The 123,224-nt window shown below is 42.2% G+C and overlaps 3 protein-coding genes and 1 long non-coding RNA gene across 12 annotated transcripts; 2 read left to right on the plus strand and 2 right to left on the minus strand.

Moving 5' to 3' along the window:
* Nucleotides 1–2,731: 2,731 nt before the first annotated feature.
* Tfcp2 (transcription factor CP2) lies at nucleotides 2,732–62,586 on the plus strand. Of its 5 annotated transcripts, none has more exons than XM_048364333.1 (16): nucleotides 2,732–2,979; nucleotides 3,347–3,505; nucleotides 28,551–28,702; nucleotides 32,258–32,334; nucleotides 35,095–35,200; nucleotides 40,119–40,225; nucleotides 42,569–42,721; nucleotides 44,650–44,760; nucleotides 45,505–45,593; nucleotides 49,387–49,435; nucleotides 49,992–50,085; nucleotides 50,855–50,945; nucleotides 56,155–56,297; nucleotides 56,943–57,085; nucleotides 60,715–60,766; nucleotides 62,059–62,586. In XM_048364333.1, exons 2-16 carry the CDS (start codon nucleotides 3,384–3,386, stop codon nucleotides 62,094–62,096), a joined length of 1,527 nt encoding a protein of 508 aa, XP_048220290.1. In that variant the 5' UTR covers nucleotides 2,732–2,979; nucleotides 3,347–3,383; the 3' UTR covers nucleotides 62,097–62,586. The 5 variants fall into 5 exon arrangements, with proteins under 5 accessions (XP_048220290.1, XP_048220282.1, XP_048220279.1 ...); XM_048364325.1 differs by having other exon boundaries at nucleotides 2,732–2,913; XM_048364322.1 differs by lacking the exon at nucleotides 2,732–2,979 and having other exon boundaries at nucleotides 2,987–3,505.
* Nucleotides 62,587–69,995: 7,409 nt separating this feature from the next.
* On the plus strand, nucleotides 69,996–87,783 carry Csrnp2 (cysteine and serine rich nuclear protein 2). 2 transcript variants are annotated; one of them, XM_048364507.1, is made up of 5 exons: nucleotides 69,996–70,679; nucleotides 75,942–76,178; nucleotides 77,437–77,696; nucleotides 82,885–83,181; nucleotides 84,490–87,783. In XM_048364507.1, exons 2-5 carry the CDS (start codon nucleotides 76,028–76,030, stop codon nucleotides 85,411–85,413), a joined length of 1,632 nt encoding a protein of 543 aa, XP_048220464.1. In that variant the 5' UTR covers nucleotides 69,996–70,679; nucleotides 75,942–76,027; the 3' UTR covers nucleotides 85,414–87,783. The 2 variants fall into 2 exon arrangements, with proteins under 2 accessions (XP_048220464.1, XP_048220473.1); XM_048364516.1 differs by lacking the exon at nucleotides 69,996–70,679 and having other exon boundaries at nucleotides 73,664–76,178.
* LOC125364878 lies at nucleotides 71,884–81,659 on the minus strand. Its single transcript, XR_007213585.1, has 3 exons — nucleotides 81,648–81,659; nucleotides 77,179–77,182; nucleotides 71,884–72,428 (listed from the first exon to the last, which is right to left on the minus strand). It is a non-coding gene; the product is annotated as an uncharacterized LOC125364878 (long non-coding RNA).
* On the minus strand, nucleotides 83,902–99,020 carry Letmd1 (LETM1 domain containing 1). Of its 4 annotated transcripts, none has more exons than XM_048364554.1 (9): nucleotides 98,864–99,020; nucleotides 98,184–98,335; nucleotides 96,325–96,440; nucleotides 94,688–94,770; nucleotides 92,423–92,609; nucleotides 92,197–92,298; nucleotides 91,944–92,096; nucleotides 90,166–90,262; nucleotides 83,902–84,530 (listed from the first exon to the last, which is right to left on the minus strand). In XM_048364554.1, the coding sequence occupies exons 1-9, from the start codon at nucleotides 98,983–98,985 to the stop codon at nucleotides 84,466–84,468; spliced, it is 1,077 nt and encodes a 358-aa protein (XP_048220511.1). In that variant the 5' UTR covers nucleotides 98,986–99,020; the 3' UTR covers nucleotides 83,902–84,465. The 4 variants fall into 4 exon arrangements, with proteins under 4 accessions (XP_048220511.1, XP_048220494.1, XP_048220500.1 ...); XM_048364537.1 differs by lacking the exon at nucleotides 83,902–84,530 and adding an exon at nucleotides 88,214–89,326; XM_048364543.1 differs by lacking the exon at nucleotides 83,902–84,530 and adding an exon at nucleotides 88,214–89,326 and having other exon boundaries at nucleotides 96,325–96,444; nucleotides 98,864–98,999.
* Nucleotides 99,021–123,224: the final 24,204 nt, after the last annotated feature.

Genomic DNA, 123,224 nt, shown 5'->3' on the forward strand with positions numbered 1-123,224 from the left:
CTCAGCCTCCTGAGTAGCAAGGATTTGCAGTTGTAACCCACAGATGCCCAGTTGTACAGTCCTTTATATAGATGTAGCATATGGTAAATAGATCTCCAGTTGCATTTTACCCAAAGACTGCAGGTGAGTTTATTGCTGGGAGAGTATAGCTTTCACAAAGCTCTCTCTCTCTCTCTCTCTCTCTCTCTCTCTCTCTCTCTCTCTCTCTCTCTCTTTCTCGGCTGGTCTACCTCCTAGGCATGGAGTTCATAATATCTCCTTTATAGTGTCCTTATCCCCCATCTTGCTGGCATTAATAAAATCTTGGCTGCATAATTTAAACTGGCAAGAACAAGGCATTCCCTTTTTCTCCACTCAACTAGCATTCTTGTGCTAGACACTGTGTTGGGTTCTAGATTATGTGTTATCAACCTGCACCTACCCAGGGTGTTAATGGGTGTCTAAGACTCTGACACGAGATTTATAATACTCTAAACTATTGAGACAAAATATTAACTAGAATCCAGCACTTACCCCAGCTACCATAGATCTCACAGTGCTGATAAGCTAATCCATACTAGATTGTGACTCTTCAGTACACAGGCCAGTGCATAGAAGAGGTGCTTAATAACTGTCAGATGGATAGCTTGGTGCATTTCCTACCCTCCATTCAAGGGAATAATAAGATCTGGGCCATAGGTTCATACTACTTATAGAGCAGGGCCAAGGGTTTTGCTTAGCTAGGCAGGGTTTGGGTTGTGAAATGTGAGAGTGAATGGAATCTGGCCAGAGACACAGCTAGCAGTTCCCACCAGGAGAGTCCAGGGAGCTGATATCACTGGCTCAAACCAGTTGAGGGTGGCTCCTGGAAGTTGGCCCAGGAAGATTGTAGAGAAGGGGGTGGGAGGAATAGGTTTGTGGAAGGTCTGTAGTTCTTATTTCCAGGCTTGGGAAGTTCATTGTTAGGTGGATGGTTTTAAATGAAGGAATTGACTTTGTATGGGCTGGAGGAGATGCAGGCTGGTTTCTGGATTATGGAGACAAGGGAGGAGAAGAACTTGAGATTGTTTGGAATTGTATAGCTGTGAAAAATACTGACTTTACTTCCTTCCAACTACAGGGTCCTTCAAAGCAGCTAATTGGTCCTCAAAGGCTCCTTGGGTAGGCTACAGGAAGAGGAATGTAAGGCTAGATGGCCAACCCTCAATAAAGCCCACTAGATTATGGTGTTTTTTGTTTTTTTTCCTGTACTCAACGAAAGTGCCATGTATTAACCTCAGCACTCAGCAATACTAACCTGAGAAAATAGGGTAAGAAGGGAAGCCTGGGGGATAGAAGGGTGCTGACCCAGATATTGTGGGTCCTCAAGTCTTAGAGAAGACTGATTTGTTTTAAGAGGTAGATATGACAAGTGCTAGGATTTACTTTGGTCACAATAATAGTAATACCTAAACTATAGCTACCAATGCCTGGCTTTCTTTTTCTAAATATTTTCTAAAGCTCCAGAATTTTCCTAAACACAGCACAGTCAAAAATTTCTTTTGCACAGCTGAGTATGCTTTTTTTGTGGTAATAAAACTTGAACTCAGGGCTGGGGATATAGCCTAGTGGCAAGAGTGCCTGCCTCGCACCAGGCCCTAGGTTTGATTCCCCAGCACCACATATACAGAAAACGGCCAGAAGCGGCGCTGTGGCTCAAAGTGGCAGAGTGGTAGCCTTGAGCAGGAAGCCAGGGACAGTGCTCAGGCCCTGAGTCCAAGGCCCAGGACTGGCAAAAAAAAAAAAAAAAACTTGAACTCAGGCCTCATGCGTGCTAGGCAGGCATTCTACTGCTGAGCCACACCTTCAGACATTTTTCTTTGTTTTATTATTGTTATTGTTATTTCCACACTTCCCCTTCTTGCTTCTCATGAAACTAGGATGACAGGCACATGGTCACTGCATGCTGTAGAGCAGGTAGTTTACCTGTTTGCAACTGAGGATGCTAAAAATCTCAGTGAAACTATGTGGCTGTTGTTATTTTGTTTTATGCTGGTACTGTGGCTTGAACTCAGGGCCTGGATGCTGCTTTTTTGCTCATGGCTCCTTCTCTACCACTTGAACCACAGCTCCACATCTGGCTTTTTGGTGGTTAAAGGGTCTCATGGACGTTCCTGACCAGGCTGGCTTTGAATTGTGATCCTCAGCCTAGAATCATTTTCCTTTTTTGCTTAAGGCTGGCGCTATACCACTTGAGCCACAGCTCCATTTGTGACTATTCTTAGTCACCAAATTAACACGTGAAGAGGCCAGCCTCAACTGTGATCCTTATGTTTTCGTGTCCAAATGCCTTGGGACAATGATTTGTCAGTGGATGGTGGATGCGGTTCTTCAGCAGGGTCTCCGCCTTAGATGTGAGTTTAATAAGACACGCGGCGGAGCACGAATAAACGTACACGAATAGAGGAGACTCTTGGGACAACAAGCTCCCGCCCGCGGTGGGAGAGCGTCTGGAGGCGCTACAGTCTCACGGCAAAGCGTCAGGATGCTGACCCGGGCCGGCAGCCCCAGCCTCCTCCACTCAGGTAGCAGCACTTCAAAGCCAGACCGCTCAGCCTGCCTCCGGGGGCGGGGAGCTGTGGAGCAGCGAACCTATCATCGCCGCAGAGGCCGATCGAGTCTATTTCTCATTGGCTGTCGCCAGGATGACGTTTTTCTTGCCGGCCCAGCGAAGGTAGAGGGCGCCATGATTGGTTGGCGCTGAGCAGGCGGGCCGGTGAAGGGGCCTGACGAGTCTCAGTCTCGTACTAAGACTTTCCCCCACCAGGTCCCGTTTTCAGGCCGTCGAGGGGACTGCAGAGGGCGAGGCCACGACTCAGCAGAAACTTGGATTTATTTCTAAGAGCTGTGGGGCTGAGAAGGGGTGACCGGAAGTTCTCTTGGGACTGACCGGAAGTGAGGCCTGGAGGGGAAAAGTGCGGGTCCCGGGAGAGGGGTGGGTTCTTGCCGAAGGGGGCGGAGGTAAAGGCACGAAAGCTGCGCTGCCGGCTGACTGGCCTGCGTGTGGCTGCTGCGGGTCTCCAGACAGACGAGTTGAGCGAACACGAACCGACTGCGGGGGCTAGCCTCGGGAGTGGGCGTGCAGGAGTCTGGAAGAGTTGAGCCGAGGGAGGCCTCCCGCTCCTGGGAAGCGGAGAAGCAAGGACTTTTAGAAGCCCGGGCACCCTACGCCAAGGTGCCCAGGGTACCAGAGATTAGTTGAGTGAGGAATTGTACAGAGCAGATTTGGGGGGTTGTTGGTGGGCACTAGGGGTGTGCTTTTCGCGTGTAGTTTTCCGCTGTGTTGCACCCTTAGGGGTAGGATTAAGTTCTGCGCCTTTGTACATAGAAGAAACTGTGTCACCTGGAGCAAGAGCGGAGCCAGGATGGCTTGGGCTCTGAAGCTGCCTCTGGCCGATGAAGTGATTGAGTCCGGGCTGGTGCAGGACTTTGATGCTAGCCTGTCTGGGATCGGCCAGGAACTGGGTGCCGGTGCCTATAGCATGAGGTGAGTGAGATTTTCACAGACCTTACCTCTTAGTAACAAAGGCCAGAAGAAGAAAGACGGAGGTGGGGTAGGGGTGGGGAGTAGACAGGAGGAAAGGTGTATGGAGTTTTAAACGCTGTCTTTGAAGTTGAGGGGAAAAGGGACTTGTTGGTTTGAGTTGGTGTTGTGGAAGAAATGGAAAAAGAGATTATAGGCAGTGTGAAATCTGGGCAGGACTAGGAGGAGAATGAAAAATTGGCCCTTGATTAGCAACCAAATGAAGGTTGAGAGGCTGTTTTGCCAATGTGGGAGAGACTTGGGAACTGACCGTGTGTGTGTGTGTGTGTGTGTGTGATTGGATTTATGTGGAGAAGGGTTACACTGAGCTTGTGAGGGTTGTCTATGAAGTTGGGGAGTTGGGAGCTGGGGCTTAATGATTAATGTTGATCTATTGTTCATTGGGAAGAAATGAGGAACCTTGCTGCAGAAGTTCACACAGTTGAATCTTATAACTGGCTTTTTTGTGGGTATGTGCTGCTCCTGAGGCCTGAACTCAGAGGCACTGTGCGCTCTCTCTTAGCTTTTTTGCTCAGGGCTGGTGCTCTACCACTTAAGCAGCAGCTCCATTTCTGGCATTTTGGTGGCAAAACTGGAGTTAAGAGACTCATGGACTAGTCCCACCCAGGCTGGCTTTGAACCTTGATTTTAATATTTTAGCCTCCTGAGTAGCTAGGGTTATAGGTGTGAAACACTGGAACCCAGCTCACAAACCTGTTTTAAGGCTTCACTTAAACTTCCAGGGTTTCTGAGTTTGTAATCATTAGCTGTGAATTGAAAAAGTGGCAAAGAAAACTTGTAGGTTCGTCTGGACCTCTACATATCAAGCAATTGCTGTAATACATTAAAAATATGGGTTGAAAGCATCATATAAAACTTATTGGTATGTATTGGCTACCAAAATTGTCCCAGCTGTAGATGTGGACATGTTGTCTGCATCTCAGAGTCAAGTGGACTATATAATTAGACTTTGCATTTAGTGTAAGACTTCGTCTAAATGATTCAAGTGACTTTAGAACTGAAACTTTCCTTGGGTTTATGAGTTGATAGGGAAAACTTCTCTTTATGAAACAAATGGACGAATTCACTCTAGTAGTAAGAGCCCTTGAGAGTTATGTAATGTAAAATTCCATTCTTTATCCTTGCTAATTCAAAGTGGACTTTCCTCACTAAGGCAAAATTATGAGTTAGAACTTAATACTTCAGTACTTCAGGACTCTTTGCTTACAGTTAGAATAATAAAGTCTATCTGTAAATATTTTAATTGTTTTCAGGGAAATTTGAGATCTGTTATGCAATGTTCTTGGTCTTGAGAAATTTAACTTTAGCCTGTTTGACCATAAAAATAGATGAACATGGTTTGAAAATAAGTGCCCTGACCCTGAGCTTGCACATAAGCATTAGACATAATATTTGGCAATTTATGCTGCTGTTCACATAAAGATTACCACAGCAAAAAGTTTGATTTTGATTAGGATAATGAAGTTTAAGGTAGAACTAATTAAATATGATTCTTGCTATAGTCAACTTCATCAAAAACACTTGATCATCTGCTGTGTATTCAACTATATATGCTCTTCATACCATGTGACTTAATAGTTAAGAGTGCTTTCCCTAGATGGATGCTGGTGGCTCAAACCTATCATCCTAGCTACTCAAGAGGTTGAGATCTGAGGATCGTGGTTTGAAGCCAGCCCAGGCAGACAAATTGGAGGGACTCTTCTCCAGTTAACCAGCAAAAAGCCAGAACTGGAGGCATGGCTCCAATAAGTAAATTGCCAGCTGTGAATGAAAAAGCCAAGCAAGAGTGTAAGACCCTGAGTTCAAGTCCCAGTATTGGGCACACCCCCCCCCCCCAAAAAAAAAAAAGAAAAAGAGTGCTTCCCAAATCATAACCTGATTAGTCTTCACAGTTGCTTATATATTTTTACATTTAGAACTTTTTTCCAACATCAGACTTTTCTGCTGTTTTCAAACATGCCTTTTTTTCTTGAGAGTACAGCATGCCACAAGTTTGAGTACTTTATTTTTTTTTACTTTTTTTCAGAGGGAGGGTATTTTATATACTTGCCACTATTGTTTTCATAAGCAGCCCTTTGATATTGTCCTTTCTACCTTCTTTTTTTCTACATGGCACAGACTGTATAGTAAAAGTAAATGAGATTCCTTGAAAACATAGACATGTAGCAAATGATTCCATTTCTCTGTAATGACCAGAATAGGCAAGTCTACAGAGAAAGATTAGTGCTTGACTAGAGCTGTGGGAGAGGAGGGAAAGGGAAGTAACATGGACATGCTAATGGACATAAAGTTTCTTTTTGGAGAGATAAAAAATATTCCAAAATTGTTAGTGATGGTGATTGCCAACTCTGACTACATTAAAGACAATTGAACTGTATATTTTAAGTTTTAATTGTATCTCAATAGAGTTGCCTTTATAATTTTTCCCTTTGCATTTTTTCTCCCTTCCCCTCCCCCCTCCCCTCCCCCCTTCCCCTTCCCCCTTCTCTTCCCTTCTTTCTTGCCTGCTTCCCTCCCTCCCTCCCTCCCTCCCTTCCTCCCTCCCTCCCTCCCTGCCTTCCTGCCTTCCTGCCTTCCTTGCAAGTTCAAGTAAAGCTCAAATAACAGAACAGAAAACTTTGTTGTTGTTGTTGTTTCTCAAAACAAAGTCTTGGGCAGGCTGGCCTCAAACTTGCTATGTAGCTTAGTGTTGCCTTCAAGATCCTCCTGCCTCAGCTTCCTGAATGCTGTGATTACAGGTGTGCACCTCCACTCCCTGCTCATAAAATTTACCATTGTAAAAGTAAACAGTTCAGTAGCATTTAATATGATGAACTCATGCAATCACCTTCTCAATTTACTTCCAAAAGGTTTTCATCATCCTAAAAGGAAACTCTGTGCCCTCTAAGTAAATTGCTCTGCATTTCTTATCTGTTCCTCTGGTAACCATCAGTCTGCTCTATCTCTATGGATTCATTTACTATATAGTACATGGCTTCTATCACTTAGCATAGTGTTTTGTCCATATTTCGCATATAGTACTACTGTGTGTGTGTGTGTGTGTGTGTGTGTGTGTGTAGTTCTGGGAATTAAACTCAGGGCCTCTCACATGCTTAGTAAGAGCTCTACTACCGAGCTAATACCCCCAGCCCCATTCATTCCTTTTTATGGTGGAAGCCTATAATGTTGTGTCCATATACCACAATGTCATCCATTAGTGGGCATTTATAGTATTCATTAGATAACTTTCTCATTGCTATGACTAAAGGCCTGACATAAACAACTTAAAAGGTGAAAGGATCTATTTTGCATATACTTTCAAAGAGCTGAGTCCATAGTCATTGGTTCTGTTGGTTCTGAGCCCATGGTGAGCAGAACATTATGACAGTAGGAGCATGCCTAATGCTAGATGGGAAGCTGACAGGGGGAAGGGACAGGGGACCAAGTGTAGCCTTTAGTGGCACAGCCCCAGTGACCTACTTCCTTCAGCTAGGCCTCACTTCCTAAAGTTTCTGTGACCCCTCAAAATAGCAGGAAGCTGTGGGACACATTTTGGTTGTAATGAACAATGCTACTATGGCCTTATGATTTATTTTATTTAATTAATTTATTTTTTGTTGATTGTGGGGCTTGAGCTCAGGGCCTGGGATGCTGTCCCTCAGCTCTTTTACTCAAGGCTAGTGCCCTACCACTTTGAGCCACAGTACTACTTCTGGTTTAGTTGGAGATAAGAGTCTTATGGTGAGTTTTCAGCCCGGGCTGGTTTCACACCATGATCCTCAGAACTCAGCCTCCTCAGTAGCTAGGATTACAGGCACGAGCCACTGGTGCCTGGCTGGCCTTATGTTTTATGTTAGTCACCTTCCTGTCACCGTGAAAAGTACTTGAGCTAATCAGCTCATAAAGAAGAAAGGTTTATTTTGGCTTACAGTTAAGAGGTTTCAGTCCAGGATCAATTGGCCTCATTCCTTTGGGGCCCTTGGTGAGATATCACTGTGGGGAGCACAAAGCCTAGAAGAGCCACTTACCTCATGCCAGGGGGTGAAAGAGAAAGTAGCTGGGGGTCATACTTTCTCCTTCAAGGAGATTACCCCAATGATCAGAAGACCTCACTAGGCCTCACCTCTTAATATCACTACCTGCCAATACTGCCAAACGGAGGACTAAGCCTTTAACACCTGAGTCTTTGGGGTTGACTCCAGATTAAACTGTAGCATGTTTGTTATGTAAAGGAAAAGACCACAAGATATTTGCAAACATTTGTGTGCGCATGTTATGGGTATGCCTCCTGAGTACAGGCTAAAGTGGAAGAAAACCAGCTCTAAGTGAAAACTCAAGGCCATTTGTGAGGACGTGTTTTCATTTTCTAGTACTAGCATTAAAAAAAAAAAAGAATAAAGGTGAAGATTACCGAACCAGAAAAGTTCACCAAGACTCTTTCTCAACCAGTTGGATATGATGGCAGATACTTGTCATCTTAGTTATTCCAGAGATCAAGAGGATCATGGTTCCGGGCCAGCCTGGTTAGAAGAGTCCACAGGACTCTTATCTCAGCAAAAGAAGTTAGGAGTAGTGTTACTTGCTTGTCATTCCAACTGTGATGGGAAGTGAAAAATAGGATTGCAATCCAGGTGTAGCCCCCAGCAGGAAGCAAAACCTTTATCTCAAAAATAACCAGTAGAATGTGGCACCTAAGGCTCATGCCTGTAATTCTAGCTACTCAGAAGGTTGAGATCTAAGGATCAGGGTTTGAAGCCAGCATAGGTAGAAACAGTGGCTATGGCTTAAGTGGTAGAGCACGAGTCTTGAGCAAAAGAAGGTCATATACAGTGCCCAAGGCCTGAGTTCAAGCCCCAGGACTGGCATATGCACACAAAAAGCCCAGTGTAGGGATTCAAAGGCAGATTTAAGTATGCCAAAGACAGCGAGCTTGAAGATAGGACAATGTTAATTATTGGATCTGATGCACAAAAGGAAAAAGAAGTGAATAAAAGTGAGCTGAGTTTAAGAGCTTGATGGGACACCGTGAAGCAGGCCTGTGTGTGCATTGTGGATGTCTCCAGAAAAGAAAAAAGAAAAAGGACAAAGATAATATTTGAAGGAATACCCACAAACTTTCCAAGTATGATGAAAGATGAATGTAAGTATCCACCAAGTTCACGGAACTCCAAGAAATATGAACTTAGGTTCACACTGAGATACATAAACTTAAAATCTTTAAAACAGCAAGAGAAATGAAATGCCATACACAGGATCCTCAGTAAGATTTTTTTTTTTTTAGTACAAAGTGAACCAGGACTTCCCAGGTGCTAAACCTTGGGTCTACCACTGAGCCACCTTGAGAGCCCTCAACATATGTCAGTAGATACCTTTGGAAACTAGAAGGCAGAGGGATGACATATTCAGGGTAATAAAAGAAAAAGCAAGCAACCAACAAAACTTGTCAATCAAGAATATATATATATATATATATATATATATATATATATATATATATATATTTTTTTTTTTTTTTTTGGCCAGTCCTGGGCCTTGGACTCAGGGCCTGAGCACTGTCCCTGGCTTCTTCCCGCTCAAGGCTAGCACTCCGCCACTTGAGCCACAGCGCTGCTTCTGGCCGTTTTCTGTATATGTGGTGCTGGAGAATCGAACCTAGGGCCTCGTGTATCCGAGGCAGGCACTCTTGCCACTAGGCTATATCCCCAGCCCCTTTTTTTTTTTTTTTTTTTTTTTTTTTTTGAGTCTAGTCCTGGGGCTTGAACATAGGGCTTGGATGTTTTCCCTGAACTTTTTTTTTTTTTTTTTTTTTGGCCAGTCCTGGGCCTTCGACTCAGGGCCTGAGCACTGTCCCTGGCTTCTTCCCGCTCAAGGCTAGCATTCTGCCACTTGAGCCACAGTGCCGCTTCTGGCCGTTTTCTGTATATGTGGTGCTAGGGAATCGAACCTAGGGCCTCGTGTATCCGAGGCAGGCACTCTTGCCACTAGGCTATATCCCCAGCCCCTTCCCTGAACTTTTGTACTCAAGGCTAATGTTCTGCTACTTGAGCCACATCTCTATTTCTGGCTGTCTTGGTAGTTAATTGGAGACAAGAGTCTTCAGGCTTTCTCTTGCCCTGGCTGACTTTGAATCACCATCCTCAGATCTCAGCCTCCTGAGTAGCTTGAATTATAAGTGTGAGCCACTAGTGCCCGACTTCCCAGAATCTTGTATCCACTATAAGCAGAAAAGGAGCAAGAGCGGAGTTATAGTTAAAGTGGTAGTGCCTTTTCCTACCAAACACAAGACCTTGAGTTCAAACTGCCGTAACTGCCTCCTCCACCAAAAAAAGTGAGAAGTCAAGACATCCAGATAAAAGCTGAAGGGTTTGTTACTACTGCACAGGCCCTGCAAGAAGTACATTGCAATGAATGAATACTAGTAAACTAGATGTCATATGAAATAAGGATCTAAAAGTTAGTATTGTAATGATGGTATTTAACTCCACTTTTTATTTTCTACATGCTTTGAAACTAATAAATATATTTAAATAAAAAACTTATTAATCCAAAAGCTAATATGATTGTGACTTTTTAAAAAATATATTGTTTTCTATGTGGTTTGAAATTAGTACATCTTGGACACATAATGTAAGGACATGTAATTTTTTTTTCTTTAGGAATTGTAATTTTAAAATGTCAGCAACTTAAAGGAATGGAGACAGAACTGGTAAAAGAACAAAGTTTATGTATGTTACTGAAGTTAAGGTTAAGCTGGTATAAAGTCAAATAGTGTTGTAAATTTAGGATGTAAATTGATTCTTGTGATAACACAAAGAAAATAGCTAATGGATATGCACAGAAGGAAATGAGAAAATGATTTAAACATTTCACTACGAAATAAAACATAAGCTGGGCACCAGTGGCTCCCACTTGTAATCCTAGCTACACAGGAGGCTGAGATCAGAGGCTCAAAGAAGCTAGCCAGGGCAGAAAAGTCCCTGTGAGACTCTTACCTCCAACTAACCACTCAAAAAATGGAAGTGGCACTGTTGCTCAAAGTGGTAGAGCGCTAGCCTTGAGCAAAAGAGCTCTGGGACAGCAAGCCTTACAACTGACAAAAAATAAATAAAACAGTAGAAGATAGAAATGCAAGAAATCAGAAACAAAAAAGAAAGCTATTTGACAAATAGAAAACAAGTAGCTAAATGACCAAAGCCAAATGCCTCTTTATCAGTAATCACTTTCAATGTAAATGGATTAACTCTCCAATCAAAAGATAGAGATTGACAGAATGGATTTTTTTTTTGAAGTCCAGTTTTAGGTCATCTATAAGAGATTTACTTTGGATCCAAAGCCAGAATAGTTGAAAGTGAAATGATGAAAAAGAATATTCTGTTGGACACTGGTAGCTCATGTAATCCTAGGTATTCAGGAGGCTGAGATCTGAGGATAACAGTTTAAAACCAGCCCAAGCAAGAAAATTCATGAGACTCTTATTTCCAATTAACCACCAAAAAGCCTGAAGTGGCTCAAGTGGTAGAATGCTAGCCTTGAGGAAAAAAAGAAAAGTTGAGGGACAGGGCCCAGGCCCTGACATCAGGTGTGCACACACACACACACACACACACACACTCACACTCACTCCTGGGCTTTGGACTCGGGGCCTGAGCACTGTCCCTGGCTTCTTTTTGCTCAAGGATAGCACTCTGCCACTTGAGCCACAGCGCCACTTCTGGCCATTTTCTATATATGTGGTGCTGGGGAATCGAACCCAGGGCTTCATGTATATGAGGCTAGCGCTCATGCCACTAGGCCATATTCCCAGCCCGAAAAAGTAGGACATTTGTATACTAGTAAATAGTTCAATGCAGCAAGAAGATGTAACATTTGTAAACATTTACATACTAATAAATCATTAAAGTATATGAGTTAAAAGCTGACAGTTTTTTAAGGAAGACAGTTCTACAATAATAATTGGAGATTTCAGTACCATTTTTACTAAGATACAACCAGATAAAAGTATGAAAATAGAAGGTGTGAACAAAATGATTAAACAGTTCAGCATATATGCAGAACAGTATACCCTATTGATATATGGGATACCTCTCTGTTTTAGCTTATGTGAATAATGCTGTTAGCTCATGCCTGGCAGTCTACCAGTTGAACCACACCTCTAGTCAAGTTTTTTTTTGCTGGTTATTCAAAGACTAGAATTTTTCTTTTTGGACTGGATTGGCTTTGAATAGAGAGATTCAGATTTCAGCATCCTGGGGGCTGGGGATATAGCCTAGTGGCAAGAGTGCCTGCCTCGGATACACGAGGCCCTAGGTTCGATTCCCCAGCACCACATATACAGAAAACGGCCAGAAGCGGCGCTGTGGCTCAAGTGGCAGAGTGCTAGCCTTGAGCGGGAAGAAGCCAGGGACAGTGCTCAGGCCCTGAGTCCAAGGCCCAGGACTGGCCAAAAAAAAAAAAAACAAACAGATTTCAGCATCCTGAGTAGCTAAGAATTACAACTCTTAACTTGTTGGTTGAGATGAGGACTTTTTTGTTTGGTCAGGCCTTCAAGTGTGATCCTCCTGATCTCTATGTTTCTGAGTATGGACATGTACCACCATGCCTGTCTGAGTTTTGGTTTTTGAGCTTTTATACATATAAATTTGAACATTGCCTTTTCAGTGTCCCAGATGTTTGCGTATATTGTTATACTAGGGAATATATTGGTCGTTTTAGAAAAAATAACCATTATCAAACATAGGATTAGGAGGAGGAATTTTCATAAGACTTACCACTGTGAGTTTGGGGGGGGGGGGGAAGGGATGCCAAAGGCCTGTTTACCTGTTCACTGGACTAGAACTCTGATCCCTTTGGGATTTTGTCAACAGTCATTAGCAAAGCCTTTGTCTTTCAGTGCCGGGAGGAATGGGACTGGAGCACTTGTCCTTGGTTAAGGCCAGACTTGGGATGGGACAAGATGGAAGCAACCCAGAGGATAGACAGGTGGTGAATGATTCTTGCCAATTAAGAGGGAAGCTTAACTGCACAGATTTTTTTTTTTTTTTGCTAGTCCTGGGCCTTGGACTCAGGGCCTGAGCACTGTTCCTGGCTTCCTTTTTGCTCAAGGCACTCTGCCACTTGAGTCACAGTGCCACTTCTGGCCGTTTTCTGTATATGTGGTGCTGGGGAATAGGCCATATCCCCAGCCCCCAGGCAAGCACTCTTGCCACTAGGCCTTATTCCCAGCTCTGCACAGATTTTTTAAAAGCACTAATTGGTAGACATTTTGAATCTAAAAAGATTTGAGGCTTAGCACTCAAAAGGGGGTAAAGTGCTTTCCCTAAGATACAGGAAAAAAGAAAAAAACAAACAAAAACCTCTTGTGGTGTTTTTCCAATTATGTCATTTAATGATGGTAGATAGCATATCTTTGAGTCCTGAAATAGAGGTTCTATTTTCTACAACAACAATGCCAGAATCCCTTCATAGTGCAATCTCTGACTTCCTATTGAAAGTTGCCATTTTGGCCTAGCTGCAAAGTCAGTGATTTTAAAAGCACAATAAAAAGAACTTACCTAGTACTAATGATGCCACAGGTGATGTTTTTCAATTAGCAGGTGACTAATGAGATTGTAAGCTGGGGAAGGCTAATCCTATAATGTATGGGGGAAAAAGAAAAACCTGAGAAAATAGGCATATTTCCTGAGATAGGGCTTTGCTGATCCTGATTTGTTTGGTTATACTTATAATATCTTATAAACTCTCTGGAAGCAAATTTATACCTGACATTAGTTCGATACTTCATTTGTGTGTGCTGGTCCTGGGACTTGAACTCATCAGGGTCTGGGTTCTGATGCTGTTCCTGAGCTTTTTAATTTTTATTTTTTCCTCAAGTCCAGCACTACCTCTTGAGCAACACCTCGACCTCCCCCTTAATCAGAGATAAGCATCTCCTGGACTTTCCTGCCAGGGATGGTTTCCAACCATGATCCTCAGATCTCAGCCTCCTGAGTAGCTATGATTAAGGCCCAGTCACCTGGGCCCAGCTTAGTCTGATACTTTTAATCTTCTAAAATAAGTAAGGCTAGAAAAGGCTAAGTAAGGCTTTTAGTGACTTTTTAAGTGAAAGAAAAATGAAACTGTTATGCCTAGATTTCGGGTCCCCAAAGACCACCAAGGAGCCAATACCGATGCAAACACACGAGAGTCTTTATTGCAAGCTCGAGCCTGGACTCCCAACCGTCACTGACACAGTGGATCAGAATTGAGAGCCCCGACCCTCAGATAGGCAGGGTTTTTATTGTGATTACAACAGGGGCAGGGTATTTCCAACTTGGCAGATACTTGATTGGATGGCATTTAGCAAGCAAGTCTTGTCCTATTTCTATCGGCTATCTACCCTTTCAGTTATCTATTTTGGCTTTGATATCGGGAACTGGCCTCGATATCAGGAATTGACAACAGGTGGTCATGTAGCACTGATGAAGGGTTTAGTGCAGGGGGTAGAGCAAGTCACAAATGGGTTAAGCAAGCCGTTTACAGAAGTAGAATATTGTGGTCAGGCTGACCTAGTACCAACTTTATTTTAACAATTGCAACCATGTTTTCCCATTACCACTAAGCAAACTTGAGCGGGCTAAAACAATCCAGTACTCAATCATAAGTAAACCAGCCCGGGGCTGGGAATGTGGCCTAGTGGCAAGAGCGCTTGCCTCGTATACTTGAAGCCCTGGGTTTGATTCCCCAGCACCACATATATAGAAAATGGCCAGAAGTGGCGCTGTGGCTCAAGTGGCAGAGTGCTAGCCTTGAGCAAAAGGAAGCCAGGGACAGTGCTCAGGCCCTGAGTTCAAGGCCCAGGACTGGCCACAAAAAAAAAAAAATAAGTAAACCAACCCAACAGTTACCATGGCATTTCTACTACTATTATGGTTATTTCTATAGTCTATGACTATGATCATTTTTTACTGTCCGTTACCATGGTTGTTACCCAGGTATAGAGGTGAACAAGTGCTCCCTACATTTTTAAATGTCAAACTATAAGAAACTAGTCTCACGGGTGGGGGTGCAGCCCTCTATCATGGAGTCATCACCAGAGTTTAGAAGCTGTTATAATTTTAACACTAAAACTTATATTTAGTTACTCCAGTTTTCAGGTCAGCCCTAACAAAACCACCTTGCTTATAGAAGAAAATAAATGGTAAGTAAGTAGAAATAAGGGAGACTTGAAGTCTTGGGGAAAACAGTGAAATCAGCTTTGGGAAACATTGAGGTGCATCTATATTGCATAACATATAAAGCAGGCATGGTCACACCAGCAATCCCAGTACTTGGGAAATAGAGACAGAAAGATCTTGAGTTCAAGGCCAACATGGGTCCCCCCAAAAGACAAATAAATTGATAAATAAATATAATAACTGTACTGAGGCGATAGAAAGCCCAACTTTTTTTGTATGTGTGTGGTTGTGGGGCTTGAACTCAGCTTGGGTGCTGTCCCTGAGGTTTTTTTGTTGTTTGTTTGTTTGTTTTTACTCAAGGCTAGCACACTACCACTTTAAGCCATAGCTCCACTTCCAGTTTTTAGGTGGTTAATTGGAGATGATAGTCTCATGGGAACTTTTCTGCCCGAGCTGGCTCCGAACCACGATCCTCAGATCTCAGCCTCCTGAGTAGCCAGGATTACAGGCCTGAGCCACCCACCAGCACCTGACTTTTTTTTTTTTTTTTTTTTTTAGGTTCTGGGTGTGTAGCTCAGGCTAGCCTCAAAGTTAGGGTCTTCCTGTCTCCGCCTCCTGAATGCTGGGATTACAGGTATTAAAACCATTACATGCTTAAAGATCGGAAACAAATTACAGTATCAGTATTCCCAAAGAAAGATAGAAGATGAGTATCTTTCTACCAGGGACAGTATAAAATCAGATAGGGTGTTACTCAACAGTCTGTTCCAGGTTTGAAGTAGGAGGGCAGAGTTGTATACAAACATACTAAATCCTGTTGAATTCTATTGTTCTTTTTTGTTTTGAGATGCATTCTTAAATTGTAGCCCAGGCTAGCTTTGAACTGTGGATCCTCTTGCTTCCTGCCTCTTGGCCCTCACAAGTTCTGAGATTGCAGAAATAACTACCAACATGGCTTGAAGTTACAACAATGTGTGTATGTATATGTGTATCTGTGTGTATATATTATATATGCACATATATATGTATATGTGTGTATGCATGTATATATGCGCCACTTCTAGGGTGGGAACTCAGGGCCTGGGAGGCCCTGAGCTCTTTTGCTCAAGGCAGTGCTCTACCACTTGAGTCACAGCTCAACTTCTGACTTTTTTGGTGGTTAATTGGAGATAAGAGTCTCAGAGTTTCCTGCTCAGGCTAACTCCGAACCACTATCCTCAGATCTCAGTTACTGAGTAGCTAGGATTACAGGCATGAGCCCTTAGCACCTGGCTCCTAGTATATATTTTTAAAGAATGTTTGCTTCCTTAAGTATCAGTAATACTATAAAGACATTAGAGAAAAAACAATAGGTGTGTCCACAATAATATAATATGATTCATTGCTAGGCAGAGCTAATGATACCAGGCTCTAAAGGAACCTTATTTTAATTTGTTTTTGTCACATCCCTGTTGATATCCAGATAATATATTTTTTTTCTTGGCCAGTCCTGGATCTTGAACTCAAGGCCTGGGCATTGTCCCTAAGCTTCTTTTGCTCAAGGCTATCACTCTACCACTTGAGTGACAGCACCATTTTTATCTTTTTCTGTTTATGTGGTACTGAAGAATCGAACCCAGGGCTTCATGCATGCTAGGCAATCACTCTACCATTAAGCCACATTCCCAGCCCCCCAGATAATATTAATGCCCATAGCATTCCCTGGTAAAACCATATGGAAACAAGAAAATGTAGTTAGTTTGGTATGTCTTCTGGTGATAACCAATGGTATTTTTATATTAATAAATTACTCCTTTGGGGGCGGGGGTGGCGGTGAGTAGTGCTGGTATTGAATCCAAGGCCTTGCATATACTAAACAAGCACTCTACTACCAAGCTATAGTTTTCAACTCTGATAAACAATCATTCTGCAGACTCATTTGGACTTCTGGGTTTCAGATTATTCTGGTTTGTAGTATGGATATAATCTTCTCCCCCCCACCCCCCAGTGTTAAAATTGCATGAAAAGCTAGTGGGAGCTAAGCCTTGGTGGCTCATGCCTTTAATCCTACTATTTGGAGACTAAGGTCTGAGGGTTGAAATTTAATTAATTTGCTTTTCCTAGAATTTGGGGCAGGGGTTTGTTTTGTTTTTTACTTTTGAGATCTGGAAAGGAATTTAGGTGTTCTTCTGTGTTAGCTTCATATTAATTAGTATGTACATCAAAGAATGTCCTGCGCCTTTCTTACCTTTTTCCCAGGTCTCAGCAGATTCTGGACTTTAGCTTCCTTCTGATATATGTATTGGTACTATTTCTTTAATATATGATTTTTTATTTTATATACATACTATATATATAATTTTATTTATTTATTTTTTGTTAGCCGTGTGCTTGAACTCAGGGCCTGGGTGCTGTCCCTGAGCTCTTTTGCCCAAGGCTAGTACTCTTAACACTTTGAGCTACAGCTCCACTTCTGGTTTTCTTTCCTGCACTGGCTGGCTTTGAACTGTGATCCTCAGATCTTAGCCTCCTGATTAGCTAGGATTATAGGTGTGAGCTACCAGCACTTGGCTAATACATGTATTTTTACTGCTATTATAAAGGTGATGTACAGAGAGGTTATATAAATCAGGTAAAGGGTACGTTTCTTTTTTGGACAATGTCACCCCTTCCCTTGTTCTCTCCTAGTTTTTCCTTCCTGTCTCCACATACAAGTTGTATAATTCATTTTCAACATAGTGTCCAGTGAGTACCACTGCTATATTTGTTCACTCTTTTGCTGTTAACTTCTTAAAAATTTATTCTAAAGGGATGTACAGAGGGGTTACAGTTTCATATGTAAGGCAGTGAGTACATTTCTTATCAAACTTGCTACCTCCTCCCTCATTTTTTCCCTCCTTCCCCCCTTCCCAACTCCCCCCCCCAAAAAAAATATGTATTTTTAGGAATAATATTTTCCTTCTTTTGCTGGCATGGTGGCTCAAGCCTGTAATCCTAATTACTTAGGAAGCAGAAGAGATCTGGTTCAAGACCAGCTGAGCCAAAAAAAAAAAAAAGAAAAATTAAAGTTCCAGTGACTCTCCACTGAGCAGTGACTAGACATGGTGTCATCTGTCACCCATGCTAACTGGGGAGTAGAATGGCTGGGAAGCACAAGTAGGATCACAAGCAAGGCCAGGTTGGATATTAAACAAGATCGTCTTGAAAATAGCCAGGGTAAGGAGGATGGGGCTGTGCTTCAAGTGGCTAGCACCTCCTTAGCAAGCAAAATAAACTTTTTTCTTCATACACACATACATACATAATACACACAGATATTACTATAATGTATGATACAGATCTACCTGATTCTGAGTTGATTGGTGAGCTTTCTGTATATTCTCAACCTCCCTGTTATTTTCCTTCTACCTCAGATAATGCAAGCTTAATAGAATTCCTTTTGAGAAAGAGAGGGCTAAATGAGGGTTATAAATACGGAAGTTGAAGTTCATGATATTATCCCAACTTAATTAGTTTCCAACTTCCTTAGTTGCTGTCTATTCTTGTCATGCTGGTAAGAAAAGCTTCATCAAACCTCTCTCCTTCTTCCTCTTCTCGAAGACAGCATCATAGCAGCTGGTAGGTCTGAGGGGAGAAGACTAAACCACAGTGAGGAGTTAGTAGAGACTGGTAAGGGCTACTGCCTTATATTAAGATGGTAATTTATATTACAGGGGACCAGTCAATACCAGATTTTATGCCCTGGTTACATACAGGATAGTTCACTCCTGAAACTACTTGTTTGTCTCTTTCTTCCACTGAAATGCTTTCTGCTATGACTCCATTCCCAAATGTAGGTTTCCACTTGGGAGTACATATTTTTAACATATATTCAACTTATCCTTTTAACAGGTAAGCTTTCTATATCTTTATGTTTATAGAGCTGTGGTAAGATGTCAAGAATTTCAAAATGATACAAGTATATAGCCCTTAGTAGTCTAGAGAATAAAAATAAACAGGAGTATAAATCAATTCAAGAATATTTACTAAGTATATGTAAGAGAAGTTATATTTTGTTTTTTTGGTTTTGTTTTTGTTGCCAGTCCTGGGGCTTGAACTCAGGGCCTGAGCACTATCCCTGGCTTCTTTTTTGCTCAAGGCTAGCACTCTACCACTTGAGCCACAGTGCCACTTCCGGCTTTTTCTGCATATGTGGTGCTGAGGAATCGAACCCAGGGCTTCATGTATACGAGGCGAGCACTTTACCACTAGGCCATACTCCCCGCTCAAGAAGTTATATTTTAATAACTTGTTTCATTGAAATTAATTAGATACATGAAACAATTGGAGAATATAGTAAATGCCAACTTATACTTCTGCAGCAGCCACTTAGGGTTTATCAGAGCAGATTCTCCTAATCTGTACTGAATTTACCTAAAGAAAGGACAGAGGTTTTCATTCCAGAACTAGTTTAGCTTGAGTATATGTGTTTTGGTGCTGGTCTTGGGGCTTGAATATAGGGCCTGGGTGCTGTCCCTGAACTTTTTCATTCAAAATGTTCTACCACTTGAGCCACAGCTCCACTTCTGGCTTTTTGGTTTTTAATTGGATATAAGAGTCTCGTAGACTTTTCTTGGCCTGGCTGGCTTTGGATCTTGATTCTCAGATCTCAGTCTCCTGAGTAACCAGGATCACAGGTGTAAGTCACCAGCACCAGGCTTGAATGTGTTTTGAGAGTAAGCAGCTGCCTAGAACGGTATCTACCAGTGTTCTTTACCCTCCATTTCTGGGAGTGTAGCACTCCTTGCTATTTGTTTCCACAGTATATATTTTTAAAAGCAATCTAGCAAGAACACAAATAATTTGAGCATATTTGGGCTTTATGGATAAAATCTCAGATGAGGAAATATAGTGTTATGTTGTTGGTTTGGCTGTACTTTTTAACTTTAAGGATGACTTTTAGAATCAGTTTTAGAATTTCAAACACCAATGGCAGTTCCTTGCTTAGTCATAGAAGGCTAGGTATGATGCCATATAATGCTGAGACTAGTAACTGTTACTGTCTATCATCCTTGCTAAGCAGTGACATTTGAAAAAAAAAAAAGTAAACACTCCATATATAATAAGTAAGGGCGGTTTTCTTGAGTTGTTACTATTTTCCTTTGCTTTGATTCCAGTAATCTTATCTTTCAAGGAATTATCAGATGTAATATATTTGAGGATGGCGTGGCAGTAAGGTTTCCCAAAGATTACTACAACTTTCTTTTAGATTTGTGGTATTTTGCTTTTACTGTCTATATTATTTGTGTTTTGGGGTTTTTGTTTGTGTCCGTCGGGGGGCTTGAACTCTGGGCCTGAGCCCCCTGAGCTCTTCAGCTCAAGGCTCATACTCTACCACTTGAGCCATAGCACCACTTCCAGTGGTTAATTGGAGGTAAGAGTCTCATGGATTTTTCCTGTCCAGGCTGGCATTGAACTGTGATCCTGAGTAGCCAGGCTTACAGGCAGGAACCACTGGCACCCAGCACTATTTGTGATTTTTTTTTTTTTTTTTTTTTTTGGCCAGCCCTGGGGCTTGAACTCAGGGTCTGAGCACTGCCCCTCACTTCTTTTTGTTCAAGGCTAGCACTCTGCCACTTGAGCCCCGGCACCACTTCTGGCTTTTTCTGTTTATGTGGTGCTGAGGAATCGAACCCAGGGCTTCATGTATATGAGGCAAGTACTCTACCACTAGGCCATATTCCCAACCCCACTATTTGTGATTTTTGAGAAGTAGAGATGAGACAGTACTTTTCTAGAAAAATCTCATAATTTTGTAATTTGGGAACAATAATATGTTTCATCTGATAAGGAAAGATTTCCCATTGTCACCACCCATGTGAGTGATATTTGTGTTTCAGACCTTTGCACTATTTTTTTTAGTCACTAGAAACTTTCATAAAAATGAATTTGCAAGTCAGACTTGCCTAGACTTGTGAAGCTCTACGTTTCATCCTCATTAAAAACAAGAACAGTGACAAAAATAACAACAACCAAGGTTCACAATTGGTGATCTTGCTGGTATACATAATCCCAGCACTCTAAAATCTAAAGCAAGAGACTTTGACTTCAAGACCAGCTTAGGCTACATAGCAAAGCCTTGTTTCAATAAAACAAAATAAACCCAAGGTCTGGGATATGGCTTAGTGGTAGAGTGCTTGCCTAGCATGCATGAAGCCCTGGGTTTGATTCCTCAGCACTGCATAAACAGAAAAAGCCAGAAGAGGTACTGTGGCTCAAGTGGTAGAGTGCTAGCCTTGAGCAAAAAGAAGCCAGGGAAGAGTGCTCAGGCCATGAGTTCAAGCCCCAGGACAGGCAAAAAACAAACAAAACAAAACAAAAACCCAAACCTGATTTCCATCTAGGCTAACTGGATCTAACCAATAACATCTATCTTCACTATTTGAACATCCGAAGAAAGTGAAGTTTCTCTTTCAGCTTTGTGTGTGTGTGTATGTGTGTGTGTGTGTTATTGAGTTTGTGCAGTATTACATCTGTGTGTTAGGCTACTAGCAAGAGTATTTGCTGCTTGTTTTGTTTTCCAGAGGGTAGTTTTCAAGATTCTTGGACTGGTATACCATGGGGAAGTCCTTGATTCAACTTCTAGCAGTATGGAACATACACACACACAGATTGAAGTATCTGCTGATCATAGTGATGACACCTATAATCACAGTATTTGAGGGAGTGAGACAGAAGAATCCCGAGTTCCAGATCAACCTGAGTAATATACATAGCATGACGCAATCTCACAATAACTACAACAGTATCCAAACAAACAAAAGATTCACCTATTTCTATTCCTAGCACTGCCAAACAATCAAAGGAAAGGTTGTCTTCAGTTTCTTATCAATAGGGTTTTTGTCTGCATGTAATCACCCAGTATGCTGAGGAAAGTGTATATATGCTGAGGAAGACAGGTGCATATAAGGAGTTTGTTTTTCATCTGTTTATAGCAACAGATTTGATTTCTTTCATGTTATAACTCATAATATGTAGAAAGGGAAAGATTTGACTGTATTCCCTTTTTGTTTACTTTTGTTTTTTTGAGTCAGGATCTTGAAGTATTTTTAGCCACTATAAGCTTAAACTTGCCATCCTGTCTTGCCCTAAATACTGTGATTACAGGCATATTGCACCATGTCCAGCAAATGTGAATCTTTTTGTTTTTGTCATGGTTCTGAGGACTTCACTAAGGACTTTACACGTTCTAGGTGAATAGACTCCACTAAGCCAAATTGCTAACTATGTTTTCCTTTAAAAACAAAAACCTAGACCGTAACTGTTTATCATAAACATTTTAAACATATTCAAAGTAAACAGAATAACATAACCATCTTGTACCTGTCGCTTTGCATTAAAAGTTAACATACTACTACTCTTGATCATTTAAATAATTTTCCATCTTCTACTCAGCTTTTATTACAATACTCATGTGTTCATATTGAAAGCACAAACTTAATTTGTATACTTATAACCATGTAGCACACTCCTGTTACAGCATGGAACAAGTCATTCCCTGATGGGTCAGGAAGCTTTTTCTCTCTAGTTTTGCCTGTTTGAGAATGTCATGTAAATTGAATCATACCTTCTGCATTCTTACTGTCTTTTGTGTTGTTATTCAACACAAATCTTTGAGAGTCAGCCATGCTGTTGTAGTCTTTTGTTTTGCTGGGTTGTGTCCATCCTGATTATGAGTACATTCTGTGCAGCTATTCTTTTAATTGTAAACATGTGGGTTCTTTCTAGTTTCTGTTCTAAAGCTGTTAACATTGATGGTCAAGTCTTTTGGTGAACTTACGTTTTCATGAATAAATATACATGAGCAGAATTGCATGGCTGATTTTTATTTATAACACACACAAACACATACACACAGAAAATTCAGCCATTCTGGGCTGGGAATATGGCTTAGTGGTAGAGTGCTTACCTCATATACATGAAGCCCTGGGTTCAATTCCTCAGCACCACATATATAGAAAAGGCCAGAAGTGGTGCTGTGGCTCAAGTGCTAGCCTAGAGCAAAAAGAAGCCAGGCATAGTGCTCAGGCCCTGAGTTCAAGCCCCAGGACTGGCAAAAAACAAAACAAAACAAAAAAACAACAAAAACAGCCATTCTCTTTTCTGAAGTTACTGTATCATTTTCATTCCCATTGGCAAGTGTGCAAGTCTAGTTGCTGCAATTCCTTACCATTTGGGCTGTCAGTCTTTTTAATTTTAGTTGTCTGAAAAGAAAATACATTTTAAGAATGGTGTGTGTGTGTGTGTGTGTGTGTGCATGTGTGTGTATGTGTGTGTGTGTTTTGAACTCAGAAACAGGGCATTCTCCCTTTTCACTCAAGGCTGGTGCTCTACCACTTGAGCCACACCTCTGCTTCCACCTTTTTGGTGGCTAATTATAGATAGTCTCATGGATTTCTCTGCCTGGACTGGCTTCAAACCTTGGTCCTCAGATCTCAGTTTTCTGAGTAGCTAGGATTACAGGTGTGAAACACTGGCATCTGATTTAATTTATGACTTGGCTTGAGATAACTAGAGATACCTTGTAATTTTGTGCATTTTTAGAAATTGGAAGTATAATACATGCTGATCAAGATTCAGAAGAAGGCCCTCTCTGATCATCCCTGCCACTTGTTAAATTTTTTTGTTAATTCTTTACCATTAACATTGGTTCCGGGCTGGGGATATAGCCTAGCGGCAAGAGTGCCTGCCTTGGATACACGAGGCCCTAGGTTCGATTCCCCAGCACCACATATACAGAAAACGGCCAGAAGCGGCGCTGTGGCTCAAGTGGCAGAGTGCTAGCCTTGAGCGGGAAGAAGCCAGGGACAGTGCTCAGGCCCTGAGTCCAAGGCCCAGGACTGGCAAAAAAAAAAAAAAAAAAACATTGGTTCCGGGGCTGGGAATATGGCCTAGTGGTAAAGTGCTCGCCTCGTATACATGAAGCCCTGGGTTTGATTCCTCAGAACCACATATATTGAAAAAATCCAGAAGTGGAGCTGTGGCTCAAGAGGTAGAGTACTAGCCTTGAGCAAGAAGCAGCCAGGAACAATGCTCAGGCCCTTAGTCCACACCCCAGGACTGGCAACAAAAACAAAACAAATAAAACAAAAAAAAATGGTTCCAAAAATGTTTTCTTATGGTGTGTGTGTGTGTGTGTGTGTGTGTGTGTGTGTGTGTGTGTGTCTGTTTTGCCAGTCCTGGGGCTTGAACTCAGGGCCTGGGTGCTGTCCCTGAGCTTTTTTTTTTTTTTTAATTTATTTGTTTATTAATTGAACACAAATTTTTTGACAAGGTGTTGTGCAAAAAGGGTACAGTTACATAGTAGGGCAGTGTGTACATTTCTTGTGGTATCTTACGTCCTGTTTTTCTATCCCTTCTCTAAGTCAGGTAGACATATATACAATATACAATGTATCGCGAACATATACAGTAGCCACGTGGCCACACCCAAGAAAGTTCGCCTAGGGCTTTAAATGTAATGTCGATATTAGACCATAAGTCGACAGTAGTCTTATATGAACGTACATACCTAGCTTTTGAGCTATTGTATTCCCCTGAGAGGTCAATTTTTGACCTTTATATGTTGAGTAATTGTTTGGTTTTAGTTACATACTGTTGGGTCGCTGCCCCAATCCTGTGGGGAATACTATTTGACAAGCAGTTTTTGGTTTCACAGACTTGGTCTCTACTGTCTCTCCGTCTCCCTTTGTTAACAGTCATATATCAGGGAGATCATGCCCCTTTGTTTTCTGTGTTCTAGGCTTGTCTCGCTCAACATTATTTGTTCAAGTTCTGACCATTTCCCTGCGAATAACAATATTTCACCATTCCTAATCGCTATGTAGTATTCCATTGTGTATAGGTACCATATTTTTTGGATCCATTTGTCTGTGGAGGGGCATCTGGGTTGTTTCCATATTTTGGCTATTGTGAATTGTGCCGCGATAAACATGGAAGTACAAATATCTTTTTGATATCTTGGGCTTTGCTGTTTAGGATAGATGCCTAGGAGTGGTATGGCTGGGTCATAGGGTAGGTCTATATTGAGCTTTTTGAGAAACCTCCATACTGTTCTCCAAAGTGGTTGTACTAATTTGCACTCCCACCAACAATGGAGAAGGGTTCCTCTTTCCCCGCACCCCCTCCAGCATTTGTTGTTGCCTGAGTTCAGAGTATGGGCCATTCTAACTGGGGTGAGGTGGTGTCTCAGGGTTGTTTTTATTTGCATTTCCTTTACTACCAGGGATGTTGAGCATTTCCTCATGTGTTTCTTTGCCATTTTTATATCTTCTCTTGTGAAGTCTCTCTTTAGTTCCTTTGCACATTTCCTAATAGGTTTATTGGGCTTGGAGGGGCTTAGTTTTTTGAGTTCTCTGTAGATGACAGATATCAGGCCTTTGTCTGTTGCTGTGCTGGTAAAGATCCTTTCCCATATGGTTGGCTGCCTTTCTATTTTGGTGGCTTTGTCCTTATCTGTGCAGAAACTTTTTAATTTGTAGTAGCCCCATTTGTTGAGTCTTTCCCCTATTTGTTGTGCCCCTGGGACTCTATTCAGGAAGTTCCTTCCTGTGCCTATAAGTTCTAGCGTCTTTCCTACTCTGTCCTTCAGTAGTTTCAAGGATTCAGGTCTGATATTGAGGTCCTTGATCCATTTTGAGTTGATCTTGGTGCATGGTGATAGGCTTGGGTCTACTTTGAGTTTTCTGCATACGGCTGCCCAGTTCTCCCAGCACCAGTAGTTGAAGAGGCTATGTTTATTCCATTGTATGTCTTTAGCTCCTTTGTCGAATATCAGTTGGCTGTAAGAGTGCAGTTTTATTTCTGGAATATCAGTTGGCTGTAAGAGTGCGGTTTTATTTCTGGGTCTTCAATCCTGAGCTTTTTTTGTTCAAGGCTAACATTCTACCACTTTGAGCCACAATGCCACTTTCAGTTTTTCTGGTGGTTAATTGTAGCTAACAGTGTCATGGTCTTTCCTGCCTGGTCTAGTTTTTAACTGTGATTCTCAGATCTCAGCCTCCTGAGTAGCTAGGCATATAGGTGAGAGCCACCAGCGCCTGGCTACGTATTTGTTCTTGATAGCAAGGGTGGTTATCACTTTGCAGATGAAGGAATGAAGATGGGATCTTGCCAAAGATTCATCCAAGTTTTTAGGGACTAAAATGAGGACTTTTGGCCTAGTTCTGTATTTTTCTTCCAGTATATCAGAATGGCTAACAGAGAGACATTCTAGAATTCTTTGATTATGAGTCTTTCATATGCAAGTTTATACAGAATGACAGACATGAAAAGATTTTCTTGGAAGAAGGAACTAAAGGGTCATCTGATTGTTAGTAATATTCCACAGAATAATGTGTGCTTATTGAAATGTGTGCTCATTTGTCACTAATTTGTCCCTAAATTTTTTGGTAGTAGTACTAGAGTTTGAACTGAGGCTTTATGTTTACTAGGCAGGTGCTCTACCACTTAAGTCACGTCTCTAGTACTTTTTTTTTTGGCCGGTCCTGGGGCTTGGACTCAGGGCCTAAGCACTGTCCCTGGCTTCTTTTTGCTCAAGGCTAACACTGTACTTAAGCCACAGTGCTACCTCTGGCCTTTTCTATATATGTGGTGCTGAGGAGTCGAACCCAGGGCTTCATGCATATGAGGCAAGCACTCTTGCCACTAGGCCATATTCCCAACCCCTCCAGTACTTTTTTTTTTTTTTTTTTTTGGCCAGTCCTGGGCCTTGGACTCAGGGCCTGAGCACTGTCCCTGGCTTCTTTTTGCTCAAGGCTAGCACTCTGCCACTTGAGCCACAGCGCCGCTTCTGGCCGTTTTCTGTATATGTGGTGCTGGGTAATCGAACCTAGGGCCTCATGTATCCGAGGCAGGCACTCTTGCCACTAGGCTATATCCCCAGCCCCCCTCCAGTACTTTTTGAGACAGGTTCTCACTTTTTTGTTCAGACTGACCTGAACCATGTTACTTTTTAGTTTTCCTGAGGTAGCTGAGAAAACAGGTTCAGGTACCATGTCAGCTTTTTCTCTTGAGATAGGATCTTGCAAACTTTTTTTGGGGGGGGGGGGGAGGTAGGGGCGTGGCAGAGACTGGGCTGGCTTGGAACCATGATCGTCCCAATCTTTCCAGTGTAACTGGATGACAGATGTGATCCACTATGTCTGTTGGTGTACATGGCTCTCACAGGTTTCTTGCCCTGAGTGGTCTCAAACCTCAGTCCTTTTGGTCTCTACCTCCCAAATAGCTATGATTACAAGTATAAGCTACTGGCACACAGTTACCATTTCCTTGTGGCTTATTCTACTTGTTTATTTATTGAGACAAGATTTTGCTGTTTTTCATGTTGGTCTCAACCTTGCAATCATTCATTCTGCCTCCGCCTCCCTGGTGGTAGAAATTACAGACCTGTGCCACTGTGCCTGGCTTTCATGTGGCTGCTAAGGAATTCTAAAAATTGATCTAATCTGTATAGTGATGTTCTTAGAGAGTCACTGTAGTTGTGTTCTTAGAACAAATAGACTGAATATATTGGTTCATTTTGTCTAGCTTTAACAAAATAACTAGTGCTAGGTAACGAATCAATGCTGGAGATTCAGGAAAAGGACTGGCATCCACTCAGCTCTAGTGAAGGCTACTTGGTGAATGGTATCGCATAGTGAGAGCATGCGTGAGAATGATGATAATGCTTTTTTTTGTGATTTATGTACCAGTACACTTTTGTTGGATATTTCATTTTGTTTTCTCTATTTACTTTTTTTTTTTTTAATCGGTTGTGGGGCTTGAACTGAGTCCCCGAGCCTCTTTGTGCTCAAGGCTAGAGCTCTACCACTTGAGCCACAGCGCCACTTCTGGTTTGGGGGTAGTTAATTAGAGATAAGAGTCTCTTGGGGACTTTTCTGCTTGGGCTGGCTTTGAACCATGATCTTCAGATCTTAGCCTCCCGAATAGCTTGTTTTCTAAGAGATAGGGTCTTGGTATGTTGTCCAGGCTGGCCTTGAACTCCTGAGGCTAAAGCAGTCCTCTTGTCCCAGCCTCCTCTGGTGTCAGCATTACAGGCATGTACTACCATGCCTATCGAGAATTGCATTCAGAAGGGAGATTCAGGGGAGATGTAAAAGCCCATTCCATCAAGAGCTAATCTGATCCCTTGAGACTTTCATTAACCGCCCCCCACCTTTCATTTTCTTTTGAGAGCAATGTCCCATGATCTCCACTCAGCTATCTCTCCTCTCTCTCTCTCTCTCTTTCTTTCTCTCTCTCTAGTGTCCTGGGGCTTGGACTCAGGGCCTGAGCACTGTCCCTGGCTTCTTTTTTACTCAAGGCCAGCACTCTGTCACTTGAACCACAGTGCCGCTTCTTGCTTTTTCTATATATGTGGTGCTGAGGAATGGAACCCAGGGCTTCTTCATGTGTACAAGCCAAGCACTCTTGCCACTAGGCCATATTACCAGCCCTCAGCCTCATCTCTTAAAGGGTCTGTGGCCTCAACACTGCCATGATAAGGACCAGCCTTTCAGCCAGCACATAATGTTTGTATCTTTGTGGGAACACGCTTAAACCATAGTCAAATGATAGCCCTGAGTCCCGCATTTACATTTTTGTGCATTTTCAGAGTCCTTTCAGAAACCTTGTGCATGACTCCTAGAATACTATATGGATAAGTAAGTAGTTAACAAAATATATGTCATCACCTACATTTTTGTGGTCAGAGGGATATCATAGCAGAACTAAATAGGTTGGATGATGCTCTGCCAAAGTGCATGATGTATATTGCTTTCCAATGCAAATTTAGTTAAATTTTAATGTCTGCTTTGTTCATTGTCAGATATTAATGAAAGTCATTTGTTTTCTTTTAGTGATGTCCTCGCATTGCCCATTTTTAAGCAAGAAGAGTCAAGTTTGCCTCCTGATAATGAGAATGAAATTCTACCTTTTCAGTATGTGCTTTGTGCTGCCACATCTCCAGCTGTGAAACTCCATGATGAGACGCTCACATATCTCAATCAAGGTGAAATGCATCCTCATTAGTTAATGTTGCAGACCTGATAAACTGAGACTATTTTGCTAGGGACATTTAGAGGAAAAAGGGAAGAGGGTAGATATTCCCATGTGATCTATCAAACTTACTTCAGAGATTTAAGGTTGTTTTTGTTGGTGGTGGTGTTGTTTTGCCAGTCCTGGGGCTTGAACTCAAGGCCTGGGCACTGTCTCTGAGCTTCTTTTACTCAAGGCTAGCACGTTACCACTTAAGCCACAACTCCATTTCTGGCTTTTTCTGTTTATATGGTACTGAGGAATTGAACTCAGGGTTTCATGCATGCTGGGCAAGCACTCTACCACTAAGCCACATTCCCAACCAGAGATTTGTTTTAATATCACGTGTGTGTGTGTGTGTGTGTGTGTGTGTGTGTGTGTGTATGTTGGTCCTGCGCTCAAACACAGGACCCCTCAACTGTCCATGAGCTTCTTTTGCTCAAGAATAGTACTCTACTATTTGAACCACAGTTTGATTTCCAGTTTTTTGATAGTTTATTGGAGATAAGGGTCTCATAAACTTTCCTGCCCAGGCTGGCTTTGAACTGCAATCTTCAGATCCAGCCTCTTGAGCAGCTAGGATTACAGGCAGGAGCCACTAGCACCTGGATCATTAATAACACAGACACACACACAGACACACACACACATGCACATACACACACTATATATATACACATACACACATATAAATAATACTTATGTCGTCTTGAATATTCTTAATTTGCATTTTCTTCTTTGTTTGTTTGCCAGTCCTGGGCCTTGGACTCGGGGTCGGAACACTGTCCCTAGCTTCTTTTTGCTCAAGGCTAGGACTCTGCCACTTGAGTCACAGCACCACTTCTGTCCATTTTCTATATATATGGTGCTGGGGAATTGAACCCCAGGCTTCATGTATACGAGGCAAGCACTCTTGCCACTAGGCCATATTCCTAGCCCTCCTTTTGTTTGTCTTTCTTTCAAAAAATCTTTTTTTTATTTTTTTTTGGCCAGTCCTGGGCCTTGGACTCAGGGCCTGAGCACTGTCCCTGGCTTCTTCCCGCTCAAGGCTAGCACTCTGCCACTTGAGCCACAGCGCTGCTTCTGGCCGTTTTCTGTATATGTGGTGCTGGGGAATCAAACCTAGGGCCTCGTGTATCCGAGGCAGGCACTCTTGCCACTAGGCTATATCCCCAGCCCTCAAAAAATCTTTATTAAGAGTAATACAAGCCTTCTATCCTCAAAAAGAGTAATGCTTCTGTATGAACTTTAACATTTGAAGGAAATATTTAATCTCGGAGATAGAAATATTAGTCTACTGATGTATTTACTATTAAATTTGGAGTATATTCCTTCACTTTTTCTTTTTTAAAAATTTTTTTAATTAAATTTTGTTGACAAGGTATTGTGCAAAAGGGGTACAGTTACATAATAAGGCAGTGAGTACATTTCTTTTTTTTTTTTTTTTTTGGCCAGTCCTGGGGCTTGGACTCAGGGCCTGAGCACTGTCCCTGGCTTCTTTTTGCTCAAGGCTAGCACTCTACCACTTGAGCCACAGCGCCACTTCTGGCCGTTTTCTAAATATGTGGTGCTGGAGAATCGAACCCAGGGCTTCATGTATATGAGGTGAGCTCTCTTGCCACTAGGCCATTTTCCCAGCCCAGTGAATACATTTCTTGTGATATCTTACACCCTCATTTTTCTTTCCCTTCCCTAGATCAGGTAGGCATGTATATACAATACCCAGTATACCAAAGTCATACACAGTAACCAGGTAGCGTACACCAAAGGAAATCCACCTAGAACTTTAAATGTAATGTCAACAATAGAATCCTCCTGTGTCCTTCTCTTGAAGTTGTTTTTGCTTATCCTCATCTTATATGATCATATGTACATAGCTGTTGAGCTATTGTGATCCACAGATAGGTCTATTCTAGACCTTTTTATGGTTAGTAGTTGTTTGATTTTAGATACATAATGTAAGGTCGCTGACCCAAACCTGTGGAAATACCATTTGAAAAGAAGTTTTTTGTTTCCCCGATCTGGTCTCTACTGTCGTTTCCCCCCCCCCCCCCCCACCCTAACAGTCATATATCAAGGACATCATGCCCCTTTGTTCTCTGTATTCTAGGCTTGTCTCGTTCAACATTATTTGTTCAAGTTCTGACCATTTCCCTGCGAATACCAATATTTTATCATTTCTAATCGCTATGTAGTCCATTGTGTATAGGTACTACATTTTTTGGATCCATTCATCTGTAGTGGGGTATCTGGATTGTTTCCATATTTTGGCTGCACATGGATGTGCAGATGTCTTTTTGATATCCTGAGACCTGTTGTTCAGGATAGATGACTAGGAGTGGTATGGCTGGGTCATAGGGTATGTCTATGCTGAGCTTTTTGAGGAACCTCCATACTGTTCTCCAAAGTGATTGTACTAATGTGTACTCCCACCAACAGTGGAGAAGGGTTCTTCTTTCCCCGCATCCCCTCCAGCATTTGTTGTTGCCCAGCCCTCTTTTTTTTTTTTTTTGGTCAGTCCTGGGCCTTGAACTCAGGGCCTGAGCACTGTTCCTGGCTTCTTTCTTTTTTTTTGGCCAGTCCTGGGGCTTGGACTCAGGGCCTGAGCACTGTCCCTGGCTTCTTCTTGCTCAAGGCTAGCACTCTGCCACTTGAGCCACAGCGCCACTTCTGGCCATTTTCTGTATATGTGGTGCTGGGGAATCGAACCCAGGGCCTCATGTATGCGAGGCAAGCACTCTTGCCACTAGGCCATATCCCCAGCCCCATCCTGGCTTCTTTTGACTCAAGGCTAGACTCTACCACTTGAGCCACAGCGGCACTGCTGGCCGTTTTCTATGGTGCTGAGGAATCAAACACAGGGCTTCATGTATACAAGGCAAGCACTCTTGCCACTAGGCCATATTCCCAGCCCCTACATTTTCCTCTTTTAATTTATGTTTCCCTCATTGGTTACTGGCTGAGAAGTATTGAACTCCAGCTCTACTGTTCGCCAGTTATGTGGTCTTGCACAGTCATTTTAACTTTTTGTTGTTGTTGTCAGTTGTGGGGCTTGAACTCACAGCCTGGGTGCTGTCCCTGAGCTCATTTTGCTCAAGGCTAGTGCTCTATCACTTGAGCTACAGTGCCACTTCTCAGTTTTCTGGTGGTTAACTGGAGATAGGAAGCTCATGGACTTTCTTGCCTGAGCTTCTAACTGTAATCCTCAGGTCTTAGCTTTTTGAGTAGCTAGGATTACAGTCATGAGCCACTAGCACCAGGCTTCATTTTAGATCCTTGTTTCAATTTCTTTACCTGTGAAAATAGGATTTAGAGCACCTTAGAATATAGTATCCTGTGTATGAAATTATATGTGTGTGCAAGTGTGTGCACGCTTAGCATAGTGCCTAATGTCTTGTAAAGACATATAGTTATTGTTACCAATGCTAATGATGTTACCTTGTATATTCAGCCAACTGAATTTCATCTTTTCTGAATCTAGGTAAGTTAATTTGTGAGACATATAATATATGACTCCTTTTTCTTCTAGGACAGTCTTATGAAATCCGAATGCTAGACAATAGGAAACTTGGGGAACTTCCAGAAATTAATGGCAAATTGGTGAAGGTAAAAGAAAATAAGTGAATAATTCTGTACAATATCCTTTTACTGACCCTTTTTGGGTCAGTACATAACCTTTAATCTAATATTCGTTTGCTTTTATAAAGGGCTTGATGCTAACTTACCTGCTACAGTTGGTTGAGAGTAAACTGATCTATTGTTTTTGGAGTCAGACTTAGTCCCTCTCTTCACATAGATTTTTTCAGAGCTGCAGAAACAAAAGACCTACAACTCCATGTTCAAGTTCCCTGGCTTGATGATGTGCTTTTGGATAAGTAACTTTGAGATTATTATTATTGTGTGTGTGCGCTAGTCTTGGGGATTGAACTAAGGACCCAGGTGCTATCCCTGAGATTTTTGGCTCAAGGCTAGCGCTCTACCACTTAAGCCATAGTTCTATTGGCTTTTGTTTTTTCTTTCTTTTTTTTTTGGCCAGTCCTGGGGCTTGGACTCAGGGCTTGAGCACTGTCCCTGGCTTCTTCTTGCTCAAGGATGACACTCTGCCACTTGAGCCACAGCGCCACTTCTGGCCATTTTCTGTATATGTGGTGCTGGGGAATCGAACCCAGGGCCTCATATATACGAGGCAAGCACTCTTGCCACTAGGCCATATCCCCAGCCCCTCTTTTCTTTTTTTTTTAGAGGGTGTAAATTAGACTATTTTATTTATTTTATTTATTTATTTTTTGCCAGTCCTGGGCCTTGGACTCAGGGCCTGAGCACTGTCCCTGGCTTCTTTTTGCTCAAGTCTATAGCAATGTGCCACTTGAGCCGCAGCACCACTTCTGGCCATTTTCTGTATATGTGGTGCTGGGGAATTGAACCTTGGGCTTCATGTATACAAGGCAAGCACTCTTGCCACTAGACCATATTCCCAGACCTTTTCTTTTCAGGGCCTGAGCTTTGTCCTTGAGCCTCTTTATGCTCAAGGCTAGTGCTCTACCACTTGAGCCATAGAAGGTACCTTCACAAAGTAGGAGTAAGAAGAGGAAAGTTGATGGAAATGAACCTCACACTCTCATTGTTTATATGTGTATAGATTGTATGGTAGGTTAGCAAGCAGGGAAAGTGGTGAGTTTTGTTTTTATAACTGAAGGCTATGCTAGACATTACACAGCATAACAGTGAAAGCATGTAGAGATATTATGCATAGATGTCCACTGACGTTTTAAATGTAATGCCAGTTATATCATGAATATTACAAGCCAGATGTAGTTGTGTATAGTTATATAGCATGCTTGTAATCCCAATATTTAGGAGACTGAGGCAAGAGGATTGAGAGTTTGAGGCCAGCGTTACGTTGAGCTTGAGACCTGGGTTATATAGCAAGTCCTTGTCTTAAAACCAAACCAGGCTAGGCACTGGTAGCTCACACTTGTAATCTTAGCTACTCAGGAGGTTGAGATCTGAAGGTCATGGTTCAAAGCCAGCCCAGGCAGAAAAATCCCCATGAGATTCTTATTTCCAGTTACCACTCAAAAACTGGAAGTGGTGCTGTGGCACAAAGTAGTAGAGTGCTAGCCTTGAGCAAAAGAGCTCAGGGACAGTGCCTAGACCCTGAGTTCAAGCCCTACAACCACCACCACCACCATCAACAACAACAAAATTGATAAAAAGAAAACAAAAGAAAGTTGAGCATAGGGGGTTCATGCCTGTAGTCCTAGCTACTTGCAAAACTGAGGAGAGGATTTTGATTTGAGGCCAGCCTGGGCAGAAAAGTTTGTAAGACCCCTTCTCAATCAATATGTGGAAGGCTGAGGTCAAGAGGATATAGTTCCAGGGTAGCCTGGGTAGAAGAATCCATAGACTCCATCTCAACTGAAAAAAGTTGGGCATGAGTGTGTGTTCTTGTCATCCCAGCTATGACAGAAAGGCCTAAAATAGATAGATCTTTGTCTCAGTTCAGACAAGAAGTGAAACCTTAGCTTAAATATAACCAATAACACACACACACACGAAACCTTAGCTTAAGAATAACCAATAACACACACACACACACACACACACACACACACACACACACACACACACACACACACACACACACACACACACACACCCTTCTCTTTCAAGAGTGAAGATTAAGCGGGTGTATGTCAATTATAATAGTTTATCTTCCTAGCATGTCTAAAGCCCTGGTTTGATCATGAGCACCACAGGAAATGAAGGAGGGGGGGGATGAAAAAATAGGATGAGGGCTTGGAATATGCCCCAGGACTGGAAAAAAACAAAACAAAAACCAATAAAAATTTTCTAGTTACTTACATACAGTTACTTATGTAACTGTAGCCTCTTTATAAAAAGTTTAAAAAACAGCTGGATGGGCTGGGAATGTAGCTTAGTGGTTTAGTGCTTACCTAGCATGCATGAAGCCCTGGGTTTGATTCCTCAGTACCACATTCTAGCTTTGATCAAAAGCTAGCTAGCTTTTTTTGCTAGCTTTGATCAAAAGGAAGCCAAGGACCGTGCTCAGGCCCTGAGTTCAAGCCCCAGGACTGGCAAAGAAAACAGCTGGAGGCATGGCTCAGTGGTAGAGCATCAGCCTAGCAAGCATGAGGTTCTTAGTTCAAACCCTAGTATTTCCATAAAAATAAATTACACATGAGAAGTTAAGAAATATATCCAGGCACAGAGTTTGATGTATAAGTTTTAGAGGAAAATGAATGATTCTTAGGTAATTTAGATTATATCTGAAGACCCACTACTAGTGACTCTACTACATTGAGTTTTCAAGGGGTATAGTTCACTGACTGTTGTTCCTTTTAGAGTATATTCCGTGTAGTATTCCACGACAGAAGGCTACAGTACACTGAGCATCAGCAGCTGGAAGGCTGGAGGTGGAACCGACCGGGAGATAGGATTCTTGACATAGGTGAGTTAAGAGACACTGTTGCACAGGAAGTGCCTTTAATTATGGACTAAGGGTTAGTCATTTGACATTTACCTTGATTCATATGCTTTAGAGGTTCAGCATGAACCTTGAAGTGGTAATCTATTAAAAAGAAAAATTACTTATGTAGGACATCAAACTAATGTAACAAGTATGAACACTTAAGTTCCCTGGCAGTTGCATCCATTACTTCTGAATGTTTTTGGTTTGACTTAAATTGTGGTAAGATGGTATGAATGTTTTACTTTATAACAGAATTTACTACCGTAGTCATTTTTAGTTATGTTTCAATAGTGTTAAGTACATTCATTTTGTGTAGCTATCAGGATTACCCATCCCCAGAACTTTTTTCATCTTGCAAAACTAAAACATAATATGCATTAAACAATAACACTTCATTTCCCATCTCCCCAGTGCCTAGTAGCCTCTATTCCAGGTATCTCATATAAATGAAGCCATATAGTATCTGTCCTTTAGTGACTGGCTTTTATTATTTAGCCTAATGTCTTTAGAGTTTATCCTTATAGTAGTGTATGTGAGAATGTCCTTCTTTTTTAGGTCTAATATTGTATATAGATAGATAGACAGATAATTATAGTGTGTGTATTCATACACTATGTTCTGTTTATTCATCTGTTAATAGATACATGGGTTGCTTCCATCTTTTTTTTTTTTTTTAATTTTTTTTTTTTTTGGCCAGTCCTGGGCTTTGGACTCAGGGCCTGAGCACTGTCCCTGGCTTCTTCCCGCTCAAGGCTAGCACTCTGCCACTTGAGCCACAGCGCCACTTCTGGCCGTTTTCTGTATATGTGGTGCTGGGGAATCGAACCTAGGGCCTCGTGTATACGAGGCAGGCACTCTTGCCACTAGGCTATATCCCCAGCCCCTGCTTCCATCTTTTGAATATTGTGAGTAATGCTGCTTGTTGTTGTTGTTGTTGTTTGCTAGTTCTGGGTGTTAAACTCAGGGTCTGGGCTCTGTCACTGAGCCTCTTTGTGCTCAAGGCTAGTACTCTACCACTTGAGCCACAGCACCTCTTCCAGCCTTTTCTGTTTATGTGATACTGAGGAATCAAATCCAGGGCTTCATGCATCTAGGCAAGCAGTCTACCACTAAGCCACATTCTCAGCCCCATAATACTGTGATTTGTTTGAGTGTCTGCTTTCATTTCTTTTTTAGATAAATACCCACAGCTGGGATTTCTGGATCATCTAGTTATCCTAGTTCAGATTTTTCTGAGGGATGAGTGTATTGTTCTCCAACTAGCTGTGCATTTTACATTGTCATTAGTGCTCAGAGTTCCAAATTCCCCATGTCCTTGCTAATACTTCTTTCTCTTTTTTCTTTTCCTCCTTCCCTCCCTTTCTCCTTCCTTTTCTCCCTCTCTCCCTCCTTTCCTCTCTCCCCGTATTCCTTTCTATTTCCCTCCCTTTCTTCCTTGTTCTTAGAGTGGAACCCTGGGCTTTTTCATGCTAGGAAAGTACCATATCACTGAATTACATCTCTAGCTCGACTTCCTTCTCATCCTCCTTCTTCTTCTTCCTTCTTCTCCCCCCACCCATCTTCCCCCTCTTTGTCTTGTAATAACTGTTCTAATAAGTGTGAAGTGGTATCTCGTTATGGTTTTGATTTGATTTTCCCTTATGATTAGTGACAGGAAATATATTGGTTATTTTTTTAATTTTTTAATTTTTTTGCCAGTCCTGGAGCTTGGACTCAGGGCCTGAGCACTGTCCCTGGCTTCTTTTTTTCTCAAGGCTAGCACTCTATATATTGGCTATTTATATGTTTGTTTGTTTTTTGAGGAAATATCTATTCAAGTCTTTTGCTCAGGGTATTTGTGTGTGGGGGTGTGTGTGTGCGCACATGCATGAATGTGCATGTGCGCATGCATGTGCACATGTGAACAAGTGCTGGTTCCGAGCTTGAACTTACAGTCTAGGCACTATCCTTGAGTTTCTTTAACTCAAGACTAACACTCTACTACTTGAGCCATAGCTCCTTCTTCCTTTTCTGAGTAACTTATTAGAGATATGAGTCTCACAGATTTTCCTGCTTGGTTTTGCTTTGAATCACAATCCTCAGATCTCAGCCTCTTGAGTAGGTAGGATTGAAGATGTGAACCACTAGTCCTCTGCTTTTGCTTGTTTTTTGTTTTTTTAATTTTTTATTTATTAATTAAATTTTTTGACAAGGTGTTGTGCAAAAGGGGTATAGTTACATAATAGGGCAATGTGTACATTTCTTGTGATATCTTACACCCTTGTTTTTCTACATATGGCTGCCCAGTTTTCCCAGCACCAGTAGTTGAAGAAGCTATGTTTTTTCCATTGTATGTCTTTAGCTCCTTTGTCGAATATCAGCTGACTGTAAGAATGCGGCTTTATTTCTGGGTCTTCTATTCTATTCCATTGGTCTTCAGGTCTGTTTTTATACCAATACCAGCCTGTTTTTGTTATGATGGCTCTACAATAGAGTTTGAAATATGGTATTGTGATACCTCCTGCATTGCTTTTTTTGCCTAGAATTGCTTTGGCTATTCTAGGTCTTTTGCTGTTCCATATGAATTTATGGGTTGCTTTCTCTATTTCAGTGAAGAATGTAGCTGGGATTTTGATGAGGATTGCATTGAATTTGTATAACAATTTGGGCAATATGGCCATTTTCACTATATTGATTCTGCCTACTCATGAGCATGGGAGATTGATCTTTCTATCTCCTTGTGTCCTCATTTCCCTTTTTAGATTTTTATAGTTCTCATTAAGTAGGTCATTCACGTCTTTAGTTAGGTTAATCCCTAGGTAATTTATTCTTTTTTTAGCTATTGCTTTTGCTTGTTTTTTTGTTTTTGTAATGGGGTTTGAACTCAGAGCCTGAACACTGTCCCTGGCTTCTTTTTTATCAAGGCTAGCACTCTACTACTTGAGCTACAGTGCCACTTCTGGCTTTTTCTGTTTATGTGATGCTGAGGACTTGAATCCAGGGCTTCATACATGCTAGGCAAGCACTCTACCATTAAGCCACATTCCCAGCCCTACTTGTTTTTTAATATTGGGTTGTTTGGGTTTCTTGTCGTTGGGTTGTAGGAATTCTTTATATATTCTGGGTATAAGTCCAATATTAGGTATAATCATATGTAAATACTTTCCCATTCTCTGAGTTTTCTTTTAACTGTGTTGATAATGTCCTTTTTTCCTTTTTTGTGCTTGTACTGGTTGAATTCAAGGCCTAGGCACTGTCATAAAGCTTTTTCATTCAAGGCTGGTGCAATACCACTTGGGCCACATCTCTATCTCTGGCTTTTTGGTGGTTAATTAGAGATAGGAGCCTTATAGACTTTCCTACCCATGCTGGCTTCAAACTACAGTTCTCAGATGTCAGCATCCAGAGTGGTTAATATTATATGCATGAGCAACTAGTGTGTGCCTGTTTCTTTTTCCTTTCTTTCTTTCTTTCTTTTTTTTTGGTACCAGGACTGGCGCTTGAACTCAGAGCCTCACACTCCTGCTTAGCTTTTTTACTTAAGGCTGGCACTCTACCACTTGAGCCACAGCTCCATTTCTGGCTTTTTGCTGGCTAATTGTTTATAAGTATCTTTCAGTGTTTTTTTTCCTGGGCTGTCTGTGAACTTTGATTCTCAGATTTCAGTCTTTTAACTAGGATTACAAGCATGAGCTACCAGCACTTGCTTGATAATATCCTTTTGATACACAAAAGTTTTAAATTGGGGAGTCGTCCAGTTTATGTTTTAAATTAGCTATGGTTTTGGTGTCCTATCTAAGAAATAATTGCTGAATACAAAGCTATGAAGCTTCTCCCCTATGTTTTCTTGTAAGAGTTTCATAGTTTCAGGTTTTACAGTCACTCAGCTCATAGATCTATTTTGAGTCAGTTTTTGTATGTGTTGCAAAATAAAGGTCTGACTTCATTTTTCTGTATGTGGATGGGTATCCAATAGCATTTGTTGGAAAGACCATTCTTCATCCTTTTAAATAGTCTTGGTTCCCTTGTTGGAATTCACTTGACAATATATGGGCTCTTTGTTTTGTTCCATTTGTTTGCGTCTTTTTGTTGTAATTGGCTATTTGTTTGAATTCAGTCCTTGAGCCATTACACCAGCCTCTTTTCACATTGGTTATTTTCAAGATAGGGTCTTACTTTCTGACCAGACCAACCTGGACTGTGACCCTCCAATTGTACTTCCCTTTGTTGCTGGGATGACACCACCATACCTAGCCATTGATTCAAGTCTTGTTAACTTTTATGTTGGGTCTGGCCTTAACCTGCCATCACCAGTATTTGCTTCCCAAGTAGCTAAGATTATAGTCTTAAGTCACTGGGCCTGGCTTGTTTATTTTTTAAACAGGGTTTCATTGTGTTGCCTGGGCTTCCTCCTTCTCCCCATGAGGGTTAGGGCTAGTAGAAGAAGAATCTTTAAATCTATGTTAACTCTAACCAATTTTTTTAAATTATTGGCAAGAAAGAAGTTTAGAGGGTTGGGAATGTGGCTAGTGGTAGGGTGCTTGCCTAGCATGCATGAAGCCTTGGGTTCGATTCCTCAGCACCACACAAACAGAAAAAGCCAGAAGTGGTGCTGTGGCTCAAGTGGTAGAGTGCTAGCATTGAGCAGAAAGAAGCCAGGGACAGTATTCAGGCCCTGAGTTCAAGCCCCAGGACTGGCAAAAAAAAAAAAAAAAGAAATTTAGGATTCAGGGTGTGATACATGAAAATCTTTGTAACTATGGGTGAATGAATCATTGCTTTTTTATTTGATACCAAGTAGACCTGGGCATGGTGGCAAATGCCATTAGTCCTTGACACCAGTGAATTTGAGATAGGAAGATTGCTTGGGCTCAGAAGTTAAGGCCAGTGTAAGAATTGTCTGTCATTTTGTTTCCAGATATCCCAATGTCTGTGGGCATAATAGATCCTAGGGCTAATCCAACCCAACTAAATACAGTGGAGTTCCTGTGGGACCCTGCAAAAAGGACATCTGTGTTTATTCAGGTAGGAATTGCTGATAGCATTCCAAATTGTTTCATAAAGGATAAGATAGGTTTAATTTGAAATATTTTTTTAGTGCTAAGGATGAACCTTGTCCTCACACATGCCAATACGAATACACTCTACCTGGAGGGACAAGGATGAACAAGTGCAACAGTGGTACTCACTGGACACTATGTTGAAAAAGGACTGTACAACTTGTGGGTGAGGATGGGAGGGAGAAACTGGGTGAGAACTGGGAAGGGGTGACATTGTCCAAAAAGAAATGTACTCTTTACCTGACTTACATAACTGCATCCCCACTGCACATCACCTTTATAACAATTAAAAACAAAAAAACAAAAAAAATTCTACCACTGAGCCTGTACCCTGAACCTCTAGAATGGAAATCTATTAAGGGTCCCAGCCTCTCAAGAAAACTCAACATGTGCCTGGACATTGAGGATTTTTTATTTTTTCACGTTCTATTTTTTTTAATTGGGTTTAAGTTTACTACATATATTTCTCAGTACACATTTTAACTTTCTTTATTTTTTTTTTTTGGCCAGTCCTGGGCCTTGGACTCAGGGCCTGAGCACCATCTCTGGCTTCTTCCCGCTCAAGGCTAGCACTCTGCCACCTGAGCCACAGCGCCCCTTCTGGCCGTTTTCCATATATGTTCTGCTGGGGAATCGAACCGAGAGCTTCATGTGTAGGAGGCACGCACTCTTGCCACTAGGCCATATTCCCAGCCCACATTTTAACTTTCACAATGATGAAAACTATCATTCTACTCTACATAGCTTACAAAGTCTGAACTTTAACAATAAAATAACTTCCTCCATTTTGGATGATATGTTACATTACTTTCCTTTTGTTTAGTAAGAAATATTGAGGCTTTTAAAAATTGTCCTTCTAATTTTATATTTTACTTGTATTTCTCCAAAATAATTGCTGATGGATGCATAGTATATTGTTCTTCAATTGTCCCATAACTTATCTACTGCTTATTTGCATACTAATTGTTCTGATTTTCACTCTTATGCATAAAATTGTTTTGAAAAGTTGTATACTTAAAATTTTATTTGCATATTTGATTATGTCCTTTGAATGATTCTCCTCAAAAACCTTTTACTTACAGCTTGGTGCTCGTGTCTCATGCCTGTTATCCTAGCTACTCAGGAGGCTGAGATCCAGAGAATCTAGGTTTAAGCTAGCCCAGAGAGAAAAATCTACAAGCCTCCATCTCTAAAATAGCAGCAAAAAGCTGGTTGGAATAATGGCTCAAATGCAAGGCTCTGAGTTCAAATTTCTATACCCCCTCAATTCTTTACTTGTAGTGATGATAGCCAATAGTTTATTATAGAGTTCTTAACATTGAAATAATGATTTTGTTAGTCAAAACCTTTGTATATATAAATTTAAGACTTTGAAGAATAAATAGTTCTGTGAGGTAGGAATAGTCTAAGACTTAGAATTTTACTTTATTATTATTATTATTATTTTTTTTTTTGCCAGTCCTAGAGCTTGAACTCAGGGCCTCAACACTGTCCCTGGCTTCTTTTCATTCAAGGCTAGCACTCTACCACTTGAGCCACAGCGCCCCTTCTGGCTTTTTATATATACGTGGTGCTGAGGAATCAAACTCAGGGCTTCATGTATATGAGGCAAGCACTCTACCACTAGGCCATATTCCCAGCCCCCTGGCTTCTTTTGCTCAAGGCTAGGACTCTATCTCTTGAGCCAGAGAGAAACTTCGGTAGTTTATGTGGTGCTGAGAAATTGAACTCAGGGCTTTGTGCATATGAGGCAAGCATTCTACCCTTAAGCTACATTCCCAGCCCTTATAACTTAACCTAAGCTAGAAAGGGATCAGTCAAACAAGGTTCCACTATTAAGATTTACCAGTCTTAGACGTTAAACAGTAGTCAAGCAAATCATATCCTCTATCATTTCTATGAGCTTTCATATTTACTATTTTTTCAAACTTGATTGTATTTCCTCTTTCTAAAATTTATCTTAAACAATAAACTTTACTAATAGTAATCTTTTCTCGTATATACTATGGTCTCTGAAGCAGATAATATTACTTACAACAGGTTCAACACATAGCATTAGATCTGTACATTTTGTTTGAATTCGTAGATAATTTAAAATTTTCAGTGGAAATGAAGGTTTTAATTTTTTTTCTCATTTTCTTCATTCGACCATAGTTTCTCCAAGATCAAAGAGAGAAAACATTTTTTATAGGTGTTCGTTCATAAATGGCCTATTAAAAAGTTTTGCTCTTGGTAGTTGCTTAAAATTTATCACTGATGGGTTTGGCTTGCTAGCAGTACTGATGTTTTTATGTTGTATTCTTTTCAGGTACATTGTATAAGCACTGAGTTCACTATGAGGAAACATGGTGGAGAAAAGGGAGTGCCATTCCGAGTACAAATTGATACCTTCAAGGAGAATGAAAATGGGGAATATACTGAGCACTTACATTCAGCCAGCTGTCAGATCAAGGTCTTCAAGGTATTCCTGGGCAATGTGCTGGCCCCTGGGTCCTTTTTCCTTGTAATTCTATTTTAATGTAAGTCGCCAAGTTAGAAAGTTAACTGGACTAAAATCACTGAAATAACCAGTAAGGTATTGGTCCAGTGATACATACAGAGATGGTCATAGGATAGTAAGAACTTGGAAAAAGAGACTACAAACAAAATCATGCATTCTAATTGAAGCCTGTTAAAAGTATAAGATCTTCTAAAGCTTATAAAGTTATGCTGTTGTTTTAAAAATTATATTTATAGGGGCTGGGAATATGGCCTAGAGGTAGAGTGCTTGCCTCACATGCATGAAGCCCTGGGTTCGATTCCTCAGCACCACATATATTAAAAAAAGCCAGAAGTGGCACTATGGCTCAAGTGGTAGAGTGCTAGCCTTGAGTAAAAAGAAGCCAGGTATAGTCCCTGGGCCCTGAATTCAAGCCCTAGGATTGGCAAAAAAAAAAAAAAAATTTATGATTGATCATCTTTGTGAATGTGTGCACTAGGGTTTGCACTCAGAGCCTTGTATTGATAGCCACAGTTGGTGCTCTGCTACTTGAGCCTCACCTATAGTTCCAGCTTTTTTTCTTTTTTTTTTTGGTCCATCCTAGGGCTTGACCCTGAGTCTGTGTACTGTCCCTGAGCTTCTTTTTGCTCAAGGCCAAGCACTCTACCACTTGAGCCACAGTGCCACTTCTGTCTTTTTTTGAGTATAGTTCATTGGAGATAAAGGGTCTCATAGAGTTTTGTGCCTGGGCTGGCTTTGAACATAATCCTCAGATCTCAGTCTCCTGAGTAGCTAGGATTACAGGTATTGAGGCACTAGCACCCAGCATCATAGTGATCTTATTTTGGCCTATTTATTTTTGGTGGTACTGAAGGTTGAACTGTGGGCCTTATATTTGCTAGGCAGGTACTCTACCACTGGAGCCAAACCTCCAGCTCTTTTTTGCTTGTTATATTTTAGATAACACCTTATGCTTTTTCCCTAGAGCTGGCCTTGGGACTATGATCCTCCTACCCGGGACTCCAACCTAGCCTAGCCAGGGTCGTACCACCATAACCTTGTTTGTTAAGATAGGGCCTTACTAATGTTTTTCTTGCTAACTTTTTGCTTGGACTGACCTCCAACTGATCTTTCTAACTTCTACTTCCTGAGTAGGTGGGATTAAAGACAGAATTTTGGTCTTTATTTTTATTGCCTGGATAAATAAATTCTCATTCCAAGATATTTGATAATATAAAAGAATTCAGGAGCTGGGTACTGGTGGTTTATACTTGTAATCCTAGCTACTGAGGAGGCTGAGATACAAAGGATTGGGGCTCAAAACCAGCATGGGCAGAAAAATTCATTAGACAATTAACCAGCAAAAAGCCAGAAGTAGAGGTGTGACTCAAGTTGTAGAGTGCTAGCTGAGTGAGTACAAACCCTTGAAACCCTTATATTGGCAAAAAATTAAAAGAGAGAGAAATTTGAAACATGACACTAAAATCCCTTTTACCCTCATTTCCCAACTTCTCCCCAGAGATAGCCATTGTCATAACTTAGTATGCTTTTGGTCCCCTTCTGTGCTTTTATACAAATGTTTGCATGTTTGAAACAAAGTAGGTTTACATTATGCGAATTGTTTTGAGACTTTTAAGAGAGTCTTACCAAAATGCCCAGGGTAGCCTCAAACTTAAAACTGCCTGGCCTTAAACTTTCAGTATTCCTGAGCTGCTGGGATTGTAGCTGTGTATACCACCACGCCTGGCCTGTCATTCCTTTCTAATGCCAAGCAACATTTAAGCTTTCTGTTTTCAGACTTAGATGGGGCGATGTTTCTTGTTTTTACATCATTGTACATATAAGTATGAATATGTAAGTATTTAAGAAGATGAGTACTTAGGTTTAAAACAAAATATTTCTTATTTCAGCCCAAAGGTGCAGACAGGAAGCAAAAAACAGACCGAGAAAAAATGGAGAAACGAACACCTCATGAAAAGGAGAAATATCAACCTTCCTATGAGACGACGATTCTCACGGAGGTAAAAAGATTTCTTTTGGTAAAAATTTCAGCCTTTTTTTTTTTTTTTTTTTTTTTCTTTTTGCCAGTCTTGGTCTTGAACTCAGGGCCTGAGCCCTGTCCCTGGCTTCTTTTTTGCTCAAGGCTAGCACTCTGCCACTTGAGCCACAGCGCCACTTCTGGCCATTTTCTGTATATGTGGTGCTGAGGAATGGAACCCAGGGCTTCATGTATAAGAGGCAAGCACTCTTGCTACTAGCCCATATTCCTAGCCCTCAGCCTACTTTTTCATCCCCACCCCCCCCTTCATTTCCTGTGGTCCTCATGATCAAACCAGGGCTTTAGACATGCTAGGCAGATAAACTATTATAATTGACATTCACCTGCGTAATCTTCACTCTTAAAAGAGAAATATGTGTGTGTGTATTGAAACCTCAGAAGAATAAAGGTTTACTAATTAAGATATGCTATTGAGAAGGTGGCTTAGTGGCAGATTGCTTGCTTAACATGCATGAAGCCCTAGGTTCACTTCCTTAGTACCACATAAACAGAAAAGGCCGGAAGTGATATTATAGTTCAAGTGGTAGAGTGCTAGCTTTAAGCAAAAAGAAGCTCAGGGATAGTGCTCCGGCCCTGAGTTCAAGCCCTAGAACTAGCCCTCCCACCCCCCCCGCAACAAAATGATGTGCTATTAAAATAACAGTATTTAAATGAGACATCAGAGTGAAATGTGCTTTTCTTTATCAAAGCTGTCCTCTGTTTTTAGTGTTCCCCATGGCCTGAGATCACATACGTCAATAACTCCCCATCACCTGGCTTCAACAGTTCCCATAGCAGTTTTTCCCTTGGGGAAGGGTAAGTCTTGGAAACGAATTGGCTTGTATCTGTATTACATATGTGTTTCTTTATATTTCTACAAATAACATCTTTCCAAATCAACAAATACATCCATTTGGTCAGGCTTTGATAATTTTTTTTTGTATTACTAAGGTTTGGATTATCTTCAAAAGAGACTTTAATATAGCCTTTTTGTTTTTGGCCAGTCCTGAGAGTTTGGAACTCAGATCCCTGGCTTCTTTTTGCTCAAGGCTAGCACTCTACTTCTTGAGCCACAGCACCACTTCTGGCTTTTCGTGTTTATGTGGTGCTGAGGAATTGAACCCAGGCTTTCATGCATGCTAGGCAAGCACTCTACCGCTAAGCCACATTGTCAGCCCTAACATAGCCTTTTTTTCCTTCCTTCTTCTTCCTTCATCCTCAGAAATATCATTAGAGATACCAGAACATTTATGGTCAATTTTTAGCAACTGATTATCTGGGTGGTTTCCGTGAGAGAGAGACAGAGAGACAGAGAGAGAGAGACAGAGAGAGAGAGAACTGGGAATTAAACTGGAGCTTTTGCTCAGCTTTTTTGCTCAGGTCTGGTGCTCTACCAATCAGGCCACAGCTCCACTTCTGGCTTTTTGCTGGTTAATTCGAGATAAGAATCTCACTGATTTGTCTGCTAGTGCTGGTTTCAAACTGTGATCCTTAGGTCTCAGTCTCCTGAGTAGTTAGAATTACAGACATGAGCCATTAGCACCCAGCCTATCTGGGTTTCTTGATTTGCCCTCTCACTGCTCACCTTGTGTTATTTAATGCCTCTTCATACCTGCAGCAAGGAGTGTTACTGGGTATCAAAGGCACAGTTGTATAGACACTAAAATCTGTACTGGGTAGAGGGTATTGCTTGGTAGTAGAACACTTGCCTAGTACATGCAAGGCCTTGGGTTCCATTCCCAGCCTGAGGGAAAAAAAAATATTCTTAATAATTATTATAGATCTTTAAGATGATATCCAAAATAAAATTCAAGTATCCCTGGGATGCAGTTAATCTTGCTTTATTGTTTTATTATCAGAGATATTTGAAAGTTGGTATTGACATCAACTCTAGTTTCAAAAAATTGTTGTTGTGTAGTCCTAGTGTTTAGCATGTATTCTGTATAGCCATGTTGGAACTTGAAAATAAGTCAGCAAAAATATGAGTATACTGTTGGATCATAATGTTTGTCTTTTGATTTAGTTGGGTTCTATGATCTACTTCTTGAAATATTTAAAGTAGCTTAAGTATACAAAATGTAACAATCACCAAAAGAAAGAAGTAATTTTAGAAGAAATATGTTATAGGGCCCTGAGATAATGAGTTAGTTTGAATATCAAACTTGAATTTTGCAGCTAAGGCTAAAATAAAGCTTCAGGGTTTTGCTGGGGTTTTTTTATTTGTTTTTTTAATTGAGAGATGAACTGGCCTTGAATTCCTGCCTCAGCCTTCTAGGTAGCTGGGACTATAGACATGTACCACTATACCAGTTTTAAAAAGATCACTTTTGAAAAAGAATTTTTTTCTCACCAACCACAAGGATGATACAGTCCATTTATAGGCATTTTAAAATATTGTCCACAGAGTTTAAGAATTGTGCTTTAATTTTTTTTCCTTCTTTTTTTTTTTTTTGCCAGTCCAGGGGCTTGGACTCAGGGCCTGAGCACTGCCCCTGGCTTCTTTTTGCTAAAGGCTAGCACTCTGCCACTTGAGCCACAGCACCGCTTTTGGCTTTTTCTATATATGTGGTGCTGAGGAATCAAACCCAGGGCTTCATGTATATAAAGCAAGCACTCTTGCCACTAGGTCATATTCCCAGCCCTTTTTTTTTTCTTATAATTCACTATTAGGTGCAACCTTTTCTCCCATAAAGGAAGCATTAGGGAAACAGATAATCAAAAATCAAAAAGAAAAAAATCAGCCAAAGGTATAGAGATAGTCTTTGCATCACAAATTAAGTAGTACTTATTTGTGAAGCTAATTTTAAAATAATTGTTTGCTATACACCAGTGGCTCATACCTATAATCCTAACTACTCAGGTGGCTGAGCCCTGAGATTGTGGTTTGAAGCCAAATCAAGCAAGAAAGACTGTGAAACACTTAGCTCCAATTAATCACCAAAATCTGGACAAGCTCAAGTGGAAGAGCACACTAACCTTGAGCAAAAAAGCTCCAGGTCTGGCACACACAAAAAAGTGTTTTTCAGGTGTAGCTCAGTGGTAAGATCGCTTGCCTGACATGTACAAGGCCCAAGGCTTTGGTGTCAGTCCTTATTACACACACACACACATACCCCACAGAAGTTTTTCTTGTGATAAAAGTATGTGATCATATTACATTGCATAAATCTTAGAATATTTTCCTGTATATGTGCATATTTAATATAATAATGGATATATTAGAAGTAGAAGTAATAAATCAGTTGTTTCTATATACCATTATTATTAATTTTTTTTTTTGGTATCCCCCCCCTACCAGCATACCAGGACTTAAACTTTCTTTTTTTGTTGTTGGTTGTAGGGCTTGAACTCAGGGCCTGGGTGCTGTCTTTGAGTTTTGTTTTTTTTTGGCCAGTCCTGGGCCTTGGACTCAGGGCCTGAGCACTGTCCCTGGCTTCTTTTTGCTCAAGGCTAGCACTCTGCCACTTGAGCCACAGCGCCGCTTCTGGCCGTTTTCTGTATATGTGGTGCTGGGGAATCGAACCTAGGGCCTCGTGTATCCGAGGCAGGCACTCTTGCCACTAGGCTATATCCCCAGCCCCTGTCTTTGAGTTTTGTCATTCACTTTGAGCCACAGCACTACTTCTGGTTTCCTGGCAGTTAATTGTAAAGAATCTCACAGACTTTCCTGCCCTGGCTGGCTTTGAACAGCATCTTCAGATCTCAGACTCCTGATTATAGGCATAAGCTACTGGCACCCAGCATTTTTTTTTAAATCAGTCATGGAGCTTGAACTTGGCCTGGATACCTTCCCTGAGTTTTTCTGCTCAAGGCTAGTATTCTACCACTTTGAACCACATCACATCTCTACTCTGATCATTATTTGGAGATAAGAGTCTCACTGACTTTCCTGCCCCAGTTGGCTTCAAACTATGATCCTTAGATCTTAGCCTACTGAGTAGCTAAGATTACAGGTTGAGGCACCAGCACCCTGTTTAGGACTTGTACTCTTGCTTGGCTTTTTCATGCATAACCAGTTTTGTACTACTTGAGCCACACCTCTAGTCCAGGTCTTTGGCTGGTTAAGTGGAGATAAATGAAGTCTCACTGACATCTGCTAGTGGGGTTAGGCTTTAAACTTCAGTCCTCAGAGCTCAGCCTCCTGAATAGAGTCACAGGCATGAGCCACTAGTGCCTGCCTTCCAGTATTTTCCATTCTAATAAATTACTGGTAAATATTCTTATTTTTTTTACAGTGCTGGAGATTGAACCTAGGGCACTTCAGTCATGCTAGGAAAGTGCCATATTACTGAGCTATATTCCTAGCCCCTTGCAAATATTCATTATGACATATGAATGTAATAATGGAATGGCATTTATGTTACAAGTTTCAATTTGTCGAAATTTTTTTGTTTTTTGTTTTTCAGTAATAAAAAATGTTGCAAGTAACATCTTCCTATAAGGTTTTTAGGGTAGCATAAGCTGAAAAACTGTGTTGTTAAGAATGTTTTAAGAGAGCACAGGTTCTTTCAAATCTCTAATTTAAATCTTTAATTAGAAGGTGAAGAATGAGATAATGAACCCTAGTATGTGCCATGGACTCATCCCTTCATTTTAAATGTTTCTTTAGAAATGGTTCACCAAACCATCAGCCAGAGCCGCCCCCTCCAGTCACAGATGTAAGTCTAAAGCTGAATGTCACTTATTTGTGATTCTGTATAAATGCCCAATTGTTAGGGAATGTTTTCCACTCATTTGTTTATTGAATTTTCACTCTGAGCCAGAAGTCATGCTAGGGATCTAACATGAAATGCTAAGTCAGGACCCTTGAGTTAAAAAGTTTTTTTCCCCCTCTGCTTTCTGTTTGTCTTGTTTTTCAGGCTTTGTATAAATTTTTTAAATTAAATTTTTTTTTTTGAGATGGAAAGTGACTATGTTCCCCACGCTGGTCTTAAACATGTGGCTTAACTGAGCTTCCCACCTTATTTTCTTTATAGCTGTATTACAGGTACCATTGAATTTAAAGAGCATATAGTTTAGTGGGGGAGATAAGTGTAAAACTCCATGGTAGCTCTCATGGTTAGAGAAAGATACTGAAGTGGTGTAAACAATTTCTAAACAAACTACGCCTCTCTGAATGTGGGTGTGTAAGTATGTTTGGCTGGCAGTGTTACCTTCACAAGGTAACAGATGAATCTATTTAGCAACTAAAAATAAATGCTTTCTCCCTTTCAGAATCTTTTGCCAACCACCACACCTCAGGAAGCTCAACAGTGGTTGCATCGAAACCGGTTTTCTACGTTCACAAGGCTTTTTACCAACTTTTCAGGTGATAGTGTATACAATGTTTCTTGATTATAGTCACCTGTCTTTCTCCCAAAGTGTTTTTCTGATAAAATGAATTTCATTAAATACTTGTGGCTTTTTTAAAACCAGCTTTAACTGTATTGTGAGACACTTAAAAGCACCTCTTAATTTGAACTCATTTGAACTTTAAAATGCTTATTCCATGCAACACTTTTTCAAATGTAATTTCCACACAGTATTTCATTAAGGTAATCTGAATTTTTCCTTTGATGTCTCTATATATTGTATTTTATTTATACAAACTACTTTTAATTAGCACTTTGTGTGTCCCAGAAGTGGTAGGAATACACAAATGAATAAGGCATACTTGGTCATCAGAGAAATCATTCATCATCTCATATTAAAAAAGTCAAATAAAAAAGAAACCCTGGTAGATAGGTGGCAGTGGAAGTGTATATCAAGTGAGATGCTGAGGGGACCTCCTGATGTTAGGGAACATGTGGAACATGTCAGGTAAATCCTGTGTGATGAGGAGTCCTGGTCACATGATAGGATGGATGGTATTTCAGAAGGAAGAAAAATTTCCTCCTTCAGCAAATTGATCAGGTTAAGTGGAGTAGTTAGGTGGATGAGAATTGAGACTTTAGAGCAGGCAGGGGTCTATATATAATGCAAAATATGATCGGCTGTAACCTGCTGGTGATGAGGTATCCTTGTAAAAGACCCATTTTAATAGCTGTTAATGAAGAGAATCTTTGCCTTTATCACCTATTTTCCTGTATTCATTCCAGGGGCAGATTTATTGAAACTAACTAGAGATGATGTGATCCAAATCTGTGGCCCTGCAGATGGAATCAGACTTTTTAATGCATTAAAAGGCCGGTATGTAATTGCTGTTAACATAGTAATGAGGTTAGACTCTGAGTTGGGGGGGGGGGGGGCTTGTGTATGTTTCCTAGTCCTGGGACTTGAACTCAGGGCCTAGGTACTATCCTTGATCCTCTTTTGCTCAAGGCTAGCACTCTACCACTTGAGCCACAGCTCTACTTCTAGCTTTTTGGTGGTTTAGTAGAGAAAGGAGTCTCACAGACTTTCTTGCCCAATCTGGCTTTGAACTGCAGTCCTCAGGTCTCAGCCTCTTGAGTAGCTAGGATTTATAGTTGTGAGTCACCAGCATGTGGCTCAAAACATTTTTGGAAATGCCAGCCATATACCAAATAAACACAGATGAAAAATATCCTTTTGTACATTTGTTCCAATTCTAGTATATGTGCTGCCCAAGTGAGCATCCTTTCATTCATTTGATCTAAGGAATTTCCCAGGCAATCCCAGTTTTCATTTCCAGGTAGTTTTTTTCATCTAGAAAATAGTCATTGTCAAAAAAAAGTACTCATTGTCTTTAGCATGAGCCAAGTACTTTTGTAGGGTTTATAGATAAACTGGTAAGCAAAACAGACAAGATGTAGAGTTTGCCTTTTTTTCTATTGTATTGGAGTTTGAATTCAGGGCCTCACATTGCTAGGAAGGTACTTTACCACCTGAGCCATGTCTCCAGCCCTTGTTTTTTGCTTTAGTTATTTTTCAGGTAGAGTCCCACACTTTTTTGTCTTCAGACAGGGTGACATGGTAGGGGAATCTTACTAACTTGTTTTGCCCAAGCTGGTCTTGAACCATGATCCTCCCAACCTGCACCTCCCAAGTACACAGGAAACCACTACACCCTGGCAGCATTTACTTTCTAATTGGGAGAATGCTATATATAAACAATTTAAGTATTTTGGATAATGATAAGGGCTTTAAAAGAAACCAGACAAGCAAAAATAAGTTGGATACCTATAATCCCAGTACTTTTGAAGCTGAGGCAAGAATATTAAGAGTTCAAGGATTATCTAGGCTACAGAGTTGAGCTCAAGCACAGCTTGGGCTACATAGCAAGACCATGCCTCTCCTACCCCACCTAACCCCCCCAAAAAGATTGCCAGCTGTAGAGTACCCGAAATATGGTCAAGGAAGTGCTCTCTGAGGAGGGAGATGTCTAATATTTAAGCTGAGATATGAGAAAGATGAATCTGTGGAGCCATTCAAGGGAAAAACATTCTGGGCAGAAGGAACAATAGGTACAAAGATCCTTTGTCAGTTTTAACTGGAGAAGAAAGAGTTCATTCTTAAATCATAGGAATTACTTAAATGTCTACTTTCAGATGATACTTGTGATCATTTGAAATCCAGTTTTGAAAATTAATTTTTTTGTGGTATAAGGAATAAAACAACCACTGAACTAACCACCAACCCCACAATTTACAATTTTAATCTTATTTGCTTGTTTATTGAGACAGACTCTTTCTGTGTAGCCCATGCTCATGGCTTTGTACTTGATCCTCCTCTCTCAACCTTCTAAGGATTCCACCATGCCTGGCTAGGATTTATAATTTTAAATAAGCAGTAATATTGAGGGAAAAAACAAGTTAGTGGCAACAGAACCAAATCAGTGATTAAAGATAATGGAACAAATTGTGGAGGATTTGTGTTTACCTTACAAGGGATATTGAGTCGGGTTAGCTAGAACTATGGGAAATTTTAAAGAAAAATGAAATTCAAGGGTTAATGACTAGGGAAAAGATAAAAGAATCTTTCAAGGGCTGGTTGTAACTTAGTTGTAGAGTGCTTGCTTACCATGAGCAACCCCTGGGTCTCATCCCCAGCAGAAATAACTTCAATACAATAGGAATAGAAACAAGAAATTGTCATTTAAAAGTTGTTCTTTCTTTTTATTCTTTTGGTGGTATTGAGATTTGATCTCAGGGCTTCCTGGTTGCAGGCACTCTACTACTTGTACCAACCACTCTATCACTACTTTTCGCACTGCTAATATTCAAGATAAGGATTCACTTTATGCCCAGATGGACCTAATGTCAAGCCGCCGCCTTTCTCCTTCCCCCCTCCTCCTCCTATTATTATTATCATTATTATTATTATATAGTTGTACAATTCTACGTCAGGTTCTGACTACAATGCTTCTTGATCAATGTCAATGTCACCCCTTCCATCGTTCTGTTTTCTCTCTTCCATCCCTAACCTCAAGTTACATAATTCAATTTTTATGTAATGTACAATGAATATAATGATTACATTTCACATCTTTCCTCTCTCCATACATGTGCCCTCCCTTCATTATCCTCTCCTCCCTAACACATTTCTTCTTCCTGTAGTTCTTCAGAGGAGTTATTCCTTGGACTCCTCCCCTAAGTATAGCATCTTTTAGTTTGTTTGTAAATGTACTGACCCCTATATATGTTATCATACTGGTTGCATTTTAGAACTAGCTTCCACATAGAGAAAACATGAGTTGTTTGTCTGTCTGAGCCTGGCTTACGTAACATGATTTGTTCTAGGCCTGTCCATTTCCCTGCAAATGACACAAGCTTATTTTTTTTTAATGGATGAGTAAAATTCCAGTGTGTATATGTACCACATTTTCTTGAGTCACTCATCTGTTATAGGACATCTAGGCTGTTTGCATAACTTAGCTATTGTGAATAGTGCAGCAATGCACATGGATGTACAGTGTCTTTACAATATCCCTACTTGTAATATGCTGGATAGATAACCAAGAGTGATATCACTAGATCTTTTTTTTTTTTTTTTTTTTTTTTTTTTGCCAGTCCTGGGCCTTGGACTCAGGGCCTGAGCACTGTCCCTGGCTTCTTTTTGCTCAAGGCTAGCACACTGCCACTTGAGCCACAGCGCCACTTCTGGCCATTTTCTATATATGTGGTGCTGGGGAATCGAACCTAGGGCTTCATCTATATGAGGCAAGCACTCTTGCCATTAGGCCATATTCCCAGCCCCATTTTTTTTTTTTAACCAGGGTTGGGGCTTGAACTCAAGGCCTGGGCACTGACCCTGAGCTTCTTTTTGCTCAAGGCTAGCACACTTCCAGCTTTTTCTGTTTTTGTGGTGCTGAAGAATCGAACCCAGGGCTTCATGATTAAGTAGGCAAGCACTCTACCACTAAGCCACATTCCCAGCCCTGGATCATAGGGTAATTCTCTGTTTAGGTTTTTGGTTTTTTTTTTTTAAGAAATCTCCAGGGGCTGAGGATATGGCCTAGTGGCAAGAGTGTTTGCCTCGTATACATGAAGCACTGGGTTCAATTCCCCAGCACCACATATACAGAAAATGGCCAGAAGTGGCACTGTGGCTCAAGTGGCAGAGTGCTAGCCTTGAGCAAAAAGAAGCCAGGGACAGTGCTCAGGCCCTGAGTCCAAGGCCCACGACTGGCCAAAAAAAAAAAAAAAAAAAAAGAAAAGAAAAGAAATCTCCAAACCACCTTCCAGAGTAGTTGTGCTAGTTTACATTCCTACCAACACAGTATAATAGGGCTCCTTCCTTCCCCACCCCAATCCCTGTCAGCATTTGTTATTGTTTGTATTCTTGATGCTGGCTACTCATACTGGGGTGAGATGGATTCTCAATGTTGCTTTGATTTATATTTCCTATATGGCCAGGAATGTTGAGCATTTCCTCATGTGTTGATTACCCATTCTTATTTCTTCTGATATATCTACATTTAGCTTCAAGCCTTCTTATTTGTATTTCTCCAAGTTGCTGGGATGACAGACATATTTCTACATCCAGCATCCCTACAGCTTGGCATGACAGGTACAACCTATAGTCCCTAGCCATTTTTCAAGATGGAGTTTCAGGAACTTGCCCTATTAGCCTTAAAATGAAGATATTCTCCTCCCAAGTAGCTGGAACTGGAATTAGTCTTGAGCCACCATACTCAGTAGATATTTCCTTTTCAAGTATATACCTAAAAATCATGTCTGTAATCTTAGCTACTCTGGAGGCTGAGAACTGAGGGTCATGGTTTGAAGCCAGTCCAGGCAGGAAAGTCTGTGAGACTCTTCTCCCCAATTAACTACCCCCAAAATGCCAAAAGTTGTGGCTCAAATAGTGTAGTGCTAGCCTTGAGCAAAAATCTTCAGTGATAGCACCCAGACCCCGAGTTCAAGCCCCAGGACCAGCACCAAAAAAAAAAAAAAAAAAAAGACCAGATTAAGAAGGGAGGAAGGGGGCTGGGGATATAGCCTAGTGGCAAGAGTGCCTGCCTCGGATACAGGAGGCCCTAGGTTCGATTCCCCAGCACCACATATACAGAAAATGGCCAGAAGCGGCGCTGTGGCTCAAGTGGCAGAGTGCTAGCCTTGAGCGGGAAGAAGCCAGGGACCGTGCTCGGGCCCTGAGTCCAAGGCCCAGGACTGGCCAAAAAAAAAAAAAAAGAAGGGAGGAAGGAGGACAGGAAAAGGACAGCTATTAAGATGGTAATATAAGAAATAAGATCCTCCAGTTTGGTGTAGTAGCATTTTTAAAGAAAAAAAAGGTGTATTTTGAACCTGATCTATAAAATAGTGAGTCACACATTTTGAAGGTGTATTTTTTTTTTTCTTTTGTCGGTCATGGGGTTTGAACTCAGGGTCTGGGCATTGTCTCTGAGCTCTTTTGCTCAAAGCTAGCATTCTTCCACTTTGAGCCACAGCACTTCTAGTTTTCTGGTGGTTAATTGTAGCTAAGTTTTCATGGACTTTCCTGCCTGGACTGTCTTCAAGCTTCAATCCTGAGATCTCAGCCTCCTGAGCAGTTAGGATTACAGGCGTGAGCTATTGGCACCTGGCAGCATTTTGATTGTTTTTAACCTTTACACCGGAACTCACAAATTGAAATGACTACAGGAGCCACATAGGTACTGTGAAGGAATGCCAAGGTTTCCCTAAAAAACACACATAACAAGTAAGGGGAATATGATTGTTTTCATGTGAGAATGAGGATCCTAGATCGCCAGAACTGAGTTTTTAAGAAAAGTCAAAGTTTCGACATGTAGATCTCTTGTTGGAACCAATTCATGTTCAAGAATAGAAACAATCACTGAGGAGCTAATAAAACATATAAATGAATTGTATTTGTTCCATGAACTGCCAGTAAACAACCACTGCCCTAGTAATATTGACATACAGTCTCCCTTACAATGTACTTACCAAAAAAAATTATAAAACTAACAGTTCTTTTCTACCTCCTTCTACATCTGTAGGATGGTACGTCCAAGATTAACGATATATGTCTGCCAGGAATCATTGCAGTTGCGAGAGCAGCAGCAGCAGCAGCAGCAACAACAGCAACAACAGCCGCCTCAGCATAAGCATGAGGATGGAGACTCAAATGGTACTTTCTTCGGTAGGTGGTTCTGGGCAGACCAGGACAGAAAGATGACAGTATGACTTATGGGCATGTATGATGGGAGTTTATCAATCAATTTGGCATTTTCCAGGAATAATAGTAATTTTTCGTATGGATTGAGTTCCTAATATATGCCAGTTGCTATTCCCAACACTTTCTTGTTGGTGGTTGTGGGGCTTGAACCTGGGTGCTGTCTCTGAGCTCTTCTGCTCAAGGCTGGTGCTTTACCTCTTTGAGCCACAGTGCCACTTCGGGTTTTCTGGCGATTAATTGGAGATAAGAGTCTCACGGACTTTACTGCCCCTATTTGGCTTTGAACCGAAATCCTTAGATCTTAGCCTCCTGAGTAGCTATTTTACAGGTATGAGCCACCAGTTCCCAGCTCCAATATTTTTTACATACTTTAAATTTTATAATAATCTTTTTGTCATAAATTTTATTATTTTTGTCAACATTTAGATGAAGAAAATGAAGCTAAAGGATGTTAAACTTGTCCTAGGTCTTATGGCCAAAGAGCAATGATCTGTATACAGGCAGTGTGATTTCTGAGTCTTAGAGAAAAGTAAACATTCCTAATGGTCAGATTACCTATGAATGCAGAGAACTTTTGTACTGACTGCTGTTGCTCTCTCCCTCTTTCAGTATACCATGCCATCTATCTAGAAGAACTGACAGCTGTTGAATTGACAGAAAAAATTGCTCAGCTTTTCAGCATTTCTCCTCGGCAGATTAGCCAGATTTACAAACAGGGACCAACAGGAATCCATGTGCTTATCAGCGATGAGGTAGGGTTTTGTTTTTTTTTCCCACTACGGTTGATTACCAGATGATAATTGAATTTGTTAGAACATATAACAAGAGCAAAATCAATTTTGTTAGGACAGAGCTGTATTTTCCTTCTTCTGTGTGTGTGTGTGTGTGTGTGTCTGTGTGTGCGTGTGCACTTGCCTGCACAGATGTGTGTATGTATGTATGCCAGTATTAGGGCTTGAACTCAGGGCCTGCAAGCTCACGGTTGGTGTTCTACCACTTGAGCTATAGCCCCGCTTCTGACTTTTTTGGTGGTTAATTAGAGATAAAAGTCTCACAGACTCCTTCCTGAGCTGACTTTAAACTGCATTTCTTGGCCATTTTCGAGTGATGCCTGATCTCATCAATCTAGTGGGAAGAGTCAGGATAATCTGTCCGAGAGTGCTCCGCTGGGGAAAAAAAAATCACTAAAAAAAAAAAAAAAAATCTCCAAAAATAACTGAGAGCAAAGAGCAGTCCACAGAACTTTGGAGTCAGCGCCGTCGGTTTTGACCTTTAGGAGAGAACCAGTTCTGGAAAACAACCTCTAACTTCATTGAATACTGAACATAAAAGTGCATTGGAACATGATACGAGATTAAGGTTTCAGCAATTATGGAAATGAAAACTATAATTAAACAGCCCCTACTTAACCCAACAATTCTCTGTGGATATTGCTATCTCTACCTCATGGAAAAAGTTTTATTAAGCATTATTTCTCTTTAAGCATGATCAAAATGGAGAAAAATTAATGTCCTAACCATTTTAAATAGATTTGACTCTAATAAATATAGCTATGTCATTTAACAAATCTGAAAAAAAATAAATAAACTGTATTTCTCAGATCTCAGCCTCCTAAATAGGTAAGATCATAAACATGAGCCACCAACACCCAGCTAGAAATCTATTTTCTTTCTTTCTTTTTTTCTTTTTTTTTCCGGTTCTGGGGCTTGAACTTAGGCCTGGGCACTGTCCCTGAGCTTCTTTTGCTCAAGGCTAGCACTCTACCACTTGAAACCACAGTGCCACTTCTGGCTTGTTCTGGCCTTTTCTGTTTATGTGGTACTGAGGAATCAAACCCAGGGCTTCATATGTACTAAGCAAGCACTCTACCACTAAGCAATGTTCCCAGCCCTAGAGCTCTATTTTCTAAATCAGAGTTTCAGACATTTTTGTGTGTGCCAGTACTAGGGCTTGAACTCAAAGCCTGAGCACTATCCCTTAGTTTTTTGTGCAAAGCTGATGTTCTACCACTTGACTAATAGCTCCACTTCTAGCTTTGTAGTGGTTAATTAGAAATAAGAGTCTCATGGATTTTCATGCCTAGCTGGCTTGGAAACACAATCCTCAGATCTTAGCCTCCTGAGTAGCTAGGATTAAAGATGTGAGCCACCAACACTTGTTCTTTTTTAAATTCTTATTTATTTATGTATGTATTTAGTCAGTAATGGGGCTTGAACCCTGGGCCTGGGTGCTGTTCCTGAGCCCTTCAGCTCAAGGCTAGCACTCTAGCACTGGAGCCACAGCTCCACTTCTGGTTTTCTGGTGGTTAACTGGACTCATGGACTTTCCTACTGGGCCTGGCTTTGAATTTCAACCCTCAGATCTCAGCCTTCTGAGAAGCTAGGATTACAGGTGTGAACCACCAGCACCTGGCTATTTTTGTTTGTTTTTAAGAGGTTCTTGTTATGCTGCCCAGGCTGGTCCTGAATTTGTGGGCTTAAGGGATCTTCCTGCCTCAGTCTTATGAATAGTTAGGACTGTAGGCACGTTCTAGCTCATATGTCCTAAACTCATTTTTAGAAACTATGTGTATCTTCTTGCCCATATGTAAGTTAACTTTATATTGTTTGTTTTAAATTTCAGTAGTGGTAAAAGATTGCTCATTTATGGGAAAAGTTGTCTTTTCTGGGCATGTATGACATTTAGAAACAAGATTGTTATATCACTATTCTATGTAACTTAAATAAAAGAGTGATTTTTTTTTCCAGTACTGGGATCAAAATTACAAGAATGATTTAATGGATGATTTAACATCATCCATTTAAAAAAGTACGTGATTATGCTTTTTATGAGTTAAGAGTTTCTATGTCATTCCTGTTTTTCTTAACTCAGATTTTCATTTACTTCTTTGACAGAGTAGTTTTGTTGTGTTTTTGTTTTGTTTTGTTTTCTTAACACAAGGTCTCACTGTGTAGTCCCGACTAACCTTGAACTTATCATCTTCTTGCCTCAGCTTCCTGAGTGCTAGAATAGATACGCATCAACATACCTGTCTCTCATAGACTTCTATGTTAACACAACATTTTTATGCTTATACATCTTTTACTGCTTATTCTATCATATTCCCTTTTTGTTTTTGTTCAATATTAGGGTTTGAACTTAGGGATTTGTGTTTGCTAGGTAGATACTCTCTGCTTAAGCCATGCCTCTGGCCTTTTTTGTTTTGGCTATTTTTAGAGTCTCACTTTTTGCTTGGACTATCCTAGACTGCAATCCTCTTACTTATACTTCCCATAGTAGCTGGATGTCAAGTATTCACCATGCTGAGATAGGGGGGTGGGGGTGGTCTCACAAATTTTTTTTACCTAGGCTAATATGGAACTGTGATCCTCTTGATCTTAACTTCCCATATAACTGAGATAACCCACACATGCAACTGCATCTTATTATTGGTTTAGATGAAAGTCTCATAAACTTTTTGTGCAGCCTGGCCTTGAGCCTCAATCCTCCTAATTTCCTAATTTCCACCTCCTGAGTAGCTAAGAGTATACGTGTTAACCACCTCTGTGGTGTTTGCCATATTTTTTGGAAAGAAAAATTTGTTTCAACCAAAAAGTTTGTTTCAATAAAAATTGAAAAGCAGGCCGGGTGTCAGGTGTCCCCACTCTTTTCCTTTTCTTTGCCAGTCCTGGGGCTTGAACTCAGGGCCTGAGTACCGTCCCATTTGGTCATTTGTAGTGCTTGAACTGTATAGCCTGGGCACTGTCCCTGAGCTCTTTGGCACAAGGCTAGCACTCTACCACTTGAGCCACAGCACCACTTCTGGCTTTCTCTGCATATGTGGTGCTAAGGAATCAAACCCAGGGCTTCATGCATGCTATCCAAGCACTCTAACACTAGGTACTACCAGGCCACATTCCCAGCCCTCCCCCTACCCTTTTTACAGTGCTGAGGCATGAACTTAAGGCCTTATATATGCTAGGCAAGCTCTCTGAGCTATATCTTTACCCCCCTAGTAAGATTCTAGAAGAGTGAAAATTATACTTTTATTTTATAAAACATAATATGAAGGTTTTAGAAGAAAAAAATGGGGAAGGGAAAACTTAAAAGTATTGATATATGGCATTAACCCGCATTCTACCTTTTTTTTTTTTTGGAGACAAGCCTTTTGAGAAGCAGAAGGAAAATAGTTATATGATTAATAGAAATTAATGACCTACTCTATTTATGACCCATTGAAGTCCTCATATAAACCCTTCTGGATGTGGGGTTGTCCTGTAGAAATACAGAAATAGAAAGGGACTATTTTCTATTTAAAGCTAATATCATTTTTAAGCCTCATAATCAGTTACAGAAAATTAGAAGTTTTAAATAATCAGCAAAATTTCCTGCTTTTTTTCAGATGATACAGAACTTTCAGGAAGAAGCCTGTTTTGTTTTGGATACAATGAAAGGTAATAAAACAGTTATAAGACAAATACCCTTTTCTAAATTGCTTAAAACCTTGTTTCTGGGCTCAGTGGCAAAGCGCTTGCCTAGCAAGTGCAATGTCCTGGGTTTGATCCCCAGTACCAAAAAAGAAAAGACACAAGAACAAACAAACAACAACAACAAAAAAACCTTGTTTCTGGCAGGGGTTATACAGTGGTGCAGTACATGCTAAGGTCCTGGATTCTACCTCATAGCTCCAAAACCAAAACCAAAACATGGTCTTTTCTTATTTGATATGCCCAGGCTGCTCTTGATTCCTCCTGCCTCAACCTCCTGAGCGCTGTGATTACAGATGTGTTACCTATCATCTCAGCAGCATATTTTACCTCAGAAGAAAAAAATAGGGTAGCAACCATATGTGCAATCGACAAAGTCACATAATATTAGAGATTGTACCTTTTATGATTTGGCTTTTGCTATGGTCAAAATAGACAAAGTATACTTGATGACATTATATTCAGTCTTCCATTGACAAATGAGAAAATAAAAAAAATGTTTTTAGTCAGGCACTGGTGGTTCACGCCTGTAATCCTAGCTACTCAGGAGGCTAAGATCTGAGGATCACAGTTCAAAGCTAGCGCAAGCAGGAAAGTCTGTGAGACTCTTGTCTCCACTTAACCACCAGAAAACCAGAAGTGGTGCTGTGGCTCAAAGTGGTCGAGTGCTAGCCTTGAGCCAAAAGAGCTCAGGGATGGCGCCCAGGCTATAGAGTTCAAGCACTACAAATGACCAAAAAAAATAACCCCAAACCACTTTGTTTTTATAATACGTAACTTGTTATAGATGCTCCTTGATTCATTGTGAGCTCATACCTGATAAATTCAATATAAGTTGAAAAACAGTTTTTAAATACATTTAATACACCTAGATTATCTTTCATAACTGCAACATAATACATTGTAGAATATCTGCATTTTACCTTGGTGATCTTGTAGCTGATTTCAAACTTGTAGTTCACTGCCAGGGGCCAGCACCATGAGAAAATACCATACTGCATGTATTTTGAACTCAGGAAGGGTTCAAAATTCAAAGTTCAGTTTCTAATGAATATGTATGGCTTTTCCATAAAGTCAGAAAACTGTAGTGCTTGTAAGCTGGAAATCATGTGTGCCAGTATTCTGTGTTAATAAGTATGCTGCTCTTTGTCCTGTTCTGACTCTGTTCCTTCTCACCAAGAACCTTATCATAGTTTTGGTTTTGTCCTATTGCGTTTTACAGATGACTAAGAGTATTTCTCTCTCTCTCTCTCTTACAGCAGAAACCAATGATAGTTATCATATCATACTGAAGTAGGTGTGGAGCATTCCACGCTTAGTGTCTGCTGCTTCCTTCGCCTTCCCCTCTTGAAAACTGCTCTCTTGAAGGAGATTCAGAGATTGAAGGTCTGCAGGAACCTGGCTCGTCTGGCTGTGTGTGTGTTGGGGTGGGGGGGTATGCAAGTGTTAGAGGCAAGATCTCAGTTGGCCTAAGCACTAGTGGCACTCACTAGTGCACTCACAGATGACTGCCCAATGTGCAGTTCTCTAGCAAGTTTTTAGTTACAGTTCTGGCCCCTGTTGTTGAATGTCAGTAGGAACTTCTCATCATTTAAGGTGTATGTAGGCATAGTGATGATGGGAATTGTGTGATGTTTGATGGAAAGATGTTGAATTTTGTGATATGGAGCCATGTCATTTTTTTTTAACCCGTACTGGGGCTTGAACTCAGGGCCTGGGCACTGTCCCTTAGCTTTTTTGCTCAAGGCTAGTTGCTCTACCACTTGAGCCACAGCTCTACTTCTGGCTGTTGGTGGTAAATTGGAGATGATAGTCTCATGGATTTTCATGCCTGAGCTGGCTTTGAACTGTGATTCTCAGCTCTCAGCCTACTGAGTAGCTAGGATTACAGGTGTGAGCCACAAGGGCCATTCTCTATAATTATTTTCTAACATAAAAATAAATATCGATATTCATAAGACTAGGTCTTCAATATCTTTTACATAGAACATAGTGTCACCTCTCTCTTTTTCTGTCACTTAGCCATATTTGGTCTCTGACAACTTTATCAACAGTGATATATAGATATATAGAATTCTTCTTTCAATTCACCTGTAATGCTACAACTAATAGGAATTTGGGCTAACATTCATTGAGCCAGGATGTGTGATGCATTTTTGTTTAATCTTCTTTTTTTTTTTTTTTTTTTGGCCAGTCCTGGGCCTTGGACTCAGGGCCTGAGCACTGTCCCTGGCTTCTTTTTGCTCAAGGCTAGCACTCTGCCACTTGAGTCACAGTGCCACTTCTGGCCATTTTCTGTATATGTGGTGCTGGGGAATCGAACCCAGGGCTTCAAGTATACAAGGCAAGCGCTCTTGCCACTAGGCCATATCCCCAGCCCCTTGTTTAATCTTCTTAAAAAACCCAGTTAGAGGAGACATTGATGACCCCTTACAAAGATGAGAAAGACATATGGTAGCTGGGTAGCTTAGCTAAGCAGTAGTTCACAAGTTGTGATGCTGAGATCTAAACCCAGGCTTTCTGGCCTTTATTCCAATATCAGCAGTCTACTCTTTCTAGCTTGTGCTCACCATTGGGTTTTTTGTTGTTGTTGCTTTTTTTAAAAAAAAAAATTCATTTCTTTATTGTAAAAGTGATGTACAGAAGGGTTACAGTTTCTTTTTTTTTCTTTTTTGGCCAGTCCTGGGGCTTGGACTCAGGACCTGAGCACTGTCCCTGGCTTCTTTTTTTGCTCAAGGCCAGCACTCTGCCACTTGAGCCACAGCGCCACTTCTGGCCGTTTTCTGTATATGTGGTGCTGGGGAATCGAACCCAGGGCTTCATGTATAGGAGGCAAGCAAATCTAGCCACTAGGCCATATCCCCAGCCCCAGGGTTACAGTTTCATACATAAGGCAGTGCATACATTTCTTATTCAACTTGTTACCTCCTCCCTCATTTTTCCCCCTCCTTTCCTCCTCCCTGCCCCCACCATTGTTTAATATTGTGGCTTTTTAGGGGAACTGGACGGAGGAATTAAAAGAGACAAACCACACTTAAATAATGATAACCAAATCAAGACCTGCAAAATCACCTGCTTTGTGTGTGTGTGTGTGTGTGTGTGTGTGTGTGTGTGTGTGTGTGTAAATGTGTAGCATCATGGATCTTCTTGATCTATATGCAAAGTTTTATCCAGAAATCTCTTTACAGATTATGCTGAGGTGAACAAAAATGATGTTAAACAGTTCTGTATTGGATTTGGATTTGTGTGTCTGTTTTTAAAACATTTGATAAAGTTTAAATGTTTTTTAATGGAGATCTTTGTTCATTAAAATCAACCTGTAACATGGTCTAATTTCTCTTGGTTTGAAAAAAGTTGGAAACCTTGGAACCAAAAATTAAGTCAGTGGCTTATTTAAAATTGACCAAGGAACTTGACATGTTAGGCCACAATGTGTTTTTAGTAGGTGATCACGAAGTGCCCTCATTTTGAGGAGTCACTTATACTTCTTGGGCCTGCCACTTAGCTTAGGTGAGTGGGCCTGCCACTCATTAGCAGCCTGTTGTTGGGTATGTTTTCTCCACTCATTCCAGCTAGATAACTTTTAAGGTCTCTTCCAAATCATTGAGTCAGTGATTCTTATGTACTGAAAGTGTTGTATAGAATTCTATTAACTATAAGTTATGCTTTCTAATTTTTCCCTAGACAAATGTTTTATTAAAATAGTCTTCAGGCACTGGTGGCTCACACCTGTCATCCTAGCCACTCAGGAGGTTGAGATCTGAGGACTGCAGTTCAAAGTTAGCCCAGTTAGATAGTCCATGAGGCTCTTATCTCCAATTGACCACCAGAAAACCACAAGTGGCACTATGGCTTAAAGTGGTAGAGTGCTAATCTTGAGCAAAAGAGCTCAGGGACAGTGTCCAGACCCTGAATTCAGGCCCTACAAGCAACCAAAATAATAATAATAATAATAATAATAATAATAATGATGTCTTGGGGCTGGGAATGTGGCTTAATGATAGGGTGCTTGCCTAGCATCCATGAGGCCCTGGGTTCAATTCCTCAGTACCACATAAACAAAATAATAAAATTATATTTAAAATATTCCTTTAAAAAGTCTTCATATTTATGGAAATTAGTTTATATAGCATTGTTATTACAGAACTTTAAATTTCCAGAAACTGTCTTAGGACACACACAAACACATACATGTGCATGGATACATATATGAGGGTATCTATTTATATATTTTATCTATTTTTTTTATCTGTCTGTAGATGTACTTGGGATTGAACTGGGGCCTTGTGTATGGTAGGCAAGTGCTCTACCACTTAAGCTATGTTCCCAGCCATAAATATCTTAGGCTTGCGCTCTCTCTCTCTCTTTCTCTCTCTCTCTCTCTCTCTCTTTTGCCAGTCTTGGGGCTTGAACTCAAGGCCTGAGCACTGTCCCTGACCTTCTTTTGCTCAAGGCTAGCACTCTACCACTTGAGAAACAGCGCTACTTTTGGCTTTTTCTGTTTATGTGGTGCTGAGGAATTGAACCCAGGGCTTCATGCATGCTAGGCAAGCACTCTACCACTAAGCCACATTCCCAGCCCCCATCTCAGGCTTTCTCTGGATCTCCTCTGAACATTTTTGGGCTAGTGTTGTAGAATTGTTAAGAATTGGTACAGTGATAAAAGTTACTTTGCTTTACAAAATTGTATGTTTAGTACTGATTCTTTCAGCCAAATGAACATTTTAAACTTGCTTTGTCATTATGAAGGTAATATACAAAATTATAAATTCAAACTATAAAGAAGGGTATAACTTTTTCTTTTTTCCTTTTTTTGGTGCTGGTCTTGGGGCTATAACCCAAGGCCTGGGCGCTGTACCTGAGCTTCTTTTGCTCAAAGCTAGTGCTCTGCTACTGGAGCCACAGCTTTACCTTTTTCTTCTTTGGTGATTGATTGAAGACAAGAGTCTCATGGACTTTCCTGCTTGGGCTGGCTTTGAACCATGATCCTCAGATCTGAGCCTCCTGAGTAGCTAGGATTATAGGCGTGAGCCACTGGCACCCACATTGTAATTTAATTTTTTTTCTTTTTCTTTCTTTTTTTTTTTTGCCAGTCCCAGGGCTTGGACTGAGCACTGCTCCTGGCTTCTTCTTGCTCAAAGCTAGCACTCTGCCACTTGAGTCACAGCGCCACTTCTGGCCATTTTCTGTATATGTGGTGCTGGGGAATCGAACCCAGGGCTTCAAGTATACGAGGCAAGCGCTCTTGCCACTAGGCCATATCCCCAGCCCCCCTGGCTTCTTTTTTGCTCAAGGCTAGCACTCTGCCACTTGAGCCACAGCGCCACTTCTGGCCATTTTCTGTATATGTGTTGCTGGGGAATTGAACCCAGGGCCTCATGTACATGAGGCAAGCACTCTTGCCACTAGGCCATATCCCCAGCCCTGCATCATTTTTAAATGACCATTCTTTGTGTATATCATTTAGGTTAAGCACATTTGAACATGCATCTTCATGGGTTTTTTAATACATATCCATAAGATATGGTTCTAGAAGCAAGATTTACTAGATTTTTAACTTTTTAACAATGTGGTAGTTGACATATACATTAAATGGTTTAATATTTTTATTAGAGTGAGAGTATATGAAAAGCAGAATGATTGTGTTTTAGGACCTGTCTGAGAAGTCAAATAGCATCCATCCTATTTGACCTACCATTGTCTAAACTATTTCCTTGAAGCATACTAGGTTCCATGTAGAAAAGTCTGCCTAGAGAATTGATAATTAAAAGGTAAGTAGGGCAAGAGGCATGGCTCAAACAGAATGCCTACCTAGCAAACATTAAGCTCTGATATCAAACCTCAAGTACTGGCGGGGGGAGGGGAAAGTGGGTATTGTGGAATGGTCATTGCAAAACTTTGAAGGGTTGAGTATTAGCCACTAAATGACTTGTGGCTATTAAGTAATAAGATTGTTCAATATTATAGCCCAACATTTTCCCACATAAATTATTTTTTGCATGTCAGTTCTGTGGCTTGAACTCAAGGACTAGGCACTGTCCTTGAGTTATTTTGCTTAAGGCTAGTGCTCTACCACTTGAGATACATGTCCGGGTCTAGCTGTATAGCTGTATGTATGTATGTATGTATTTGGTGGTTAATTGGAGATAAGAATCTTACAGACTTTCCTACCCAGACTGGCTTTGAACTACTATCTTCAGATCTCAGCTTCCTGAGTAGCTAAGATTGTAGGCATAAGACCCTTTCTGCCTGTCTAAATGATTAAATTTAAGAAGCCATTTAAGTGACTCATGCCTCTAATCACACCAACTTAGGAGGGTGAGATCAGGAGGGGAGACTGATTCAAGGTCAGTCTAGGCAAAAGTTAGTGAGACCCAGTCTTTATCAATAAGCCAGATATAGGAGTATATATCTGTGGTCCTAGCAGTGCTGAAGGCCCTACATAGGAAGATTGAGGTCTGAGGCTGGCCCTGGGCAAAACCCAAGACCTTACCTGAAAAATAAAGCAAAAAATCACTAAGTGTAAATGGCTCAAATGACTGAGTCCCAATTAATTATCAATCACAAGGCCCTAAGTTCAAATGTGAGTACCAGAGTAAAACAAAAAATTAAAAATAAAGGGAAATGAAAAAGCCTCATCAGAGCAATAGGTAATGTGTCAGTCTCATAAAGGGAAAAGAAATGGGTCTGGTCTTAATGGCTGGGAAATGACTATAACCCAACAAACAGAAGAAAACAAAAAAAGATATCCTGACTCCTGGAAGTCGGGCACTGGGTTTGTTGTGACGGGCACAGCGTGATCTCATCACTGAGCTGGAGGTGCTTGGCATAGCTTGGCAAGTGAAGAAGGCTTGGGATAATGGAGCCAGCCATTTCTAATGTATGCATGATGCAAGAGAGCTCTCAAAACCCTTTGTATCCCTAAGTATTCAGAGAGTCTTTTGCTTAGGGCTGGCTACAGAGACTGGACTCCCCTGAAAAACCATTCTGGAGGACTGAAGGACGTGTCTGCATTCAGTCTTGAAAGCAACACATATTTATAGAGCACAAATATTTGATTCAGGACTGAACTGCTCTCTCTTCATTGTGGACTTTTTTTCTCTCACCAGATCTAACAATTCTGGGTAGTCTGGCACTGTAGAACTGAGTTGAAGAAGCATTTTATTGAGTTATTAGTTTCCTTCCTTGGTCTTGAGTGATTCTTACATAGGAATTTAATCTGTTATGTCCTATACTGATCTATTATAAGAACTCCACTCTCAACAAAAATGGCACAAATGTCCCATGTAGCTATATCATTGATACTCCTTTTCAGATTGAATTCTGCATCATTTTTCTTTCTCCTTTTCTTTTTTCTTTTTGGTGGTAATAGGGTTTGTCCTTACACATAGTAAGCAGGCATTCTTACTGCTTAGCTATCCCTTGCCCAGCTTGCAAAATTTTTGCTATTCCTGTAAATAAATGCTGTATTAGCATGTTAAGGCTTTCTGCACTAGAATATTTACTTTTAATTTGTGATTCGCATTTTGATGTAAATTTTTGTATTAACATCAACTCCAAGACTTAATGAAGAATACATCATTACTGCAGAATGTCTATTTGACATGAGTAGTAGCACCTCTCATAATAGTTAGCCTTCACAAACTCCAGTGAGAGACATACTGTTATCCTGACTTTGCAGCTTAGGTAAAGAAGTTTGCCTAGGGTTGTAACACTATTGAGTGGAAAAACAGGTTTATATTCAGGTAGCCTGTCTCGAGGATCTATGTACTTGATCACATGTCATAATACCTCTAAATTTCATCAGAAGATTAATGCATGATACCCTAAGGATTGCTTTTTTTGTGATTTATTTTGTACCATTGTCTCCTAGCCATTTGGAGTCATCTAGAGAAAAAAAAAATGAATTCTTGGCATTTTTCCCCCTAAGCCACCTAACCTCCCAATTCTAAAGGTGAGACAGATGTCTTGGTAGCCATTGAATTTGGTTTCAGAATGTCAGGGTTGCAATTTAGAAATCTTTTTTTTTTTTTTTTCGCCAGTCCTGGGGTTTGAATTCAGGGCTTGGGCACTGTCCCTGAGCTTCTTTTGCTCAAGGCTAGCACTCTACCACTTGAGCCACAGCACCATTTCTGGTTTTTTCTGTTTATGTGGTACTGAGGAATTGAACCCAGAGTTTCATGCATGCTAGGCAAGCACTCTACAACTAAGCCACATTCCCAGCCCTAGAAACATCTTATCTGAGTTTAAATCCTATTATTTGCCAGACACCAGTAGCTCATGCTTATAATCTTAGTGACTCTAGAGGCTGAGACCTGAGGATTGTGGTTCAAAGCCAGCCTGGGCAGGAAAATCCATGAGAGTTGTATTTCCAATTAACCACCAAGAAGCCAGGAGTGGTTCGAGTGGTAGTGCACTAACCTTGAGCAAAAAAGCTATGGAACAGACAGTGCCCAAGCACTGAGTTCAAGCCCCACTGCCAGTCCAAATTAAGTCCTGCCATTCATCCAGTAGATATCTACTGTGCCCCCAAATGTCCAAATCCTGGATTTTGTTCTGGATTCTGAGAACACAGTAGACAAAACAATTCCTTTGTCTCATGGAATTTAGCCAAGTGAGCGAGGATCAAAAACAATAACATACACGGTGATAAAGCTTGGGAAATATTAAAAAAAAAAAGAGTAAGGAAAACCACTATCTTGAAAATATGGCTAGCATCTCAGCACTGAGGCAGAAAGATAATGAATTTGAGGTCAGCTTGCACTGCATAATGAGTCCCCATCATATGTGTGTACTGATATATGTGTATATGTGTACATATATACGTATGCATATGTAAGTACATATATACACATGTACATAGATGTATTTGTATATATACATATGTATGGATATTTCTGATACGGAGACATTAGGACAGATTGAAGGAGTTAAGTATGAAGCAAGCAAAAGGCCGTGAGGTAAGAGTACTGATTGAAACTACAAAGAGGCCAGGGTGTTTAAAACGGGAGGGGAAAAGTTGAAACAAGGTGACCGACTGTCAATGAAGGAGGAAGGAGCCAGAGGACGCACCCAGATTTTTTTACTTCTTCGTCTTTTTTTTTTCTTCCTAACTAACTTAAAGAAGAGTTGCGGTTACGACGATCACACCCTATGGAATATTCTTGTAAAGAAAGAAACCGCCTAAGTCAGTTTATCGTAAAGGTGGATGGTTACTCGAGATTGCCTGTATTTTCTTTATAACTCAGGGCAGGCTCCGGTAAATCGTTACAATGCTAAGGGCAGCCACCGAAGGCGTGGAAGTGTGGTCCTGAAGACAGGAAAAGGGAAACTCTACAGGACCATCCGCTCAGTCATTGAAGATGGGTAGCTGAGGAGGGGGTCACCTGCCTTTCCGCTTCCACACGCCGCAGCCACACCTCACTTTTCTTTCCGGGGTCCGTAGCTGGCGTGGTTCCGCTGGCCGGCTTGGGCTTTGCGGCGCACACCGCCTCCAACTCCCGGCATGCACCGGGCCTGAAGATGGAACGTCGACTACATTTCCCGGCGTGCCCTGCGGCTCGGCCAGGACGTGCCGGCGCATATAAGAGCCCGAGCGCTGCGGCCGGAGCCTATTGTTAGCCGGAGCCGGGGCGGTTCTGGCCTTCTGCTGCCAGGGGCTCCCGAGTTGTCGGAGCTGCTTGCTCTCCCCCGCCTGCCTGCCGGCCGGCTGGCCCACCTGCCCTCCCTCCCACCCTGCCGCCCAGAGAGCTCCCCGACCGTCGCCGCGGTGCCCGGGACTCGCTCGTTCTTCCGTCCTTCCCTTCCCGGGCTGGGGCGACGGCGGCGGCGGCGGGGGTGGCAGAGACCATCACGGGAGGAGGCAGCCGCGGCGGGGCCGGTAATGGGCCTGGGGGTGCGGGGCGGAGGGCGCCGCCTCGTCCTGACTCGGGATCGACCCTCGGGCGGCTGTGGAGGAGCGGTCCAGTCCCGAGCCGGGCGATGGAGGGGTCAGAGCTGAGGGAAGCACGGACGGGAGCGGTCGGGGGGCGGGGAGCGAGGGCGCCGCGGGAAGAGCCGAGGGAACGAGGGGCACGGAGGTCGCGGGCCCGGGGCTGCGGGGCCACCTCGAGGGAGACGGATGGGCGGCTCTGGAAGCCGGCAGGATTGCGGATGGAGCGGGGAGTGATGTGGATGGAGGGAAGTGAGGGGAGGGGAGGGGGAGCCGGGGAAAATGTGGGCGGAGTGGCTGGGAATTTGTGAGTAGCCGGCAGGAAGGGATGGGGAAAGCTGGGCAGGGGCTGCAGACATTGAAATGAGCGGGAAGGTTAGCAGCAAACGGAGAAATGGGTCGAGAGCCCCAGGGTTTCCCCGCTGGTGGTTATTAAAGGGAGCTGGTGACTTGACATGTCTCTTCAGCCTCGATTCCTGATGCCTCCCTCTTTTTTTTTTTTTCTTTTTTTCTTTTTCTGGCGTTCTGTGTGAAAATGAAAGCATCATTTGCCCTGGTTGCTAGCTTGATTCCCACCCCCACCCCTGGCCCAAACACGCAGCGGACTGCCATCCATCCCTTTTAGTACTATGGTTTTGATTCATCGTTTTAAAGGGGGGGGGGGGGGAGATTAGAGCGGCAGTGTGACACACAAACCATTCTTCAATGTGAAATGTTAGAAGTTATCCCCACGACACAACACTGACCCCTTGTCTTACAGTTTTCAGTTCACGGTGAATCCATAGTTCTTTCTGATTTTCTCTTACTGGCTTTCCATCTTGCAGCTCTCCAAAACCACAATTTGTTGATGGGTGCCACAGTTATAAATGACGGGGTATCCTTGAGAGTTAATGCAACATCATGTTCTAGTTTTACCACAGGATCTTGTGGCCTCTCTACGATGGTATCGACATGCAGAGCCAAATCCTAACTTTGTGTTAGTGAATGGTCAAAAGAGGGGGAGGGAGTTTCCTTTAAATACCTAGCTTAAACAGGGGCTTTTCACTTGAGTACTTTGTAAGTTCATGGTCCTGGTGATAAAAGGACATCTGGATTCGTGAAAGTTGTATTTGATAATTAACCATAGTATAGTTTCTTGTACAAGGGAAACAGGGCAGGCCATCATCTTATTCGGGTTTATCATAAAACTTAGTAGCAAGCCTGCCTTTAACCCAGCTGGGTAGCTCTGACAATCTTAGCAGAGATTTAAGTCCTTTGCCCTTTAACAGAAGATTGTGTTACAGTTCAGTGAAAAACCTTTCAAAAAATCCTGCAAGATCCTTCCTTCCTTTCTCCCTTCTTTCCTTCCTTCCTTCCTTCCTTCCTTCCTTCCTTCCTTCCTTCCTTCCTTCCTTCCTTCCTTCCTTCTCTCCCTCTCCTTCTCCCTCCCTTCTTCCCTTCCTCCTTCTTCCTCCCTTCCTCCCTCCCCTCCCTCCCTCTCTATTTTTCTTTCTCTTTTTTTCTTTCAGACTTTTAATAGGCTTACATTACCTAAACTTTGCAAATACATTCCACTTCCACAGAATTTTTCCCTGGCTATCTCTCCTAGTATTCTCACATGTGCTGAGCACTGGTTGATTGGTTTTGGTGGTCATAGGTATCTTCTAGGCCTGAAAAAACTTAGGTCTTAGTACATACACATGCTAGTTTTATTTGGTACTATACACGGTCGATCTGAACTATTTAATATACTCTTGGGAAATACTCAGCTAGACACTCATAAGACATAGTCAGAAAGTATCCACTGACATTTAACATTTCAAAGCTTTTACAGAGAGATACATTATTTTTGCAAAAGCCTTTGTTTGAGTTGGTCTTTTTGACAATTAACTGTCAGTTATCTGCATAGAATTTTAGTCTCTTCTTTATTACTCTACCTTTATTCTAGTTTCAACTCTATTTTAAGTGCTTGGAGTATAACTTAAAATTGCATTCCTTGACCATAGCATTGATTCTGTACCAATGAATATTTGAGAGAGGGGAATGATTGGCTTCTAGTTGTGGTACAAATGATGAATTTGATGAATTGGAAAGCATGGAGTCTATTCTAGTTGATACTAGAATATGGGAAAAAGAAAAAAGATTTCTTCAGGTCCCTATGGAAATGGGTGAGTGGTTTGTTTTTGGTGCCCATAAACAAGTCAAGTTTGCATCAAAGAGTTGGCTAAGGAGAGCAGAGTTGAAATACCAACTTATATTGGTTGTCAAGGAATGGTAAATGCAATTTTAAAAAATTAATGAAATTAATTTCAGAGAAAGTAATGCAAACAGGTCCTGGGTAAGGTGAAGAGAACCAAAGTAGGAGAAAATTTTCCAGAGTACCATCCAAGTTGATTAAATTCTTTTTGCTTGTTTTTGTGGTGCTGAGGGTGTTAAGTCCTCATGTATGCTATGCAAATACTCTACCATTGAGCTATATCCCCAGCCCTTTAATGGAATAGTTAGCATGCACATTATTTACCCATATAGATCCTGTTGTTATCAGCCTAAGGAAAATACCTTTCTCCTAAGTTTTACATTTTTGTCTTCTTTCACACCTCCCTATTTACCTTCATCATTGCATAGAGACCAGAGGTGGAAGAAAACATAGGAAAAAAAGACATTGCTACATTCAAGAGCACAAAAAGTAACCTAAAAAGAAATGATACTTTGAGGACCACTGTGATAAGATGGTGTAGAATTACAGTAATAAGACAATTTGGGAACAGACCCACATTTATGTGTAACTTTAAAAGGAAATATTTAAATTGCTAGGAGTTGTGGCTCATGCTTGTAATCTTATCTACTCAGGAGGCAGAGATCTGAGGATCACATTTCAAAGCCAGCCAGCCTGGGTACGAAAGTCCATGAGACTTATTTCCACTTAGCCACCAGAAAGCTGGAAGTGGAGCTGTGACTCAAGTGGTAGAGCACTATCTGTGAGTGAAAAAAAGCTAAGGGATAGCACCCAAACCCAGAGTCTAAGCCCCAGGACCAGTGTGCGCGTGCGCGTGCGCACACACACACACACACATTCAAGGGAAACCCAGACTGCCAGAAGCAAGGGACAGCTGAGGAAATTAAAGGACCACACATTTTCTTCTAATCAGAAATTCTTGAAGTCTTCCAGGCTGAGGATAAAGCCCTTGTCCTAGTAATTGCTATTAGAGAAAGAAACCTATAACCGAAGGCCTTAATCCCTTTTTGAGAAAACAGATTTTCTGCTCATTGATTTCTCATGTGGTTGATAAGGTATTAAGAGAGAAGCAAAAATAAATTCAGTATCAACATTTCTCTTTGTTTTCATTGTACTCACATGTATACTCAGTCACAAGGGTGTTGTCCTGTGCCCAAGCACCCAATAATAGGACAGAATGAGAAATTTGTTAGCCAGAAGGTCTCTTTAAACCCAGCTAAAAATCTTAACCCATAAAATGTCCTTGGCACTCTCCATTCTTACCATGTCCTAAGAATGTGACCTCTGATCAGTAACCTGAAAAGCACAACTCATACTTTGGGCTTATTTTAAAATTTAATTGTAATTCTTAGCAAGTGCTTGATTTCCCCCCCCCCTCCCCCAGCCAAATTTATCTGAGGAATGTGCTTGTCTGAGACTTAGGATGGCTGAAGTCTTTAGGTACATCTGTGACTTGAATACAGAAACTGTCATGATCTGAGGAGATAGATTAGAATTATCTTCTCTAAAGTACTTCTTAGATCCAGCTGGCTTTGTAAAACTGATCTAAATTGCTTCCAAGAAACATAGTACAGAAAAACAGCTCTGTAGCAGGCACCTCTTGCCACTGCAGTGTATTCTGGGTAGTTGCTCTGCAGTAATGCAGCCCTTTCGTTGCAGTGTTGTTATTCCTGCTGCATAATTAGCAACTAGTGAGATCATAGTCTGGGGAGATTCTGGCATTACTGAGGCAAAGCAAAGGAAGCTTCTTCATACCTCATCACATGTGGCTTTGGTCTGCACGGCATTCCTCTTGGGCTGATTTGTGTGTCTTCCTGTTAACTCAAGTCCAAAAACAGAGGGGAAAGATTTGAACCTGGGAAATGAGCTCTCAGACTTCTTGGTTGCATTGATAGCATGTCACAAACACTGTCTTCTATGTTGCTGTAAACAGTAAATTATCAGTTCTTTTACTGTTTTCTTTTAAGAGGGCATAAATTATAAAGCTATGTTTTCCTCACATAGATGATGATGATGACGATGACGGGCCCATATAAGATTGGGAAAGAATCTTTTATTTTATTTGTCTGTAGTGCTGGGAATTGAACCCAGTGCCTTGTGTATGCTGGGCAAGCATTCTACTACTGAGATACAACCCAAACCCAAAGCCTCAGTTTCTGGGTTTTGAAGCCAGTGTAGATTCTAATCTTGAATCCTTTCTTTAGTACTACATTTGCCCTTTTGAGGAGGCTGGTGAGATTCTTTACACTTTTGAAGATCTGGGTCAAGGGTTTTCCTGACTGCTGATGCCCTTTAAAATTAAAAGCTGGAAGCAGTATTTCCCAAAAGTGTGTTCCAGAGATTATCTGCCTCCTAACATACTTTGGAAACAGGTTCCACAATCAGGTTTGTGAAACTGCTTTTTGTGTGTTCTCCCAGCCTTCACCATGGCTCATTAGTATATTAAAAGCCTCTAAGCGGTTCTGCTCTAAGCAGTTTTCTAAACTGCTTATTATGACATAGCAGTCCTATTTTTGTGTAAAAGCTATTAATATCCTTGGAACTGGTATATTTAAGATACATATTCGGGGAATGCCAAGCTGTATTATCACAAAAAAAAAATTGGCTCTAACGTTAGGCAAAGCCTAATTCTTCCTTTGATCCCAGTTCCTCCCACTGGCCCCTTGGAGAGCTCTCCTGTGTAACCAGAACAGTGGCTGTTAGCCTGGGCTAAAGATGCCTAAGCCCAGCTGGATTGGAACCCCAGGCCTTCCCTCCACAGGGAAGGAAGCTGTGGCTACTCACATCATTATGCTAAGAGGGATTGGGACTAGAGGGGCTGAAGGGAAAGTAAGAGAATGTTGGCTGGAATCAGTAGAGAGATGACATGATCTTGAGAAACCAGATGTTAGTGCTGGGTCAAATGTGTTTTCTTTAGTTTGAGAGCTGTGTGTGTAGACTTAGAACAGGGTTCTCTCTTAGGACAGGAATGTTGACATGTCTTTTCCCTTGGGCAGAATCCTAATGCATCTGGCTAACTGGTGGTGAGCAGGAGCTTTGGGGCCAGCGAGGTGGGCTCCACAAGGAAACGCTCTGAAACCCAATGGATGCATTCACGGGCTCCAGTCTCAAGAGGAAGTTTGACGATGTGGACGTGGGCTCATCAGTTTCCAACTCTGATGATGAGATCTCCAGCAGTGACAGTGCTGACAGCTGCGACAGCCTCAATCCTCCCACAACCACCGGCTTCACACGTGAGTGAGCCGTTCCTGCCTGCCTGGCTCCCCATATTCCTCAAGCATAGAGTCTGTTACGGCCTTGAGAACACTTTTGTCCAGTTGAGGATTTGCCCAGGTCATCTTTTCTTGCTCTTGGAACACCTCATTGCTCCAGTAGTATATAGATTGAAGTACCTCATGGCTTATGGGTCCTTAGGATGGAAGTTCAGACCTTTCCCCTTTCCCCAGCACACTCCCCTAGAATTTCAGGGGAGTCCTGCTGTAGCAGGACACCAAGTGCTTACTGACTGGACAGCTGAGAGACCTTTAGATTTTTTCATTTTATAGATCAATTAGTTCTTTGGCATTCTAAATGTGATGCCAGGCCAGGCACCAGTGGCTCACACCTGTAATCCCAGCTACTCAGGAGGCTGAGATCTGAGGATTCTGGTTTGAAACCAGGTAGGAAAGTTCATGAGACTCTTATCTCCAACTAACCACCAAAAAAGCCAGATATAAAGCTGTGGCTTAAGTGGTAGAGCACCAGCTTTAAACATAAAAGCTAAGGGACAGTGCCTAAGCCCTGTGTGTATACATACACTCTCTTTCTCTCTTTTCTCTCTCTCTTTCTCTCTTTCTCTCTTTCTCTCTCTCTCACTCTCTCTCCTGATATTCTTCTTCCCATGACCAAATCTGAGCCATGACCTATTTTTATAAATAAAGTTTTATTGGAATACAGTCACACAATTGTCTATGATTGCTTTCATGCTATAGCAGTAGACTAGGCCACTGTGGGAGGTGGGGTAGGAGTATACCTTCTCTGGATGTACATCTGTACTATCCAATATAATTTGATGTTGTGATAAAAATGTTCCTTATCTATCTTTTCCATTGTTAGCCATTAGTTGTACATGGCCTAGGAGCACTTGAAATATTGTCAGTGTAACTGAGAAGCTGAATTTCTTAATCTTAATTTTAATTAAATTGCCTCATGTGACTAGTGAAGCCATTGATTGTTACATCCTGAAAAGATTACCTAGCTGTTCTCTTCCCAGCTGCTGTCTAAAAATAGATTTTGCGGTCATCTATTTAGATGAAGTTAGTCTCGCAGTGGTATGAACCAGCTGAGTTCAAGGGCCCTACCAACTGTGCATTTATGGTTTGAAAATAACTAGAAAGTTCTATAGGTACAGACAGCACATTTGGGAAAGAGGTTAAGGGCCTCGATGCATAAGAAGGGAGGGCCCTTAACAGGCCATGTCTGGGTTAATGACCTTGTCTCTGCTCCTTTCAGCCACATCCATCCTGAAGCGGCAGAAACAGCTACGGAGGAAGAATGTGCGCTTTGACCAGGTGACTGTATACTACTTTGCCCGGCGCCAGGGTTTCACCAGTGTGCCCAGCCAGGGAGGTAGCTCCCTGGGCATGGCCCAGCGCCATAACTCTGTACGCAGCTACACACTCTGTGAGTTTGCACAAGAACAGGAGGTGAACCATCGAGAGATTCTTCGTGAGCACCTGAAGGAGGAGAAGCTCCATGCCAAGAAAATGAAGGTGATTAAGGAGTCTGGTAGTTCCCCTGTGCTTCAAGTTAAGTGGAAAGGCCCATTGATGTTATATGGATGCATATTTTTTTTGAGACAATCTCACTGTAACCCAGGCTGGATTGGGTTGGAACTAGCTACACACACACACACACACACACACACACACACACACACACACACACACACACACACACACACACAATTAATCAGGGTGGTCTCAAAGTCAACATTTGTCCTGCTTCAAATTCCTAGATGCTAAGTTACAGAGCTGTGTTGCTATGCTGGGCTGCCCATTGTTCCATTGTTTTTGTTGTTGTTAATACACAACAACAGTATTGATACTGGGGCTTAAACTCTGGGCCTTTCTCTGCTCTTGCTTGGCTTTTTCACTTGAGGCTGACACTCTGCACTTGAACCATACCTCCAGTTCCTGTCCATTTATTTGTTTTTAAATTTAACTGTATTTTTGGCATTTAGAGATTTCACATCTTTGTAATAAGTGTCAGATTTGTAATCTGAGCCTTTCTTGTCATCTCTTAGAGAGATTGCATAATGCCTCTCCCTGTCTCTACAACATTTTTTTGTTTTGTTCTGTGTTTTGGCTGGTTCTGGGGCTTGAACTCAGGGCCTGGGTGCTATCCCTGAGCTTTTTAGCTCAAGGCTAGCATTCTTCCACTTGACCACTTGAGCCACAGCTCCACTTCTTGCTTTTTTTGTGTGTGTGTGCTTAACTGGAGTTAAGAGTCACACAGACTTTGTTTCTCAGGCTGGCTTTGAACTGCAATCCTCAGATCTCAGCCTCTTGAGTAGCTAGGATTATAAGCATGAGCCATTAACACCTAACCAAAAAAAAATTTTTTTTTATCAGTTGTGGGGCTTGAACTCAAGGCCTGGGCACTGTCCCAGAGCCTCTCTGCATTCAAGGCTAGTGTTCTACCACTTGAGCCACAGCACCACTTCTGGATTTTTTGAATAGTTAATTGGAGATAAAAGTCTAGTGGACTTTTCTGCATCAGCTAACTTCAAACCCTGATCCTCAGATCTCAGCCTCTTGAGTAGTGAGGATTACAGGCATGAGCCACCAATGTCTGGCCATTTTAAGGTTTGTTTTTTTTTTTAATTGTTGCTTTTCTCTCTTTCTCGTCTTCCTTCCCCTTTGTCTCCATGTACCTTCATCTTGTGCTGGCAGTTTGCTCTCTCCCTAATAAACTCTTTTCTGCCTGACCAAATAATAATAATAATAATAATAATCCTAGCAACTCAGGAGACTGAGGTCTAAGGATCATGGTTCCAAGCCAGCCTGAGCAGAAAAGTCCATGACACTCTTAACCCCAATTAATCACAGTAAAAGCCATAAGTGGTGCTGTGGCCCAAGTGGCAGAGTGCTAGCCCTGAGCAAAAGCAGCCCAGAGACAGTACCCAGGCCCTGAGTTCAAGACCCAGGACCAGCAAAAACAAACAAACAAAACACTTAAAATGTGAATGCCTGAAATATTTTAAGTCAGTTACCATGGGAACCCAAAGAAGTGCTCCCCCCAACCCCCCATCCCCAGTACTGGTTTTTTTTGTTGCTTATTTTCCCCCTACTACTGGGGTTTGAACTTAGGGCCCCACACTTAGTAGACAGATGTTCTGCTGGTTAAGCCATACTCTAAGACCTTTTTTGCTTAGTTCTCTTTCAGGTAAGAACTTTGTTTTTGCATGAGGCCAGCCTCAAAACAATCATCCTACCTATGCCTCCTCCTGCCTATGTCTCTCATGTTGCTGGGATCATAGGGGTATGCTTCCATTCCTGGCATATTGATTGAGAGGGTCTCACTGTTTGCCTGACCTGGCCTTGAACTTCAGTCCTCCTGATTGTTGCTTCCCCAAGTAGCTGCGATCATAAGAATGTTTATAGGAACGAACTACTGTGCTTTGCAAGAAGCACCATTTTAATTTCTTGTATTTCTTTCCTCAATGAGTGTAACTGATTTGGGATTTTTCACATTCTCTGAAAGAGCCCTGCTGTTTCTATGATCCTAGATGATTGATAGCCTTCCTGGTGTAAACAACAATATTATTACATGTTTACTTAGATTTGGATAATACAGTGCCTACCATTTGATAAAGCCACCAGCTCTTCAGCTTAGGAGAAAGGGGCTGGGATGACATATTTCAGAGAACTCTTTTTAGCCACCCATTCATTTGCTATCTTAACCTAGTTTGCCATTCTGTGACTATCAGTTCTGTAAGTCCCCTAGACCTCAGGACTGGAGGTGTAGCTCAGGGGTGGAGCACTCACCTATTGTATGAATCCTTGGGTTCCATTCCCAACACGGAAAAACAAAACAAAAAATGTAGGTTTGTTTTAGTCCAGAGCAGGCTGGCTGCGTTACTTCCAGGGTCATAGGTGGGGTTCACCAAGAGTGAGGCAGAGAAATAGTGGAAGAGGACGTAAGCTTAGCAGATCGCAGGCCCTTCCCTCTCTGAGAGCTGTCAGCCTGCCCCTTAAAGCCTTGCACCTGCTTCTCTGGCTGGAATGACATTCAGCCTTGCCTTTCTTCTGAGGAATTCCATCACCAACTCTGTCACCTTCTTGCTATAGCAACAGCTGGGCAAATAACTCTTTTCATCAGTTCTAATGAAGGCATTCTTTTCTTTCTCTAGAAGACAGCTCCTCCTTCCTAAATGTGGTAAAGGAGTCATTTTTTGAAACAGGTTACCATCCTGTTCCTGTGGCCCTCTGTAGGAATTGTATGGGTAATGCCAGGCAAACCCAAGACTGAGATTCAAATTCCCACTTAGAGTGTTAAATGAGCATAGCAGTGCTGGTATCTGGTACATCTTGATGTTAGATATATTATTGTGCCTTATCTTTCCAGGTTGTTTATTCTTAAGTTTTTTTTTAATACTCTATAAGGAAGGCAGTTGGCACACATAACACGTATGCATTTTGAATCTCTCCAATACCATTTAATGTATGTTTTCCTTTGGGCTATTCCATTCACCTGTTGGGAGTTAATCAGTTTAATTATGTGTAATTTTTCTCAAAAAAATTTTTTTTGAGGGAGTGCTGCTCCTGGAGCTTGAACTCAGAGCCTGGTCACTTTCCTTGAGCTTTTTTCTTTTTCTTTGTCAGTCATAGGGCTTGAACTCTGTGCCTGGGTGTTGTCCCTGAGCTCTTCAGCTCAAGGCTAGCAATCTACCACTTGAGCCAGAGCTCCACTTCCGGCTTTTGGGTGATTAACTAGAGATGAGTCTTTTCTGCCCAGGCTGGCTTCGAACTTCGATCCTCAGATCTCAGCCTTCTGAGTAGCTAGGATTATAGGTGTGAGCCACTGGTGCCCAGCTTTTTTCTCAATACTTTATTTCAGTCCTGGGGAATTGAACCCACAATTTTGAGCAGGCTAGCAGGTATGTACAACTTGAGCCATACTCCCAGCTAATATTTTAATGTTATCTTTTGTATATATATACATATATATATGTGTGTGTGTATATATATATATATATATATTTTCGGGGTGGGGAGGGCAAGTCCTGCGGCTTGGACTCAGGGCCTGAGCACTGTCCCTGTCTTCTTTTTGCTCAAGGCTAGCACTCTGCCACTTGAGCCACAGCGCCACTTCTGGACGTTTCTATATATGTGGTGCTGAGGAATCAAACCCAGGGCTTCATGTATACGAGGCAAGCACTTTTGCCACTAGGCCATATTCCCAGCCCTCGTTTATATTTTTATGTTTTATCCACATAGAATTCATTCTAATCTTTCCCAAAAATCTCCCCCCAAAATTCATTCTTTTCCTAAAGAATACACAGTCATTGCAATACCATTCACTGACTAGAAGACTCATCACTATCATAATTCTAAATTCTCCTATGTGCATTTCATGTCTATTGTATTTCTAGTCTCTCTGCTTTGAGATTCTAATGGGAGGGAGAGTGCTTGGGAGACAGCCAATCCTGAGGTGCAAACCCTAAGGTCTTCAGAAAGGTACCTTGACCTGCTTGGGTACAGTGCTCCCTACCCCTGGAAAAAACCCCAAACCCAACAGGTATGTGGTTTACTACACAGGTCTGTTGCATCACCTTTCTCCCAGGAGTTCTTTCCTAGCACTAGGTTTGTTGTCTGATGAAATAAACCAAAGACTCCAGTCACTGTGCTTTCATCCTGCTAGCAGCTTTCAGCGCCCTAGGGACTGTGAGGCCTCATTTTCTTGGATCCTCTAGTGAGTTTGCAGAACTCTTTCAGACACAGATTGTCTTCAGCCTGTCCTTTCACAGAGATTCCCTTTCCTGCTCTCTGTCTATCTCAGCCCGGAACACCCAGATTCCTGCCCAGATTAGCATACTCAGTATTATTTATACCACTGTCCCTATATAGACCTTTCTTTTGAAGTCACATTAAAGAAGAAAAGATTAGAAAGGACAGAGAATGCATTTCTTCTGGGATAGAAGTATGGGCTTTCTTTGATAGCTGTTAATAAGTTGCCCCCCCCCCCCCGCCAATCTGACCAATAAAAGGCAGCTCTTCTGCACACACAGATAATTGTTCACATTATGGGATATGCTTTAATGTACCTTTTTACCTGGAAGGTGGATTTTTGGGTTTGTGAGGTACATGTTGAAGGATGTTTTATAAGGTTACCTGTGTATCCCTGAAATACCTGTTGGTATTCCTTCCTTCCGTGTTAGCAATCAGGCAGGGCTAAAGTTAGCGACTCCGTCGGGGAGTGTTGGTGGGGGATGTTTGTGAGCAACTTACCTGCCACGAGAGAAGATGAAATATGGTTATGATTTTTTTTTTCAGACAGGATCTTGCTTTGTTGCTCAGACTTCCTGCCTCAGCCTCCTAAATAGCTGAGATTACAGGCATGTACCACCACACCCAATGAGAAACTTGGACCTAGAAAGACAGTGTTCTCACATGCTGATGGGGTGACATTAGAGCAGCCTAAGATTCCTGTCTTCCTGCTCTAGTGTTCCCCACTTAATCTGTGCTGTCCAGTTTGGTGGTCTCACAGAGATTACTGGCTAAATGAAAATGAAAAACGTTTCTCAGCCTTCACATTTCTAGTTCCCAGCTTCTGTGTGGAACAGTGCCTTTCTTCCCATCACCACCGCAGTTGAACAGACAGTGCTGCTGTGTAATCACTGTGAGCATGCTTGTGTTGCTACTGCGCTGTGGGCTGACCTTCCCTGTCTCTTGGCAGCTGACCAAGAATGGGACAGTGGAGTCGGTGGAGGCCGATGGCCTGACCCTGGATGACGTCTCGGATGAGGACATTGATGTGGAAAATGTGGAGGTGGATGATTACTTCTTCCTTCAGCCGCTGCCCACCAAGCGGCGACGGGCCCTGCTGAGGGCTTCTGGGGTCCACCGAATTGATGCTGAAGAGAAGCAAGAACTGCGAGCCATCCGGCTGTCCCGAGAAGAGTGTGGATGTGACTGTCGGCTGTATTGTGACCCAGAAGCATGTGCCTGTAGCCAGGCTGGGATTAAATGCCAGGTCAGTCCGAGTCGGCCTGAGATAATCCACACCAAGGCCAGGGGGTTGTGGTGTGGGTGCCGGTAAAGATGGATGGAGGCCCCGCAGCTATGAACACGCTCCAGTTCCACAGCCTTCCTCAGACAACAAAGGAAACAAACATGACAGGATTCTTAGGTGGTGGAGGTGCCACCTCAGAGGTGATCAGCAGCCGCTATTAGCCTAGGGAAGGTCTGGGGTGTGTATGGTTACCCTTTAGTAACTGTGCTTGAATTCAGACTGTCTCCTCAAGGTAAAGGGAAGCAGAGAAATGAAGTGGGCCTGTGGAGGGAGTCAGTCTGCAAACACTAATGATACCTCCACTCCAATTTTGTAAGTCAAAAAAATGGCTTGGGGATCCTGTAATTCAAGAGCAAACCTGGGCTGGCAGAATTCAAAGCCTCAGTTTCCAAAGGGAATGTGTCATTCCTATGTCAGTGTTCTGATAAGAGACAGTTTGTTTGGAAGATAAACTTCAGTGAAAAGCTTTACTACTATCCAAAATATTGAAATTTATCTGCATCATGTATTTCTAGTATGTTGTATTATTTCTAGGTACTTATTTGCTTCCTTATGTTTTACATTTTTAACTATTGGTACGTGTGTATTTATTTTCCTTTGGAGTATAAAGGGGATTTAGGATATAGAACACACCTCCTTTTCAGGTAGCTGTAGCCTATGACTGCTTTAGAATTAAACTAGGCAACCTCAGGGAAGTGAAGCAGGTAGTGAAAAGCTGGCCATTATTTGTTTGAACCTCATTTTCATGCCCTAGCAAACTAAGGCACCTTTAGTTTCTCTAGAATGTATTGCTTTGGACTAGCAAATCTTCCATTCACTGTTGCCATTGTAAAAAGCTATAGACTTGGGCCTAGCCACTTAGTATTTCTGAACCAGGTAAGTTCTAGAAGTTCCCAAGGCAAGTATATTTCTTCCACTCTGGGATCTGTCAGTATTCAAAATATATCTCTGGGCTGTTTCACTGGAAGGAGCCTCTGATGTGATTTTTGTCGACTCTTTATTTAGAAGAGAAAAAGCCCTGAGGAAGAATAATTTACTCTCTTGAGGTCACACCAATAATTAATGGCTGAGCTGAAGTTGGAGCACGTGTGTCCTGAGGAAGTCCCATTTCGAGCTCTGTTAGCTTGGGTTTGCACATCATGTGTGGGCTCTGTTGCTGCTTTAACTGTAAGAAGGCACCAAATACCCAAATTTGCCAGCTAATGTCTCCTGTCTCCCCTGCTGGGTCTTCCGTCTCCTCTTGCCTCAACCTCTTTGTGCCTCCTTCAGGTGGATCGCATGTCCTTTCCATGTGGCTGCTCCAGGGATGGCTGTGGGAACATGGCTGGGCGCATAGAGTTTAACCCAATCCGCGTGCGGACTCATTACCTCCACACCATCATGAAGCTGGAGCTAGAGAGCAAGCGGCAGGTAAGCCGCCCGGCTGCCCCGGAGGAGGAGCCCTCCCCGACTGCCAGCTGCAGCCTGACCGGCGTGCAAGGCTCGGAGACTCAGGACTTCCAGGAGTTCATCGCCGAGAATGAGACTGCTGTGATGCACCTGCAGAGTGCGGAGGAGCTGGAGCGGCTGAAGGCTGAAGAAGACTCTAGCGGCTCCAGTGCCAGCCTGGACTCAAGCATCGAGAGCCTGGGTGTGTGCATCCTGGAGGAGCCCCTGGCTGTGCCTGAGGAGCTGTGCCCAGGCCTCACGGCCCCCATTCTCATCCAGGCTCAGCTGCCCCCAGGCTCCTCGGTTCTATGTTTTGCTGAGAACTCGGACCACCCGTCTGCCTCGACAGTGAACAACCCATCCTACTTGAACAGCGGGCCCCTGGTCTACTACCAGGTGGAGCAGAGGCCAGTCCTAGGAGGAAAAGGAGAGCCTGGTATGGAAGAAGGCACAGCCTCTTTCCCCAAGGAGAAGGACGTGAGTGTCTTCTCCCTCCCTGTTACCTCACTGGTGGCTTGCAGCCCCACAGACCCAGCTGCCCTCTGTAAGCCCGATGTGGGGAAAGCACCCTCCCTAGATGCGCTGTTACCTGACGACTGTGACCCCAAGGAGCCTGAGAACGAAGACTTCTGTCCCTCTTGGTCCCCCTCAAGCCTTCCTTTCCGCACAGACAATGAAGAGGGTTGTGGCGTGGAGCAGAGCTCCCAGCAGAGTGAGGACCGGCCACCCGAAGAGTCTGCCCTAGAACTCCCTCTGGCAGTGTGACGTGGCTGCGCCACACTGCCTCCTGCCCGCTCTCTATTTATTCCCTATTTTATCTAAGGCCATTTCAAAACAAGACTGTAGAAGCAGCTGCTGCTCCCATGTTATTTTATTGGGTCTTTGGGGATACTGGATGGGAAAGGATTGTTTATACAAGTATTTTTTAAAATGGAAACAATACCAGGAGCGGCCCCAGCCTGATCTGGGGAGTCTTAGAAGAGGCTGCACAGTGCCCAGAACTAAACTTTCTGGGCCATCAAAGCAAAGATGTAGGATCTCACAGGAGTAGCTGGGTAACTCAAGCTGCTGTTCCTTACATAGGGACCAGAACACGAGAATTTGCCTGGCAGAGCCCCTTCTCATCTGGGCTCCAGGCAGGGACAAGCTCATTTCTCTCAGTGGTTATTCTGACAGCCCATCTTGGTGTATCATAATCATACACTTGGAAAGGTCACCTGGTTGAATCTACAGAAAAGGTGGAAGGGTCTTGCTTTCTCTACCAAGCCTCCAGGATGTCTAAAATTTTAACTTGTCTTCCCCTGAACCTATTTGGTAAATAAGTTAATATTTAACATGTTTTGTGTATTCTGACCTGCTCCCCACACTGGGGATTCCTGGTCTATAACTTGAATTGTTTCTTTCACATGTTTTTAGGTACTAGAGTTAAGTTTGTCTGTCTTTTATCCTCCATCCTTTGACTTTGAAAATGAAAAAAAGAAAAAGAACTAGATTGGCCAGGTGTGTGTTTTAAAGAACCTGAGGCTTCTGCATGTGTCCAGTGCTGTGTCGAGCAGCTTCGGGAGAGGCTCACCCATCCCATAGAGCATTAACTATGTCCAAAGGAGGCTGCAGGAACAGCCTGCTATCTGGATAGATGACTTTATTAGTCTCATGCCTGCTTTTTCATCAGCTTCCCCCACTTGGGAAGATTTGAGCTTTAAGTGGAATGTAAAATGTGGCAATCTAAGGTCATCAACTCTTTCTGTTTTTGTTTTTCTTCTACTCCTTGTCCTTGGATATATACAGGGTTAGAGTTCTTTCATTATTCAGTTCTACAGTAAGAACTGCAGATGTTTATCAGATACCTTCATCTGGATGATTTATGAAAATTGGGAGCCAAACCAATTACTTCTTAAATGCTGTATTACAGCTCCCAGGTTCCACTGAATTCAAGATCTGATTATATTTGAAATGTATAGAATGCAATTCAAATTCAATCCTTATCTTTGTCAGTTCTTGTCTCCTGTCCAGCTTATGTTCCACAGTCTCCATTGAACAACATTGAGTTCTTTTAATTGGCGATGCTATCTTTGCCTCTTGTACCATGGAGGCAGCAGGAGGCAAACACTATTGTTCTCTAGCATCTTTATGCCATGCTTCATTTCAGAAAAGAAAAAAATAATGCCTTTTTTTTGGTGGGGTACAGGGAGATAGCAGAGTCCTGGTGTCTTAGAGCCAACTTCCATGTATGTGGTGGCAATACTCAACCTATGTGATCTCTGAACTCTGAAGCCTGAAGGGCATTCACTTAATCCAGGTTTTAACTCATTCTGCCTTTCCTGTTCTTTCCTGGTTTTGCCTGGCTTTCTGTTTAGAGGAGCATCCTTAAGTACATACAGGTCTTTATCTCGCTCTGTTCCTTGGGCTCACAAAATTTAGTCCATGAGATGTAGATGCTATTCCACGTAGTCTAGAACTGCCAACACAAGTCTGAATTTTAATTGGGAATGCAACTTGAAGGAGAAAATAATCGGAAAGTTTGTTGAAAGGGGTGCTCTGCACATTGCCTCCTTCACAAGGCTACAGCTTAACTTAGGACCTGGATTCCAACTACATATTAAGAAATATATTAACCTTTGGAGTCATGAATTAAAATTTGTAATTATAAAACTCATTTCCAACCCCTAAAGTGTTGGATATTCCTGCAAAACTCTAGTTTCTTAATCTAAGTCCATTCCTTCATTAACTGTATAATTCTGATGACACTGACCCCAAACTTCTGAGTGCTAAACATTTAGCATTTATTTAACATTTATTGTCAAGCAAAAGGCCTTTTCTACAGCCTAGTCCATCTCATTTCTGGTGCTATCTGAGTTGGACAAAGTTATAACTCATGGTTGCTAGCAAAGCAAGGCCCTGATCATACAAGCAGATCATTTCTATCCACTCATCTAGGCCTAGATGAAAGAAATGACCACAACTCTGTTATTTTCCAGTTCCTTTCTCACACACTGTACACAGGTAGTATTTTCAATGTGAATCCAAAGCTTGTCTGGTTCTCTGAGAACAATTTCCCCATTAGGTTCTTTACATTGTGATAATGCTGTATTTAAAGAGAATATTTAAATGTAATATTAAACAAATATTCAAAAGAATGGTGTGTTATTCTTATCTTAGCAGACTGCAAGTCATTACTTGTTAGAGAAAGGAGGCTTTAATGGCTTTGTATATAAAACTAATTAGGTCAATCAGGAAATAGTGTTAACAAGAGAAATATTTTGTGATGGAAATGGAGACTAATCTATTTGGACTACCAAGAGCCAGTCTTGCCTCAGAGGCCCTATGTACCTCTTTAGTGGGAAGCAGGCCTTGCTCCTGCTGTGCTAGATCTTTGCCCTTTATAGTCTCATTTCTCTCCATTTCTAGTTACCACTTTAAAATGTCCACTAGAAGATGAACTTCAAATCAGCTCCCATCAGAAGGTTCTACTCCAATCAATTAAATCCACGTTAGTTAGATTATGTCAGTCTTGTAAAAGGAGCCTTAGAAAAGTGATTAGGTTGTGCAAAAGTAATTTCCATCAGCAGGTTTCAGGCAGTCTTTACTTGGGTTCAAACAGTGCTTCATGCGTTTACAGTCAGTTATTACAGAACTACAGGTCATGGATGTACACACAAAAGCTAAATAAAACTTACTATCTTGATGCCGATCTCTCCTGGTCTCCCAGAGCTGGGTAGTAACTAGTACCTTCAACAGTTTTGACCTATGGCCCAAAGAAGACAGCCACTGTCGATTATAGTTGGGTTTCTGCAACAGTGGAGGTAGCGAACAATTTTAAGATCCATAGGGACTGTACAACAGCCGAAAACTTAAGACAATAGGGTTTGAAGGCTGTAAACACTGGGGAGGGGGCCAGTCAGCACTTCCTTTCTAGCTTTTCCTTTACAATGTTCCCTTTTAAGCTAGTCCTTATTAAAAAAAAAAAAAAAAGTGAAGGTATTTGAAAGGGAGTGGTTAGCCCATGCCAGTAAGGGAAAAAAAAAATCCTACTTTTGGTCATAACTGGATGGAAGAGACAAGGATTTTTATGTTCCAGTCTAAGTGCTGTTTTCATCAGCTAAGAATTCTGGGGTGGGGATGCGGGGTAACAGCTATGAAAACCATGGCAGTGAAGCCGGGTATGGTGTTGCACACCTGTAGCCCCAGTTACTCAGAAGGCTGAGGCGGAAAGATCCCTCGAACCTCAGGAGTTTGAAGCCAGCCTGGGCAATCAGGAAGAAAAGGCAGTCAAGTCAGGACAAATGATTTCCACCTCAGGCAAAGCCTGACTTCAGAGGACTGAAACACCACACATCACAGACAAAGCCTGGTGCAGAGGTTCTGCCAACTCCAGGTTAGTACGAGGGAGACAGGATGACGCCACCCCAGGAAAGAGGGTTTGGTTTAGTTTGAGCTGTGAGGGGAATGTAGTTCCCATGTAGATAGCGTGCTGTGAAGCCCCTGGCACCTGCTCCTCTGACCCCACACACCTAACAGTGCACACGGATTCTTCTGACAAGTGCTCTTTGGTCCCACACTGCTGTACTATGCGACTGCAGGACAATGCCATCCACTCCAGGGTTCACTCAGCGCTTTGTCCCAAGGTAGTTGGTGGAAAGCAGGACCACGCTGTGCAGCAGCAGGGACAGCTCCGCCTCTGGAAACACCATCAGTGTTAGTGGTTTGGCTAAGGAACAATTTCTCTTCTAAATGCCTTGGTGTGTGAGGCTTTAAGCAGGATGCAGGAAGCCAGTACGGAAGGCATGGAATCAACAGTCTACTCCCTGCTTCACTCCAGCCCTGCATGCAAGCATTTTCTTCCTTCCACTATAGATTCCTATCAACTCCTCCTCTATTTCTTGGTTCTCAGGAAATATTTTGATTCTACTGATGGCAATAGAATAGCCAGAAGTACTAATATTTTTTTGTCACCTTGGGATTCTCCAGTAGGAGCTGGCACCATAAAGACCAGTCTTAGCTTCCAGACAATACCCACAGGCCTAGAAACAGCAAAGCTTCCAAAGGAGACGACAGCACTAATGCCCAACCACAGATCCTTCCTGTAGGGAATTCTTGTTTTGTTGTAGGGCCTTCAGACCAGTGCTTCTCAACTGGGGCAAACCGGCCCTTCTCCCTCACCCCACACCTCAACCCAGGGAACGCCCCGCACTTTCTCAGATATCGATTGGCACAAGTCAGGGCCAAAGGATCTAGTGGATAGAGGCCAGATACATGGATAAATATCCTTTCAAGCACAAAATAGTCCTTCTAACAAAAGATCAAAAATGCCAAAGCTGGTAACTGCTTCAGATCAGCATGCCCTCCCTCCTGCCTGCCAGTCCACCTTTGCCTAAGCAAGGGAGGAGGAATATGAGTGTGTACCTTTTCAATGAGACAGGTGTGAAATAAAGGTCTCACAAAGTAGTCAATAGATATCTCTGAATAAAATAGAAAAATGACATGGATTTCATCGGCATAATCAGAAATGGGTCTTACCTTTCAGGCTGCAGGAAATATGCAACCATTCTCCTAGCCAAGTTCGACACCTGTCTTCAGCAATATGTGTAGAATTCAGTCCACGAAGATAACAAGCCTAAACCACTCAGAAGAAAAACACCCTTAATAATCATGCCAAGTGAGAAATGAAAATTTACAAGTATTCCTCAGTTCTCCTTTCTTTTTGGCTTGAGATAGTTTGTCTTGCTATGTAGTCCAGGTTGGTCTCTTGGGAGTCCCTGCTTTGGCTTCCTTTATGCTGATGTTACAGATGTGAGCCCAAAAGCCCAGTCCTAAATCCTTTTAAAATCAGTTACAAGCCTGGGAATGTAGCCTAGTGGTAGAGTGCTTGCCTAGCATGAAGGAAGGAAGCCCTGGGTTTGATTCCTCAATACCACATACACAGAAAAAGCTGGAAGTGGCGTTGTGGCTCAAGCAGTAGAGTGCTAGCTTTGAGCACAAAGAGGCTCAGAGACAGCACCCAGGCCCTGACTTTAAACCCCAGGACTGGCAAACAAACAAAACCATAAACCAGTTATAACCTCATCCCCATAAAAAACTTTTTTTTTTTTGCCAGTCCTGGGGCTTGAACTCAGGGCCTGAGCACTGTCCCTGGCTTCTCTACTACTTGAGCCACAGCACCACTTGTGGCTTTTTCTATATATGTGGTGCTGAGGAATCAAACCCAGGGCTTCATGTATACGAGATGAGCACTCTACCACTAGGCCATATTCCCAGCCCCCCATGAGAAACTTTTCACCATGGCACTTTGAACTGATGAATGAGAGGCAAAGAAGCCTAATACTACAACTGAAGTGGCATACAAAAGCCTATGTACTCAAGGCTTAGTCTCAAGATGGGGGTGTGCCTCAGGGGTACAATGCTTGATCAGCATGCATAAGACCTTAGAGGTTCAACATCTAGCACCAAGAAAAATAAAAGGACTAGTTCCCTACTTTGTGGAAATTTTAAGAATTCTGCCTATTGAGAAGGCTTCTGGTTACTGGGGCAAGCCATATTCCTTCTGTGCTCACTTTCCAGATACAACAGGGAGCAGCTTTGCTCCAGTAAACACTCACTGCTGGGATGCGCTGCCTTGGCACAGGATTAAAACCAATGGGGTCAAATATCATAGACTAAAACCTCCAAAGCTTTCCTCGCGGCTATTTGTTACAATAGAGAAAACTGACTATGACTAGCACGCCTATCTAAACAAGACAGTAGGTATAAAATGTAGAAGCCTTAGTTTTTGTTGTTGTTCTGTTTTGTTTTTTGTTTGGTTTTTGGCCAGTCCTGGGGCTTGAACTCAGGGCCTGAGCACCATCCCTGACTTCTTTTTGCTTAAGGCTAGCACTCTGCCTCTTGAGCCACAGCACCACTTCCGGCTTTTTCCATATATGTGGTGCTGAAGAAGCGAACCCAGAGCTTCATGTACACGAGGCGAGCACTTTTACCACTAGGCCATATTCCCAGCCTCTGTTATTCTGTTTTAATACCCAATCTAATTGCGTATCCCAGGCTAGCCTGGGAATCAAGACGCCCTACCTCTACCTCCCTTTTGCCTCCTAAGTGCTAGGATTACAGGTATGTGTTAACAACCAAGCTTAGTGTCCTTGGTTTATGAAATGTCAGGATAAAAAATAAAGATATAAACCAAAGTTACTGTGGACAGTTCATTCCCACTGGCTAGGTACATTGTGAGAGAAGAGCTTGGATTTTGATCGAACAAGCCAGACAAAGAGCTCTATAACCTTGCAGCCTATTGTGGGATACTATACCGATTTTACTTCTTGAGCGGTCAGCTGGCCAATCCCCAGCTTTGCCAGCGCGCTGTCCAGCTGATGGATCACCGTGGTATGTGTCTTCAAGCGATACTTCAACAAGGGAGGAGGCAGGTAAGGTGTGAGAAGCATGGCTCGGCTCAGGGCTTTCTGTGAGAGCGCAAAATAAGAGGGAAAAAAAAGCATTGCCATAAATGGAGACCCCAAATAGGGTAAGGCTGAGGAAAAGAGAAAGCCTCAAAGTACTCACGATTTGCATAGCCTGGAGCTGGTTCATGCCCAAAGGGTGGTTGCAGAAACACTCTCTGAGAGCCAGGATATCATGGACTGCTGGGTGGGTACCATTCTGTATCTTGAGAGGGGCAAGAGTTTGGGGAGATATTAGGAAGGTCTTGATTGGCTCTCTCACCTGGCTCAGTGCACACTGGATCTCTCTAGATTCCTAAGTGTGAATGAAGGGTTAGCCAGAGGAATACCTTGGCGCATAGGTCTTTCAGATGCCACTGAATCCCTGTGTCAGAAAGAAGAGGGATGGCTCTTTCTAAATAACTAAGGATTTCTGAGTGGGACTGCTTCCGGATCGCATCATAGGCATCTAAGAAATCAACTTGTTGTTTGGGGGTCCAGAAATGCTTGACTAGCAGCTGCCTTGGAAACAGATACCTAAAAGGAAAAAAGAACCACAAAGTCACTTGCTGAAACTAGCTTCTTTCAAAGTGGGCTCAGTGAACAGTTAACAGACATGGATACTAGGAAGAAGGGATGGAGACACTACTTCCTTCCCTCACTATTCTTTTACTTTAAATGCATCTCCGCCCAAGGTCTAAAGATAAACTGAAGCAACATTAGGGAAATTTGATATGAAAGCAAGAAGTAGACTAGCTTGGCATGGAGCAGAAGACAAAATGGCTCCTTGTGACTAAAGCGTGGGAAGAACATGTTTGAGGCAGGACTGAAGACAGAGCTGGACACTGGATGTGATGCTGACAACCCAACTGTAGCAGACAGTCCTTCTATATAGACAGTTTGGAAAAGAAGGACATTTGTATTTTTTTGCTTGCATTTATCTATCTGCATATGTGGTGATTTTAAAACATGCCACACATTCTTTGGCATTCCTCTTATGGGTAGGTAAGGTTTATGTGCCCTCCTTTTTTTCATTCTGGGTGATTGATCTAGTCAACAGACTAGATCAGAAGTGAGTTTGCAGCCTCTAAGACAAGGTTATCAAAGGTAATACAGACTCTTATTCTCTGAAGCAGTCACTTTTGGAGCCCAGACTGCCATTTAAGAAGTTCGCAGAACCATAAGGCTGCCATACTGAAAAGGCCATATGTAGGCTTTACAGCTGACGGTACCAGACTTCCAGCTTTTCCTACCAAGGGGAATACCTAAGAGAAACTAGGACTGGGCACCCGTGGCTCACACTTATAATCCTAGGTAAACAGGAGGCTGAGATCTGAGAATTGTGGTTCAAAGCCAGTCTAGGCTAGAAAGTCCATGAGACTCTTATCTCCAATTAACCACCCAAATTCTGGAAGTGGAAATGTGGCTCAAGCAGTAGAGCACTAGCTTTGAGCAAAAAAGTTCAGGGACAGCACCTAAGCTCTGAGTTCAAGCCTCAGAATTAGAATAACACCAACAAAAACCTGGGACTTAATATGAGTGTCATGACGTAGAGTATCTCTACGTTGGGAGGCAGAGACGGGAGGATTCCAAGTTCAAGGTCTTCCTAGGCTACCCAATGAGATCCTAACTCAGGAAAAAAAAAAGAAAAAAAGTGATAAAACAGATAAGACAAAAGACTAATACATTGGGCAAGCAGCTAAGTGTCACTAAGGAACTTCTGTCAACATCACAAAGATGAGAAAAACCAATCACCTGCCTGAGCCCTGTGCATATTCTTGACCCACAAAATCATGAAAACAGTGACTTTTAAGGTGGTAACATCTGCAATTGTTTGTTATACTGCACTAGACATTCAGAACAACATTCAAAATAATGCAAGTGTCTCCACAAGTGAATGAAGATGTATCAGAATATGAAATGCATTCTATCTGCAGGGATGATGAAAAAATTATTTCACTTTACATCACTTAGGACAGCTATACCACCTATACGTCCACAAATGTATTACTCAGTGCTTTTTATGAACCTTGGGATAAGGAAAAGACTAGAGCAGGAAGCATGATGACCTCTGCCTACTTTCTTAAAAGGGCTACTTCAAATAATTTTAATTAATGAAAAGAATCTAACGATATCAGTGGCTCATGCCTGTAATCCTAGCTACTCAGGAGGCTGAGATCCAGAGGATCAAGGTTCAAACCCAATCCAGACAGAAAAAGCTACAAGATTTAATCTCCAAAGTTACCAGCAAAAAGCCAAGCTGTGGGCTGGGAATATGGCCTAGTGTCAAGAGTGCTTGCCTCGTATACATGAAGCCCTGGGTTTGATTCCTCAGCACCACATATATAGAAAAGGCCAGAAGTGGTGCTATGGCTCAAGTTGGCAGAGTGCTAGCCTTGAGCAAAAAGAAGCCAGGGACAGTGCTCAGGCCCTGAGTTCAGCCCCAGAACTAACAACAACAACAAAAAAAAAAACACCCAAGCTGTAAACACGGCTAAAGGGGTAGAGTACCTGTTTAGCAAGGTCCCAAGTTCAAAACCCTACTTCATCAAAAATCAACAATCTAAAAAATAATAAAAACTTCCAGATACTGGAGAGACACAGTGTGTACTCACATTAGCAAGAAGACCAGGTAGTTGGTAAAGGGTGGAATGGAAAGGATACCTAGGAAAAGAAACTTGGTGATGTCCCGACGAAACTAAACAAAAACAAACACAGATGCAGTCTCAAGTAAGTTCTTAATAGCAAGTGCAATCCCTCCACCCCACCGTGCTGTAAACATACAGTGCAGAAAAGGTTTATTTCTGCTCTAGAGGATTTCATGAGGGCCGACCTCTGATTTATTCACTTTTTTTTTTTTTTTTTTTTTGGCCAGTCCTGGGCCTTGGACTCAGGGCCTGAGCACTGTCCCTGGCTTCTTCCCGCTCAAGGCTAGCACTTTGCCACTTGAGCCACAGCGCCGCTTCTGGCCGTTTTCTGTATATGTGGTGCTGGGGAATCGAACCTAGGGCCTCGTGTATCCGAGGCAGGCACTCTTGCCACTAGGCTATATCCCCAGCCCTGATTTATTCACTTTTAAATACCAAAAATATAGTACAGGACCTGACATTGTATAGCAAACCTCTCAGGGAATCCTTCCTGATTTGTAGAATCCCACAGTCCCACGCTCAGCTTCAAAATCACCTATCAAGTCACTGACAAACACTACTTTCCTGCTGCCCTACGATTCCTAGCAGAACTTATGTTCAGAAACAAACTAGATTTTTAGTCCTGAGAATTTTTTTTGTCAGTCCTGGGGCTTGAACTCAGGGCCTGAGTACTGTCCCTGGCTTTTTTTTTTAATTAATTAATTTATTTATTAATTGAACACAAATTTTTTGACAAGGTGTTGTGCAAAAAGGGTACAGTTACATAGCAGGGCAGTGTGTACATTTCTTGTGATATCTTATGCCCTGTTTTTCTATCTCTTTTCTAGGTCAGGTAGACATATATACAATATACAATGTATCAAGAACATATACAGTAGCCACGTAGCCACGCCCCAGAAAGTTTGCCTAGGGCTTTAAATGTAATGTCGATATTAGACCATATGTCGACAGTAGTCTTATATGAATGTACATACATAGCTTTTGAGCTACTGTATTCCCCTGAGAACCTGGCTTCTTTTTGCTTAAGGCTAGCACTCTACCACTTGAGCCACAGCACCACTTCTGGCTTTTTCTGTATATGTGGTGCTGAGGAATTGAGCCCAGGGCTTCATGCATGCTAGGCAAGCGCTCTACGACTAGGCCACATTACCAGCCCAGTCCTGAGAATTTTATTGAGAAAATATACCAGAAATTCTATGGCACTAGTAAAGGCTACAATTTTGAATGAAGCCAATTCTAACAAATAATTGGATTCCCTTCCCCACTGATATTCAGTCCAATAGTTGTATCTCACAGCAAAGAGGGACAGTTTAATGGTGAATAAGAAAGGGAACAACAGACTAGGAATGTGGCTTGGTGATAGAGTGCTTGCCTAGCATGCATGAAGCCCTGGGTTGGATTCCTCAGTACCACATAAACAGAAAAATCCAGAAGTGGCACTGTGGTTCAAAGTGGTAGAGCTACCCTTGAGTAAAATAGTAAAAAAAAAAAAAAAATGGGGGTGGGGGTGGGGAACAACAACAAAACAGCAACAAAACAAAAACACAACAACTTGAGCTCTTGACTTATTATAATTACCTCTGTGAACTGCCCCTGGCCCATACCTGTCTCAAATGTTCCATCTCCCGGTATGAAAGCTGATGATATTTTATATTGTGTTTCCTCATATTTAGCTTTATTCTTTTAGCCTCTTTGGCATCAGACCATAACATCTTTAATCCTGCCTCAAAAGACAGATTAGAGGACAGAGTGTAATATTATCTCAGTTTGAATCTCACCACACTTCCTAGTCCATGTTCACCTGTGCATGCGCACACATCTGCCCTCCCCAACACTTTAAACTTTATACAAAAGCTTTAAACTAGGTAACTTAAAACTCTTCTGAAGTCAATTAATTCTACTCACACACCAGCACATTACCTCCCTTCCAGCTAAGTGAGCTTCTGTAATATGTAATAGTCTTTCTCTACTGGTTCATTACTCATTCTTCTTTCAAATCCTAGCTGTTAACCTCAGGAAATCCTGCTTAAATTAACTGTTTCCTGGAAAGACATTAACATCTCTTTTCTGGAATATTTTGGTATGTTGTATAATTTGATAGGTTTCTGTGACTGCATTTTAAACTTTCTATTAAAGTTTCTACATTTATTTAAACTTTTAGCTTTGGATGATTTTGTTTTTGACACAAACTCTATGTAGCCCAGGCTAGCCTAGAACTCCAAGTCCTCTTGCCTCAATTTACCAGCATGTGCCTGGAAAATCAGACACATTTTTTAAATTTTTTTTAAATGAGGACTTACTATGAAGCCACAGCTGGCTCAAGTTCAGCCTCCTGGGTGCTTGGATTATATGAGTGTGAGCACCACACCCTGCTCTATAAAGCAGCCATTTGTATCCCCACTTTATATAGATACAAATACATAATTTTTCAAGTTCATGATGCTAGCAATAATTATAATATTCAGACCTGGCAATGTGATGATTTCTTATAATTAGCACTATGATAAAAGCAGAGAGGGTAGTAACAGCTATCACTTACTGGGCATTTTATATAGATCAGGCCCTGTTCTATGTTCTTTACATGTGTTGATATATCTTCACTACTATGTTGTCAATAGTAGGTTTTATTATTCTCACTTTACAAATAAGATACCCAAGGGACAGAAAAGCCATTAGTCCAGCCATACAAACAGTAAGTGACAAGGTGGTATTTGAATTGCTCTAGAATGAGCAACTGACATCATGTGTGTGTGTCTGTCTGTGTGTTGTAATTTCTTAGTAACTAGCCAATCTCCAATTTGAACTAAAATACATATGGTGATATCTCCACTAAAATGTCCTACCTAAGAGATTTGTGACAAGCATGAGACTGCATTTCCTTTTTTTTTGTTTGCCAGTCCTGGGGCTTGAACTCAGGGCCTGAGCACTGTCCCTGGCTTCTTTTTGCTCAAGGCTAGCACTCTGACACTTGAGTCACAGTGCCACTTCTGGCCTTTTCTATATATGTGGTGCTGAGGAATCGAACCCAGGGCTTCATGTATACAATGCAAGCACTCTTGCCACTAGGCCATATTCCCAGCCCCAAGATTGCATTTTCTTATGGGTTATGACAATAGACAGATAAATCAAACAGCAGATCTGTGCAGCTACAAATCTCTGACCTTGTACAGGACAAGTAAATTCCATGATAGCTAAGAGTGCAGTTAAGCAGGGTACATGAATATTCTTGTATCTTTCACTCTCCCTGTTACCACAAATTGCATCTCATAACATTCTTTAAAAAATATTTTAAAAACATTTTTAGATGTGCTAGTTGATAAGAATCAATGTTCAAACATTTATGTAAAAGAAGACATCCCTGCTTACATGGCATTAACAAAACCAGCTAATGATCTTACTTATTCTAATTCTCTAACACTGATCAAGAGCTGATTATGGATTTCTATTTTAGCTTTGTTTTTACCTTTCGTGAAGATTGTATACAGGGCATAGAAGTTAGGAAAATGACGACTCAAGAAACGATGGTATTTCTCATTCATCGCTTTTGACTTGGTCACCACGTAAGAAATCAAGTTCTTCTTATTGGCCTTTGGAGAAAGGTGAAGCTTTGAAGACCTACAAGGAAGATCAAACAGACTATCTGGGAAAGAGTCCTGGAAGCCCCTTTCTATCTGTTATCACTAATGTAAAATACATGCAAGTCTCAGAGTATCCCTGCTTGACACTTCTCAAGTACAAGGAAGATCTTTGGATCAAGGAGAGATAAGCATCCAGATTGAGAGGGAAAGATGAAGCAGAAAAGCCAGCAAGTAATATAAGCCAGAAAAGAGTTTCAAATAGGAGTGATTATTTAAAGCGCAAGGTAAAGCCAGAGATAAGTGGGGAAGGAGATAGTTGCACTGAAAACCTGAACCAAGAAAAAAAAAGGCTGAAAGGTGAGACCAGGATACAGACAATATGGAGCACTGAAAGTCGAGAGGCTCAGGAACCAGGACCCTAGCCAGGGGTCTTGCATAGAAGAATGAAAATCCCAGGTCCAAGGGATTTCAGGCTTCATAGAACCCTGAGAACTTAAGCAACCAAAGTTGAGCCAATGGAAGGGCCTGGACATCAAAAATTCTTCCCTCTCTCCAGGTCCCTCACCGAGGGGCTCCCCAAGCAAGGGCAGAGCGAGCAAGTTGCAGCCTCCGGGTGACAAAAGGTCCAGGGGTGACAGCCGAACCCCACAAAGCAGCCCGAGCCCAGCACACCCTGGACAGCGCCATCTTCACAGTGAAGGAGCGGAGAGTGAAGGGGAGGGGGGTGGGGATGGTGGTGGTGGTGGTGGTGGTGGTGGTGGTGGAATAAGCGATGAGGTCGCCTCCGGGTCAAAGTTTACCATCTCCAGAACGCATGCGCCTTCCCCGCGTGCTGATTGGTAGTTGTCGCTCTCTGGGCTCCCACAAGCCCGAACCGGGGAAGGACTCGAGGGACTACAAGCGAAAGGAGGTCCGGGATTGGACGCGGCCGCACTTCCTGGTAGAAGGACGCCGGAAGTTGGGTCTCCCTGAGGGAGCGCGGGCTTCTTCGGATCGTGGTGCTTTTGCTGCTTCTTGAGGACGCTGTCTCCTTGAGGCGTCTGGTGCCCTTTGTGATTCCCTCAGGGATTCCCAGCGCCGTCCTTGACCTCTGCTCGTACCTGGGGCGTCGGGCTTTGGCTGGCAGGGGTCGGAAGGCAGTTCTCAGGGCTGGGGGCCGGAGCCTCCCGGAAGGTGGGAGCCCGCGGCGCCCTCTAGCGGTGGCGGCCGGCGGGCGACCAAGGTTGGGAACGAACAGCCCCGAGTGCTCTCTGGACTGGGCGCCCTTTTTCTTTTCCTTTCTAATTTCCGTTCCTTCTTTCCCTTTCCCTTCGTCTTCCCAGCTAGGCAGGGGGAGGTGGGGTAGGAATGTTTTTCATTTAGTGCCTACTGAAGTCCAAGCTTGGTCTCAAATTTGGAAGACTTTCTGGGGTCACCCTCTCAGAACTAGTGCACCTCGCAAAGCGAGGTGCTTCCCCCCCCCTCCCACCCCCCTCACCCCGTAACACCCCGGCTGAGAGGGAGACGGAGAGAGAGAGAGAATCTATATGTAGCATTTATCACTTATCACTTGTTCAGACAAAACTGAGGGCCGACACTTCTCTGTTCACTGCCATACCCCCAGCACTAGGTGCCCAGTAATTTTTTTTTAAACGAATTCATACGTTAAAATCTGGAAAGAGCTTGTAAACGTGGCATTTGGATGCCTCCGAGAGACCTTTTTGGGTACATGTAAATCTTTCGTCTCCATGGAGGAGGGTAGAAAGACTATCCCATTTGAAATCACAGTATCTGGGTGCTAATTTTTTTTCTTTTTTCCTTTTTGCCAGCCTTGGGTCTTGAACTCAGGCACCTGGCTCAACTCTGGATCCTTCCACTTTCATCTTTCAGTTGGGGATGTACTGCTACACCCGGCTCTCTGAGCATATCTTGGAAAACTCTGAGGATTGACCAAAGAATTGGCTGCTGCTTTTGAACACCATTAACAAAGTTGTAAATAAGCTTGATTTAACTTGATACTCAATTCTAAGAAACATGAAAGGCTAGAGCAGTGTTTGCACCTTGTAGGTTATAATAAACTTAGTAAAGACAACAAAAGATTAAACTGGCTATGGAGGCACAGGTCTATAATCCCAGCACCCTGGAGTTTGAGCCAAAAGACTCACAATCTGAAGATGAGCCTGGGCTCAGTAGGAATATGTAAGTAAATTAAATAAATAAAATTAGATAACATATGAATCCCAGACCTCTCTTGAGCCAAGGCCATGGCAGAGGGGGCCTGGGCTTTAAAATGGGAAAAGTCAGAGAACCCTCCCCCAGAGCCTCTCAGCCTTCCCTCTTCCTCAGCCCTTGACCTCAGGAGCTATTCCTCTCACTGCCTTTTCTGCTCATAGCTCGCTTTCTGCCACTTGAACTTCCAGTTCAGGCTTTGCTGATTTATTCAAGGTAAAAAGTCTTGTGGAGTTGTCTGCTCAGATTTGGCTTTGAACCTTGGTTCTTAGATCTTTGCCTCCTGCATAGCTAAGACTATTAGGTGTGAGCACTTGGTGGCCAGCTTGGGCTTTCCGCCCTAGTTTCCCAGCATAAACTAAACCACTGGAGATGTGTGGCACACTACACTTGGATCCTGGCTCCAGCCATGTACTCAACTCTCACAGTAGTCTATGAAGATAAACCAGGCACATTCCAGCCAGGAGGAAGTCACTTTTATCATAGCCTATCAATATGACTCGTTTTGGCCCAAGGATGCAGCTAGTTTGGCTGCCCCACAGGACTATATTTGTGTAAGTGCCCCCCAATAAATAGGTAGTATTCTATACAATCTTAAATCTGCCATTCCTCATTCACCAGAACGCAACTCTTCTTCAACAGTTTGATCCAGCCAGAGCCTGAGGACTAACATAAAAACAGGCACCAAAGATCAGATTCAAGAGGGGGAGATACCCCATTCAGGAAACTGGTCAGAATTAGGCTGCTACTGAATTGCTAGGTATTACAAAATCTTATAAACAGCTGCCTGTGCCATGATAGCCCAACTGCCTAGATGGTAAATCCCTGGCCATCATCTGGTGGGAAATAAAGCTGACTAAGTGAGCACTGTTACCACTCATTCTTGAGTCCATGCCAACAAAATGCCCTCAGGTCCAAGGAAATCATTCCTTTATGGACTGAGTTCAAGCCCCATGACCTGCAAAAAAAAAAAAAAAAGGCAAGAAGTAGAGCTGTAACTTACATGGTAGAGGATTATCCTTGAGCAAAAAAGCTCAGGGACAGCTCCCAGACCCTGACTTCAAGCCCTGAGATTGGCACAAAAGAACAAAAACAATTACGATGAGTTGGGACTTTTATGATCTGAGATCATAGCTTTTGTCCTTTGTAAGCTAAAGGAAATACTTTGGGGTGCTATACTTGGCTTCCTAGTCTGGTGTGCCATTTTGCCATTCATTTTGGGATTCATTGTTAGTTTTAGAAATCATTTCAAACCCCATCCTGCTGGTTAACAGGTGGTATTCTCTGCTGCACCAGCCCAAAGCTTCTGCCCGCGTGTTGTCCCAGAGATGCAGCTGCTTGTTGAATGATGCAGATGAATCTCTGTAAGTCTTTAGCTGCAATCTTGCTGGTTTTCCTGGAACCTGTGTGTTTCCAAACCCAAATTAATTATTTGTACCAAGATTATTTAAAAAATTAAAATATGCTATATTTTGCAAAATGATAATAGCAGTTGTCTTGGGAAAGTGGGAATGTAGGTATTCTTTTTTATTTCCTAGATATTCTTTAAAATTATTTAAATTAGTGAAAAACTTATAGCATGATCAACAGTAGGTTCTCCTTCTCCCTGCCTGTTTTATACAGGTTTCTCTATGAAACATCATGAATAGTTTGAGATAAAGGTGAAATGAAGTGATGCCATTTCTGCTGCAGAGCATGGTTAAAAATGGAAATTAAAACCCTACTCCCCGCCCCTTTTTGTGTGTGTCTGTCCTGGAGCTCAGTCCTGGGTGCTATCCCTGAGCTTTTGTGCTCAAGGCTAGCACTCTTCCACTTGAGCCACAGCTCCACTTCCTGATTTTTGGTGTTTAATTGGAGACGAGTTTCCCAGACTTCCCTGCCAGGCTGGCTTTGAACTGCAGTCCTCACATCTCACCTCCTGAGTCACCAGAATTATAAGCATGAGCCACTAGCACCTGGCCAGAACCCTACACTGATGTCCAGGGTACTCACCAACTCCCCTTGCCATTGTGCCACAGGCTAGGTGTCTGTTGGGAAAATCACCCTTATGAATATTGAAATGTGTCTTTAGTATAGCTTTTCTCTTCCTGGTCCCAATAATCATTGGGCATACACATGATACTTAAATCCTAGGACTTGGAAAACCCAAATAACAGTCTATACCCTGTGAAGGATTGACTCCCACCCTGTTTTCCCAGGTGCATACAGATACCAGGAAAGCCACCAGAGATATGTGCAGACTTTCTTCATGCACATTGCTCTGAAGGTGCTGAGTTGTCCTCTCATCCTGAGCTAGTAGCATTATTGCAATCCCAGTTTTGGAGGTGAGGGCCAATTCCAGAGTTCATTGCTACTGCTCAGAACCAAAATGGGGACTTCACTTGTGCTTCAAGAGCAGTCTCATCAGGTATTCTCCCCATTCCTTATGATGGAGATTGGACGGTCAAGGGGTGGGGTCTGAAGAAAAGGGGTCATCAGGAATTTCCCAGTTGTAGAAAAGAAACCATCCATAAACAAAATGGTAGGGAAACAGAGAACTCAGTATTGAAGATAGCATGTGAAGGGTTTGTTGAGGCAGAAGCCCACCAGATTGTACCGGGTGGTGATGAGAGCTTGACTCGGGCAACCGTGGGTGGTGGAAGCAGATGGATGGAGCTGGATGTTTAAGGCATTGGTGTATATGTGAGCTGTGCTGAGTTGGGCTGGTGGCTCATACTTGTAATCCTAGCTACTCAGGAGATTGAGATCTGAAGATTATGGCTCAAAGGTAGCCCAGGGAGCAAAGTCTAGAGATTCTTTTTTTTTTTTCTTTTATTTTTTTTGGCCAGTCCTGGACCTTGGGCTCTGGGCCGGAACACTGTCCCTGGCTTCTTTTTGCTCAAGGCTAGCACTCTGCCACTTGAGTCACAGTGCCACTTCTGGCCATTTTCTGTATACGTGGTGCTGGGGAATCGAACCCAGGGCTTCTTGTATAGGAGGCAAGCACTCTTGCCACTAGGCCATATTCCCAGCCCCCAGTCTAGAGATTCTTATCTCCACTTAACCACCAAAAAGCTTAGAGTGGAGCTGTGGCTTAAGTGGTAGAGTAAAAAAATTCAGGGACAGCACTCAGGCCCTGAGTTCAAGTCCCAGCACCGGCGTGTGTGTATGTGCGCGCACACACACACTCACACCAGTGATGGGGCTTGAATTCGGGGCCTCATGTACTTGCTTTGTTTGAGCCACACCAACACTTCCAACTTTTTGCTGGTTAGTTGGAGATAAAAAGTCTCATGAATTTGTCTGCCCCTACAGGCTTTGAACTGAGATCCTCAAATCTCAGCCCCCTGAGCAGTTAGGGTTACAGGCATAAATCACTAGCACCAGGCTAATCTTCTATTTTTGAGATAGAATTTCCCAAACCTTTGTCCAGGCTGGTGTCAGACTGGAATCCTACTGTCTCCACCTTATAGTACTTAGGATTACCATCAGGGTACCAGGCGTGTACCATCACCCTGAGCCTCATAATTATGTTTTCCTAATATTCCACTTTTCTTCATGCCCAGAAGAACTTGGATATAGACCTTTCCTTTACTTCTAACCCAAACCCCACTTAAGTCAGTAGGTGTCACTGTGATTGCCAAGTTCTTCCTCTCAGCAAGATGGGACTGAAGTACCTCTTTGATGCCAGAAGATGGCGGTCTAAAGTGGAAGTTGATGTCTTTTAAAAATCAGTCATGGGGCTTGAACTCAGGGCTGATGGGCTGTCTCTGAGCTTTCTCAAGGCTAGCGCTCTACCACTTTGCACCACAGGGCCAGGAAGTGGGTGTCTTTACAACCACTACTGACATTTTTACTTGGGAGGTGAGGGGATTGAGACTGATTCTCTCAAGTCATCCCCAGCTCTTAGGCAGACAAAATGAGTAAAAATCCTTCTTGGCCATCATCTTGGTGAGAGTGGTTGGGAACAGCTTGAAGAACTTATCATCTTTGGAGCTCCCCCCCCCCCCGCCCCGCCCAGCACTGTTATTGGTGTTCTCTGCTTATCTGGTCCCAGAGGCATTGTGACTGGTTTTTGTTTGTTTGTTTGTTTTTGTTTTTGCACACAGTCCAAGCATAGCCTGGATGCAGTGTCTTTTCGAAGGCATTCAGGGTAAATCACTGTGTTTCACTCACTGTAGGTTTCCTCAGCCTCTCAATAACACACACAATCCCAACTGCTCTACACGTTCCTCCTCACACCTCTGCATGTCCACTCCTCCCTCTTGTTCCCCAAGCTCTTCCTACAGGTCCTGAACGTGGCCACAGGGTCTAGTGTCATAGCTTTTGTCTGTAGGTACTAGTAGGTAAGTGTCAAATTGACAAAATAAGGAAACAAAAATTCCTGGGCTGGGAATATGGTACAGCACTTGCCTTATATACATGAAGCCCTAGATTTGATTCCTCAGCACCACATATATAGTGGCACTGTGGCTCAAGTTGGCAGAATGCTAGCCTTAAGCAAAAAGAAGCCAGGGACAGTGCTCAGGCCCTGAGTCCAAGCCCCAGGAATGGCAAAAAAAAATTCCTTGTGAAGTGGCTATAATTACATTTGTCTTTGCTCAGGCATTGGGTGGGCAGAGTCAGTCTCAGATTCACAAACTTTAAGAAGCCTAAATAAAAGCTGTTGGCATTGTTTTAACTGTATGGGTTCCAATGATAGGAACATTCCATTTGGTAATATGTTGCATTTCTACCAGTGTAGTATTTTACAAGGTCAACATGACTTTTTGCTTGTTTCTCACAGAAAGTATACTTCAGCCTGTACTTTGGGTACAGTAATAATGTGGAGAAACAAATTCTCCATGCCAGCATATGCCCTATGTTTTAGCAGTTTGTTTTTTGTTGTTGTTGTTTGGTTTTGGTTGTAGCTGGTCCTGGTACTGTCCCTGAGCCTCTTGTGTGCTCAAGGCCAGCCCTTTACCACTTGAGCCACAGCACTACTTGCAGGCAATATGTTTACATGACATATTTAAGAATATATAATTGCACATTTTGTAAATTGTTTTTTGCTCTTAAACATGACAGGAAATAACTGTACTGTTGCTGTGTTCTGGGAATTACCAAGAGGTGGGGAGGAGCTTCATTGGCTCCTCTGAGGTCCCACTAGGAGTGTCAGGAGTGTTTACAATGGGGTTTTGGTGAGTGTTTAGCAATATATAAACTTGATTCATAATTAGGCTTATTTTTTCTTTGTCCAAGTTTGCTGTTTGTTGTTTTAAACACAACACTCATTATTTTAAACATTAAGAACCACTAATGTCCTGGGAACGTGGCTTAGTGGTAGAGTGCTTGCCTAGCATGCATGAAGCCCTGGGTTCGATCCCTCAGCACCACATAAACAGAAAAAGCCAGAAGTGGTGCCGTGGCTCAAGTGGTAGAGTGCTAGCCTTGAGCAAAACGAAGCCAGGGACAGTGCTCAGGCCCTGAGTTTTCTTTGCCAGGACTGGCAAAAGCAAACAAACAAAAACCACCACGTATGTAGTTTATTCATGTAAACTTTTTTTTTCTTTTTTATAGGCCCCATACCAGGGCTCAAACAGTACTTGCCGCTTTTACTCGTTGTCTAGCACTCTACCACTGAGCCATGCCTCCAATCCCTACTATTCTTTTCGTCAGTTGAAAGGCTTGAACTCAGACCCTTGACACTGTCCTTGAGCTTTTTCACTCAAGGCTCTACTACTTTAAGCCACAATGCCACTTCTGGTTTTCTGGTGGTTAATTGGAGATAAGAATCTCATAACTTTCCTGCCCAGGTTGGCTTTGAAGAATGATCCTAAGGTCTCAGCCTTCTAGGTAGCTAGGAAGCTTTGCTTTTTGTTTTTGTTTTGTTTTGTTTTCAAATAAAAACATACCAGTACCAGTCAAACGTAGTGGCTCAGGCCTATAATCCTCCCAACTCAGAAGGCTGAGATCTAAAGTCTGCAGTAGCTCAAGTAGTAGAGTGCTAGACTTGAGCAAAAAACTCAGGGATAGGCAAATAGGCCCTGAGTTCAAGCCCCATGACTTACACACACACAAAAATTACACACACACATGCACATAATTACATATACCCACCCACCACACACACACACACACACACACACACACACACACACACACACACACACACACATACACACATACACCCAGTATCAGAAAGAAGCCTATATTACCCAATAGGATCACTCAAACTCACAATCTTTGCTGTTTTGGAGACTAAATCAAGTGAATCTCCAGAGCAGCCTGAACAATTTAGTGAGACCTTGTCACAAAATATAACAAAGTGCTGTGATGTATATCAGTAATAGAGAACTTGCCTACTGTATGAGGCTCTGAGTTTGATCCTAGTATTGAAAGAAGGAAAAGCCAGGTGTCAGTGGCTTACACCTGTAATCCTAGCTACTTATGAGGCTAAGATAGAAGTATCATGGTTCGAAGCCAGCCCAGGTGGGAAAGGCTATGAGACTTATCTCCAGTTAACTACCAGAAAACTGGAAGTGGCACTGTAGCTCAAGTGGTAGAGCACTAGCCTTGAGTGAAAAAGCTCAGGGACAGTGCCCTCATCCTGAGTTCAAGCTCCATGACCAACAGGAAAAAAAAAAAAAAAAAGGAAGGAAGGAAAAAAGAAAAACAGGTCTAAGTGAATATGCTGATTATAGATACGTGAGTGCCCACTCCAGTATTTAATTCATACTAACTCTCTTCTGCTGGTTGTTTTTAGTACCACCTGGCAGTTATAGCTCAGCCTGAACGCTATGCTGAACACAACGGATGCTGACTCACTTGTGTCTAGATAACTGGGAGCTGGAGAGTATCTAAGAAAACCTTATCTAAACCCTTTTGTGCCAACTTTCTGATAACTTGTCTCACAGTTCAGAAATGAGTTGATCAAAGACAAGATTTCCTCTTGGGAATGGGATAAAAGCTGACAGCTGTAAGCATAGGACACACCCACCTGGCAACACTGGTACAATCAGTCACAGAAGTGATTGGCCTATGATAGCCTCTGTCTTGATTTTGATGGCTCATTTATTTATTTGAAGTATGTATGTGGTGTGTGTTAGGCATTGTGCCTAGGACCTGGTGTATGCAAGACATGCACTCTGTCACTAAGCCACATCCGTAGACCGTGTTTTGTCTCTTGAGATAGGTTCTAGGCTGACTTCAAACTCGTTAATCCTCCTCCCTTCTTCAGCCTTTTCATGGCTGGTATTACAAGCATGTACCACCACATCAGGCCAATATCTATATAATATTTAGGCAATATCAACATATTTCTAATATGTTTTTAAATATTGTTATTCTCTTTAAATAGTTGTACAATGGTGTTGCCATTCAACAAAGCAGTTTATGAATAGTGTGTCTTGATCAATGTCACCCCTTTCAGCATTCTCACCCAACCCTCCCAACCCACCCCTTCCCTCTACCTTTCTAAATTTTGTAGAATAATTATTGAATTATTGTTTAACAGTATATATATACATATATAATGAATCTTGATCTGTGTCACCCCTTCAATATTTCTATCCCCCTTCAAACTACTCCCCCTTCATTTGTCTGCCCCTCTTCCCTTGCCCCCTGCAAGTACCCTTGTTTATTTTAATGTAGATTTATTTAATGTAGGTTCATTTATATAGCATTTATTATATAATAGATTTATTAGATATTTTATATAATATATGAAGATGGCATATTGTGATTTGTTTTGTTTTGCCAGTCCTGGGCCTTGGACTTAGGGTCTGCGCACTGTCACTGGCTTTGCTCAAGGCTAGCACTCTGCCACTTGAGCCACAGTACCACTTCTGGCCGCTTTTCTATATATGTGGTGCCAGAGACTCGAACCCAGGGCTTCATGTATATGAGGCAAGCACTCTTGCCACTAGGCCATATTCCCAGCCTGGCATATTTTTTTGATGTTGGTTTTTTTGTTTGTTTGTTTGTTTGTTTTTTGGCCAGTCCTGGGGCTTGGACTCAGGGCCTAAGCACTGTCCCTGGCTTCTTTTTGCTCAAGGGTAGCACTCTGCCACTTGAGTCACAGCGCCACTTCTGGCCATTTTCTATATATGTGGTGCTAGGGAATCGAACCCAGGGCCTCATGTAGATGAGGCAGGCACTCTTGCCACTAGGCCATATCCCCAGCCCTGGCATATTGTTTTGATATAGGATTTCACTATGTAGTCTTGAACTTGTGATCTTTCTGTGTCAGCCTTATTTAGTGTTGGAATTACAGGTATGTGACACTTATAATTTTGAAATATATATATATTTCAGGAATTTTGGATATTTTATCTGATCACAGTGAATTCACAATGGACTTATCAAATTGGGGTGGTTTTTTTCTGTTTATTTGAGATAGATTGAACCACAGTTTCAGGCCAGCTTGAGCAGAGAAGTTAGTGATCCTCCTTCTTATTAAAAAGCTGGATACAGTAATGCATGGCTTCATGCTTGCTAGGCAGGTGCTCTACCAAAGGCCTCCATCCCCCTTTGCTCAGGTTACTTTTTTTTTTTTTTTTACCAGTCCTGGGGCTTGGCATTCAGGGCCTTATTTCCTGCCCATGGTGTGCCAATGCACTACGATCCCCCTATTTAACTTCCCATGAGGTTATGGTGACAGGCATGTACTACTACACTACATAGACATTCCCAGAGCAGTAGGAGTGTCTCTGCTATTCAGGAGACTCTTGAAGACCAGAGTTCATACTGCTGGCTCTGAAACTTGGGAACCTCATGTGTGTACTTCCAGGTATTTAGTGTTCCATTGTTCAGTGTTGCATTGTATTCCAGTCTACAAGGTGGTGTCTAAATAGCTCTTCATTAAGATGCAAAAGGTAATGGTATGTAGAATGGTGAGTGTGGCTGGCACACCAAAAGAACTCATCAAATGTTAGCTATTGTGATTTTTGTCTACTCATCCTCACACCAGATCTTGTTTTGTTGCTGTTGTTCCTCTTCTTCTTCTTTCTCTTTGTTAGTTAAAGGCAAGACCTTCCATCTGTACAAACCAGAAACCTAGGACTCATCTTGGATTCTTTTTACTTTTCCCAGTCACTTGGTGGCCAAGTCCTCAATGTTTCTGAGGGTCCATCCCTTCTCTAGTTCCAGTGCCAGTTACTTAGTTGAGATCCAAGGCATAGAATAATTGGTTTCTCTGCCTTCATGTTTTCTTTACAAACCATCACTAGGCATTTTTGCACTATTTCATAGTTCCTGCTTTTTGTTGTTTATTTTTATACCTGGAAGATTGCACACCCAGGAGGCCAGCAGGTGCCAGTACCGTGTGTGCCTGTACTGGTTTCTCAGCTGGCTCAACTTGCTGTTTCTGGACAATAGCCAGGCCACCAGATCCTTCAGCTCCTCTTGGATCTCCTTTAGCTTCTCTGGTTCATGGAACAGCTGAGGTTTAGCTGTGTAATATGGGGGCTGTTTTTTGTTTTTGTTTGCCAGTCCTGGGCCTTGGACTCAGGGCTTGACCACTGTCCCTGGCTTCTTTTTGCTCAAGGCTAGCACTCTGCCACTTGAGCCACAGTACCACTTCTGGCCATTTTCTGTATATGTGGTGCTGGGGAATCAAACCCAGGGCTTCATGTATAGGAGGCAAGCACTCTACCACTAGGCCATATTCCCAGCCCTGGGGTGCCGTTTTATTGTCTCTTCACATGGAGTGTTCATCTCGCTCTCAATATTGTGTTTCCCTACTGTCCAGCCTACCTCTGGATTCCTAATCTCAAGCTACTTCTCCTCTAGTCTTTCAAGTAGTGGCAATGTAGGCATCTGCCATTAGACCCAACTCTTTTCTTTCTTATTTTGATATGCCCACATTTGTGCACATCAGTTTATACAGTTTTGTGCTTTCATTTACCTAGTAGCTAATATAAAAGCTATTAAGAGTATTTAATCTTGGCTGGGAATGTGGCTTAGTGGTAGAGTGCTTGCCTAGCATGCATGAGCCCTGGGTTCAATTCCTCAGTACTACATAAATAGAAAAGGCTGGAAGTGGTGTTGTGGTTCAAGTGGTAGAATGCTATCCTTGAGCCCACAGAGTCTCAGGGACAGTGCTCAGGCCTGAGTTTAAGCTCCAGGACTGGCAAAAAAAAAAAAGAGTAGAGTAGTTAATTTTAGCCAGGCACTAGTGGCTCATACCTGTAATCCTAACTACTCAAGAGGCTGATATCTGAGGCTCTCAATTTGAAGCCAGCATAGGCAGAAAAGTCTGTGAGATTCTTATCTCAAGTTAACCACCAAAAAGTAGGGAATCAAGCTGTGGCTCAAGTGGCAGAGCACTATCCTTGAGCAAAGAAAAGCTCAAGGGCGGGGCTGGGAATATGGCCTAGTGGCAAGAGTGCTTGCCTCGTATACATGAAGCCCTGGGTTCAATTCCCCAGTACCACATATATAGAAAATGGCCAGAAGTGGCACTGTGACTTAAGGGGTAAAGTGCTATCGCTGGGCATAAAGAAGCCAGGGACGGTGCTCAGGCCCTGAGTCCAAGGCCTACGTCTGGCAAAAAAAAAAAAAGAGAAAGCTCAAGGGCCTTGCCTATATGCTGAGTTCAAGCGCAGGACTGGCAAAAGAAAAGAAAAAGAAAAAAGTTAACCTTGTATTTCAGGATTTAAGTCATAGGATATCAGTTGGAAATATGGTTGAATTAGTATCACCTACAGATGGATTAAAGGGCTTTGGTATCCTCTTTGGGCAGAGAATTAGCCATAACAGCTGGATGATGATGATGATGATGACGATGATGATGATGATGATGGTGGTGGTGATGATGATGATGTGTATGTCTGTGCTGGTCTTGGCACTTGAGCCCCAGATCCATTTCTGTTTTATTGGTGATTAATTGGAAATAAGATTCTTACTTTCCTTCCCTGGGCTGGATTCAAACCTTGATCCTCAGATCTCAGCCTCCTGAGTAGTTAAGGTTATAGGCATCAGCACTAGAGCCCTGCTGCTTTCATAATGTCTGATGACCAAGATTCCATGGAAAGGACTTACATTCAGAAATAACATACTGTGAATGGGCACAGCTGTGAAGTGAGGAAGGCAAGAGATGCCCTGTACTTCTGGCCAAAGAGTTGTATAAGGTGTTGGTGGTCACAGTAATTTAGTAGCAGCCATGATGATGGTAGATGTGGCCATGGAAATAGCTCAATGGAATTAGTATTGATGGAAGCAATTGTAGGGGAAGCTACAATGATTTTTCTTTTCTTTTTTTTTTTTTGCCAGTCCTGGGGCTTGGACTCAGGGCCTGAGCTCTGTCCTTGACTTCTTTTTTTCTTTTTTTTGCTCAAGGCTAGCACTCTGCCACTTGAGCCATGGCGCTACTTCTGGCCATTTTCTGTATATGTGGTGCTGGGGAATTGAATCCAGGGCTTCATGTATACGAGGCAAGCACTCTTGCCACTAGGCCATATTCCCAGTCCCTACAATGATTTATCTAAGTACAATCAATCTTCAAAGTTTGTATTTATGAAGGAATGTTATGGATTGTAAAATCAATAGTCAGTCATAGTGCTGAAAAGTTTTTTTTTTTTTAAAGTGACTAACCTGCCAGTCACTAGTGTCTCACACCTGTAATTCTAGCTACTCAGGAGGCTGAGATCTGAGGATCGTGGTTCGAAGCCAGCCTGGGCAGAAAAGTTTATGAGACTCTTAAATCCTATTAACTGCCAAAACTCCAAAAGTGGAGCTGTGGTTCCAATGGTAGAGAATTAGCCTTGAGCAAAAAAGCTCAGGGACAGTACCCAGACCCTGAGTTCAAGCCCCAGGACCAACACACACACACACACACACACACACAATGAGATTCATAAGCATGAATACATTCTGGACCAACACACACACACACACACACACACACACACACACACACACAATGAGATTCATAAGCATGAATACATTCTGGTAAACTTCCCTAACAATGTGAATGTTAGAATTCCTTCAGGATGATGTCATAACTGTTTAAAATTTATTTACAACTGCTTGTATAGAGATGTCATTGTCTTCAGAAATGTTGGTGTAGTTTAACTGAAAGTTATTGTTATGACCTCTGATATTCTATACTGAACTTGAATGACTCAGTTGTAGTTCAGTTTTTCATCAAACACAGATGGGTTAATTTGCCTTACCTAGAATTTACCTTTCTTACCGAGGTGCTGTACTTCTGTGCTTTTTACTTTGTCTAGAATCCTGATCTCTGCCTATTTTTTTCTTTGTGCTGGTACTGGGGCTTCAACTCAGGGCCTCCAGCCCACTCTTGCTTAGCTTTCTTGCTCAAGCATAGTACTCCACCACTTGAACCACACCTTCACTAACAGCTTTTGATGACTAATTGGAGATAAAAGTCCCTTAATTTGTTTGTCTCACTGAATTCAAACCTAATCCTCAGATCCCAGCCTCCTGAGTAGCTGGAATTAAAGCTGTGAACAACCAGAGTCTGGCTACTCTGCCATATTCTTCACCTATCACAGCTACAATCTCAGGGAAGCCTTCCTTGGCCTCCCAGCACTAAGTATCCTCCCTTCACTCCTGCTTCTTGGCAGTCTGTGCTGTGTCTTCAGCAGCACCTGTGACTTTGTGTCTTCTTCTCTTCCTGGTCTCCATTCGGGAGTCTAAATGATTGGAGGGTAAAGCCTGATTCTTATCTCTCTGTCTGTGGACCCACACAGTGTCCGGTACATAGGAAATGTTTCACAAATGTTTACTGAGTGGTGAAAACAAGGGCTGTTACTTGGGATTAAGACTTCTTACACTTTAACTTGTAAAGCCCATTAGGACACCACGGTCACAAAACCTGCTAGACCTGTGAATTTTTAAGGTACAAGTTAGATAAACAACAGGCAAGAATTCCCATTGGAGAGTTAAACGAAAGGCCGTCTAAAGAAGGAGTCCCTGAGACAGATGGGAAAGTATGTAAGATTTTTTTTTTCTACCAGTCCTGGGCCTTAAACTCAGGGCCTGAGCACTGTCCCTGGCTTCTTTTTGCTCAAGGCTAGCACTCTACCACTTGAGCCACACCACCACTTCTGGTCATTTTCTATATATGTGGTGCTAAGGAATTAACTCAGAGCTTCATGTATGCGAGGCAAGCACTCTACCACTTGGCCATATTCCCAGCCCCTTCCATCCATAGCTTTTTTTTTTTTTTTTTTTTTTGGGCCAGTCCTGGGCCTTGGACTCAGGGCCTGAGCACTGTCCCTGGCTTCTTCCCGCTCAAGGCTAGCACTCTGCCACTTGAGCCACAGCGCCGCTTCTGGCCGTTTTCTGTATATGTGGTGCTGGGGAATCGAACCTAGGGCCTCGTGTATCCGAGGCAGGCACTCTTGCCACTAGGCTATATCCCCAGCCCCATCCATAGCTTTTGAATGGTTGACTCTTCTCCTTTTTTCTTGTCATCAGATAAGGAATATCTCCAGTAAAATGATAGAGATATTGTCCTTTGGTTAAAAAAAAAACTTAAAAACTAAACTTTAAGGAGAGGTGAAAAGATGGAAATACATAAACCAGAAGCATATGACTCTGGGAAATACTGTGATCTTAGAAAGATCCAGAAGCCTATGCAAATGTTTCTATGTATACAACATCAAGAGATGTATACTCTGTAACAATCAAATCCTGTACAACTGGCTTTGAAACAGAAAACTGATCAATGAAATCAGAATGATTGTAGGAAGTTTTAAAACTATGAGAAACATTATGTTAAGTGAAATGAGGCTCAGACAGACAAATGGTGCATGTTTTCTCTCATATATGGAAGTTAGATCTGAAATACAAACATACATGGTAGCATATAACTGGGTTGTACACATGTACACATAAAGGATGGTGTACTTAGAGGAGAAATCCAATGATGCAACTCCTTTGAACAACTAAAGAAACTTCAACAACATGAAATTAGGAAGCTGGAACATGTTGGAGAGGACAAGAAAGCAGTAATCACAAATGGAAGGGTGAACAAAGTCATTGTGTTCAATGTATATTAATGTAATAATTGAACTATAAAACTTGAGGATAGGGAGGGAATGGGGAATGATGGGGGAAAATGATGGAATAGATGACATTGATCAAGATACATCATATTCATAACCTGACTTCTGGTTCCTAACCCTGCTTGCTTTCAATTTATTCAACATTCAGTTTTCTCCTTAGATTTAACGATGGCACAGATGCTCTATTAGGCTGAAATCTACCCTTTTGACCTTCTTTCCTTCTTAACTTTTCTCCTTCCTTCCTTCCTTCCTTCCTTCCTTCCTTCCTTCCTCTTTCCTTTTCCCTTCTTCCTTCCTTTCCCTTCCCTTCCCTTCCCTTGCCTTCCCTCCCCTTCCCTTCCCTTCCCTCCCCTTCCCTTCTCTCCCTCCCTCCCTCCCTCCCTCCCTCCCTCCCTCCCTCCCTCCCTTCCTCCCTCCCTCCCTCCCTTCCTATATAGAGATTTGAACTGGGCATCACTCTTGTAAGGCAGGTGCTCTGCTTTAGTTATTCTTCAGGTAGGATCTCACAATTTTTTTCCAGGACTAGCCTCAGATCTTTGCCTACCAAATAGCTTGGGTAGCTGGGGAAACAGGCATGAGCCATCACATCCAACTGGGCTAAAACATGGAGTTCAGCTCAGAAGTCACTTGCACAAAGAAGCCTCTCGCCTTGCCCCAAGTAGGTGGATTCACATTCTCTGGTATCCTTTTTCCTGAGATTCAGCATTTGTCACCACAGTTCTGTGTGTGTAGGGACCATATCTAGCTTGTCCAGAATTTGCCTCCAGGTACCAAGAAAAGACGTACACTAGGCATTCAGGTATGTCGTTTGTCTTTTGTTTGCTAGTCCTGGGGCTTGAACTCAGGGTCTGGGCACTGTCCCTGAGCTTCCTTTGCTCAAGGCTAACACTCTACCACTTGAGCCACCACTTCCAGCTTTTTCTGTATATGTGGTACCGAAGAATTGAACCCAAGGCTTCATGCATGCTAGGCAAGCACTCTATCTCTAAGCCACATTCCCAGCCTCCATTCAGGTGTTTCTGAAAGGGGAGTACTGAAGGTGTGCTCAAGAGCATATATTACATATAGTAGGCATTTAGTTTAGTTTTTTAAAGAGGTAGAACACCGGGCACTGGTGGCTCATGTTGTAATCCTAGCTACTCAGTAGGCTGAGATCTAAGGATTGCAGTTCAAAGCCAGCTTAGGCAGTTAAGTCTGTGAAACTCTTATCTCCAATTAACCACCAGAAAACCAGAAGTGGTGCTGTGGCTCAGGGGCAGCGCCCAGGCTCTCAGTTCAAACCCTACAATAACAACAAGAAAAGGGGGGATAGAGTACTTTTCTAACATTCCTGAGTCCCTGAGCAGGTGGGGGAGGGAGTGGGGAATGAGGGAGGGCAGGAGAAAGAGGGAGAAAGGAAGGGAGGGAAAGACTGAATTTCATTTTTCTTTTATATATTTAAATTTAGAAGCTGTTGTTCATGTAAATGTCACAAAATTTATACTCTATAGAAGTTAAAAAGATAAGCAAAGGATTACTCTGTGACAATATAAAGGTAGGCTATTCCAGAACTACTGTAGATAACTACTACTACTACTACTACTACTACTACTACTACTAATAGCATGCCTTTGGAAGCTAGGGTGATTCAAGGACAAAGGCATCTGTGAGCACAGAGCAGGGCCTCGTAAGGAGTGCTTACAGGAGTTCCAAGGTCAGGGAAGCAGCCACTGATCAATTGGCAAAGGCAAACTTCTAGCCTCCTGATCTTCCGCTCCCTTTCATCTTCTACAAATGTGTACCACCCCAAGCTTTTCCTCTTCCAGGCAGTATAACCTTTGCTAAGACTGGAGATCAGAGGAACTTTTGCTTTGTCCTGGCTCTAAATAAGGGGACCTTTACCCAGCATCAGCAAGAACCACCCTGGGAGCCACTTAGTGCAGCCTGGCACGTCCACAGCAATTAGAGCAAAAGGACAGAGTTCAGAAACTACTTTGAGGGTTCTCCCCGGCCTTCACAAGGTCACCTGGGAGCCCTTCCATTAGTACTCACTGTGGTGCATGGTCCATTATGTTGAGTTGTTCCTGAGCTTAGTTCCTGGAAGAGAAAGGAAGCCCCTGTGTTGAACTCTCAATCTAGGTATCTTTACATACTCAGCAAGGTTCACTAGTGTCTTACCTTACCTAGTCAGTGTTAGACATGCCTTTTGCCATACTGAGAATTGAGTACAGGCTTTGCCTGTGCTAAGCATGGGCTTTGCCACTGAGCTACAGCCCCAACCCAGAAAGACTTCATAGACTTTGCAGTTTGTGATATCACTGTCAGAAAAGTTTCAACATACTAAAATGAAGATATAACAGGTTCACATAAAAACAAATATATGCCAATAAATGTACCTGTATTGTTCCAGAGATTTTATGTAACTTGCTTTTGTGCAAAATCCTTGAGATTTTTCCTAATGCTCCCTTCTGAAAATAGTCTTTATCTCCACCTGTAGTTCTTGCTGCTCCTCAATGTGCTTTACTTTTTGTTGTTGTTGTTGTTGTTTTTGCCAGTCCTGGGGCTTGGACTCAGGACCTGAGCACTGTCTGTGGCTTCTTTTTGCTCAAGGCTAGCACTCTACCACTTGAGCGCCCACTTCTGGCTTTTTCTATATATGTGGTGCTGAGGAGTCGAATCCAGGGCTTTATCTACACAAGCAAGCACTCTACCACTAGGCCATATTCCCAGCCCCACTTATTGACTTTATATATACTTTATATATACTTATTGATATATCCTTATTGACTTGTTTGTTAACTGTCTCCTCCACACTATGTAAGTTCTCTGAAAGCAGGAAATTTCTCTCAATCATTACCATATCCCAGTGCCTCCCCTGTACTACATTTTCAATAAATATTGTATTTGTTAGATGAATGAGACAAAAGTAAACAAGCATATGCATTTCTATATTCTTGCTTTAATGGTTTGATGAAATTAAACAGTTTAATAACTAGATGAGTAGGGTCTCTTTATAAAGTCTTAATATGGGACTGGAGGGAAAAATTAGGAGAGAGCACAGGAAGGGGTAACATTGTCCAAAAAGAAATGAAGTTACATAAGTTATACATTCATAACTTATATAACTGTAACACCTCTTTTTTTTGGTGGGGGAGGCAGTCCTGGGGCTTGAACTCAGGGGCTGTGCACTGTTCCTGAGTCCTTTTGTCCTCAAGGCTAGTGCTCTACCACTTGAGACCCAGCACCACTTCTGGCTTTTTCTGAGTAGTTTATTGGAGATAAGAGTTTCATGCACTTTCAAACTGTGATCCTCAGATCTCAGCCTCCTGAGTAGCTAGGATTATGGGATTACGGGTGTTAGCCACCAGAGCCTGGCTGTATATCACCTTTGTAACAACAATAAAAGTGTTTAAAAAATCTAAACTAAGGGCTGGAAATATGGCCTAGTGGCAAGAGTGCGTGCCTCGTATACATGAGGCCCTGGGTTTGACTCCCCAGCACCACATATACAGAAAATGGCCAGAAGTGGCGCTGTGGCTCAAGTGGCAGAGTGCTATCCTTGAGCAAAAAGAAGCCAGGGACAGTGCTCAGGCCCTGAGTCCAAGGCCCAGGACTGGCAAAAAAAAAAAATTAAATTAAAAAATTTAAACTAATGCTTTTCAGCAATAGGAACATAAGTCATTCTGAATTTCTGGTTCAGTGATTACTAGTTGAAGAGATTTTCCCACTAATATCTGCTTCCACTAAGGGGAACGGAATAGGGCTTGACCCCCTTCTCTTACCCCTTCCCCTACCTCCAGAAATCAGCTTGCATCCTTCATTTTAGCTTTGGAGTCTGACTTCTAACCCAAGGGAGGTATGAGAGAAAGCATTCCCTGGGATTGGGGCTGGAACTACAGGAGAAGAGCTATTCTCTACTTGTTATATACAAAGACCAAGGCAGGGTAGAGCATGTGGTGGCTTCTGTTCCACCTGCCTACAGAGACCTGCCTGAGGATAAAACAGGGCTGGTGCTAAATCACAGAGCAAAGATGGAGAATGCCAGAAAGAGACAGGTAGAGTGGCCTGGTGACATTATTTGGATCCCTCGATTCAGCCCTGCCCTGAGTTCACTGCATCCTAGGTTTCTCAATCATATGAGTAATTGAATTCCTTTTGAGCACAACCAGTTTGAGCTGGGTTTCTGTTACTGGCAATCAAAATACAAAATGAAAATCATGTCAGTTGCACACTTAGCTGTATAAAAGTGTACTACATGAATTTGTACTTGTTTACTTAACATATGCAGCACACTTAATTTTAACAGCTTTATATAAAAGTTATATATGAAAGGGTAATGTTATTTTTGTACGTGTATGTGGTGTGTGTATGTGGTGTGTGTGTGTGTGTGTGTGTGCTGGTCCTGGGGTTTGAACTTAGGACCTGTTCCTGAGCGCTTTTTTTCCCCTCAAGGCTAGTGTTCTACCACAGGTACATCACATATCTAGCTTTTTTTGGTTATTAATTGGAGATAAGAGTCTCATGGACTTTCCTTCACAGACTGACTTCAAATTGTGAGTCACAGATTTCAGCTTTCTGAGTAGCTAGGATTACATGCATAAACCATTGGCACATGGCTCTGTGGTTTTTTGTTTTTGTTTTGTGTTGTGTTGTTTTTTGTTTTTGCTTTTGAGGATGAATCTTGCTACATAGTCTGGGATTGCCTTGAACTCTTCAACATCTGGGATTATAGGAATGTCTGACTACACCTAGTGGGTATGTTATGTTTTTAATTCATTAAACTTGAACTTACAGAAATCAAGCAAGTTATGCAACCTTATACAGCTAATAAATGACAAAGCAAGAACTGTAATGTGAGCCTTTTGGCTTTAAATCCAAGAACTAATATACAGCTCCACAGCTGCTTTCTCTACTTGTATAAATTTTTTATGAATCTGTTTTCTCTCTTAATGGGAGAGAAGCTCATTTAAGCAGGACCTTGCTGTTTGCTTAGTTCCTAGGGCAGCTTTCTGGAAGGAGGGGGACTCAGAACAGGGCTTGTGTAAGGTGCTTGTGCCTAGCCGACTGAAGTAAGGCTTACGTATTATGGTGGTGTTGCTCCAGCTTTTTACTGATTCTCACAATAAGAAATATTTTTGACTGATTCTCACAATAAGAAATATATTTTAAAGCAACTCAGAAATATATTTGAAAGCAATTCAGTCTACCCATATACATTATTAACATAGAGGTTTACAAAGCAATACCTTCCTCAGAACATGTGAAATTCTCTGTCTCAGATTGATTCCTCTTCCTCCTCCTCCTCCTCTTCCTCCTCTTCCTCCTCCTCCTCCTCTTCCTCCTCTTCCTCCTCCTCCTCCTCCTCCTCCACCTCCTCCTCCTCCTCCTCCTCCTCTTCCTCTTCTTCCTCCTCCTCCTCCTCCACTTCTTCCTCCTCCTCCTCCTCCACTTCTTCCTCCTCCTTTTGCTCCTCCTCCACTTCCTCTTCTTCCTCCTCCTCCTCCTCCTCCTCCTCCTCCTTCTCCTTCTCCTCCTCTTCCTTTCCTGATTTTTTTTTGACAAAGGTTTTTTTATATTTCCCAGTAAGGCCTTGAACTACTGTTTCTCCTGCTTCAGCCTCCCAAATGTAGGGTTACATGATATTTTCTATTTGTTTTTTCCTTCTATTTGTTGTTTCCTTCTGCAGGTTGAGATTAAACACAGGGCCTTATGAATGCTGGTCAAGTAGTCTACCACTAAACCATACCTCCAGGACTCAAACAATTTTATAATCCAGTAATGAGTTAATACTAAATTTGAGGAGCACTATTAAAGGTCATGTATATGCAGAGTCAATTCAAAATGACTTTTAATATCACAAATGTTTATTGAGTACAAAGGATGTTCTATCTATATTGCAAGCTACACTGAATAATATAAAAATAATGTATACCTGTCTTCTCAAAGCACACAAACAAGTGGCAAAAAAGAGATTAAACTCATCCACTGAAGTGTGAGTTGAAGTAATGCCAAGAACACAGAGTAGGGAAACCCTGGATGTGTACAGAAGGCAGAGAAGATGAAACTTAACTGCAGCAAAGGTTTCGCTCAGTGGAAAAGCAGAAAGAATATTGGAAATGTGCTGTGTGGACCTTGAATATTGGTGAAAAGTATATTCTGGATCTGGATATGAATTCCTAGGATGTGGGACATCAAGATAAGAGGATCAGCGACAGAGACACAGAGGTTCTGTATTTAAGTGTAACCTATCTTCAAATCAAAAGGTACATATACTCAACCTGAGCTCATCCCTTCCCCTCTTTAGTCTGTAGGTGACAGGAAGTCACTGAAAGTTCTAAGTGGAGAAGATAAGTCATCAGATTCGTCAGAAGGACACTGCAATTGAGTAAGAGCCATAGAGGGCTAAGCAAGAAGGCAGTCATAAAAATAAAAAGAAGAGGAAATTGATCTCGCCTGAGTAGTTTGTTAGGAATCGGAGTGAGGGAGAATAAGAAGTTCTTGGTGGTTTACAGTCTCCAAGTCTCAGAGATTGGGAGTGTGGGAAATTACACAAACTTGCTGTTTTGAGTAAAGATAAGATCACCTGGGAAACATCAAAGTTGACTTTCCAGCTGGACACACAGGAAGAATGTAACTAGGAAGTAATCATAGCAGGCAGTCGTAGCTTACACAGAAGCTCTTGAGTGATGATTTGGAGTTATTGTCAAGAAAGAGAGGTGGCTAGGAAAGAAGGATGCCTGCTTTGGGGTTCTCCCTGAAGATTTGATGGACAGGAGAAATGCCTGGTGTTTAAGGAGGCCCACAGACTACTGATCAGTGAATGTACAGCAGTGGAGCAGGGCTTTGGGAAAGGACAACACACAGTATTGTTTTACAGATTAGCCTCACCCAGGCTGCATCTAAGATCTAAGGAGGCTTTTTTTTTTTTTTTTTGTAGAAGGGACTATAACAGGCAGAAGTTAGCCAGGTGAACGATGGACAGAGCATGTATATTCCATCCAAGTACAGCATGGAAAAGAAAAAACGAAGATACTGGTGAATTTGGGGGACTAAAAAAATATGCTTGAAGAAGAAGGGAAGCCCAATCCAAGACTGCAGAAGCATGCAGTTTAGTGAGTTTAGATCAGTAGTAAGGGAAGGAAGCAAGACTAGGCAGGAGAAACTGAGCTATAATGCAGAATGGAAACTCAGCCAACCTTCAGAGCTATCTGCAGTTGGCTCCCACACAGATCAGTCACTGGATGTGGGCTGCCTGGGAAGGTGGTGTGCTGTGACCGCCCAAGGCCACCTGCCAGCCGACTCCTCCTCCCAACAGCTGGGTCCTAAGTCCTTTACTCTCAAAGGAGGCCTGGGCCCTGCAGCCCAGTGCTTTCACAAGAAATAGCTTACAAGACTAGCAGAGTCAAAGGAGAAATATATATATTTTTTGATTGTGGGGCTTACACTCTGAGCTTGTGCACTGTCCCTGAGACTCTTTGTGTTCTAGACTAGCACAGTGCCACTTCCAGTTTTTGAATGGTTAATTGGAGATAAAGAGTCTCACAGGTGGGGCTGGGAATATAGCCTAGTGGTAGAGTGCTTGCCTCGTTTACATGAAGCCCTGGGTTCAGTTCCTCAGCACCACATATATACAAAAAGCCAGAAGTTGCACTGTGGTTCACGTGGTAGAGTATTAGCCTTGAGCAAAAAAGAAGCCAGGAACGGTGCTCAGGCCCTGAGTTCAAGCCCCAGAACTGGCAAAAAACAAAACAAAACAGAGTCTCACAGGTACTTTTCTTCCTGGGCTGGCTTCAAACCTCAGATCTGAATCTCCTGAGTAGCTAGGATTACAGGCATGAACCACGGGTGCCTGGCTACTTAGTTTTTTAAAATATAATTTTATTGTTATTATTAAGGTATTGTATAAAGGGCTTATCATTTCATAAGTCAGGTAGTGAGTACATTTCTTTTTTTTTTTCTTTTTTGCCAGTCCTGGGCCTTGAACTCAGAGCCTGGACTTTGTTCCTGAGCCTCTATATACTTACTCAAGGTTAGCACTCTGTCACTTGAGCCACAGCACCACCTCGAGTACATTTCTTTTTTGGACAATGTCACCCCTCCTTTGCTTTCCCAAGTTTCCTGCTGTCCCTGCCCACAGTTGCATAGTTCATTTCCACATAGTGCATACTGCATAGCATGACTGCATTTGTTCATCCTTTGGAGGAATATTTTTTTCACATAGATAAAACACAACTATGGAAGTATGTATATAAGGAGAATACCCTAATTATTATTCTTTGTTGTCTAGCAGTCATATAAAAAGTTGGTATATTTATGGGGCTGGGAATGTGGCTTAGTGGTAGAGTGCTTGCCTTGCATACATGAAGCCCTGTGTTTGATTCCTCAGCACCACATAAACAGAAAAAGCCAGAAGTGATGCTGTGGCTTAAGAGGTAGAGTGCTAGCCTTGAGCAAAAAGAAGCCAAGGACAGTGCTCAGGCCCTGAGTCCCAAACCCCAGGACTGGCAAAATAGTTGGTATATTTATGAGCTATCTCCTCTACATATAGCCTTTGCTGACCCAAGATATACAAAGATAAGATACTTTCTTCTTCTTTTCCCACTAACTCTACCACAAGTTAGTGGGGAAAGGAAAGTGTTAAGCCAACAATTAGTCTATGGGACTCTGTATATCTGATTTGTGCTTGCATGTGTAACATACAACCTACATTAGGTTCCCCATAAATGAATAGAGAATAAGACTAAG

Source organism: Perognathus longimembris, chromosome 1 (genome assembly GCF_023159225.1).
Source record: "Perognathus longimembris pacificus isolate PPM17 chromosome 1, ASM2315922v1, whole genome shotgun sequence".
Taxonomy (NCBI): Eukaryota; Metazoa; Chordata; class Mammalia; order Rodentia; family Heteromyidae; genus Perognathus; species Perognathus longimembris.

Coding starts and splice junctions, on each gene's coding strand:
- Tfcp2 (XM_048364333.1), top strand. CDS start 3,384: ATGGCTTGGGCTCTGAAGCTGCCTCTGGCCGATGAAGTGATTGAGTCC. Junction 3,506..28,550: donor GCCGGTGCCTATAGCATGAG/GTGAGTGAGATT, acceptor GTTTTCTTTTAG/TGATGTCCTCGCATTGCCCA. Junction 45,594..49,386: donor AGTTTTTCCCTTGGGGAAGG/GTAAGTCTTGGA, acceptor ATGTTTCTTTAG/AAATGGTTCACCAAACCATC.
- Csrnp2 (XM_048364507.1), top strand. CDS start 76,028: ATGGATGCATTCACGGGCTCCAGTCTCAAGAGGAAGTTTGACGATGTG. Junction 77,697..82,884: donor TCCATGCCAAGAAAATGAAG/GTGATTAAGGAG, acceptor GTCTCTTGGCAG/CTGACCAAGAATGGGACAGT. Junction 83,182..84,489: donor AGGCTGGGATTAAATGCCAG/GTCAGTCCGAGT, acceptor TGCCTCCTTCAG/GTGGATCGCATGTCCTTTCC.
- Letmd1 (XM_048364537.1), bottom strand. CDS start 98,985: ATGGCGCTGTCCAGGGTGTGCTGGGCTCGGGCTGCTTTGTGGGGTTCG. Junction 94,771..96,324: donor AGATGGAACATTTGAGACAG/GTATGGGCCAGG, acceptor GTTTTTGTTTAG/TTTCGTCGGGACATCACCAA. Junction 92,610..94,687: donor TACCTGGTCTTCTTGCTAAT/GTGAGTACACAC, acceptor TTTTCCTTTTAG/GTATCTGTTTCCAAGGCAGC.